The sequence below is a fragment of the Cibotium barometz genome, chromosome 28, assembly GCF_041138505.1.
Source record: "Cibotium barometz isolate CiBa-2024 chromosome 28, ASM4113850v1, whole genome shotgun sequence".
Lineage (NCBI taxonomy): Eukaryota > Viridiplantae > Streptophyta > Polypodiopsida > Cyatheales > Cibotiaceae > Cibotium > Cibotium barometz.
In genome coordinates, this window is record NC_141073.1 from 22,640,640 (window position 1) to 22,784,818 (window position 144,179).

Consider the following 144,179-nt stretch of genomic DNA (forward strand, 5'->3'; position numbering starts at 1 on the left):
GCAGGCCTTCTACACAAGTGCAAGTAGAGGACGAGGTAGAGGTCGTGGATATGGCCAAAGTGGTGGCCGAATAGGTAATCAAAATTATGGTCAGCAGAGCAGTAACAGTCCGAGGATTCACAACAACAACACATAGGCGGAAGAGGCCAATTTAGAGGCAGGGGGAGTCAAAGAGGTCAAGGTAATTGGCAAAGGCAGCATAATGATACATGAGGGTGTTTTTACTGTGGTAAGCCTAGACATGTGCAAGCAGATTGCTATAAGAAGCAGAGTGACATGCGCAATGGAAAAGTGCAGCAAAACAACTATGCATCCTCTAGCAGAAATAATGAAGATAATGAGAGGTTGTTTGTTATGCAACATGTAGTTAATACTATGTCTGGAAATGATGTAGCAGCATGTAAGGATGATGTATGATATGTTGATTCACATGCTTCAAACCACATGACAAGTCATGGTGAGTGGTTCAAGGAAATAAAGAGTCTTGAAAGACTAGGTTTTGTTGAAACACGGGATGACATTGCTTATCCGATTGCCCATGTTGGGGATGTGCCATTGTCCATGCAGGATGGTAAGGTGAAGTACCTTGTAGATGTACTTCATGTGCCAGGTCAAAAACCCTATGCAAAGGTTGACTTATGATGGTTATGTGGCACATCACTATGCTTATATGGCAAAAGTTGTGCAGGTTCTAGAACCCACATGTTTTGATGAGGCTATTAGAAATATGTGTTGGGAGAAAGCTATGAATGAGGAGATGGATGCATTGTATGGAAATGAGACTTGGGATTTGGTGCCATTGCTTGAAGGCAATAAATCTATTGGCTATAAGTGGGTGTATAAGGTGAAACGTAACAGTGATGGTAGGATAAGCAGGTACAAGGCTCGATTGGTAGCCAAAGGACATGCACAAACACATGGGATTGATTATGAGGAGACGTTTGCCCCAGTTACAAAGATGGCAACTGTGAGAGTTGTAATTGCGATGGCTGCAACTAAAGGCCAGTTTTTACATCAGATGGATGTAAAAAATGAGTTCTTGCATGGTGACTTGTATGAAGAGGTGTCTATGGATCAGCCACCAAGTTTTGAGGATACAGGTCACCGAGAGTATGTATGTAAGCTTCATAAGGCTTTGTATGGGCTGAAGCAAGCTCCACGAGCATGGCATGACAAGAGTGCTGAGTATCTTGTCACTATTGGTTTTCATCTGGCAGATGTAGATCACTCTTTGTGTGTGCGTAAGAGTGATAAGGGTATTGTCATCACACCATATATGTAGATGATCTTATTGTTGGGGGTGACAACCTGGATAAGATTGAGCATGTGAAAAGTCTTCTCAAAAGGAAGTTTGAGATGAAGGATTTGGGAGATCTGCACTACTTTTTGGGAATTGAGGTCATTCGCACACGTGAGGGTATTTGGCTATCAGAGAGACAATATGTATTAGACATGTTGTCCAAGTATGGGATGACTAATTGTAAGCCAATCTCGGTCCCATTAGATCAAAATGGCAAGCTTAGTGTGGATGCAGGTTATGTGTTGGAGGATCCCACTATGTACACAGGAAGATTTTGGGGAGTTTGATCTATGTCACGATCACCAGGCTAGATTTGAGTTATACTATTAGCTTAGAGAGCCAATTTATGCAGGTTTCATGTAAACCAAATCTTGTCAGTGTGCGATGCACGCTTTGGTATTTGAGGGCCACTGTTGACTATGCATTGTTTTATGTAGTAGGTGTACCATTGGAGCTATATGGGTATACAGATGCAGATTGGACAGGTAGCATCTCAGACACAAGATCTACCAGTGGGTTTATGTTTTCATTAGGGAGTGGTGCTGTGACATGGAGTAGCAAGAAGCAGCCCATAGTTGTCTTGTTGAGTACAGAGGCAGAGTACAGAGGAGCTACAGTGGCAGCATGTGAGGTAGCTTGGTTACACAAGCTACTTGTTTGCTGATTTGGGGTTGCATGTGGAGAGAAAGATTGTCATATATTGTGACAATCTTAACAATATATAGTTGGCTAGGAACCCAGTTTTTTATGCGTAGATGAAACACATTGAGGTACATTACCACTTCATAAGGGAGAGAGTCTTGGCAGGTGACATCGACTTGGCCTATGTTAGACATCTTCACAAAGGCCTTGGGAGCTGAGAAGCTCCGCAGATTTTGAGATATGCTTGGAGTTCATGAGCTAGAGTTAAGCTTGAGGGGGAGTGTTGAGATGTCAAGCTCAACATGAGCTGACACTCATGAGGCACCTCGATAATCGTTTGACATTTACATCACTGGCAGGTTTGGTAGGTGGCACCGACATATCTTCGCGCCAGAGATTCTACAGCTAGACTACACCAACTAGTCCACATCTACCCACTCCTCTTAGCATGTTCACATTATGGACCGCTTGTATATACTCTATTAAGTGTGTTAGTCACTTTATCTTCTTTGTAGACCTCTTTTGTTGTGTGAAGAAGAAGAAGAAGGGTTTTTTAGCCTCTCACCTTGTGTATTCTCTTCTAGGGTTTGTGTGAGTATGTGTGTGCTTGCAAGAGCTCAAGCTCTCTTCCCCCTTACATCTTTTCAATAATTAATCTAAGACGGTTTCAATTTTCTACTCTCGAAGGCAATGGGATGATTGTCTTGCATAAGTACAACACCAATTCCATATCCACTAGCATCAGTGAGACTGCTACAAAGAATGGTCTAAGAAAATCAGGTAGTGTCAATACAGGTGCATGTGTAAGTACATACTTAAGAGTATTAAAAGATTTCTCGTGCATGTTAGTCCAATGAAAAACTTTGGCCTTTTTCAAGAGTTCAGTCAAGTAATGGGCTTTGCAAGCAAAGTTTTTCAAAAATCTCCTATAATATGAACACAACCCAAGAAAAGATCTTAACTCATGAACATCCTTTGGTCTTGGCCAAGTTCTAATGGTCTCTATCTTCTTAGGGTCAACACGAATTCCATCAGTAGTAGACACGATGTGCCCAAGATATTCAATCTCTCCTTGGAAGAAATCACTCTTGTTTGGATTGGCATAAAGTTGATTCTCCTTCAAAAGGTTGAACACTTTCTCTAAATGAGGTTCATGCTCGTCTTCATTTTTGCTAAAGACTAAAATATCATCAAAGAAGACAACCACAAAATTCTAATGCTTTAAGAATATACGGTTCATCATACAACTAAATGTAGCCAGAGCATTAGTAAGTCCAAATGGCATTACTAAAAACTCATAATAATGACCCGTTTGCGTGCGAAAGCCAATCTTGTATATATCCTCTTCAGCCATTCTAACTTGATGATAAGCTGATTTAGGGTCAATCTTGGAAAATACCGTAGCTCCTTTCAACTCGTCTAAGAGATCATCCACACGGGGTATAGGATACCTATTCTTGTTGACAGTATTCTTATTTAAAGCTTGGTAGTCTATACACATGCGAAATGTTCCATTCTTCTTTTTGAAAAGGAGAACGGGTGCTTAGTATGGTGAACTACTAGGCTTGATAAGTTTTCTATCAAGGAAGTTCTCTATTTGATTCTAGATCGCTTTTTGCTCTAAAATATTTACCCTGTAAGGAGTTCTACAAGGTGGGATGCTACCAAGAATAATGTCTATCCTATTGTCTTCTGGTCTCTCGAATTAGGTAAACCTGGTGGTAGCTTATTCATCATGAAACAATTTAAAAATTGTGAAATGAATTATTCCTATGATGAGTCCTTAGGAGTTGGTTTAGAAGCAGTAAGCTCGTTAACCAAGACTAAATATGTCTTCTCCTTTTTCCTCATGGCTCGCTTAGCCTGGGTGTGGCTAAGGAGTGCACATCCACTAGATTTTCTTAATCCTTTAAGACAGACACATGGTCTCACCATTAAAAGTAAATGATAAATCATGAGAGTTGTAATCAATGCATGGTTTGTGCTCATGTCTCCATGGCATACCAAGGATAACATCATATGAATGCAAAGGTGCAACAAGAAATGTGCGGGGTTGCTCGTAATAAGGTGCAGCAATAATACATCTTTCACTTTGTGAGTGCAATGGTATTTAGTTCCTTGAAATGCAATTTTTATCTTGTACTTATTAGAAGGAACAACATCTAATTTAAGATCACGCACAAGATTTTTGGAAATAAAATCATGTGTACTACCATCATCATGCAATATGTTTACTTCCTTACCCTTAATTGTACCTTTCATTTTAAGAAGCATATGAAGAGAGACTTTCTTTTTAATGGGTTTAGGCATACCTTGATCATCATATTCCTCTTCTTGTTCATAATTACCCTCTTGGTCGAGCGAAAAGTCGTCGTTGTCCTCATCGTCTTCACCATCAATCATGCTGAATTGAGCAGTGGGTTGCTTCTTTTTCTCCAAGAAGTTGATTGCAATGTGTCCTTATTGTCCACAATTGTAGCATCTCATGATTTTAGATACGAAAACTTGCATTGGCTTCACATATGCACTCTTCTTGTTGTTGTTATTGTTGGCACCTTGTTTGTCATTGTTAGAAGCCATGCTTCTATTCGCATTGGTATTCTTGTCAAACTTATGATAAGGAATAAAATTTTTAAATTTGTTAGAATGAGACTCATGTAGTGGTTTGTTCTCCTTTGGGGCTCCATTCTTTTGCTCACAATTGTGGGCTAAAGAGATAACTGTGGATAAAGAGAGTGGTTGAAACATGTTGATCTCTGCCCTAAGTGTAGGCTTCAATCCGGCAATGAATTTTTACCTTTGGTCCTTCGATCGCACTCTCTCAATGGCTTGAAGTTGGATAAGTGTTTGCCAAAATTTATCCACATACATCTGGACAGTTTCTTTATTAAGTTGGCGTAGCATATCCCATTGTTGACGTGCCCTGGCTTTGTATTGAGATGGAATAAATTTTTTTTAATGAGCTTTTGAAATTCCTTCCAAGTCCTTGGTCTATCCCGTCCTTGCTTAATGGCGTTCCACCAAAGAGATGCACTTTCAACCAAATGGTTGGTAGCACATTTAACTTTGTCCTCCTCAAAAAATTCTTTCCTAGAAAAATAGTCGTTCTTACCATCAAAATTTTGAAAAGTGAATGCTTTTCGACTAATCTTCTTGCCTTTTTATTATTCTTGCTCTCGAAAAGTCTCTTGGATGGTACAACGAATGACCAGTGAGGCTTAGCACTTCGTTCATGTTTCTTACTGTTGACTATTTGCTCCAATTCCATTATTTTAGCTCTTTCTTGGTTGAGTTGACCTTGAATAAATTGAAGTTGCTCCATGATTGTTGGGGGTCATGGATTTGCCATGGCATATGAATAATAAGAAGAAGAATAAAATGCACAAATTGATAATATTTACAATAAGCAAATGGAAAATAATTACAAAAAGTAATACTTATTGCCTTGTTTAAAATTTGAAGTAAGTCCGAAACTTTGTGGAATTCGACATAGTCCGAAACTTTGCGCAATTCGACATAGAGATGAATCTGTCACAAATGGTAGCCAATCCGTCAAGTAATACCAAAGCTAGGACCACACCATGGTAAAGTATGAACTTTGAATCTTTGTGTGGAAGCTTTGAATTTTCTAAGAAAAATGTGGGGAAAGACCACAAGTCAAGCGACGTTCGATTCGGAGGCAATTTGACCACTTTTTGTTGGTAAGTTACGAGCTTGGGGAAGTCATTTTTTGACCAAATTTGAAAATCCCACAATTTCGAGATGCTGTAATTTTCTGAGTGAAATGTCTAAAAAAACTTAGAATATTTTTAGCTTAAAGCCGGCCCAAATTTGGATGAATTTTGGCTGATTTTTTAGGTTTTTTAACTTAGAAAGGCTCCACACATGAGCCACATATTAGCTTTTACGCTTTTTGTGCATGGAAAGAAATAGGATTTTTGTAAGCCATAGATCTTGCAGGTTCACCTCCATTCTTGCAAATTCAAAATCTCCGATCCTTGACAAGGAGAGATTTAACAAACTCGTATGCTTAAAATCCATTAGCTCAAGAGTCTCCACAAATTAAAAACAAAAGCATAGCATAAACAAATAATTAACAAGCATGGAAAATAACCCCATCAGCAAGAGTATTGGGATCTCTCGTGGCATGAGAAGAGGCTCTCGTACTTCTCACCCAAATTTTTTGATTGTTTATGGTACCCCTTTACAAAATTAGCTCCCTTACAAAAATAGCTCAAGGCTTGCAAAATAGAGAGCTTGCACGACATGTGCACAAAAATAGCAAAAGGGGTAATAATAATGTTTGAGCCTATATCAAAAAGGTAAGCATACCAAAATGATATGTACAAGGATATTGGCAAAGCCAATAAGTACTAGAATATGAATGTGCTAAATGGGTGTCATGCGCTCTCGGAGATCCCATTGCGGTGGTCCAACACATGTCTTGCTCAAACTTATGTCCGTCGCTCAAATATGGCCTGTCCATAAAATAAATGTCAACGCACATAGCTGATTAATAAATTAATCTTGACCATTTAAATTGAGCACACATAGCTGACTAAACACATTAGTCCTTAAAGATATCAAGCATAACCCAAACAGAAAATGTACCCCTGATAAGTATACATCACACATATGGAATTAAATAATGCTGTCACCCCCACATTCTAATGCGTGAGTAATGATTGCACAAGCATCCCCATTTGATCATAGAGGAAATAAGCACACAGCATGGAACACATCCTAACAATTGTAGTCTGCTATTTCACAAAGATTTGCCAATTCACGAATGAGAAGAGTCAGTTGTTTGATAGAAAAGCAAGTGTAATGGTTGGAGTAGTGATTTAGCCTGTTGAATCATATTCTCATGCACTTGAGGTATGGAAAACTCATTTGAGACAACCTTGCGCTTGATGACAGTGCATCAAATCACCCACATTCTTCCTACCAAAGAAGTGTTGGTTCAGGCCATTTGGAAAGCACTTAATTGAGTGCTGGAGCTTGGAGAAAGGGAAGTGGACATTGACATGAAACTGGCTGAAGCTGAGCGCCAATTGCGACTATTGGGCTTAAAAAGGCAAGAGGCTGATACACAAAGAACGATGGCGGAACAAAGAGAAATTTATAATTTGAATTTGTTTCGACCACGTGGCAAGGAACTAGAAACATCTAGAAATGCCATTGATAACATGTGGATGGAAATGACAAAAGGAGGAATACCAACCTTAGAACCCATAAATGAGGAACCCAAGGCTGAGAAAGTCCTTCAAAACACAAGAAGAAGTGGACAATCTACGTAGGGCATCTGCAAGAGGAGAGGATCCGCTCTACATGAGAGAGAATATACATGAAATGATCAATGATTCCACATTCTTGGAGAGCATCGAAATTCTAATTCAACAAAGGCGAGCTAAGGGCGCTTATGATGAGCCAAGTGATGATGACGATGTGCTGCTCGGACCTAGGCAAAGAACCAAATTGAATAGAAGAACCTATGCAAGAAGAGGATGAGGTCTAGGTAGGGGGTAGCTCCTCGAAGGCCAATTGTGGATCCCAACGGAGATCAAAATGCGGTCACAAGGGCGGATCTGTTGAATATGGCTGCAGAAATGGACAGAGGCATGGTTAGGGAAATATGCATTGCCCTTGAATCCAAACCATCTCAAATGAGGCCACACATCATTTCGAAGCTTGTGCAAAACTACTCAAGAGATGGGGACCCGATCCAGCACATAGAGATTTTTGAGTCAACCTGTGAAACATGTGGGCCAGTAAGCGATGTAACCATGATACATGCTTTTTCTCTTACCCTAGAAGGGAAGGCTCACCAATGATACGGAACCTTAAAGCATGAGGATAAAGTCAATTCCACTCGACTTAAGAATGTGTTTATACCAGTCTTTGCTTGAAGTGGTGATAGATGGAGTCCTGTGGCATAGCTCCACAACATCAAGCAAAAAGAGAATGAGTCCATGCGGGATCATGTTTCTCGGCTCAAGCACCTGAACTCAAGATGCAAATTGAGGGGAAAGGTTAACGGATGAGATCAATATTGCCCCTGCTCTGGAGAGGAGTTCGAGATCATAAGATGCATGATTATCTGGTGTTAGCCCAACCAACTGCTCTAGATACATGCTATAAGTTGGCGATTAAATATGAGGATAACATGCTTGAGTTGCTACAACTGGAAGATGACAAGGTAGCTTCAGTGTAGCAGCATCACGTCTCTAGTCATCAGGATGTAGGAGCCAAGAACAAGCAAGTTGGCAACATGACAGTTGAGGAACTGAGTACTGCCATTTTGGAAAAGTTGAAAGTCAGGAATGGGAGAGAAGCATCAGGAAATGCCCATCTCTATCCCTGGAGAGAGAACTGATTTGGTGCTCAATCTGTAGACAAAATCATACGAGCATTGAATGCCCTCACCTAAGGCCAAGGCAGTTACTTTATTGTGCTTACTGTCAGAGACTAGGGAACCATGACACTACCATGTGCAGATATCCAAGGATCCAACCTTTAGAACAATTGCTGTGGCAACCCAGAGTGCCTCTAGCCTTACTAGCACCATCGATGCAAATGAATGTGGCTACAAGGCAGTCGAATATGCCCTACTTACCAAGAGGAATGTTCAAAATGTAGGACATGTCGCCATTACCGCCGCCTGTTCTACCACCACAACCACCACAGGCCAAGATGATCAACCACGTGTTGATTGAGGAACCCTTGGAAGAGGAAGAAGTCATGTGCGAAGTAGAAGTTAATAACAACTACTATGAGGAACCAACAAAGATCACACCGGAGTATTATGTCTTACAAAATAACATGCCAATACCTGTGTTTCAAACCACAATATAGTCGAAGGGAAAAGACATAAACTTGACTTTGAGAAGGGGACCCATACATTGTTTTCATTGTAATGAACCTCATCAAGTAACGGAGTGTCCTCTAACCAAACTCAACCGATAGCAGCGCAGACTAACGCCATGCCAACACTTCCATGTGTTAAGTGTGGTGTTGATGATCTGATCAAGGACTACCCATATCACACCAATGGCTCTACTTCTACTTCTAACTGTCACCATCAAGACTATAAGTGTGCAGCCTAGAAATATCACGCCATTGAATGTCCTCACACGTGCACAAGCAAAACAGATGGATAAAGGGAAGAACTTGGGAGGTATTACAATCTCTAAAACTGGGAGAAGGAGAAGAGTGAAAAAGGTGGGCAAGGGTGATAACATGGTCATAATTTAGGATGGATCCAAGGAAGATACCATTCACACTAGAGTCACCCAATCAAAGGAAGGAGACGACCAAGTGCCAAAACTAGATGAGCAAGCAAAAGAGAGGCCAATGACCCCCAAGGGTGTTGGAGAATATCCAAATGCTGAAGAGGGAATAAGGAAGCTTGAGGACGCTAAGGCCCTTGTTTTGCGGAGTGTCAAAGCAACCATGAAGCCAAATTTAGGGCTAACAAGGCTAGGGATACAATGTACTCATGAAATGCGCTGTTTAAAGAAATGAAGTTGGATGTGCCTACTCCAATTTCAAAGGGGTCCGAGGAAGGAACTCATATTGACTTGATGGAAAGAATGTTTGAGGAGGCAGATCAAGAATTGTCAATCCATTCATTCCCTAGGATTGAATATGAGACAAACACTTGGAAGGAGCCCTAACTTGGTAGAGAACCTAGAGACATAGGCAGTCTCTCAGCAATACTATCTACAACTGTCAAAATGCTGCTAGGACCATTGCTATGCAACACGCCGACATTGTGGGCAGATGTCAAGGACTAGGTAGAAGGAAGATTGAACCCAATGTCTGCTATAACACAGAGGAGAGCTAGTCACCTCTAGCAAAGAAAAACCTAGTGTCTGAGAGGAAGGGGAGCACCCAGACTCATCAAAATACTTGTCAACTGATTGGGGAGGTATTCTGAGAGTGATGATAAAAATGCTACAATTCCAGTCCACCACAAACGGGTACCAAGCACTTGCTATCTTGGATGGAGGTGCGGGTGTGAGCCTTATCACCAAATGATGTTAGGAAAACTAGGGAAAACCAGAGTTCGAAAGAGCAGACCTAATAGTTAAAATGGTAGATGGAACATCCTCAAGAGACCGATGGGGCTATTGCAAAACAATAGGCTTTAGGTCTTTTTGTTCCATTACCATCATACATTTGTTGTAATGGACTTTTTGTGCTAGCTAGATTCATATGATATTATCTGGGGAAGATCCTTCATGAGGGAAGCCAAGGTGGTGCATGATTGGGTGTGTTAGACCAAGTGTATATTTGAAAGGATTCAAAAATTCTAAAAATCGATCTCCATACATGGAAGGCACACCCCATGGAATGGTAGTTGCTTGGGAATGATTCGGTCACAACTGAACGAACCACATCCTTACAAGTCTACCAACCAGTTAATGAACACTCATAGGAAGAGGAAGAGAACGAGATGTACGCATCACTTCCACCTTTGGACTTTAGTGAAAACTAGATGCATGTACTTACCACCATACATGTGTTGCCGCCCACAGAAGTATGTTGAATCAAGAATGATTCCCACAACCTCAGTGCACATGGTAGATGTGAAACCTAGAGAAGAGGAAACAGAGGATGAAGCCTCAAGCACAAAAGTGCCTGGACTACATGATCACAAAATAGCACCCAATGGCTCAGAAAGTGTGGTAGAAACAAAAGAGGTATATCGCTCAACGCAATACCATGTTTACAAAATAAACCCATTAATGCCTAGTGGCTAAGATATCTCAAGGTCACTAAGATGCACGATGAGTCTAAGAACTGGGGTGAGGAGTTGAGTAAGATAACACTGGAAGGAAAATAGGAGGAGAAAACTACAATTCAAGAGCCTTATACACCTAAACTCACTAAAGCAAGATGAAGTAAACAAAACAAGGCTCTGGGCTGAATCTGAGCAAGAGGCAAAGGAAGACAGGGGCTCAGACATAGAAGATGAGATGAGGATGATAAGCCAGACCTACTCTCAGTGCTGGACCATTTCAAAACCTACACCTTTGATGGTGGACGAAAGGTGGTCCAATTGATGAACAAAAGAGTAAAGGAAAACGGACAGTCCATGTCTTATGATGGGCCAGCAAAAGTTAACTAGGTAGACATTACAGAGCTAGGGGAGGATCCCAAATCTGTTTACATTGCTAAATGACTTAACGACGGCTGAAGAAGAAGAACTCTTTGCTCTCCTAAGAGAGTTCAAGGATTGTTTTACTTGGAAATATACGAAAATGAAGGGTGTACCACCCAAAGTGGTTCAACACACTATCCCGATCATGGAAGGATCGAGACCATCTAGGCTAAAACTGTACCAGATGAATCCTAAATATGTAGTTATAGTAAAGGAGGAAATTGATAAGCTCGTCGCTATGGATTTTGTCTATGAGATTGAGCACATATTGGCTTTCGCCAATTGTGATCATTCAAAGAAGATTGGAAAGCTAAGACTCTATGTTGATTTCAAAAAGATAAATGCGGTTACCACCACTACCATATATGGAACATGTATTAGAAAAACGGGTAGCACAGGTGAGGAAGCCTATAGCTTTTAGACAGGTCTTTAGGCTACAATCAGGTGTCCATTGCACCAAAAGACCAACACAAGACAACCTTCAACACAATGTGGGGGACCTATGCTTATAAGGGTATGCCTTTTGGCCTCACTAATGCCCCAACAACTTTCCAACGATTGATGTGCACGATCTTTAAGGATAGCAAACATGGCTTGAGGTACCTATGCTTATAAGGTTATGCCTTTTGGCCTTACTAATGCCACAACAACTTTCCAACGATTGATGTGCATGGCCTTTAAGGACTACTTGCCAAAGTGGCTTGAGGTATTCATTTACGATCTGTGTACACACTCACAATGGATTGAACACCTGGCTTGCTTAAGGAAGGTGTTTGAGAGATGCCGATTATATCGCATATCATTAAACCCTTGAAAGTGCCAATTTTGAGTTAAACACGGTATAATCTTAGGTCACATTGTGTCTAAGAATGGTATGTCACTGATGAGAGCAAAGTGAAGTTGATCTTGGAATTACCCCCACCAACAAACTACAAGGGTGTGCAACAGTTTATGGGACATGGTAGGTATTATCAATGATTCATCATATTCTATGTTGAAATTACCAGGTCATTATATAGACTACTCATTGTCTTTAAGTGGACTAAAGAATGCCAAGAAGCATATGATAAGTTGAAGAAAGCACTGGCTAGTGCACCAATTTTGTGACCACACCCAACTGGGACCTTGTATTCCATGTACACATTGATGCATCGAATTTTGTCATAGGATGCGTATTGGCATAACCTGGGGAATTCAAATTGGATTACCCAATTTGCTTTGCCAGTCGACAACTCAATGATGCAGAAATAAAATACACCACAAAACCGAGCGTGAAGGGTTGGCCATGGTTTATGCTATTAAGAAATATAGACATTACTTGGCCAACAAGTTTGTATTCTTTGTTGATCACCATGCCTTATTATATCTAGTAAAAATAAGCCATGCACCAAGCGGAGAATCACATGATGGTTGCTTTTACTCCTGGAATTCGACTTGTCACCGTGAAAAGGAACACAACATGTTTTGGCAGACATATGTTTGGAATCCCAAACGGAGAATCTACCATTGGCATTGATGACCTCCTAGATGCATGTCTGTTCAAAATTAATATGATGCCTGAGTGGAGCGAGGAAATATCAGAGTAGTTAGCTCATGGTTTTTCACAAGATTGACCCTTGAACAAAGATAAGATGTGTTGGCTTATTAAGCTAGCTATACCATATCAATAGATTGTAGGAGAACTATACAAGTTGGGCAAAGACGATATCCTCAGGAGATGTGGGCGAGAAGATGATTTTGTCACGATATTAGAAGAAGCACACTCGGGAATAGCTGGAGGAAATTTTGCTGGAGAGAAGTTACCACTCTCGCAAGGTACTCCAAGCAGGGCTATGGTGGCCTACGTTATTCTGCAACAGAAGGACATATGCGAGGAATGTCAACGATTTGCTATTTCGCAACAGAAGGACAGAATGCCACTTATCCCTGTAATTGTGAGATAGCCTTTTGAGAAATGGGGTATTGATTTTGTTGGAACCATTAGTCTAGCAGTGCATCTATCCCAAGCTCGTTATACAATTGTGGCCACGTATTATTTCACCAAGTGGGCAGAGGCGAGAGCCTCTAAAAAAGCTGATGCTCGAACTACAGCTAGGTTCTTGTATGAACAGATCATTTCTAGACTTGGCTGCCCACTAGAATTAGTCGGTGTGACGGGGGTTCACATTTCATCAATGAGGTGATTGAATATTTACTCACGGGATTCCTTGTAATCCATCGAAAATCATCACCTTATTATCCATAAGAAAATGGCCAAGCTGAGAGCACTAACAAGATTTTATGTGCTATCTTAACCAAGACCTTAGAAGCTAGTCGGCACAGATTGGGAACATAATCTCACTGCATCACTATGGGCCTATCGTACATCGTATAAGGTGGCAATGGGAGGCACCAATTTAACCAAAGATCTAGGTTCACGCGGAGGAACCCTATTTCCCCGCAGGACATCAGGAGGCAGTGTCCATCATTTCACAATAAGCACAACCATGGTTGTCTTCATGGGGTTGGCAGCTTGGTACTACAACTTCTGCGTATTTTATCATAGCAGTCTCTCATAGCATAAAAGAAACACGCAACACAATCTCTAGAAAAAATAAGTTTTCATAGGTTCTCTATTAATATGGAGTTATGAAAGAAGTTAGATCATACTAGGTGTTCCTATGTAAGGGCTAACCAGATGTTGAAGCATCCTTTGGTGTGATTGTAGTCAGGTCTCTTGACATCAAATCAAATCCACTTACAAATCAAGAAGAAAAATGTGTAATATAAAGTGTCCAAGTCATCATGTATGTAGGTGTCAATGTTGACCCCTACACCATAAGAGAAAAATCTAGGGAAGTGGGCATTCCCATGCTTAAGTTTGTCCAGCTTAGAGAGTTGCAAGGACCAATCAATACTAACGTGACAAATCTAGGGAGGTGGACATACAATTTCTCCAAGATATATATTGACTTGACAAAGAAGGCAATTTATTTAAAAAAATACTGTAGTAGATAACTATATTTTGAAAATTCTAGAGATTGGTAAACCGTTTGTAGTCACATGCACTACAAGTAACCAAATAGGTTGTGTTCTTTCTTGAGATGGGAGAGTATTGGCTTATGAGTCTTGAAAATTTAGGGGTCATGAAAAAAAGTACCCTACACGATCTCAAACTTGGAGTCGTGGTCCATGCACTTAAACATTGAAGCTCTTCACAATAATACATAGAGGAAATGGGTGGGAACTCTTATGTGAGTATGATTTTGATATCAAATACCTCATTCTTAGTTCTCACTCTCAAATGTATCTGGAAACAGAGGGACATCCTCTTAGATTACTCTACTACTCCAAAGATAACCCTGAACACTCTGGCACACTTGAGGATCCTAAATCCAAGAGGATTAGCCTACATGTCTTCAAAAGGTCTTCATGAAATTTTCCAAAGACTTTCAAAGGCCTTCAAGATTCTTCATCATGAGCATATGTAGCCCCCAGCTCCACAGACTAGCTCTTTAATCATGTGTACAGCCTACAAAGAACTCCAATGGTTTCCAAAAGAGCTGTCTAAAATGATAAAATAGGCAACTTTATGGCTTCATGGGTAGCTTCAAGACTAATACAAGGGCTATATGGAGTTGAGAGCATTTGGTACGGGCAAGTAAAATAGCAACAAAGTCATATAATAGTAGTAGCAAGGGCCTAAATTAGATGGAGGTACAAGAGGACAAGTTGTATAATATTTGCAGGGCTATATTATGTACAAGACGACAAGCCATACGAGAACTTGCCCACCATCTTTGAAGAAACTCACTTGTTTTAATTGACATGGCTTGTTTTAATTGACATGGCATGAGACTGTGCTACATTAACGATGGTTTGTACATATTGTATTACTGGTTTATGTGTTTGTGCATATTTCATGGTTGACATTTGTGAGATAGGTGATGAGCAATCTAATGGCGCCGCCGATTGAGGTGATACATTGATAATGGTTTGTACTACAAAGTGCATGAATACCCGCTACGGTGTCATACTATAGAATGTTATTTTGGTTGGCCGTGTGCAATATTTTTGGATTTGATATTATTCCACCCATTTTGTTTTGTTGGGATGCTAATTAATAAGCTTAATGCTGCATGGGCATATAGTTATTTATGTGAACAAGAAAAACTATTATTGGTTCCTTGGGCTAATTTTTGGAATAAGATTTGAAATACCCACCTGTGAAGAGGGAGGCTCTCACATTGGGAGATAGATCACACTCAATGCTCTTTGTCTTGTTCTATGTTCATGCTCTATCTTAGTTTGTTTAATTTTCTTACGTCAATTCAAGATATGGTTATAGACATATATATGGTTGATTAATATCTCCTTATCGATAATCCTTTCAAAACCCAATGGACAATATGAAGACATTGCCATGGATGTGTCAATCTATCAGGTGTACGAGCTAGTCCATAGTTGAGCTTTCCCACATTTTATGGTGTAAGCAATGAGTACATTGATGTGTAAAGCCTTAAGATGGTTTCGCAAGGGAAATCTCACAAACATAGACAATCTTGAGATCCATGGATGTTGAAGATACCTGTAAAGATTTTTTAGTTATCGATGTTTGTGTGCATCCTTGTCCCTAGAAACATTCACTATCATTGAAAACAAGGCAGTGTCCACTAAAAAACAAGTTCATGCATGCAAGTTATGTCAAAGCAAACATGCTTAATGCAAATGAAAATGCGATGTTGACTTGATAATTTTCCATCATTCGAGCTTGTACCATATTAAGTTGACCACGTGTGCACTCTGACGTAGATAATGAATAGATCTCCACAGGTATCTCTAGCATCCATGGATCTCAAGATTATGTCATAGTCTATGCCAAATGATAGCCGTTCCAAAGATGCCAAACACGCATTGGGATCCACATTTATGATAAAGCATGTACATCACTAAAAATGACACTTAGCATATACTTTAATGAAAGTCTTAATGGGGCATTTTGAGTTACTAAAGTTCCAATGAAAGCCACCATACTTAAATAACTCACTAAAAAATGAAAACCAGCAAAAGCACTTCTATTTGTAGAAGGCCCAACAACCAATTTCCTAGTGCCTCCTTCATGGATGACTAGCCTTACCCAATGTTAACACCACCATTGCATGTTCCTATACAAGTGTGCAATCTATCCCATGCACATGGACAACTAACTTCTAGTGGTTCCTTACAATCAAAGACTACAACACCTTGGGAGACAATAAAGTGTATATGAAGATTATGACAAGAAACCTGGTCTTGTACTTGAGGTGTTTTCGTATGACCAAGTCATACAACTTTTGTGATTTCAATACTAGGGCAAACACGCCTAGCATGGGTAACAAGACTCGCGAGGAAGAGGTAACCATACGATTTGTGGACACGACATATAAAAAGGGGATTGCAAAAATAATACAATAAGCATAACCCTACTACTCTACACACAAAACACAAAATGCTTGAATAATTACAGCTTGGAAAGATGGAAATATATTTATTATCACCATGTCAAGATGCATATGTATACAAGGTGTAAGCAATAGAAGGCTTTAAACCCAAAAATAGCCAATCTCTATGCTTTTTCTAGGACGCTACTTGAACCTAAGCTAGAACCTTAGGCATATGCTATAATTTTCACAATAATGATACTTGCGTAATTGGACTATGGTTTTAACCATACAACATAAATCTTTAATCCAACAATCCCCCTCGCATTTTACAATAGCATTGTGATGGAATTCACAAGATTACATGGAAAGTGCTTTCACATATGAGAACACCACGCTTCATCCCCAAGGGAAGACAACGAGAATAGGAACACCCTACTCTACCCAAGCCGATACATTGATTCTTACAAGCATGCTATAACTTCATGGCAAAACAAGATGAGATGAGAGAGGTAATGTCCATCAATCTTCACATGTTGATGACCAACAAACAGATGAATCCCCATATCAGTTTGAACTTTGAACACACCTTGCATGGCCATGTAAATTCCCTGTATATGAATGACTGCTTTTGCTGCGTATGATAGCCAAGGCTGCATGTGAACACTCTCTAACCAACAAATCTTCAAGAGGCTGTCTCTACATGTGAACCAGTACTTACAGAGGACTCTCTCAAGAGGGTTGAAGAAAAACCAAAACCCTTCTATGGCGATGGCACATCCTTTTGGAATAATAACAATAATAAACTCTGAAAAAGACTTCACAGTCAAAAGTCATGAGAGTGTAGGATGCCATCAGGCACTTACCCAAGTGGCTCAACTTACCACTTACCACGGCCCACCCTAACCAAGAGGGGTTGTGTGTGTGAGCGGTGTAGCTTCTAGCTCAACTATATCCCCTCGTAAGGAGGGAAAAGGGGAAAAACAGAGAGTGTAGGATGCTCACTAAGCTGTTTGCATTGATTCTAACCATTGTTTTGATGGATGCAAAGACCACGCTCTGATACCAACATAGTAATAAGCTAACCCTACTTGCCTACACACCAAAAGCTTGTGAACACATACAAGGTGCAAGCCATAAGAGACTTTTTCTAGCACACCACATGTTCCCAAGCTAGAACCTTTAGCTATATGCTATAAATTTTACAATAATGATGATAAATGCATGAGATAGGAGACCATGGTTTTAACCCAATTTATATGTGGTGATAGTTTTTTCTGCATATGTCGTATGCCTTGCAGTGTATGGGATGGCTCCTATAGGATGTATATGAAGATTGACAATGATATGCAAATGATCGACTTACAGAAGCATGACATACTCAAATGTATTGGATGTTTCATGAATACTCTAACCTGCTCTTTAAAACAATGAGATGCATTGCACTCTCGTTGCAAGAAATCTAAAAATAGGGCAACCCCAAAGGAGTGTCCTAATAAACACTTGAATATCAAGCATCCTCTTTCTCAAAGACTCACCAATGTATGTCATAAAGGAAGCCACAATAAACAAATGGAAAAAAAAAACCATGGACCAGCATTACCGTGAAATAACACAATTGGCATATCTAAAGTAATCTCAGAAAGGGGGGGGGGAGAGAGAGAGATGCCCACATCCAGTTTTGCATTCAAGGGAGACTACATGCAACCCATGCCCACATCCTTTTGGTAAGGACATTGCCAGACAACAAACAAAAGAAAGAGTGACATTTTTTGCAGAGAGCACTTGCAGCTCTTCCACTCCATCCTTAAAGAGTACCCAATGAAAAAGCAATCATAAAAGCAGCTCAAGCATGGGCAATCCTGCACCTTCTTGAAGCCATCTCAAGCAATTGGCATTCAAGTTTATAGAGGGTGCAAATGAATAGGGAGAAGTCACTAGAGTAAAATCATTTTTTCTTTTTCTTTGGTCGAGAACGCTTGCGGCGAGGCTTCTGCTGGGCATCAGAATTACAGCTACCAACAGTTGAAGTTGTTGCCTTCGTAATGTCCCCACTAGTATTTGAGGATGGATTTCCTGTTATGCCCTGGTCTGTACTGTGACTTGATGAAGGGCCTGATATTGCCATTTTTGAGCTGTTACTAGAGGAAAGATGGCTCCTAGATTCAAAACCCCCACTATTGCTGGGAGGGGGCATCAAAACTCTTGCTGAGCTTTGCCTCTGTAGCTGAGAACAAACCCAAATGTCAGAAAATATATATCAAACAAGCTTTTCAGTCAAAAAATCTTGCACCAAACCCATAAACCCCCATCACTCACACCAAACAAAAAAAGAAACTGCCAATGAGGTGATAGTTCAAGTGTTGAAGGCGTTTGCCTAGGACCAAGAGGTCTTGGGTTCAAAACCCCCTTGGTGCATCCTTGGCGGCATCGCCCACGGGCGGTGAAAAATCGGTAACTACCGGCCAGTCGGAAAAAAAGAAAAAAGGAAAAAAGAAACAATTTTCAAACTGTACTTTCTCTATTTTTTTCCCTCTCCTGGCACTAGTTGGGCTCTAAATAGATGAGATATCTGACTTCAATAACGGACTGGATGGTACAGGCTCTCCACTGGAATCTGGAACACATATTGGTCCCTATCTTACTATATGCATATGATATAGTGCTCCTTTCGGATTGAGGTGAGGGGCTGCAGAGACATCTTCATACATTGCAGGTGTTTTGTGACCAGCGGTTTCAATGCATCACACCCAGTGGTATACAAACATCATGCAGGGGATTCTGTGGATACAGTAAGTTGTAACATCTTATGTCTACCTGGGAGTTACCTTCCCTGGCCCGATTTTTACCATGCACCTGACGGCCCAGGCCAGGTTGATCAGGGGGTATGCAGCCCTGGCCCTCCTCGAGAGACCATGCTTTCAGATACACTTCTAGAAACAATACTAAGAAGGGGCTATTTGACATCTTGGTTACTCCAGCGGTGATGTACAGGGACTCATTTTGAGGGCCAGATCTTGGGACAGAACAGGAGGAGGATCGAGAGAATTCTATGATTTGGGCAAAGCATCCGCGTAAGCCCCCATCATTCCAGCAGAGTTTGGAGCAACAGTGTTGGTAGTAGTGGGTGCACTTTTCCAGACGGCAAAATGTATATGCTACATCTACACCCTCAACTGATATAGACTCCCTGAGGATTGCACTAGTTTATCAGGATCATTTTTTGCGGGTTATAGATGATGGCTTTGTCTAGAGGTCTGGATATTTGCACAAACACCACATGCAAACTGTGATCAAGCAGATTCCTCTCACCTCACTGCCTTGGAGTGGAGACAAGGAGGGCAGAGGGCATTGCTGAATTCAGTGAACAAGCTTCAAAGTGTGCCTTAATGACAAAGAGGTATGTGAATTTTGCATTGATAAAAAATATGTTGAAAAAAATCGAATCAACATCTTAAGTAGAAGCATGTCAAAGTAATTAATGGACATGAAGTACTACATGAAGAATATAAATCCATCTTGAAGAATGATTGATACATGGAAGCTTGTCCCATTACCAAAAGGAAAGGAAACAATTGGAACCACATGGGTTTACAAGCTTAATACAAATCGGATGGTAGCATTAACAAACACAAGGCAAGGTTAGTAGCAAAAGAATATATTCAAAAAGAAGGCATTGATTATGAAGAAACTTTTCCTCCCATTGTTAAAATAAGCACAATTCAAACCGTTCTTGCAATTGTAATTGCGATGTTGTTCAAATGGATGTAAAAAGTGCATTTCTTTATGGCTTTCTTGAAGAAGAAGTTTACATTCAACAACCAATGGGTTATGTGATAAAAGGAAAACAATATCTTATGTGTAAATTAATAAAAGCTTTGTATAGTTTGAAGCAAGCTACTCCCAGAGCTTGGTACTCAAGAATTAATGCATCTCTCCTCAAAGATGAATTCAATAGAAGTGTGATCCAAATCTTTTAAATCTTGCACAAAAGATGGTCACATTGTGTTTCTTCTTGTGTATGTGGATCATCTTATTATCATTGGTAGCTACAATATTCTCATTGACAAAGTAAAGCAAAGTCTTTCAAAGGAGTTTGATATAAAAGACTTTGTACTTCATTATTGTCTTGAAATTGAAGTTTGGAGACAAGATTCAAGCATGTTTTTTACTCTATCAAAGTACATTAAGGAGTTGTTGGAAAGATTCAACATGGAGGACTGTAAACTAGTTTCTACTCCAAATCAAAAGCATTCAGCTTTTACACAAAAATCAAGTATTAACATTACTCTTTTCAGACTACTTGGTGGAAGTCTAATATGTGTTACTCGTCTTGACATAGCTTATGTTGTGAATACCATAAGTCAACATATGCTGATCCGAAAGAGTAACATTGGAGAGCAGTAAAGCGTGTACTAGGAAACTTTTACTTGTGATTTGATACTTTCAGGATACTGTGATGCAGATTAGACAAGTAATATTGATGGTCGAAAGTCAATAGCTGCATATGTATTTTCTCTTCTATTTCGTGGAAAAGAAAAAACCTAGTTGTGGCTATATCTTCTATGGAAGCAGAGTATAATTAAGCCAAGAATGAAGTGAACGAATGTGTTTGGATGAGGAGATTACTTGGAGAGATCATGAAGAATCAAAAAGACCTTGACTCTGATATTTTGTGACAGCCAAAGTTGTATTCAACTTGGAAAGAACCCAGCTTTTCATGTGAGGACAAAGCATATTGAAGTTCATTATCATTTTGTACATGAAAAGGTTCAAACAAAAGAAGCGGAACTTGTCTACTTTTCTACAGAAGAACAAGTTGCAGCAAAGCCACTTGAAAAACTCAAGTTTGAGTATTTGAGAGAGATGATGGATATGAAGGAAAATAAGTTTATCATTAAGGGGGGATATTTGAAGGATAATGTTCACCTATTCAGCACCTAGGAGACAACAAACTCATTTGTGGTGATTAGAATAATGGATGGAGGATATGAATAGTTATGGTTAGTGCAAAGATCAAGACCTTTGATGATTCTTTTTTAAGGCTATTTAGCAAAGTCCAAGTCATTGATTTTAGTACATTGTACACACACACAATCATTCTACTTGATGCTTCTCAATTGTGATCTATGCTTGTTATGATGATGCATATTAGGTGAATCCCATTCCTTCATATTGCATGCACATACGTTTTCCCAAAAAGAAAACCGTTTTTCATTTCAACAAATGCGTTTTTTTTGTTACCATGCCCAAAACTTGCACTTGGTGTGACTTGTCCACATGCGACCCAAGGGCAGTGAGCATGCGTGACACCTTCACATTTTAGAGTAAAACAAGAACGAATAAAACAAGACTTCACCTACAAATTAGATGCAAGACTTCCTAGTATACCTTTCATATGCGCCCATTGGAGACATTTTCATACTACCTGCTAGACCACCTACTTGAGTAAGGATAGACTGATGATGCAGTTCAGATCATAGTCACCAAACCTAAGCCCAAAACCAGGTGTCTACCTCCCAGCAAGAAGAGACAAGCAGCCATGATCAATAGTCCACATGCACCATAGCATGTCCTTGATTTGAATGAGCTTATCACTCAAACAGTAGGTAGATTCATGACATGAGGACATATAGCAAATTTATTAGATCCCCCTTTACTCATGCACTTACTCTAGGTCTCTAGTAGCACAATGTCTATCTACAACTATGTTTTTCCCTATCCTTAACACACTCAATGCATGTATTGTTGGACAACATTTTTGCATAGGGCCTCGTAGTCTTTTGTTAGATGTTAATAACATTTTTCTTTTTTTCTTCTTCCCCACACTTCCACCCCTCACCCTCCCCCCCTCCCCTTTTTTTAAAAGAAAACACACACACACACACACACACACACACACAAAAAAAAACACCCCCACCTACACATTCTCATTACCCACCATTGGGCTCTTATCACAGTATCAGTACATGGGCCACACTAGCCCATTATTCATAATGGGAACCCCATTTCCACATGCGATTAGCATGTTCACACTTTTCCAAGTGCCATGCTCATTATTAAAGACAAAGGATCTCACACTGCCTTCATGAGAGAATGAGACCACCATGGATATTTTTGCTCTTCCACTCCTTGAGGACTCTCCTGGAACCATCAAATCCCAGACTAGTTGCGCACTACACATACTTTTATGAAACTTATTTAACCGAGTATTTACTTAGGATCCATAAACCCTTTACTACAAGTTTAAGGCAATTAATACAAGCCATACTCCCGCCATACTTGTCTGATCTGAATGTATGAAATATCTACGTTGAGTATTAATAAAACCCATTATACACTCCTTGATAAGAGTAGGGATGCTACTCTCGCGCACCAATTATTAGCAATAAGGATCATTACATGTCCTTAAATTTGCACGCACACATGTAATAAAGTGCCCTCAAGGCCTAGTTTATTCCATCAGGAAAGGTGTGCAAGGACATCCAACTCAACGTTAGGTTGTTCAACCAGACCTCCCCACTTTCAACTAGACATCCTCTGCAGGATTCTACACCATTTACTACAAGTTTAAGCTGATTGATACAAACCATACTCCCGTGAGCTGATAGAACAACCTGACCTCCCCACTTTCAACTAGACATCATCTGACCTCCCGTGAGCTGATAGAACAAACCATACTCCCGTGAGCTGATAGAACAACCTGACCTCCCCACTTTCAACTAGACATCATCTGCAGGATTCTACACCATTTACTACAAGTTTAAGGTGATTGATACAAACCATACTCCCGTGAGCTGATACAATGCATGAAATGTCCGTGTTGAGAGTTAATAAAACCCATTACGTACTCCATAATGAAAATGGGTATGCTACTCTCACAAACAATTACTAGCAATAAGGACCATCACATGTCCTTGACTTCACACACACACATGGTACGGCCATGGCCTTGACAGCCACCAGGCAGTACATTGCTTAGTGTAAATTTTGGCACCAAAAATAACCTAGCTTATCTCTTCCAGCACTTAATAATTTTAATAAAAGCACCCTAAAGGCATGGTTTATGCCATCAGGAAGCCTCCTGCAGTGCAAGGACATCCAACTTGACGTTAGGTTGTTCAACCACCTCCCCAATTTCTAGACATCCTCTGCAGGACACTACACCCTTTACTACAATTTTAAGGTGACTAATACAAGCTATGCTCGTGTGAGCAAATACAATATATGAAACATCTATGTTGAGAATTAATAAAGGCCATTACATGCTCCATAATGGGAATGGGTATGCTACTTTTGTACAACAAATAAATCCATTTATATAGACTTGCGTCAACAGGGATAACAACCCGGTTGCTCTTAAAATGCCAGCAAACCCAACAGTTTATCTTGGTTTATCCTTCGATTTCTGTTGGATGGATGCACAAGAGGTGCTACCCTTGAGTGATGATCTGCCTACTTATGCAATACTTGTACCGTATGAGTTCTTTGTATTTGAGTTATCGTCTCATGTAATGAGATCAACATCGTGATGGATATTGTGTCTACACTCTCAAATATCAATCGTTAATGTTATTATAACGAATAGCTTTATCTTGAATTTACAGACACACACACACACGTGCGCACGCGCACGCGCGCACACAAACTTATACAAACATTTGGAAGCCATCACCTGAATTTCCTCATCGGCATCAACTTGTGCAGAAGCCTTGCCTAAATTTGACAACCTTTGATTTCGTGGCTGCTCTCTATCACGAGGGGCATCTTTTGGACTAGATGCTTCTTTTGAGGTATCATCCCTATCATCTCCTGGCCTAGAAGAAGAAACAGTCTCACTGATTAAAAAGCTCAAAGTACTGGCTTTCTTCTCAAGCTTGGTTTATCATATAGAAACAGACTGGATTCACACAAGAAAAAAAAGTGTACCTAGGGCTTTTGTCAGTCCACTCATCATCTGCATCAGCATCATCACTAGAACTCCCAGCCAAGAAAAACTCATCTTCACTCATGTCTAGAGCTCCATCATCCTCACTTCCTGTTTCTGAAATCACATACAAGGTTGAAGGAGCAAAGGTACACCACAGTGGCATGGGTCACCCCTTCTTCTGCTATATATAACATTCAGCTATTTGTAACAAAATTCAAGACAAAATAAGTCAATAAGTCATTACCCTCAAGCTCCACCCCTGAGGCTGCAGCAGCAGCAAGATTGGCTTTGATTTGCCCCCTCAATTTGTTCCTTTGAGCAATCACAATCTCATCATCCTCAGTCGTGAACAAAGAAACATACTTCTCTGTTTTTGGGAAAAACTGCAAGATAATTCACATGTAAATGAGTCATATACAAGATCTTACTGAATGGCTGCAAAGCTTCTCCTCACACCCTTTCAAAATCGCATGAAGACAAGAAGAGCAGAAATAGTGTCCCAGAATGATACTTAAGCATGGCCCTTCATACTTACCCGCACATACTCAAGGTCTTCTTTAAGCTGCCCAAGTTTTTGAGCCATGTCTGCAGCCTGCCTTACCGTGTCTTCATTTGGATTATCAGCCATAGCTCTCTGTAATCTCTCAAGTCTTCTGATAGCCCGCTCGATCTTCCTTCTCTCTGGAGCAAATAGTTTTGAATAAAACATTTTTAAGCAAATTAAATGGTAAATTGAAGAGAAAACACAAGACAAATCCACAAGCAAAGTGGAGGGCAAAAGTAAGACAGATCCACAAGATTTGATTGAGAAATAATTGAACTAATGTCAACATTCTAAAGTGTCACTCACCAAAGAACTTTACTTTGCGGTATCGAAGTGCCAATTTTCGTTCAAGTTCAGCTTGTGCATGAAACTCAGCTTGTTTCTTTAGATCCTCTAATCTCTTTTGTTGGGCATCCTTCACCTCCAGAGGAAGAGCCTTAAAAAGCAAAGAAGTATGAAGTGGTCTATCCTTAGAAACCTTACTTAATCATATATAACCGAGCTTGTACCAAAAGCCTGACCTAATATAGCACAGATAGTACACTAGATTCTTGTTTAGAGTAGATAAGAATCAAGTCCTTTCTTGACCCATACAGCAAGGTAATCGATCAGCGTTAGTTGTATATTTCTGCTAGATAACACAAGCTACCTATCTTGTACAGTAAGTCAACCTTATGTTTTATCATTTTTTTGCATTAGATATTGCTCGTACAAGTCTAATTAGTTGGAATAATACAAAAGCAGTGTAATTACTTGTCACAAGCCAACATTCTTTTGCATGGTAAATTTGTGTTAGCATTGGCAGAACGGAAGATTTACGCCAAGACATATCTTTGTACTTCAGGTTAAATGTGGATAAATTTTAAATGCCTAGAGAGTCGACATTGCTTAAGAATTTCTCATATAAAAAGTCTGAGGGATCCGGGGACGCTTGGAAAGCCCAAAGATGTGATTGCAACCATGAATCTAACCTTAATTTATTATTATTATGCTTCTATAACCTTTCTTTGTAGTATACTTAGGTTTAGAGCATGAAAAGGAAAAGCACCAGAAGAAAAGCATGGGAAAAGCAATTACCACTCTATATATATTAAAATTGACCCCCCTTCTCCAAGATATTTTCAATGCATGCACTCCAAGGCTGTACAAAAGAGCTGCCCACTGCTCCAGATCATCAAGTTGCGTTACACGGAGTATGGGTACATTGTGGTGGTGCCAGAGTCCACCCTGCCAGGTTTCATTTGCTACCAACGAAGAGTTGTATTGTGGTTCCCATACATCCCCCCCTCCCCCCCCGGCGGCACCCCCAGCGCCTCGTCTTGCACACCTTTGTGCTGCCCTTGCCTCTAACAACTTGCCTCTTCGTCAACATCACCTTCGCCCTCGCTACCCTCCACCCTCACCTCGTTTACACTTCGCCCTCGTTGCGCTCCGCATGGCCCTCCACCCCACTTCGTTGTATCCTTTGTTATGGGACGCGCACGGTGGTGGCCCGATTGCAAGGTGATCTTGTGATCTGAAAGCCTCATGCTAAAGGCCTACCCAACCACCCACCCTTCACCCATCAGGCAGGGAGTTCATCCCTCTCTATCTTTCTGTAACATGTGGAAGAACTATGCAAAAAAGCAAAGATGAACAAAGAGAAGAGAGAGAGAGATGTTGTTGTAACAGTGTTTTCTGTATATATATGTATCAAGTTGTGCATAGATCCTAGCCAATCATGGCTTCATAAAGGTAACATATATGCCTCTGACATGTCCCATAAAGCGTGGGATCAGATGATTGATGACTTAAGTGACCCTTGCTATTTATAGGCTCATGAAACTGCCCCTACACCTACCAGACTGCTGTTGGCTAGGTCCTTGGACAGCAAAACACCGAAAACCCCATAAAATAGCTCGTCAATGCCTAAAAAGGCTCCTAATCCTAGCTAAAATAGAGGGTTAAGTATGTCCACATGTGCATGTGACATCCCCTCCTGGTACCCTCCTAGTAAACTTGATGACGGGAATCCAATTGATCTTGGATGACTGACGTCATCCCTTTACTGCATGTGGACTCCATTCTTGGCATCATGCTTCCAAAACTTTAGGCACCCTTGACCACTTGGATCTTGTCTTGAAAACCTTCTACTGCAACCTTGGATTGCTCCAATCTCTAATGCCCTATTCTGCGTTGAGAAATGTGCACCTAGGACTGCCCTACCTCTTCTTCCGACTGTCCTCCTACTACTGTCTACACCAACCAAGACCGCATTAAAGGGGATAGTCTTCTCTCCCTTAGATCCTAATTTGAATCTTCTTGTCCTTCTTCTTGGACAAACAATCTTCGGACAGATGTGTTAGCACATTCGTCCCCAGTTTCTACCCATTTCTAGTGTCCTTTTGGTCCCTTTTGCATGGCCCTTGATTGTAGGCTAGCCACCCCTATTTTACATATTTTTCTGGGATTTTCCCAGCCTCTACGGTTTTTTCCCAGTCAGCCAGCTACTACTGATGTCCAGTCGGCCAACATATGTAGCTCCAGTCGGCTAGCTCTCCTCACCTATAAATAGGTGGGCTGGCCTCTCACTTTTTCATCTTGTCTTGTACTGTAGTATGCAGAAGCTTCGGAGAAGGATCGGTACTTCAAAACTCAGAAATCAGCACTCTTTTCGCGACGGAAATTAACGCACAAACTGAAAGGAGATGTGCAGAAAAATAGAGAGAGAAGGGGGAGATGGAGAGGACACAGTATTGGGTCCCAATTCCCTCTGTAGGGCCCCCACCACGGATGGTGTATTTGCTTTATTAGAATGATGTAAATATGAAAAAACAAATACAGAAAACTTGACCTTTTCTTGGCTGGAAAATCCTGCCCTTGACCTGAATCCTTCACCCCTTTGCGTTAGCAAGCCCTTGGCTGTCTTGGCCCCTTGGTTTGCTTGAGCACTTGGTGAAAAATGAGATGAAAGATGGGATTATGGCCTCCACTATTTATACTCCTTCTCACGAGCAGTCGGCCAGCTGAAAAACAGGCAATGTTCCACGACTGGTGAAAATTCAGCAATAAATGCTGAATTAAATCCCAAAAAATACTGCCTTTTTTTCCTAATAGGCTGAAAGTGATGCGCCTTCTTCTGATTGACTGGACACAACTTTTGTCCACAATCCCAAGGTTGGGCAGCCTGTATGGGCTGCCCCATACATGCCCTACAGCCATATAAAGGCTGTAATCTCCTGGAGATTGCCTTATCTGTGCCCTAGGGCTGTCCTATAGCGCCTCCATGGCTGGTGGGTTCAGCCTGGGCCTTCCTGGCCCTCATGGGGGTGGTTCTACACCATTCCCATGCCCACACTCAGATCCGGGGTAGCCCTATGGGCTGGCCCCTTGTCCTAAACATAATCTACTCAGTGATCTGGCATCCGGTACCATACCAGATACACAGAACCACTGACATCATTCTAGAGGGAGACTCACAGCGCGGACTGGCACTGTTTCATGTGCAGGACAGTGCACACCTGACCTTGGACTCATGTGCACACCTGACCTCGGACGACTGAGATGGATCCGTGGCTGACTCGTCCCGGACTAGGCTCACATGGGACCAGTTCACCATCCCAGATCCTGCACCTTCTGTGCAGAAATGTCTACGTGGCATCCAAGTGCGGGATGCACGTGACATCCCCTTCTGCTTAACTTGACGGAAGCTGCATAGCCTCCAAATAATCCGTCAATAATGCCGGATAGTCTTCGAAAAATTCTTTGTCGAGCCATACCGCTTCATGAGTTCCTCGGTCCAGAAACTTCGTGAGGAACTGTCGTAGTCTTCGGCCTGAGCCATGCTTGAAACGGTGCAGAAGGATCTGTTCTGGAACCATTACTTCTGCTTCATCTCAACAATGTCTGGTTCCGCTTCGTCTTTGAGCTCTGAAGGGGGTGGACCTGCATATGGCTTAAGCCAACTGACATGAAATACATCGTGCATAGTCCAACTCCGAGGTAGCTTTAACTGCATAGACACCCATTAATCTTTTTCCGGATGGGAAATGGTCCGAAGCTCCTGAAAGACAACTTTGGGCATCGCTTGCCCACCTGCTTCAATCTTTGCTTCATCATCCGAAGATACACCCAATCTCCTTCCGAAAACTTCATATCCCTTCGGTCTTTATTGGCCTGTCGAGTGTAGGCCTCTTGCGCTTTAGCCAATCTGTCTTTCATTGACTCTAGGATCTCCTGGTAAGACTCTGTCACTCTGTTCGCCTCCAGTGCTGAAGACGAAGTCCTGGTTAACAACGACTGGAAGGGTCTTCCAAACGCTGCCTCATATGGAGTCCTGCCAATAGCTGAAGAAAAAGAGTCATTCAAAACAACTTGAACTAAAGGTAAAAACGATTCCCACTTACCTTGCTGATCGTGGACATAACACTTCAGCACATCAAAGGCCAACTGGTTGTATATCTCTGTGTGGTCATCTGTCTGTGGGTGGAATGCACTGGACAAATTCAACTTAGTACCAAAATTATCAAACAATGCCTTCCAAAAATGACTGGTAAACTTGGCATCTCGGTCTGACATACGGTTCTAGGAATCCCGCCAATCGGGTACCAATGCCGAATGAATAGCTGGGCAACATCCTCGGCGGTCACATTGGCCTTGCAAGGAATAAGCATAACAAATTTGCTGAACCTATCAACAATAGTTAAACACTGCGCATTACGCTTACTCGGACTGGGAGGCAGATTTGTGACAAAGTCCATCGAAATGTCTTGGAAAGGACCCTCAGGAATTGGCAAAGGCTGTAACAACCCTATCTTCTTTCCACGAGGAGCTTTCACCTTTTAACAAATGTCACAGCGTTGTACATATGTAAACACATCACGCTGTTAGGTATTTTTTTGGTAATATTTTCTTGGCATGTGTACACACTCATGCATGGCATTTACAAATAAAGGGTGTCCATCTCCAAGGGCTAAAGGGAGTATAAGGCCACATGTGAACAGATCTAACAAAAATATGCAATGTGTACAGTTATTTGTTGGTTTACCTTGATAAATGGGAAATGAAAGGGGTGTGAGATGAGAATCAGTTTCACAAGGTAGGTTTTAGCACTATCATATGTGGACAAGTTTGTTGACAAATAATGTGAGCATGCAGAGCACTATTTTTTTAAAGCTGGACAGGGACCCGTTAGAGGAGGTCAGCTACAGTACCGGTCCTTGGCATTTCATGGGAAACAAAGGTATTTGTGGTCCACAAGATGTTATTAAAATGGTGCAAAGTCTTCCTTGAATGCAAGAGTCACCATGGGATTTAATACAAGGCTTGCTAAAAATAGAAGGTGGCCTTGGATTGCTTCAAAAGATTCTTCAACTAGCCTCAATTGTCAAAGAAGCGCCGAGTGGAGGTGGGGGTGAGCTCTCTGGCAACCTGACATGCCTTGGAGTATTATGAATAGTATAATGTTTTCTTTTTTTTTGGGTTGAATGGGCAGCGCAGCCCATGTGTATAAGAGTGTGTGGGAGAGTTCGTGTTCTGATGCTCTCAGAGAGCCTGCGCAGCCATGAGAAGAAACGTAGCCTTGTGTAGGAAGGCGCAGTCTTCTAGCACTCTCAGACAGCCCACGGCGCCCAGTTTGGGTGTGAGGAAGTGTTCGTTTATTTGTGGGGAGAAGCTCTCAAGAAGAAGCGCAGACATGCATATAAGAGAGGCTGCGCAGTACTCTGTATGTTTGTGTGTAGGAGGGGAGGAGAAGCTGCAACACAACCAGTATGAATGAGGAGAAGGTGCCACGCATAAAGAATGCGGCTCTCTGTCATGATGACAGCCCATGCATGTAAGTGACGGCTGGCCAGTTTTTTTTGTTCTCTTTTTTGTGAAATAACTCATATATATATGAGAATCACCAATCTGTGGCTTTGGAAAACCCATGTATATGATAACCAGCTCTCTGATTGTGTGGAAAGCTCATGTGTATGAGAAAGACAGCCCTCTGGTTTGCTTGAGAGAATATGTATGTATGGTGGTACGCTTCTTCAACAGACAGAGTGAAGACCATAAAGTGATTGTGTCTCTTAGTCACACACTGCTTGCCAGGTTGGGAGAATTGAAGTTCCTTACTGATGTTGTCTTTTCTTGAGAAATTGAAGTTTTGCAGAAAGCTCATACTTGATGGAATGTAACCTTGTTTATGTCAAGTGGTTCCCGCACCATTTCTCTGTGGTGATCATTTTGCTTATGGCTGTGAGCCTATTTCATAATAAGGGTGCACCCCTATATGCATATGAATCAATTGAGTAAAGGGTGGTAGATGTTGATGTGCCCATCTCCCCTTGCATGTCTTGATCAAATGTATGTAGGCTTCCCCCAGTTGCTTGGAAAATTGAATGAGGGTAGAGACAGTTTCATGCTTGAGATGTTAAATGTTGTGTCAGCTCACTGAGTAGTTGACTGGTGCCCCTTTTTCTTGATGTTGGTGTGTGATCCGAACTGTGGAAAGGCATTGCTATAGAGGTGTTCCGTGTCTCTCCGCCTCCCTTCACAGTTTTTGGTGCCCCCACTGAGGAGCATTCCAAGAACCTTCAGTTTACAAGACTGAAAACATGTGCATGTGATTAATCTCAGTGAATGATTGCTGTGCCAGGACAGTTGTGTGACAGATGCCTTCTAAATTTGTGCTATATTAGCTTGATTTGACAGCCAACTGAAGTATGGTTTACAGGCTAAAATTCTTGGGATTGGTGCCGTTTCACAGTTGATGTGTTGCCTAAAAATTCTGGTAGAATTGGGAAATTAGCCAGTCGTGCCTCTTGGGAGTTGGATGGCCACTCTCAATGGATAATCACAATGGACCTCAATTTACTCCTTTCCATTTTACCCAAAGAATTCAGATAAATGTTCATGTGGACAGAAAAATTTTCTTTCAACAGCGTATGGCATATATGTTTGGGCCAGAAAGACTGAGGGAAATATTGGAGTCTCCTTTGCCTGTGGTAATTCGGATGATTAACTATGCAAATTCGTTTGATGTACATGTGTTCATCCTCTTCTAAACCTGAGGTGTTTTTAAGTTTTTTCTGAGAATTGAGTTAGTAGAGGGTTTTGTTTCTGTGTCAAAAGGGTTTTTTATTATAGATTGGGTAGCAATGGCTTTCCCTTATCCAGAGTTTCATGGAAAAAGTGATGAGAATGTGGAAGAGTTCTTAGAAAACATGGAAGTTGCGTGTATAAGCAACCATATCCAGATACCCGCTCAAATGTTACGCCTTTTGCAAATCTGTTTGAAGGGTGATGCACGGAGCTGGTGTAAGGGTTATGAGGAGGAGTTGCAGAGGGCTGATCCACCTATGCCATTGACATGGGATAATGCCCGACAGGCCTTAACAGCACAGTTTGTGAAGGTGAAAGATCCAGACAAAGTTTGGCATGAAATACAGGAATTGAGACAAAGAGAAGCGGAGCCCATTGATGATTACATCAAGAAGTTTTCCATATTATGGGAGAGCTTGTGTCAAGCCTTGCAGCCACAAGTGCCCCCACCAGATATGATGAAGAAGGACCGGTTCTTGGTTGGCCTCAAGGAAAACCTGCGTTGGAGGGTAGAACTGAAGAAGCCAAGAACATACGAGGATGCATTGGAGGTGGCAAGGAACAAAGAGTGGAAGTTGAATAGATTAACTCAATTGGGAGTGAGCTCACTACCTATGGTGTCAGAGATGAAGCAAATGGATTCCATGCAAAGTCGGGTTCCAGAGGAGGTTCATCCGGCAGATGCGGTTTCAGTAGCTACTCAAGTTGTGCCAGCAATGGTCACTACTGCAGCACAAGATGATGAACTGAGGCAGGACTTGAGGCAAGTGGTTGATTTGATGAAGAATCTCAGCCTAAATATGTTAAATAATGTGGGAAATAATCGAGGTCGTGTGAGACTTGCAAATCAGCCAGGAGGTGAAGGACAACCAAAGAATGGTTTTGGTGGACAGAACAACGGCAGGGGTTGGAGGCAGTTGCCCACATGCTATAACTGTGGAGAGCTTGGCCACATCAGCCCACAATGTGATAAACCACCAAGAATGGGTGGAGATATGTATCCATTGCCTGCACAGTTGCCGAACCGGTCAAATGATTATGGCATTGAGATTAAGGGTGAGGCAGGACCTAGTGGACTGACCAAGGAGGACAAGGGAAAGACAAAAGTGTTAAGTGTGGTCACCTTGGAGAAGGCAGCAATGTTGGAAGATACATTAGTAATGCCTATTGGGAAGAGAACCACAGAGGATAAAGAAGGAAGAAATGAAGCAGGTCCCAGTAGGAAGAAAGGGAAGAGTCATGAGGGTGAAGATGTGAAAGCTAAAAGGAAAAGGAGAGCTCGCCGAAAATTTCACGTCTCAGATTTTCCACTAGGGGAAGGGCAGGATAGCTACGACTTGAAACAGGACCTGAGCAGTAGGAAGGCAGACGTGACCTTTGGACAACTAGTGGAAATGATACCGAAGCTGAGGCGCCAATGGAAGAAACTAGTCAGCCCGTTGGGGAAGGAACCCAACAGAGGGTCAGTGAGAGTGTTGGCCATTGATGAGTCTTCAGACATTTGTCCCATAGTGGATGTTTGGCACAAGAGGAAGAATCTTGGGCAGGGATACGTGGATGGTGGTGCACAAATTGTGTAATCACTCAAACATGTGTAGAAAAGATGGGCCTGACAGTAGAAGGAGTTTCAGGATTCCGCATACGACTGGCAAACCATCAAAAGATCAAGTGTCTAGGGGTAGTGAAGAGCTTGGAAATCGAAGCTTATGCAGTCAAAACGGTAGTAGATTTCCATGTAATGCCAGCAGGATTAGGGACTTATCCTATCATCCTTGGAAGACCATGGCTACGCGCAGTGCGGGCCGTTCAAGATTGGAGACACGGTACAATCAGCTTATATGGGGAGACAGGGGGCAAAAGATTATTTGACATGAGTAGCAGGAAGCCACTAGATGAAGATTATGAAGAAGGGGAGAATTCAAGTGGTGAAGAGTCTTCCACTGTGTCAGATGGGGACAGTGGCACCACCACTAGTAGTGAGGGAGAGGTAAATGTGGCATTTCTGATGGTGGACAGGGTCTTTGAACAGACCAGCATAGTCGCATCCATGAAGGGGATTGAAGATGAGTCTAAGGGCCCATATGAGGTGATTGAAGAGCTAATGCAACCCCAGGTGAAGCCGCACGAGAAACACGAATTGATGGCCAGGATGATTAGCACAGATCTCTCAGTCGTGGAGAAGGAGAAGTATTTAAAGATGTTGTCAACATATCCAGATTTATTCATCACATCTTATGAAGAAGTTCGGGGCTTCAAAGGGGAAGATTTGCACATAGAGCTAAAGGAAGGAGCCAAGCCAGTACGTCAAAGATTAAGGAGAATGGGTCCAGAACAGATGAAGGCTTTGCGAGAAGAGGTGGACAAACTACTAAAGGCTGGTTTTATATGCCCTGTGGAGACAACAGAGTGGGTGAGCCCAGTCGTGGTCACTCCAAAAAAAGACGGAAAATGGAGGGTTTGTGTGGATTTCAAACCTTTGAATGCAGCCACAAAGAAGGATCCATACCCCCTACCTTTCATTGATCAAATCCTGGATTCAGTGGCGGGTCATGAAAGATACAGTGTGTGTGATGGGTTTTCAGGCTATTTCCAGTTGAAGATTGCTCCAGAGGATCAGAAGAAAACTACTTTCATTACGCCATGGGGCTGCTTTTGCTATACAGTACTACCATTTGGGCTAACAAATGGTCCAGCTCACTATCAAAAGAGAGCAAATTGGGCGCTTCTGCCATTCATTGGAAAATGTGTACAGGATTTCATTGATGATTTTTGTGTCTATAGCACACGAATGGATCACTGTGAAAAGCTGGAAATGGTGCTGGAACGATATAATGATTGTGGTGGCCAACTCAATCCCAAGAAGTGTTTCTTTGCAAAACCAAGGGTAAAATTGTTGGGTCATATGGTGTCAGAAAATGGCATTGAGGCTGATCCAGACAAGGTCAAGGCAATCATGCTTCTTCCTTCCCCAGAGTCTACAAAACAGTTGGCAACATTCATTCAGAAGGTAAAGTACATGGCAAGATTCATTTCATTGTCCTCACAGCTTTTATATCCATTACAACAGGTGGCAAAGCACGATCCTTTGCAATGGAATGACAAGTGTGAAGAGGAGTTTCGGAGAGTCAAAGAAGTCTTAGGGGAGATGACAGCGGTGCAGGCTCCAAATTGGGAACAGGTTTTTTATGTGAATCCTTCAGTAGGAGAGGATGCTATTGGTGCTATGTTGCTGCAAAAAGGGAAGGGGAGCCAATATATGCACCCCGTCTATTGTGCTAGTAGGGTAAAGTCAGTAGCAGAGAGGGGACTGTCAGAAATAGAGTTGGTAATGGTAAGTGTGGTGTTTGCTTGCCGACGGTTTCGCCAATATCTTTTGACAAAGCCATTTGTATTCCTAACTAGCTACACATTCTTGCCTCAGCTCATCAATGGTGTAAACATGTCTAAGGCAGTGAAAAAGTGGGTGATTGAATTACAGGAGTTCGAGTTCTCTTTCTTGGTGGAAGAAAGCAACAGAGCTACTTTGGCAGACTTGTTAACTTATAAGGAAAACCCTCTGCTTGTCAAAGAGGAAAGTGTTAGAAAGATAGAAAATGTGGCAGAAGTAAGCAATGCTCATGTTTTGTTCTTTGATGGTTCATACAGGAAGAGCCATGATGCAGCTTCTGGTGGTATAGCTCTTTATGACCAGCAAGGTAAGCTATACCACCAGAAGCTGCATCATGGCTCTTCCTGTATGAACCATCAAAGAACAAAACATGAGCATTGCTTACTTCTGCCACATTTTCTATCTTTCTAACACTTTCCTCTTTGACAAGCAGAGGGTTTTCCTTATAAGTTAACAAGTCTGCCAAAGTAGCTCTGTTGCTTTCTTCCACCAAGAAAGAGAACTCGAACTCCTGTAATTCAATCACCCACTTTTTCACTGCCTTAGACATGTTTACACCATTGATGAGCTGAGGCAAGAATGTGTAGCTAGTTAGGAATACAAATGGCTTTGTCAAAAGATATTGGCGAAACCGTCGGCAAGCAAACACCACACTTACCATTACCAACTCTATTTCTGACAGTCCCCTCTCTGCTACTGACTTTACCCTACTAGCACAATAGACGGGGTGCATATATTGGCTCCCCTTCCCTTTTTGCAGCAACATAGCACCAATAGCATCCTCTCCTACTGAAGGATTCACATAAAAAACCTGTTCCCAATTTGGAGCCTGCACCGCTGTCATCTCCCCTAAGACTTCTTTGACTCTCCGAAACTCCTCTTCACACTTGTCATTCCATTGCAAAGGATCGTGCTTTGCCACCTGTTGTAATGGATATAAAAGCTGTGAGGACAATGAAATGAATCTTGCCATGTACTTTACCTTCTGAATGAATGTTGCCAACTGTTTTGTAGACTCTGGGGAAGGAAGAAGCATGATTGCCTTGACCTTGTCTGGATCAGCCTCAATGCCATTTTCTGACACCATATGACCCAACAATTTTACCCTTGGTTTTGCAAAGAAACACTTCTTGGGATTGAGTTGGCCACCACAATCATTATATCGTTCCAGCACCATTTCCAGCTTTTCACAGTGATCCATTCGTGTGCTATAGACACAAAAATCATCAATGAAATCCTGTACACATTTTCCAATGAATGGCAGAAGCGCCCAATTTGCTCTCTTTTGATAGTGAGCTGGACCATTTGTTAGCCCAAATGGTAGTACTGTATAGCAAAAGCAGCCCCATGGCGTAATGAAAGTAGTTTTCTTCTGATCCTCTGGAGCAATCTTCAACTGGAAATAGCCTGAAAACCCATCACACACACTGTATCTTTCATGACCCGCCACTGAATCCAGGATTTGATCAATGAAAGGTAGGGGGTATGGATCCTTCTTTGTGGCTGCATTCAAAGGTTTGAAATCCACACAAACCCTCCATTTTCCGTCTTTTTTTGGAGTGACCACGACTGGGCTCACCCACTCTGTTGTCTCCACAGGGCATATAAAACCAGCCTTTAGTAGTTTGTCCACCTCTTCTCGCAAAGCCTTCATCTGTTCTGGACCCATTCTCCTTAATCTTTGACGTACTGGCTTGGCTCCTTCCTTTAGCTCTATGTGCAAATCTTCCCCTTTGAAGCCCCGAACTTCTTCATAAGATGTGATGAATAAATCTGGATATGTTGACAACATCTTTAAATACTTCTCCTTCTCCACGACTGAGAGATCTGTGCTAATCATCCTGGCCATCAATTCGTGTTTCTCGTGCGGCTTCACCTGGGGTTGCATTAGCTCTTCAATCACCTCATATGGGCCCTTAGACTCATCTTCAATCCCCTTCATGGATGCGACTATGCTGGTCTGTTCAAAGACCCTGTCCACCATCAGAAATGCCACATTTACCTCTCCCTCACTACTAGTGGTGGTGCCACTGTCCCCATCTGACACAGTGGAAGACTCTTCACCACTTGAATTCTCCCCTTCTTCATAATCTTCATCTAGTGGCTTCCTGCTACTCATGTCAAATAATCTTTTGCCCCCTGTCTCCCCATATAAGCTGATTGTACCGTGTCTCCAATCTTGAACGGCCCGCACTGCGCGTAGCCATGGTCTTCCAAGGATGATAGAATAAGCCCCTAATCCTGCTGGCATTACATGGAAATCTACTACCGTTTTGACTGCATAAGCTTCGATTTCCAAGCTCTTCACTACCCCTATACACTTGATCTTTTGATGGTTTGCCAGTCGTATGCGGAATCCTGAAACTCCTTCTACTGTCAGGCCCATCTTTTCTACACATGTTTGAGTGATTACACAAATTTGTGCACCACCATCCACGTATCCCTGCCCAAGATTCTTCCTCTTGTGCCAAACATCCACTATGGGACAAATGTCTGAAGACTCATCAATGGCCAACACTCTCACTGACCCTCTGTTGGGTTCCTTTCCCAACGGGCTGACTAGTTTCTTCCATTGGCGCCTCAGCTTCGGTATCATTTCCACTAGTTGTCCAAAGGTCACGTCTGCCTTCCTACTGCTCAGGTCCTGTTTCAAGTCGTAGCTATCCTGCCCTTCCCCTAGTGGAAAATCTGAGACGTGAAATTTTCGGCGAGCTCTCCTTTTCCTTTTAGCTTTCACATCTTCACCCTCATGACTCTTCCCTTTCTTCCTACTGGGACCTGCTTCATTTCTTCCTTCTTTATCCTCTGTGGTTCTCTTCCCAATAGGCATTACTAATGTATCTTCCAACATTGCTGCCTTCTCCAAGGTGACCACACTTAACACTTTTGTCTTTCCCTTGTCCTCCTTGGTTAGTCCACTAGGTCCTGCCTCACCCTTAATCTCAATGCCATAATCATTTGACCGGTTCGGCAACTGTGCAGGCAATGGATACATATCTCCACCCATTCTTGGTGGTTTATCACATTGTGGGCTGATGTGGCCAAGCTCTCCACAGTTATAGCATGTGGGCAACTGCCTCCAACCCCTGCCGTTGTTCTGTCCACCAAAACCATTCTTTGGTTGTCCTTCACCTCCTGGCTGATTTGCAAGTCTCACACGACCTCGATTATTTCCCACATTATTTAACATATTTAGGCTGAGATTCTTCATCAAATCAACCACTTGCCTCAAGTCCTGCCTCAGTTCATCATCTTGTGCTGCAGTAGTGACCATTGCTGGCACAACTTGAGTAGCTACTGAAACCGCATCTGCCGGATGAACCTCCTCTGGAACCCGACTTTGCATGGAATCCATTTGCTTCATCTCTGACACCATAGGTAGTGAGCTCACTCCCAATTGAGTTAATCTATTCAACTTCCACTCTTTGTTCCTTGCCACCTCCAATGCATCCTCGTATGTTCTTGGCTTCTTCAGTTCTACCCTCCAACGCAGGTTTTCCTTGAGGCCAACCAAGAACCGGTCCTTCTTCATCATATCTGGTGGGGGCACTTGTGGCTGCAAGGCTTGACACAAGCTCTCCCATAATATGGAAAACTTCTTGATGTAATCATCAATGGGCTCCGCTTCTCTTTGTCTCAATTCCTGTATTTCATGCCAAACTTTGTCTGGATCTTTCACCTTCACAAACTGTGCTGTTAAGGCCTGTCGGGCATTATCCCATGTCAATGGCATAGGTGGATCAGCCCTCTGCAACTCCTCCTCATAACCCTTACACCAGCTCCGTGCATCACCCTTCAAACAGATTTGCAAAAGGCGTAACATTTGAGCGGGTATCTGGATATGGTTGCTTATACACGCAACTTCCATGTTTTCTAAGAACTCTTCCACATTCTCATCACTTTTTCCATGAAACTCTGGATAAGGGAAAGCCATTGCTACCCAATCTATAATAAAAAACCCTTTTGACACAGAAACAAAACCCTCTACTAACTCAATTCTCAGAAAAAACTTCAAAACACCTCAGGTTTAGAAGAGGATGAACACATGTACATCAAACGAATTTGCATAGTTAATCATCCGAATTACCACAGGCAAAGGAGACTCCAATATTTCCCTCAGTCTTTCTGGCCCAAACATATATGCCATACGCTGTTGAAAGAAAATTTTTCTGTCCACATGAACATTTATCTGAATTCTTTGGGTAAAATGGAAAGGAGTAAATTGAGGTCCATTGTGATTATCCATTGAGAGTGGCCATCCAACTCCCAAGAGGCACGACTGGCTAATTTCCCAATTCTACCAGAATTTTTAGGCAACACATCAACTGTGAAACGGCACCAATTCCAAGAATTTCAGCCTGTAAACCATACTTCAGTTGGCTGTCAAATCAAGCTAATATAGCACAAATTTAGAAGGCATCTGTCACACAACTGTCCTGGCACAGCAATCATTCACTGAGATTAATCACATGCACATGTTTTCAGTCTTGTAAACTGAAGGTTCTTGGAATGCTCCTCAGTGGGGGCACCAAAAACTGTGAAGGGAGGCGGAGAGACACGGAACACCTCTATAGCAATGCCTTTCCACAGTTCGGATCACACACCAACATCAAGAAAAAGGGGCACCAGTCAACTACTCAGTGAGCTGACACAACATTTAACATCTCAAGCATGAAACTGTCTCTACCCTCATTCAATTTTCCAAGCAACTGGGGGAAGCCTACATACATTTGATCAAGACATGCAAGGGGAGATGGGCACATCAACATCTGCCACCCTTTACTCAATTGATTCATATGCATATAGGGGTGCACCCTTATTATGAAATAGGCTCACAGCCATAAGCAAAATGATCACCACAGAGAAATGGTGAGGGAACCACTTGACATAAACAAGGTTACATTCCATCAAGTATGAGCTTTCTGCAAAACTTCAATTTCTCAAGAAAAGACAACATCAGTAAGGAACTTCAATTCTCCCAACCTGGCAAGCAGTGTGTGACTAAGAGACACAATCACTTTATGGTCTTCACTCTGTCTGTTGAAGAAGCGTACCACCATACATACATATTCTCTCAAGCAAACCAGAGGGCTGTCTTTCTCATACACATGAGCTTTCCACACAATCAGAGAGCTGGTTATCATATACATGGGTTTTCCAAAGCCACAGATTGGTGATTCTCATATATATATGAGTTATTTCACAAAAAAGAGAACAAAAAAAACTGGCCAGCCGTCACTTACATGCATGGGCTGTCATCATGACAGAGAGCCGCATTCTTTATGCGTGGCACCTTCTCCTCATTCATACTGGTTGTGTTGCAGCTTCTCCTCCCCTCCTACACACAAACATAGAGAGTACTGCGCAGCCTCTCTTATATGCATGTCTGCGCTTCTTCTTGAGAGCTTCTCCCCACAAATAAACGAACACTTCCTCACACCCAAACTGGGCGCCGTGGGCTGTCTGAGAGTGCTAGAAGACTGCGCCTTCCTACACAAGGCTACGTTTCTTCTCATGGCTGCGCAGGCTCTCTGAGAGCATCAGAACACGAACTCTCCCACACACTCTTATACACATGGGCTACGCTGCCCATTCAACCCAAAAAAAAAAGAAAACATTATACTATTCATAATACTCCAAGGCATGTCAGGTTGCCAGAGAGCTCACCCCCACCTCCACTCGGCGCTTCTTTGACAATTGAGGCTAGTTGAAGAATCTTTTGAAGCAATCCAAGGCCACCTTCTATTTTTAGCAAGCCTTGTATTAAATCCCATGGTGACTCTTGCATTCAAGGAAGACTTTGCACCATTTTAATAACATCTTGTGGACCACAAATACCTTTGTTTCCCATGAAATGCCAAGGACCGGTACTGTAGCTGACCTCCTCTAACGGGTCCCTGTCCAGCTTTAAAAAAATAGTGCTCTGCATGCTCACATTCAACAAACTTGTCCACATATGATAGTGCTAAAACCTACCTTGTGAAACTGATTCTCATCTCACACCCCTTTCATTTCCCATTTATCAAGGTAAACCAACAAATAACTGTACACATTGCATATTTTTGTTAGATCCGTTCACATGTGGCCTTATACCCCCTTTAGCCCTTGGAGATGGACACCCTTTATTTGTAAATGCCATGCATGAGTGTGTACACATGCCAAGAAAATATTACCAAAAAAATACCTAACAACGCCTCATCTTTGGCCAATAGTATTGCCGTTCTAATTTCTCCAGAGTCGAATTCATGCCCCTATGACCACCTGTAATGGCGTCATGGGCATCATGGAGAAGAGCTGCCTAGAATGATTTCATGACACATAGTCGGCCTTTGTAAAAAAGCCAACCATCGCGTATCAGAAAATGGCATGGCCTTGTGGCATCCAATGCCTGTTCCCACTGAGTACCGAATTCCTCGGAATCCGCGTACGTGTGCTTCATGTCTTCTAGTCCTGTACCAACAAGGTCAAGTCTAGTGGTCTGAATCGTAGATACTTGTCCCTTCCTGCTTAAAGCATCGGCCCCACTGGATTGGCCTTTCCTAGAAGGTACTCAATCATACCACCGAACTGCTGGAATATCCGACTCCAGCGGTGTTGTCGATCACTCCACTGTGCGCTTGGCATCGTCTGAATCCAGCGCAATGCCTGATGGTCAGTGCGAACCTCGAAGTCACGGTCATACAGGAAATGTTTCCAATGTTTCAAGGCCTGTATAACTGCTAGGAGTTCACGATCATAGACTGAGTAGTTCTTTTCGGCGGGTAGTAACTTACGAGACATGTAAGCTACTGGATGACCATTCTGTTGCAATACACCTCCAATTATGATGTTACTCGCATCGGTGATCACTTGAAATGGTTCGTCCCACGAGGCAAGGGCTAAACAAGGTGCTTCTGACAAAGCCACCTTGAGGTTCTGGAATGCCTCCAACACTCATGGAGTCATTCGAATCTTTTGCCTTCTTGTTTTCACTCCCTTTAGCAGATCAGTGAGATCTGCCGAGAGATCAGAAAACTTGTCACAATGTGGGTGGAATATGCCTGGCATATACCCACAAATGATCTAATGTCATAAGCTGTCTGTGGTATTTCCCAGTTAACAATCTCGGCCACCTTAGCCGGATCAAGTCGAATGCCTTCAGCACTAATTATATATCCCAAGTAATGTACCTAGAACAGATAAAATTATGACTTCTTTTCATTGACATAGAGCTCGTTGCGTTCCAGCAACTTAAGGACTTTCTCCACATCAATGTCATGCTGCTCAACTGTAGCTGAAAATATGAGTATGTCGTCCAGAAATATGAACACACACTCTCCAATCAACTCCCGGAAAATACGCATCATCATGCGGTTAAATGTAGCTGGGGCGTTCGTCAAACCAAATGGCATGACCACAAATTCAAAGTGGGCCCGTTCTGTACGGAAGGCTGTCTTGGGGATGTCCCCCTCTACAATCCGTACCTGGTGGTACCCACTCTTTAAATCCAGTTTGGAGAACACCTTTGCTCCATTCAGCCTCTCGAGAATATAGTCAATTTGAGGCATCGGGAATCTGCTCTTGATAGTCAGCTTGTTGAGTGCACGATAATCGACACACAACAGAGAAGACCCATCTTTCTTCTTGACAAACAAGATCGGTGCTGCAAATGGCGACACGCTGGGGCGGATGAAGCCAGCTTGCAACAATTCTTGGAGTTGGCGGTCCAACTCTAATTCCATTGCCTTAGAAAGGCGATACGAAAACTTGCTCGGGGGTTCCGAGCCTAGGAGGAGGTCAATCCTGTGATCCTCCGGTCTGGACGGGGGGAGCTGGGGAGGGAGATTGTCCCAAAGAAAAATCTTCTGGAACTTTTCATGGAGAACCGAGTACTTCTCGGAAGCACTGGCCACCGTTTGGGCTGTCTGGATGTAAATCATCGCACACCGTGCACCTTTCCTGACTGCTCGCTTAGCCTGCAAGTGACTTATGAGCGGAAAGTTTGGAATACCTGGCTCACACTTAATGGTCACTGGGGTGTTTGACACATTCCGATCGATCTAGAACGTGTGCTTGTCCCACTTGACATCAGGAAGAAACTTGTGAAACCACTGGATACCCAAAATTATGTCTGCTCCTACAAGAGGGGCAACCATAAAGTGACGCACAAACTCTATGCCCTGAATCACTAACTCAGCACCTAGAGCTTCATACTTGACGCTCGTTGTCATACCTATGCTAAAACCCTCAACTTGTTTGTCCACCGGAGTCAGGTCAAAACGGGCACGCCTAGTGGCCTGTTCCGTGACCACATCCTCCGTGCTGCCGCTGTCAAACAAGACAACGACTCTCTGGCCACCTATGTAGCCAAAGGACTTGAGCAATTCGTTGCACTCATACTCCTGGTCATGGGCGCCCTTCTGCTTATCTTCGAGCTCCCGGCTAATAATTGCTCCAACTGAAGCACCGGGGGTTGAAGAACTAGGGGTAGCCGTTGGGGTCTGTGTGGGAGCTGTGCTCACCACGAAAGCTGTGGAGGCGGCGGTGGCCTTTGGAGGCTTCTTCGGACAATCTCGAGAAGTATGTCCTTTTGTGTGACAAAAGAAACATCTACCCTCCTTCTTGTACTGAGAAAGCTCCTCAGCACTCAACTTGCCACCTGTCTTGCCTGCCTCCGCTTTCTAGTCTGGAGTAAGCTTAGACGCATTGTTTGAGTTCTTGGAGCCAGAGGCTCTCGGGCTCTGTCCTAGGGAAGACCCCGTCTGGTTCTGGCTTTTGCTCCCCGAGGTGTTAGCCCTGGGAGAAGCCGGCTCGGAAGTCTTGGGCTTGCCACCATTGTGTTTCATTTCTGCACTCTGCGCAAGCGAGAGTGCGTCCTCAAAGGTGACTGGCCTAAACATACGCACCTCCCATTGGATTTGCGTGTCCAGGCCATACAAAAACTGCCCTTTCTTGTCCGTATCAGATAAGCCTAATTGCAGACACAAGGTCGAAATTTTATTGGCAAACTGAAGGACTGGTTGCGCGTTCTGATGCGCTCCCCTGAACTCGTCTTCGAGTCGCTCAAGGTAGTGGGTCGATAGAAACCGCTGCTTAAGGTCGCGGACGAACTCGTCCCACACATAAGCTGCCATACCTGCTCTGGTGTGGGCATGAGTCCACTGAGTCCACCAAGGAATGGCCTCACCTTCCAAGTACCAACTAGCTAAGATCACTTTGTCAGTATCTGTTTTCCTAACTGCGGCAAAGTAAGCTTCAAATTGATGTAACCATGAATAAAGAGTTGTGGGATCGAGTTTACCATTATACTTACTGAAATTCATTTTCTCGGGAAAATGATTCGAGGGCGCCGCCGGTGTCAATCTGGCGTCCAAAGCTTTGAGGTAATGCTCGTGTTCCACGCGTCGCATGGCGTCGTCTTCTCGTTGTCGAATCTCCAATGCACGCATCTGCAACTCAAGCAAGGAGCTTGGCTGCGGCTGTGACCCCGCGAGAGGGTCCCTGTGACGAGGATCTGGTATCTGGGATACGGAAGGAGAGGGAGGAGGAGATGGAAAACGCGACGCTGGAGAGCGAGAACGCTCCTCCAGAGCCAAGATCCGCGCCTTCTGCTCATCCAACTTGGCAGTCTGGTCTACGATTGCTCGCATCATTTGCTGGAACATGTCTGTGACACTCAAGCCGGGTGCCCTAGTTGGGCTGCCTGGTGCACTCTAGTCCCATGGTTCTGGTTCTCTTTCGTCGCCAAAGCTTCGCCATAGCGGGAAAATGCAATTCCTTTCCGGAACGCAATCTGACCATCCACTATCTGTGTGGGAGACTTCCGGAGGCTTCCGGAGGCTAAAAACCAACCGTCCTTCAAGGGACAGGAGTCACTCCGAAAGGGGTAGTCCACCGGCATCTAAAAACCAACCACACGGGCGAGAAAATTTTCTGGTTTTCTTTGCTGAATCTTTGTACTTGAAGTAGGCTTTGATACCACTGTAGTATGCGGAAGCTTCGGAGAATGATCGGTACTTCAAAACTCAGAAATCAGCACTCTTTTCGCAATGGAAATTAACGCACAAACTGAAAGGAGATGTGCAGAAAAATAGAGAGAGAAGGGGGAGATGGAGAGGACACAGTATTGAGTCCCAATTACCCTTTGTAGGGCCCCCACCACGGATGGTGTATTTGCTTTATTAGAATGATGTAAATATGAAAAAACAAATACAGAAAACTTGACCTTTTCTTGGCTGGAAAATCTTGCCCTTGACCTGAATCCTTCACCCCTTTGCGTTAGCAAGCCCTTGGCTGTCTTGGCCCCTTGGTTTGCTTGAGCACTTGGTGAAAAATGAGATGAAAGATGGGATTATGGCCTCCACTATTTATACTCCTTCTCACGAGCAGTTGGCCAGCTGAAAAACAGGCAATGTCCCACGACTGGTGAAAATTCAGCAATAAATGCTCAATTAAATCCCAAAAAATACTACCTTTTTTTCCTAACAGGCTGAAAGTGATGCGCCTGCTTCTGATTGACTGGACACAACTTTTGTCCACAATCCCAGGGTTGGGCAGCCTGTATGGGCTGCCCCATACATGCCCTACAGCCATATAAAGGCTGTAATCTCCTGGAGATTGCCTTATTTGTGCCCTAGGGCTGTCCTACAGCCCCTCCATGGCTGGTGGGTTCAGCCTGGGCCTTCCTGGCCCTCATGGGGGTGGTTCTACACCATTCCCATGCCCACACTCAGATCCGGGGTAGCCCTATGGGCTGGCCCCTTGTCCTAAACATAATCTACTCAGTGATCTGGCATCCGGTACCATACCAGATACACAGGACCACTGACATCATTCTAGAGGGAGACTCACAACGCGGACTGGCACTGTTTCATGTGCAGGACAGTGCACACCTGACCTTGGACTCATGTGCAGGACAATGCACACCTGACCTCGGACGACTGAGATGGATCCGTGGCTAACTCGTCCTGGACTGGGCTCACATGGGACCAGTTCACCATCCCAGGTCCTGCAGCTTCTGTACAGAAATGTCTACGTGGCATCCAAGTGCGGGATGCACGTGACATGTACATCTTTTGCTCCCTCACTTATGAGACTACTTGTGTCTCTTGCTTGGGACTGTTTTGCTTCAGTATATTCAGCATAGTTGCTCCATCTCTCTCTCTCTCTCTCTCTCTCTCTCTCTCTCTCTCTCTCTCTCTCTCTTGCACTCTCTATTCAGCACACTCTAGTGCCCTTTTGCTTCCGCTCTGTGCACTCTTTCATGGTATCATCGCTCCCGGTTCAGTGATCCCATCTGCTGCCCCAGATTTAGCGCTATTTACAGCCCCTTAACCTCTGCGTTTTTCTCAGATTTGCAGCTTTCTACTTGCTGCGTTTTCTGGACAGCTTCTGCTGGTTGTTCTCCTTCAGTTTGGCTTCATCGCTTGCAGCCAGAAGGTAACTTTTTCATCAGCGTTTCACTTCTACTTGGAATTTGGATCTAGGTGGCCTGTTTTTTCAGGACAGCAGCCCCTCTTTGGCTGCGTTTTCCTCTCCGGTGGACATTCCCTTGTGCAGAGGGGGATTGTGGTGGTTCGGGCTTTGGTGGCACCCTTGGTACCTGTTGGTGGACACTACTTCTGAGATTGTGCATTTTTTTTCTTGAGAGCCCAAGCTACAGTTCTAATTGATGCCTTTCCCTCTTGCACGCTCTTACAGCATATTCCCAGGCCCTATGTGGCTGCCTTTCCTCTCTATATCAAATCTGCATTTTTTGCTTCCCTCTTCTGGTGGCCTCAAGGTTGGAGGTACAATCGACAGAAGCTTCTGCGTTTTTTGCTACAGGAGGATTTTTGGGTGTTATCCAGCCTCTTAGGGCTGCGTTTTGGTGGGAGGAAGGGACCTACATCAGCGTTTTCTGATTTGGACAGTTTTTTTTAATCTTATGAGGTTTGGTCCTATTGGTTGGATCAATGATGACAGCTTCAGATTTGGCTCCCGTACCACTTTCTTGTTATTTCCTTGATGAGGCAAACAAGTTGCATGGTGGTAACTTTCAGTCATGGAAGTTGCAGGTTACTTCTATTCTCATGGAGTATGGTTTGATGGAGTTTCTCTCGTACAAGAATCGGTGCTTGCCGGACCTTGCCTTTGTGGAGGATGTGTGTCGGTGGAGGAAGACTGATGGACAGATCTATGGCTTTCTCCTCCTGAATTGTCACAATTCGGTTCTTCGACACTTCATCTACGCTCCTGATGATGCTTCTACTTTCTCTGTGTGGCAGTTGCTTTGTGACCTGTATGGTGATGCCAGTGATCGACAGATGGTTTCTACTTCTGGGTGCTATGCAGCCAGTGATCTTGTGGATACTTCTTTTGGAGATGTTCCTGCAGCGAAGGATAGTGGACTAGTTTTGCTCGCTGCATCTGAGAAGTTTGTTTCTCCTGTTGCCTTGCCTTAAGTTTTTGTGCATACTTCTCCTTGCCAGTATGATATATTTTGTAATGTTTCTGAGGAAGATAGTGGGCTATCTTTGCTCACAACTTCTGAGGGGGATTTGTCTCCTATTGCTTCGCCTCCGACTCTTTCTTCGACAACCAGTGACCAAGATGTGTTGCTGGTCCCTTTGCCTTCTATGGAGGAGCCTGCTTCTACGCTGTGTGATGCTATTGAGGAGGCTACTGCTACTTCAGTTACCACTATTGTGAATGTTCATATTTCCCTTACTCTGTGTGAGGATTATGGATTGTGGTCAGGTGTGTCCGTGACCATGCCTGAGACACAGTGGTACTTACAGGGATTAAAGGATTGGGATTTGGATTTGGTTGGGCCTGTGGAGTCCCGACATCGGTTTTCAAAGGGGGCAGTTGAGTTCTTACATCTAGCGATGCCGACCTTCGAGGAGGATGCTATTGTACAGCATTTGGCTACTCTTGGTATAGAGTTGGAGCAGATGGGCTCTTTCTTTTGAGGGTATTATCTTCTTTGAGCTACAGGTTTCTAGGGTTTTTTGTGGCACTGTGTTTACATTTGGGTTTGGCACCGATATTTGGAGCACCACGACGCAGCCTACATGGTTGTTTTCTTCTAGAGGAGCAGTGTACCTGGCAGCTTGCTCTGTTGCTTTTGTAGCTGAGTTCTTGTGGAGATTGCTTGTGGAGCTTTCCTGGTACCTGTTGTTGCTACATTCTTTTGTCTTTGACAGACGATGACTTCTTGGACTTCTCGGAGTTTGTTCAGCATCTAGTGCTGAGAGGGGGTGTCAGCACATTCATCCCCAGTTTCTGCCCATTTATTGTCCTTTTGGTCCCTTTTGCATGGCCCTTGATTGTGGGCTGGCCACCCCTATTTTACATATTTTTCTGGGATTTTTCCCAACCTCTATGGTTTTTTCCCAGTCGGCCAGCATATGTAGCTCTAGTCGGCCAGCTCTCCCCACCTATAAATAGGTGGACTGGCCTCTCACTTTTTCATCTTGTCTTGTACATCTTTGCTCCCTCGCTTATGAGACTACTTGTGTCTCTTGCTTGGGACTGTTTTGCTTCACTATATTCAGCATAGTTGCTCCATATCTCTCTCTCTCTTGCACTCTCTATTCAGCACACACTAGTGCCTTTTTGCTTCTACTCTCTACACTCTTTCAAGATGGCCTCTTTTTCCACAAGTAAAGCAACGACTCTGACCTTTCTTCTGAACTGAGGAAAGTGCCTGGTCAGAACTATTGACTGACACCTTCAACTTGCCCTGTGAGATGAGAACAGACAACTCCTCCAAAAGTAGGGAGCTAAGATCATCAAAATCCAACTGAGTGGATGTGACCTGGCACCGCAAAGATCGAGAAATCACATGATAGTCCGGAGGAAGCTTGGTGAGGATAAGAGCGGCCAACTGAGAAGAGGACCAAGCAGCACCCATAGCCAGTAACTAGAAAAGACTGCATTGAACTGCCTTCAAGAAATAACAAGCCGTAGACCTGCCCCTGCAAGGTAACTTCCCTCATCAATGAATCTCGAGCAAAGAGATCCTCCAATTTTGACCATACCTGATGAGCACTGGTGAGAGTTTGCATTGCCGGTGAGACCTCCTCGGTGACGGTCCGCACAAGCACAGAATGTGCTTTCGACTCCCGATTCTCCCAGTCTTGTAATTCCACAGAAAATTCATCCTCCTGATCTTGAGTCCACCGCCTAGAGTTTTGAGGAAGCTTGGGCTTCCTTTCAGTGCCCTAAACAATGTCCCGCAAATCCTTGTGGATTAACCAGATCTGCATTTGAAGCTTTCAATGAGCAAGGTTGGATCCTTTCAACTTGTCATCCTTGTTCGTACAGGGGGGAGCCATATCCACAGCAACAAAGAACAAATCTCAGCTCTCAAACACTTCTCTCAAGTGCTTTCCAACGAGGCGAGGCACTAGGAACAATCAACCCCCTCTCAAACATGGGAGAGAAAGAGGCTGGACAGCAGCAAAACAGTCCAAGATCCACTAGGAACCTCCTACCGGAAGGGCAAGGACTCGTGGAGGAAGAAGACACTGTTGGGTCACTTATCTAGCAACACCAAATGCAAAGAACTCACCAAAAAACAGATGCCGGTGCAGAAAACACAGCCACAACTCCACCTTTTGCCTCTGTAGAAGAAAACACAGCCAAGTAAACTGGCCGGCTTGCCTCTGTAGGAGAAAACGCGGCCACCAAAACTGGCCAGCAGCAAACAGCAAGCTGGCTGGACCTAAAAACCCAGTACAGTTGGGAAACGCAGCCACTTGTTGTCACGGATCTGCAGCCAGGAGAGATATGGAGAAAAAATGCACAGCAAAGGAGGGAAAGGTGGGCAGATTTGCAGAGTTTGGAGCAGCCTGGACCTAAGCGTATGATACCATGAAGGAGAGAGCACAGGCGGAAGCATAAACAATAAACATATGAGAGAGTGCAAAGGAGACTGAGAGAGTTGGACAAGATCACCACAGCAACAAAGCTTTACAATGGCAATGGCCAGCAAACTGAGTGTTGAACAATGTGCAAGGGAAGTGGATGAATGAGTGAATAATGGGAAACTCCTTATATAGTGCAATAGGGACCTGGCGGACTACTTCTAGGGCTGGCCGACTGGCCCTAGACAAATAAATAGGAGTAAAATACCAAATAAATGGCAAAGCCCCAAAACATAGAGATGCACAAATTCTAACAAATGGGTGCAGGCACTTGAAGCCACTGGGCCGTGTCAATTCACAATGCACGATGGCTGACCCTTGTATAAGGATCGACTGTGCATTGAAAAGTCTAGGGCTACCCTTCTTCATGACATGCATGATGTTGTCTCTAGTGGACATCGAGGCATGAATCGCACACTGGAGAAATTGGAGACATTTCTATTGGCCTAAGATGAGGAGGGATGTGTTTACATATGCCTCACATTGTCTGATACGTGAAAAAGTGAAGGTGTACCACATGGTAAAAAGGCAAGCCTCTTGCAACCCTTGCCTATTCCAGATGGTCCCTTTCAGCATATTTCTATGGACTTTGTTATGGGGCTCCCTCCTAGTGTAGGAAGTTGAAATACGATGTGCTTGACTATCATAGATAGGTTTAGTAAGTTCGTGATGTTGATTCCTTGCAAGGCTAATGTTACGGCCAAAGATGTAGCTCGACTTTTCATTAGACATTGGTACCCTATTTGTGGTTTGCCTAACACTATTGTTTCGAATAGAGATGCTGAATTTACATCACATTTCAGGCATGCTTTGTTCAATAACTTTGATAGTAAGCTACAGTTTTCAAGCACGTTCCACCAAATACGGACGATCACAAAGATCTATAAGTTAGTTAGACTTTCGACGTCCTTAAGTGCTACGTTAGCAACCATCAAGGTAAGTGGAAACAATACATTCCTTTAGAACAAGCCGTAAGAAAGGAAGTGCATTTTCCTGCTATGGCAAGCTTCGACGACGAGAGAGACCAAGAACCATGGGACCAGAGTGCACCAGGCAGCCCAGCTAGGGCACCAGGCTTGAGTGTCACAGACATATTCCAGCAGATGATGCGAGCAATCGCAGAACAGACAACCAAGTTGGATGAGCAGAAGGCGTAGATCTTGGCTCTGGAGGAGCGTACCCGCTCTCCAGCGTCGCGTTTTCCATCTCCTCCTCCCTCTCCTTCCGTATCCCAGATACCAGATCCTCGACTCAGGAACCCTCTCACAGGGTCACAGCCACAGCCAAGCTCTTTGCTTGAGTTGCAGATGCATGCATTGGAGATCCGACAACGAGAAGACAAAGCCATGCAACGCGTGGAACACGAGCGTTACCTCAAAGCATTGGACGCCAGATTGACACCGGCGGCGCCCTCGAATCATTTTCCCGAGAAAATGAACTTCAGTAAGTATAATGGTAAACTCAATCCCACAACTCTCTATTCATGGTTACATTAATTTGAAGCTTACTTTGCAGCAGTTAGGAAAACACATACTGACAGAGTGATCTTAGCCAGTTGGTACTTGGAAGGTGAGGCCATTCCTTGGTGGACTCAGTGGGCTCATGCTGAAAACGATCCCGTAAAGTGGGAAGACTCCATTGGACACCCACACGCGTAATAGCACACCTTAAAAACCACAATTTGAAATGGACAACTTAATACAACTTGAAATTGAAATGAAATGAAATAGAAAGATGGACACCAGCACTGGGGCCGGAACGGGCCGACCCCCCCTCAATATATGTTATATTTATTGGGAGTATTTAACAAATACAATGCTCCATGGGTTCCAAGAACCAGATGATGTCCATGTACATATGAATACAGTACCAAACAAATAGGCTCGAAGTCGACATTCGAAGTAGATGCTCGAAGCAGAACGACCACTAGCGTGGTCCAGTCTCTACGGTCCTGTGCTTTCACTGGACTCCACGGAGAGCGCCTCACTGGTGTTCCGAGACCACGCACAAACAGGCGCTCTCGTACTAACGCCTGGCTCTCCCGATCTCAGCACCTTTGGACCGAGGTTCTCCAATAGAGCTTGGACTACCCGGCACCGAACGGGTGTTACCGAGGGGAATGAATCCCTTATCAGATTTAACACAAAGTACTTTATTTAAATCTGAAAATTCACTTACTTGTGGATGGCAGAAGAAAATCCAATACCCATGTGTGCAGTTACTTGAGAGAAACACCAGTTGTAGCCACTTGAAGACGGAAGACGCCGCCTATGGAAAGGAAGTGCAACTGTGGATAGCCGCCTGCTAGAGCACAACCTGCTGGTGGTGGACAACGATCTGGATGCAAAGCACCACTTGTTGGTGATGTACACACAGTCTGCTGGTGTTGGACACACAGCCGGTTGCTTTGGTAGGCTGCGTAGAAGGAAGGAGTGCAGTCGCCTGAGGGTAGAGGGCTGCTGGCTGGAGAACAGGCGCACAGTCACCTGCTGTGGTAGTGGGCAGCCCTGCTGAATGACCAGCGCAGCCACCAGCCGTCTGAAACAGAGGCGCCTGGCTGCAGTCCGATTGGGACAGAAACGTGGTCTTCCGCCTGCAGCCTGTGAAGATGCAGCCGCCTGGGGGAGAGAGTACGTGCAGCAGTAGGAGATGGCAGCCGCCTGCAGCAAATTCAATCGCCAGCAGAGGGTGGGATGACGGCGTTGCTTGAGACTATGCACAGCAGGAGGTCGCTAGCAGATTCTTCTTTTCGAAAGTTGGTGGAAAAACGATCGCCGGGTTTTTTCTACGCTGGAGGTGAAAGCTTTTTTTTATAAAAATTAAGGTGGAGTTAACACATTGATTTGGCTGGCTCCCCACGTATGCATGTGGGCGGCCAGTTCTTTGGGGGGTGTGGGTAGGTGACCATGCACCCACCCCCACACACACACTTAAGTGGAGCTCCCCACCTTGGCCCCTAAGTGGGTGCCCAAAGGGGGTTCCCACTTAAACAAAGGGGGTTCCCACTTTTAAGTGAGTGTGAACATTTAACCTTATAAAACAAAGGGTTAGGATTAAAAGTATTAAACTAACATGTGCAATATACTTACCACCTGTTCACATGCACCAAAACTTGTCAGAAGACAGAGCAGACTTCACGACTCACTGGCAGGCATCCCCGCTCAGTAAGTGACACGTCAAGCAAGCAAACACAAAAATACAAATCATGCGAAAACAGTTTCAAACATGCAAAATATGAGTGCATGTGCAAATAGTATCATGGACATATCTCCCATTCATGGAACAAGTACAAAATATCTGTCGGCACAAAAATGGCACGACGTAAAATATAAAACCTGGTCTTCCTATGGAGTGACAGTCCCATAGGTAAGACACAGTTCCAGGCACGAGCCTCCCTATGGTGTGACAGTCCCATAGGCAAGACACGGCACGAATACTGGCTCTTCCATGGCGTGACAATCCCATGGGTCGAACACAGTCCAAGTCATACACGGATGGCACCAATCTGGCTCCCGTCCATACGACACCATCCTGCTAACACACGGGTGGCACCAGTCTGGCTCCCGTCCATGTCAGCAAAATACTGGCCTCTTCACATGAGACACCGGCCTGGCCTCAAGTGAACGAGACACAAAAACTGGAGATGGACCAAATGGTCGGCCAATTGGTGACATCCTCCTAGGCTTCTAAAGAGTTGTCCTCAACTGAAAAGCCTCAAGATATGCCTGCAACAACTGTGGGTAATCAACAAAATAATCCTCATTTACCCACTTTGCATCAATAGGCAAATAATTCTTAAACTTCACAAGGTATCTCCTGGAAAGCTTTCCTGCAGGTAGCTTTCTCTCCTTGTGGAAAACAATCTGTTCTGGGTGGAGGATCTCCTCAAGCTCTTCAATCTCCGACGGATCTTCTGTGGGCTCGTCAAGATCTGGCCCCGCATATTTCCGAAATAGACTCACATGAAAAGCATTGTGAATCTTCCAGTGACTAGGTAAAGCAAGCCTGTATGACACTTCATTGATCTTGTGAATCACCTTGAAGGGTCCATAATAGCGAGGAGAAAGCTTAGGATATGATCCTTCTCGTCCTGGCCTCTTCCGAAGCCTAGCCTTCTCAAATTTCAGCAAAACCCAATCACGTTCTTTGACTTCCATGTCCCTTCTATGCTTGTCAGCAACCATTTTAGGCTTATCCCTCCTGAGATCTTGCAATGGTTGTCCGCACCTGACCAAAGGCTACATCCAACTCAAAGGGAGCTTTTCCCGTGGAGGCATGGATCGTATTGTTGCAGGCAAACTCAACAAGTAGAAGATACTTCTCCCATGCAGTCTCTTGAGCTGCTACATAACACTTCAATAAATCCAACACGGCTGAATTTGCAGCTTCACTTTGGTCATCCGTTTGGGGATGATAAGCTGATGAAAACTCAAGTTTAGTACCCATATTATCAAATAAAGCCCTCCAAAAGAGGCTTGTAGTCCTGGGATCTCTATCCCCAACAATGGATTTAGGCATACCATGATGCTTAAAAATATTAGCAAGAAAAAGCTTTACCATATGATCAGCTTTAATGGTTTTCTTGACGGGCAAGAAATGAGCTTGCTTGCTAAACCTGTCCACAATGGTCCAAATAGCATCATTCCCATGCTGGGATCTAGGCAAGTCCATAATAAAATCCATAGTAATACTTTCCCAAGGTTGCGAGGGAATAGGCAATGGCTGAAGCAAACCTGGAGATTTTTGCCTGTCAAATTTCACCTTTTGGCAAGTAATACATGCACGTACATAAGCCTCAATGTCTTTATGCATGCTTGGCCAAAAGAAATATCATTGAATCATGCGGGTAGTGGGCATAATACCTCTATGACCAGCATAAGGTGGAGCGTGACATTCGTCCATAACCTTTGGACGCAAATCCTTCACCACACATAGGCAATTATCCTTCATAAGACAACCCTTGTTGATAACATAAGAGGCATGTGAATGACTAGCCATCAGATCAGTCCATAGATGGCAAAAATCAGCATCTAAATGATACAAATTTGTCATTGCAGATAAGTCTCCATGAGAGGCCACTGAGACTGCAGCTATATAAGGCCTCCTGGATAGTGCATCGGCCACTACATTTTTCTTTCCTGGAGTATGCACAGTCTGAAAATGAAACATGGAAAGAAAGTTTGCCATTCTCATCTGCTTCTCTGAAAGCTTCGTTTGAGATAAAAAGTATCTAAAGCTTTGATGATCTATCTTGACTACAAATTCAGCCCCAAGAAGATAATGTTTCCATATCTTTAAGGCGTGAATTACAGCCAAGAGCTCTTTCTCATAGATATCCATATGAAGCTCAGCATCATGCAAACGACGGCTCTCGTATGCAACTGCATGCCCTTCTTGATTTAGGACAGCTCCTATGCAACCACCACAAGCATCACATTCAACTACGAATGACTTGTGCAAGTCAGGAACAATCAAAACTGGACCACATATGGTAGCATGCTTGAGCTGCAAGAAAGCATCCTGTTCCTTTGAAGTCCATTTGAAAGTGATTTTCTTCTTTGTGAGATCATGTAGAGGAGTGGCAATCATGGCAAAATGCCTTATGAAACGCCTGTAATACGAACATAATCCCAGAAAACTACGTACTTGATGTACGTTTTGCAATTCGGGCCAATTCCGAATGGTCTCTATCTTTGCAGGATCCATTGTTACTCCCTCTCTGGATACAATATGACCCAGATAATGAATCTCTGAAAGGAAAAACTCACTTTTCTTGGCATTAATGAACAGTTTATGCCGTCGCAACTCTTCGAACACTGTGACCAAATGAGTTCTGTGTTCCTGCTCATTCTTGGAGAAAACCAAGATATCACCAAAGAAGACTCCTGTGAACTAACGATGGGGTCGGAATATCCTATCTATCATACAATTAAACGTAGCAGGAGCATTGGTGAGACCAAAAGGCATTACCAAAAATTCATATAATCCGAAGGCTGTCCTGAATGCAGTTTTATGGACATCTTGTGGAACCACTCTTATTTGGTGATAACCACTCTTCAAATCAAGTCGGCTGAAACAAGCTGAACCATCAAGCTTATCCAAAATATCATCAATTCGCGGAATTGGGAATCTGTTCTCGATGGTAAGCTTGTTCAAAACTCTATAGTCCACACACATACGGAATGATCCGTCCTTCTTGTGAACAAGAAGTACAGGAGAGCAGTAAGGTGAGGAACTGGGCTGAACCAAACCTTTCTCTAAAAGCTCGTTTACCTGCTTCATGATTTCTTCTTGTTGTGCAGCACTCACTTGGTATGCGGTTTTGTTGGGTGGAGAACTACCTGGCACAAGATCTATGCGGTGATCTTCGGGCCTTTGGGGAGGTAATTCTCCTGGCAATGAATCAGCAAAACAGTCGTTGAATGCATGAAGAAAATTCAGCCTATCATTAGACATAGCATCCACATTTTGATGATTTGGTACAAGGCTATCATGAACAAAAACCAAGTACGCAGAAAGACTCTTTTTCATTGCTTTATTAATTTGGATGTGTGATACAAGTGGGATGGAATCCCCTTCTTTGCCAGCATCAATAAAATGCATGCGACCTTTATGCATAAAAGAAATCATATTAGACTTGTAGTCTTTGCGGGGCTCAAGCCTATGATGCCACGGCTTGCCCAACAATACATCACATCCATTTAGTGGAGCAACTAGGAAATGTTCATTATCAAGGTAGCCCTGGATATGGATGCGCAACTTCCCTATCAATGGGGTAAACTTACCAATAAATGCAGCTTCGGCTTCAATCTGAGGTCCCATGTTCTCAACCTCAATACCCAATGCAGCTGCCATTTGCATAGAGATGAAGTTATCGGTTGCACAGTCATCAAACATGAATAGTGCGGGGTAATCCTTGATTTGTCCCCAAGCCTTGCAAACCATTCGCTCTTTTGCAGCATGACTTGTATTTCCTTGCACATCAGGAACTTTGGTTTGCGATCTGGGCATTGTCGAAACATGTGGTCTTTGCTACCACAAGAAAAGCATTTTCCATCCTTGGCATATTGCTCTCTTTGCTCCGAGGTTATGCCGAATTTGTTCTTCCTTGGGCCCTAACTTTAGATGTGTTATTTTCAGCTTTACCACCCTTGTAGGTCTCCCGGAAGTTCTTTTTAGGGGCTGTCCACCCTTTTGCAAATTTGGGACAGCCTTGTCTTTCCCCTTTGAACCTCCTTGATCCTGTTTAATCTTGAGCACCAATTGCTCCGTAGCAAGAGCAGAAGCTGTGAGCTGTTGCAAAGTATGTTTCGGGTGCAATTCAATGCCCGAACGATATGCTGGTTGCAGTCCAGAGCAAAACTTCCTTTTTCTTTCATCCTCAGTGATTTGCATAAAGGGAGTTACTTCCAGCAATACTTTCCAGAATTTGTTAACATACTGTTGCACGCTTTCATTCTCTCTTTGCTCCAGCCTGTCCCACTTTTGAGTGAGAGTTTGCTCCGCATTCGGTGGCAAAAACTGAGCATAGAATCTATCCTTAAATTCCTTCCAAGTGCAGATGGGATCCTTGGTGATCTTTTTAATGATCCACCAATGAGCAGCGGTCCCTTTCAAAAACATGCTAGCATGGCATACTTTTGACTTTTCAGTAAAGTCCTCATCGCTAAAAGCAATGTCGAACTGTGCCACAAATGCTAACACTTTAGAAGCATCATGTTCTCCATGAAAAACATCAAATTTAACAGATTTGTCACCTGCTTTGAATTCCTTGAGCTTTCTGGCATGAGACTCATGGTCTTCTCTTTTTCTTTTCTCTTTATCCAATGGGGCAGCCCTATCTGCATGGGCTCCAAGGACCGTCATAGAAGTTTCATGAGGCACGGTGGCATGTGCTCCACGAACTTGAAACTCAGATGCATGTGACTTACCTGCATAAGGCAGTGTCTCTCCATGAGACAACTCAGAAGGCAAAATTTTTCTAGAAGCAGACCTGTCACCCCTACCAAGAGATACATGTCTTGAATGCATGTGACTTTCATGCCCTCCATGAGCACTGGCATACATATATCTGTCAGGCTTTGTGCCTTGTGGAGAAGATGCATGTCGAGAGGTGACTGTCACCTCTTCCTTTTGCATAAAAGATTTCAGCCTTTGAGATGCGGGATCTCCATGCTTCAAACGAGGTGGATTTCTGAATTTCAGCTCTCCGTCGTCCACCTCTTTGATATCACCTTTGCGGAGGAGATAGGCAAGTGCCAACTCCCTTGGCTTTTGCCCACTTCCCGTGCCATAGACTCAAAAGTTACATCTACCATTGCATCAGCCTTCCTAGCTTCAATGGCACTATGCACATGGGGATCTTCATGCAGAAATTTTAACTCTTGCTCATGTGCCTGCAAAAGTTTTCTCATATGTTCCATTTCAGCCCTCATTGCATCAGGCTCTTGTTCAAGCATGACTGTCTTTCCTGGAGACAGTTGACCCTTTGATTCACTATCATTAACCCTTTCAAGGGGCTTGTGCCTTCCTCGCAGAGCATCAGAGCCATGAGAGGCACTAGATGGACCTCTCGAATTAGATACTTCCAAAGGGTTGCCTTGGCTGTCCATTGTGTTTAAGTGTGCTAAAAGCGGGGTGTCCAGTACACAGGTTCGTTTCCCCACTGGGAAGATGGAAACAACCGTGCTCTGATACCAATGAAACCGATCCCGTCAAGTGGGAAGACTCCGTTGGACACCCACACGCGTAATAGCACAACTTTAAAACCACAATTTGAAATGGACAACTTAATACAACTTAAAATTGAAATGAAATGAAATGGAAAGATAGACACCAGCACTGGGGCCGGAACAGGCCGACCCCCCCTCAATATATGTTATATTTATTGGGAGTATTTAACAAATACAATGCTCCATGGGTTCCAAGAACCAGATGATGTCCATGTACATATGAATACAGTACCAAACAAATAGGCTCGAAGTCGACATTCGAAGTAGATGCTCGAAGCAAAACGACCACTAGCGTGGTCCAGTCTCTACGGTCCTGTGCTTTCACTGGACTCCGCGGAGAGCGCCTCGCTGGTGTTCCGAGACCACGCACAAACAGGCGCTCTCGTACTAACACCTGGCTCTCCCGATCTCAGCACCTTTGGACCGAGGTTCTCCAATAGAGCTTGAACTACCCGGCACCGAACGGGTGTTACCGAGGGGAATGAATCCCTTATCAAATTTAACACAAAGTACTTTATTTAAATCTGAAAATTCACTACTTGTGGATGGCAAAAGGAAATCCAATACCCATGTGTGCAGTTACTTGAGAGAAACACCAGTTGTAGCCACTTGAAGATGGAACCCTCTATTTGGGAACAAGAGCAGCGGGTGTGGCGCTGCCATCTACTGACCACTCACATGCTTCAAGACGTGGTCTTCCGCCTGCAACCTGTGAAGATGCAGCCGCCTGGGAGAGAGAGTACGTGCAGCAGTAAAGTAGGAGATGGCAGCCGCCTGCAGCAAATTCAGTCGCCAGCAGAGGGTGGGATGACGGCGTTGCTTGAGACTATGCACAGGAGGAGGTCGCCGGCAGATTCTTCTTTTCGAAAGTTGGTGGAAAAACGATCCCGGGTTTTTTTCTACGATGGAGGTGAAAGCTTTTTTTTATAAAAATTAAGGTGGAGTTAACACATTGATTTGGCTGGCTCCCCACGTATGCATGTGGGCGGCTAGTTCTTTGGGGGGTGTGGGTAGGTGACCATGCACCCACCCCACACACACACTTAAGTGGGGCTCCCCACCTTGGCCCCTAAGTGGGTGCCCAAAGGGGGTGCCCACTTTTAAGTGAGTGTGAACATTTAACCTTATAAAACAAAGGGTTAGGATTAAAAGTATTAAACTAACATGTGCAATATACTTACCACCTGTTCACATGCACCAAAACTTATCAGAGACAGAGCAGACTTCACGACTCACTGGCAGGCGTCCCCGCTCAGTAAGTGACACGTCAAGCAGGCAAACACAAAAATACAAATCATGCGAAAACAGTTTCAAACATGCAAAATATGAGTGCATGTGCAAATAGTATCATGGACATATCTCCCGTTCATGGAACAAGTACAAAATATCTGTCGGCACAAAAATGGCACGACGTAAAATATAAAACCTGGTCTTCCTATGGAGTGACAGTCCCATAGGTAAGACACAGTTCCAGGCACGAGCCTCCCTATGGTGTGACAGTCCCATAGGCAAGACACGGCACGAATACTGGCTCTTCCATGGCGTGACAATCCCATGGGTCGAACACAGTCTAGGTCATACACGGGTGGCACCAGTCTGGCTCCCGTCCATACGACACCATCCTGCTAACACCCGGGTGGCACCAGTCTGGCTCCCGTCCATGTCAGCAAAATACTGGCCTCTTCACATGAGACACCGGCCTGGCCTCAAGTGAACGAGACACAAAAATTGGAGATGGACCAAATGGTCGGCCAATTGGTGACACATGCCCACACCAGAGCAGGTATGGCAGCTTATGTGTGGGACGAGTTTGTCCGCGACCTTAAGCAGCGGTTTCTACCGCCCCACTACCTTGAGCAACTCGAAGACGAGTTCAGGGGAGCGTGTCAGAACACGCAACCAGTCCTTCAGTTTGCCAATAGAATTTCGACTTTATTGTATGGCCTCGACACGCAAATCCAATGGGAGGTGCGTATGTTTAGGCCAGCCACCTTTGAAGACGCACTCTTGCTTGCGCAGAGTGCAGAAATGAAACATAATGGTGGCAAGTCCAAGACTTCCCAGTCGGCTTCTCCCAGGGCTAATGCCTTGGGGGGCAAAAGCCAGAACCAGACGGGGTCTTCCCCAGGACAGAGCCCGGGAGCCTCTGGCTCCAAGAACTCGAACAATGCGTCTAAGCTTACTCCAGACCAGAAAGCGGAGGCAGGCAAGACAAGTGGCAAGTTAAGTGCTGAGGAACTTTCTCAGTACAAGAAGGAGGGTAGATGTTTCTTTTGTCATACAAAAGGACATACTTCTCGGGATTGTCCTAAGAAGCCTCCAAAGCCTGCCACTGCCGCCTCCACAGCTTCTGTGGTGAGCTCAGCTCCCACACAGACCCCAGCGGCTACCCCTAGTTCTTCAAACCCCGATGCTTCAGTTGGAGCAATTATTAGCCGGGAGCTCAAAGATAAGCAGAAGTGCGCCCATGACCAAAAGTATGAGCGCAACGAATTGCTCAAGTCCTTTGGCTACATAGGTGGCCAGAGAGTCGTTGTCTTGTTTGACAGCGGCAGCACGGCGGATGAGGTCACGGAACAGGCCGCTAGACGTGCCCGTTTTGAGCTGACTTCGGTGGACAAACAGGTTGAGGGTTTTAGCACAGGCATGACAACGAGCGTCAAGTATGAAGCTCTAGGTGCTAAGTTAGTGATTCAGGGCATAGAGTTTGTGCGCGACTTTATGGTTGCCCCTCTTGTAGGAGCAGGCATAATTTTGGGTATTCAGTGGTTTCACAAGTTTCTCCCTGATGTCAAGTGGGACAAGCACACGTTCCAGATCAATCGGAATGTATCAAACGCCCCGGTGACCATTAAGTGTGAGCCAAGAATTCCGACTTTTCGCTCATAAGCCACTTGCAAGCTAAGCGAGCAATCAACAAAGGCGCACATTGTGATGATTTACATCCAGACAGCCGAGACGGTGGCCAGTGCTTCCGAGAAGTACTCGATTCTCCATGAAAAGTTCCAGAAGATTTTTCTTGGGGACAGCCTCCCTCCCCAGCTCCCCCCGTCCAGACCGGAGGACCACAGGATTGACCTCCTCCCAGGCTCGGAACCCCCGAGCAAGTTTCTGTATCGCCTTTCCAAGGCAATGGAATCGGAGTTGGACCGCCAACTCCAAGAATTGTTGCAAGCTGGCTTCATCCGCCCCAGCGTGTCGCCATTTGCAGCACCGATCTTGTTTGTCAAGAAGAAAGATGGGTCTTCCCATTTGTGTGTCAATTATCGTGCACTCAACAAGCTGACTATCAAGAGCAGATTCCCGATGCCTAGAATTGACTATATCCTCGAGAGGCTGAATGGAGCAAAGGTGTTCTCAAAACTGGATTTAAAGAGTGGGTACCACCAGGTACGGATTGTGGAGGGGGACATCCCCAAGACAGCGAACGAGCCCACTATGAATTTGTGGTCATGCCATTTGGCTTGACGAACGTCCCAGCTACATTTAACCGCATGATGATGCGTGTTTTTCGAGATTTGATTGGAAAGTGTGTGTTCATATTTTTGGACGACATTTTTAGCTACGGTTGAGCAGCGTGACATTGATGTGGAGAAAGTCCTTAAGTTGCTGGAAAGCAATGAGCTCTACGTCAATGAAAAGAAGTCCGAATTTTATCTGTTCCAGGTGCATTACTTGGGTTATATAATTAGTGCTGAAGGCATTCGACTTGATCCGGCTAAAGTAGCCGAGATTGTCAACTGGGAAGTACCTCAGACAGCCTACGACATCAGATCATTTGTGGGTATATGCCAGGCATATTCCACCCACATTGACAAGTTTTCTGACCTCTTGGCAGATCTCACCGATTTGCTAAAGGGAGTGAAAACAAGAAGGCAAAAGATTCGAATGACTCCACGAGCGTTGGAGGCATTCCAGAACCTCAAGGTAGCTTTATCAGAAGCGCCTTGTTTAGCACTTGCCTCGTGGGACGAACCATTTCAGGTGATCACCGATGCGAGTAACATCGCAATTGGAGGTGTATTGCAACAGAATGGTCATCCAGTAGCTTACACGTCTCATAAGTTACTGCCCGCCGAGAAGAACTACTCAGTCTATGATCGTGAACTCCTAGCAGTTATACAGGCCTTGAAACATTGGAAACATTTTCTGTATGGCCGTGACTTCAAGGTTCGCACTGACCATCAGGCATTACGCTGGATTCAGACGATGTGTGCACCGTGGAGTGATCGATGTTGGGGTAAAGGCATAATGCCCACCCTTATAGTGTGTACAAGCCCATAAGTTATAGTACATAGTACACTTAGTACTTTTAATGTACTAAGTGCACTATGTGTACTAGTGCAATATACATGTGTGATAGGGGAGTCACACACTCATGCTTTTCATGAGTTGACTTATCCCCACAACTCTCTCTCTCTCTCTCTCCCTTGCTTCTCTGTGTATGTCTCCCATGAATGAACTCTAAACCCTAATTCAGGTTTCTCCCCATCAACTGGTATCAGAGCTAGAGGGAGGTTTGCCTGGTTCATTCGGAGCCTGTAGGTGTTGAGAAGAGCACCTTCCACATTGGGAAACACACGGTAAAAGAAGGTAAAAGAAGGCGAGTGCAGGGCAGCCAGCGCACCAACATGAGCGTGGAAGAGCCTTGACCTCCTTGCGCAGCAGCTTAGCCCCCAAGCTATCGTCTACAGCAGAAAGCAGCATAATGAGCGATGGCGTAAAGATACGCAAGCGAAGCTGTCAGGCGAGTGTGGTAACAAAGCGTGTAGCGCTGGCCCTTCCTTCAGCGTGAGAAGCGAGCGCTAGGCAAAGCAAGTCCATCGGAGCGAAGTAGTGTCGACTGAAAGCGTGTAGCGCTGGCGTGAGACGGCTACTACGCAGCTAAGCGATTCAGCTGGCGAATACGTCAACAACTCGCAACTAGCGTTACTTGTACCTGTGCGAGCACGGGGAAGAGAGGTGCTTCCGCCTTGTCAACACCCAACGCGTGATCGTGAAGAAGCGGAGGCACTGATGTCCAGACTCCAGACTCGAGAGACAACTATGACATGGGGAGCTCAAAGCTTGCGCGAGGCTTGATTCCTGCAACTGCAGCGTCTCTCACACTGTTCATAGCGCTGCTACTCGGTGAAGAGGCCAGAAGCGAAGCTGGTATCTCTTGAAGCCCTTTAGCAGAGGTGAAACACAAGTCGTCCTCCCTACCTGCACAGCTGCAGGATCATCAGCATCTGCATCAATACAGCACCAGCATATTCATCACGCCCCCCCCTCTCCTGCAACAGAAATCAACCTGCAAATCAGAAAAAAATCAAAAATTTCAGAGGTATTTGCCTCTAATTTTTTGCGAATTTCTTATCAATTTAATCAATTGAGCAGGTACAGGTGCCCAATTGCTCAATTTTTGAGCAAAATTGGCAAAATTGGCAAAATTGGGTGACATTGGTCACAATCAGGATAAATTTGCAGGAAATTGGTCAAATCAGGATCAATTTGCAGGAAATTGGATGTCGAAATTTGGGGCTTTTGATGTAATTGTGCAATTAAGCACTCATACATGCTGTATGATGTGAGAAATCGCACATTTGGGCAAAATTGCAGCAAATTGCAGTGCAAATCAAGGGGCTTTTGTGCCGATTTGGTTGATTTGCATGCAGGCAATCGCATTTGATGCTGTGGTTAATGTGCTGATGCCTTACAAGCACTCAATGTGCCTGTAAATCAAGGGGCTTTCATGTATTTGATGTATATGTGGCCAGGGGGAAGCATCGTGAACACTCTGGATGCCTTCATGTGCGCCAATGTACCATGCATGATCAGAAATTGATCTCAAATCAAGGGGCTTTTCAAGTTTGTATGCTTGTTGAGCTTGGCAAAGCAGCAGGCGAGACTTTTATGCCTTGAATCCTCAAAAATCAGCTTGCAGTCAAGGGGCTTTTGCCCAATTTCTGTTCGGGACTGTTTTATGCAGTGTACAGGACTGTAAAAGTCTGATTTTCACTCATTTGGACAGCCAGGAGAGCATTTATTGCTATTGTACCTGCTGGTACAGATTTGGCACAGCTTTGTGCATGTTTTGGCATGGCTGTACACTATTTTGAGTGATCAAAAGGTTCAAATTCAGCTGCTGAAATTGCCGATACAGGTTTGGTACATCATTTGTAAGCACTTAGTACTGCTGTACAGTACTTTGGAAGGGCAAAAGAGCACATTTAAGGTGCTGTCCAAAATCTGCAGCAACCAGATTTTGGTGTTTTCATCACATAAAGTGGGAGAAAAGTTGCATTCTTGCTTCCGCAGTGGGAGATAAAACTTGGGAGAAAAACTGTGAGCACTTTGTGTGCTTTTGGTGCAGTGTTTGCACATCTTGGGTGCAGTGTTTGCACATTTGCAGGGAGTCAGGCATTACAGGTTGCATTTTGCTATGGCAACCACAGGTGAGAGCTCTTCATTGCTTCACATCAAGAAGCTTGAAGGCTCGCATAATTATGATATTTGGCAAACCCAGTGCTACAATGTGTTGCTCCAGAAAAAGCAGCACAAGCCTATCAAAGAAAGGGGTGTGATGCCCGCTTCTCTTACAGCTGAAGAGTGGGAAGATATGGATGAGCTGGCAAGATCTACTATCATGTTGTCTGTGTCAGACTCATTACTTTTCAGCATTCGTGAAGAGAAGACAGCTTGGGGAATGTGGCAGAGATTGCAGGACTTGTATGCCCAACAAAGTGCCTCAAGCAAAGTGTATTGGTTGAAGAAACTCATAGGTCTTCAGATGAAGGAAGGGGCTTCTATGACAGCCCATCTCAATGAGTTTAATGGTATTGTCAGCCAGGTCATCAATCAAAAGTTGGCGATGGACGATGAGTTCAAAGCCACTTTTTTGTTATGCACTTTGCCAGAGAGTTGGGACACATTCAGGACAGCCACTAGCAATTCGAATGCTATGCTGTCATATGCAGATGTTGAGGGTGCTCTTCTTCAAGAAGAGATGAACAGGAAAAACAACTCTGTTGGCAAGTCTAATGCAATGAATGCACGTGGGAGATCCCAGCAAAGGGGGAAAAGCCAAGAAAGGGGAAGGAGCAAGTTTCGCTCCAAAAAGGATTTGGAATGCCATTATTGTGGCAAAAAGGGACACATTAAAAAGCAATGCTACAAATGGAAAAATGATCAAAAAGAAAAGGGAAAAGGCAAAGACAAAGAGAAAGACAAAGCCAAAGATGTAAAGCCAAAGGGCAAAAGTGGAGTCAAGATTGAAGAAATCAATGTGTCACATGCAGGTGGCAGTGAGGATGAGGTCCTATTTACTTCTTCACTTGATGCCCATTCACTTCTTACAGGTGGTCATGGTATGCACTCATGGATCATTGATTCAGGTGCCTCCTTTCATGTCACAGGTTGCAGAGACTTGTTTGTCAGGTACACTGCTGGCAATGAAGGAGTTGTTTATTTGGGTGATAACCATGCATGCAAGATACTTGGCAGAGGTGATGTGAGGCTTGTATTTTCAGATGGCTCACAGCTTATGCTCCATGATGTCAGGCATGTGCCTGAGATCAAGAAGAATCTGCTTTCTACTGGACAGCTTGATGATGCTGATTATGTTACCACATTTGGTAGTGGAAAGTGGAAGATTAGTAAGGGCTCACTGGTTGTTGCCAGAGGCTCTAAGGTGGACACTCTTTACTTCATGCATGCAGGTGTTTGTCACCATGCTAATGTAAATGCAACCGAGCTGCCGGAAATCTCTATGTGGCATAGCCGGTTGGGACACATGAGTGTCAAAGGAATGGAGCAATTGTCTCGTTTGGGTTACTTGCCTTCTCTAAAGTTTTCAAGTTTTCAGTTTTGTGAGCATTGTATATATGGTAGGCAACTACAGTGCCCCCACAAGAAAGCTCTTGGACAGAAAGATGCTCAGTTAGAGCTTGTGCATACAGATGTATGTGAGATGCCTCAGCTTTCTTTGGGAGGGGCAAAATACTTTGTGTCTTTTATAGATGATGCCACACGCAAGGTGTGGGTTTATCCTCTTCGTTTGAAGAGTGATACATTCTCAGTGTTTCAGAAGTTTGTTGCTCATGTTGAGAATCAAACTGGCAAAACACTGAAGGCTTTGCGTTCCGACAATGGTGGAGAGTATATGTCCAAACAGTTTCAGGACTTTTGTGATGCTAAAGGCATCAAGAGGGAGCTCTCTACTCCTTATGATCCTCCACAAAACGGGACAGCAGAGAGGATGAACAGGACCATTCAGGAGAAGGTCCGTTCTATGTTGTCACATGCTGCATTACCTCATGGTTTTTGGGCTGAAGCTGTTATGACAGCCGTTCACCTTATAAACAGGTCACCTAACATGAGGCTTGGTGGGAAAGTGCCAGAAGAAGTATGGACAGGGAAGCCTCCGTCATACAAGCACTTGAGAGTGTTTGGTTGCGTTGCGTACGTGCACATACGCAGGGAAATGCGCACCAAACTTGATCCTAAGTCTCATAAATGCATATTCCTAGGATATGGTGACAGAGGTGAAATGGGGTATAGACTTTGGGATCCCATGAATAGAAAGATCATACGCAGCAATGATGTCATTTTTGATGAAACATGCATGTATAAGGAGCCTGCAAGGCAACATGAGCCTGGCAGAGTCATCTTTGATGATGATGGACATCATGGACAACAACAAAGGGCTGTAAATCAGCCATTACAACAGGAAAACCAGCCCTTAAATGGTGCTGAAAATGGTCCAAATGGACAGCCAGAGATGGCAGAAGATATCCCTATGGATATACCACAGTTGGAGGAGATACCGGGCATGATATTTCAGCCTTATGGCATGGAACAGGAGCCACCAATGGGTGATATGCAGGCTGGACAGCAACCTGCAAATGATGGTCATTGGGTACGGAGGTCCACTAGACCCTCCAGAGTCCCTGACAGGTTTGTTCCAGGGGTTGACTATTTGATGCTTACTGACTGTGGGGAGCCCTCATGTTATAAAGAGGCTTTACAGAGGGCAGACAAAGCTCTATGGGAGCGTGCCATGAAGTCAGAGATGGATTCTCTGCATAAAAATGAAACATGGAAGTTGGTGCCTTTGCCTGCAGGCAAGAAGGTTTTGCCATGCAAGTGGGTATACAGGCTCAAAGTTGCATCAGATGCTAAGCCAAGATACAAAGCCAGGTTAGTGGCTAAGGGCTTCAAACAGGAATATGGTGTGGACTTTGATGAGATCTTCTCTCCAGTGGTCAAAATGACCACACTTAGAGCTGTGTTGGCTTTGGTTGCGCATGATGATCTGGACTTGATTCAGATGGATGTGAAGACTGCTTTTCTTCACGGTGATCTCCATGAGGAGATATATATGCAGCAGCCAGAGGGTTATGCAATAAGTGGGAAGGAAAAGCTTGTATGCAAGCTGAAAAAGAGTCTTTATGGGCTCAAACAGGCACCAAGGGAATGGTATCATAAATTTGATACATTCATGAAATCTCAGAAATTCAGGAGAAGTGACATAGATCACTGCTTGTACACCAAGAAAGCTTTGGATGGCAATCTATTGATTCTCATTTTGTATGTTGATGATATGTTGATTGCCGGGAAATCTCGTAAAGAGATGGATGCTTTGAAGCAGAGGCTGCATCAAACCTTTGATATGAAGGATTTGGGTGATGCTAATCACATCTTGGGTATGCGGATACTTCGGGACAGAAATCAGCATGTGTTGTATTTGTCTCAGAAGGAATACATTGGCAAAGTCTTGCAGAGGTTCAATATGGACGGGGGGAAGAAAGCTAGTACTCCTTTGCCTCCATATGTGAAACTCAGTGCTATGGACAGCCCACAGTCAGATAGAGACAGGGCTGATATGGCCAAGATTCCGTATGCTTCAGCTTGTGGCAGTCTCATGTATGCCATGGTTGCTACTAGGCCGGACATTGCATTTGCAGTGGGAGTGGTTTCTAGATACATGGCCAACCCTGGCAAGAAGCATTGGGAAGCAGTGAAAGGTGTCATGAGATACCTGAAGGGCACACAGGATTTGTGCATTTGCTTTGGCAAACAGGATGCATTAGTGCATGGTTACACGGATTCGGATTATGCCGGTCATCCAGATAACCGGAAGTCTACTACCGGTTATGTATTTACATTCACAGGAGGTGCTGTGTCATGGATATCCAGGATGCAGAAGTGCACTGCCTTATCTACTACAGAGGCCGAGTATATTGCAGCCACAGAGGCTTGCAAGGAGGCATTATGGCTATCTCGGTTAGTGGTTGATTTGGGCTATACAGGGGATATTCCATTGTTGCATTGTGATAGTCAGAGTGCCATCCAGTTGGCAAAGAACCCTGTCTTTCATGCAAAGACGAAGCATGTGGATGTGAAGTATCACTTCATCAGAGAGGTGATAGAGAACAAGCAAATTCAACTTGTTAAAATTCATACGGATGACAACCCGGCTGATCTGTTGACGAAGAGTTTGCCTCCGGAGCGGTTTGCTCATTGCAGACACTTGATGGGCATTGGATGAGGCCATTTTCAGCCTTGATATGGTCTTGTATATTATCATGTACATGCTGATTTTTTCTTTTCCTTTACTTAAGGGCACTTTGCCTTTAAGTGGGAGGTTGTTGGGGTAAAGGCATAATGCCCACCCTTATAGTGTGTACAAGCCCATAAGTTATAGTACATAGTACACTTAGTACTTTTAATGTACTAAGTGCACTATGTGTACTAGTGCAATATACATGTGTGATAGGGGAGTCACACACTCATGCTTTTTCATGAGTTGACTTATCCCCACAACTCTCTCTCTCTCTCTCTCCCTTGCTTCTCTGTGTATGTCTCCCACATAACTCTTAAACCCTAATTCAGGTTTTCTCCCCATCAATCGACAACACCGCTGGAGTCAGATATTCCAGCAGTTCGGTGGTATGATTGAGTACCTTCCAGAAAAGGCCAATCCAGTGGCCGACGCTTTGAGCAGGAAGGGACAAGTGTCCACGATTCATACCACTAGACTTGACCTTGTTGGTACAGGACTAGAGGACATAAAGCACACGTACGCGGATTCCGATGAATTCGGTACTCAGTGGGAACAGGCATTGGATGCCATAGGACCATGCCATTTTCTGATACGCAATGGATGGCTTTTCTACAAAGGCCGACTATGTGTCATGAAGTCGTTTAGGGCAGCTCTTCTCCATGATGCCCACGACGCCATTACAGGTGGTCATAGGGACATGAATTCGACTCTGGAGAAATTAGAACGGCAATACTATTGGCCAAGGATGAGGCGTGATGTGTTTACATATGTACAACGCCATGACATTTGTCAAAAGGTGAAAGCTCCTCGTGGAAAGAAGATAGGGTTGTTATAGCCCTTGCCAATTCCTGAGGGTCCTTTCCAAGACATTTCGATGAACTTTGTCACAAATTTGCCTCCCAGTCCGAGTAAGCGTAATACGCAGTGCTTAGCTATTGTTGATAGGTTTAGCAAATTTGTTATGCTTATTCCTTGCAAGGCCAATGTGACCACCGAGGATGTTGCCCAGTTATTCATTCGGCATTGGTACCCGATTGGCGGGATTCCTAGAACCATAGTGTCAGACTGAGATGCCAAGTTTACCGGTCATTTTTGGAGGGCATTGTTTGATAATTTTGGTACTAAGTTGAATTTTTCCAGTGCATTTCACCCACAGACAAACGGCCAGACACAGATATACAACCAGTTGGCCTTTGATGTGCTGAAGTGTTATGTCCACGATCAGCAAGGTAAGTGGGAATCGTATTTGCCTTTAGTTCAAGCTATTTTGAATGATTTTTTTTCTTCAGCTATTGGTAGGACTCCATATGAGGCAGCGTTTGGAAGACCTTTCCAGTCGTCGATGACCAGGACTTCGTCTTCAGTACCGGAGGCCACGAACAGAGTGATGGAGTCTTACCAGGAGATTTTAGAGTCAGTAAAAAACAGATTGGCTAAAGCGCAAGAGGCCTACACTCGACAGGCCAATAAAGACCGAAGGGATATGAAGTTTTCGGAAGGGGATTGGGTTTATCTTCGGATTATGAAGCAAAGATTGAAACAGGTGGACAAGCGATGCCCAAAGTTGTCTTTCAGGAGCTTCAGACCTTTTCCCATCAGGAAAAAGATTAATTAGGTGTCTATGCAGTTAAAGCTACCTCCGAGTTGGACTATGCACGATGTATTTCATGTCAGTTGGTTAAAGCCATATGCAGGTCCAACCCCTTCAGAGGTCAAAGACGAAACGGAACCAGACATTGTTGATGAAGCAGAAGTTATGGTTCCAGAACAGATCCTTCTGCACCATTTCAAGCATGGCTCAGGCCGAAGACTACGACAGTTCCTCACGAAGTTTCAGGACCGAGGAACCCATGAAGCGGTATGGCTCGACAAAGAGTTTTTCGAAGACTATCCGGCGTTATTGACGGATTATTTGGAGGCTATGCAGCTTCCGTCAAGTTAAGCAGAAGGGGATGTCACGTGCATCCCGCACTTGGATGCCACGTAGACATTTATGTACAGAAGGTGCAGGACCTAGGATGGTGAACTGGTCCCATGTGAGCCCAGTCCGGGACGAGTCAGCCAGGGATCCATCTCAGTTGTCCGAGGTCAGGTGTGCATTGTCTTGCACATGAGTCCAAGGTCAGGTGTGCACTGTCCTGCACATGAAACAGTGCGAGTCCGCGCTGTGAGTCTCCCTCTAGAATGATGTCAGTGATTCTGTGTATCTGGTATGGTACCGGATGCCAGATCACTGAGTAGTTAGTGTTTAGAACAAGGGGCCAGTCCATAGGGCTACCCCAGATCTTAGTGTGGGCATGGGAATGGTGTGGAACCACCCCATGAGGGTCAGGAAGGCCTAGGCTGAACCCACCAGCGATGAAGCGGCTGTAGGACAGCCCTAGGGCAAGAATAAGGCAAATTCCAGGAGTTTACAGCCTTTACATGGCTGTAGGGCAAGCATGGGGCAGCCCATACAGGCTGCCCAGCCCTTGGGATGTGTGCAAAGGCCTTGCCTAGCCATTGGAATTCAAGCGCATCACCTTCTCAGCCTGTAGGGAAAAACGCAGCATTTTTTGGGATTTAATTCAGCATTTATTGCTGGATTTTCACAAGTCGTGGGACTTTTAGGCTGGCCGCCTGGATGTATACTGGCCGACTGCTCATATTGAGTAGTATAAATAGCCTAGCCCATGTTCCCATTCATTTATCTCATTCTCCACCAAGAGCTCAAGCATAAGAGGCTAGACAAAGCCAAGAGGGTGCTAAGCAAAGAGGTGAAGGATTCAGGTCAAGGGTAGGGTATTCCCAACCAAGAAAAGGTCCAAGATTGCTGTATTTTCTTTCAGATTTCTGATCATTCTAATAAAGCAAATACACCATCCGTGGTGGGGGCCCTGCAAAGGGTAATTGGGACCCAATACTGTGTCCTCTCCATCTCTCCCTCTCTCTCTCTATTTTCTGCACATCTCCTTTCAGTTTGTGCGTTAATTTCCGTCGCGAAAAGAGTGTTGAATTCTGAGTATTGAAGTTACCGATTCTTCTCCGAAGCTTCCGCATATTACAGTGTTTCGTCTTCGATATCTTCTCAATCTTCTCGTGGCTTCTTTCGGAGACCTTCTCGGTATTCATATGTACCATATCTTCGCGAGCTATGTGCCTTTTATGAGGAGGTTGTTCCTTTAGACTCTTTGGAGGATTTTTTGCAACATGCTGGACCTGGTCCACCCATCTGGCACTGAAGAGGAGGCGTTGGAAATATTTCATCCCCAGATGGACTTTCCCATGCACATTCACGCTGGTATCTAGCTCCATATGAAGCCTTGCATATGCATCTAGGCACTACATATTTTTTGCCTATTATTAGGCATTATTTCAGATCTTTTATGCATTGTCGGCCAGTCCTTTGATTTGCTACTAGCCGACCAACTCCTCTCCCCATAGTCACCAGAAACGAGAAATGGGAACGGAAACGTTCGAAGAATGGAAACGGGAAAATGAGTTTTTAGGGGTGGAAACGCATCTATCTTTTCAGCTTCTGCATGCAGTGATAGGCAGCATCTACAGGACCTCCCTCATGCTACTCCACGTGATGTACTACCTTTTCTGGTGATATTCAACAGTGATCTTCTTTTCTCCTTTATGCTTGCTGTCTATACACAGTGTTGTACAGTTCTTGCAGCATTTCTTTGTGGGTATCACAGCATAGTACACATTCTTTCAATTTCTTCATAGTACCCATTCTTTCAATTTCTTCTTTCTAATCTCATTAATTAGATTTTGTATGAAAGAGACTTTGCAATGCTTCACATGGGGGTTCAAGGTATTGGTGCATTTTGATCAATGTAATACAAAGGATTTCTCACATTACCACAAGGAGCTTAGTTGCTAAGCACACACTAGGCTACCTAACCAATACATTCTGTAGTAGATTGTTTAGAAAAAGTCTTCTCTTGTATCCAAAGGCATTGATCTCTTATTTTGTAAGATGTTTATACTTAAGAAATTTCTCTAAATGACAAAATGTGGGCTCAAAAGTCTTAGGGCTTTCATGAATGGAAATATTAATTCCCAAAGGTCATAACTAAGCTGGCATTTAATGATAAATTCATTCGTTGGCCTGTCTTGGAAAGGTAGACATAGCAATAGTTATAAATTGAACAATTTGGGCATAACTAGGCTGTTGTCGAAATTGAAAGTAGAAAAATAAATTCCAGAAATTTGTAAACTTTTCTTTTCACATTCAGATTTTCTGGAGAAACAAAATTAATCCTTCTTCTTTGGTGGTTCCCCTTTCACCATTTTTTTCACCCATCCTGTGTACTTCTGCACGTCCCCTTCCCCTCCAACAAGTCAGGCTTTTTGCAGACTTTTTAAAAGTTATTGTTTTATGAGAGAGTACCCTCCCCCTCCAACAAGTCAGGCTTTTTGCAAACTTCTTAAAAAGTTATTATTTTATGAGAGTACAAAGAGACCTTAAGGACACTCTTACCTAAAGTTTATGTAAGGCTGGGTACACAAGCTTCCTGTGGAAGCTTGTGACGTGGCCTAGGAGTTGGTTCAGGCATGAGAATGAAAAAAAAGCTGACAACCCCAACTTCAATAAATCATTACTAACACAGGGTAGTTTGTTGGACTCTACAGCCAATGGCAGGGGTTTGAATCCAGCAGACACATTCTTTGGGCTGGCTTCTAATGCCAGAAGCACAAAAAAAACTTCTGCTTTGGGGGGCCTGCTGCCAATCATTGTTCGCCATCTGAACTACCGTGCTGAACCGGGCCTAAGTGAGACATGGGCTGGTTCCTACTGGTCGATGCTGAGGGAATCAAGGGACACAGACCAGGCGTTGAACTTGTCTTAGCTAAAGTTTTACATATGGAGGGTGGACTCTGTTGGTCTGGGACACCAGTGACCAGAGCGTGGGTGACGGGCATAGACCAGTGTTGGTCTAGCCCTCGGGCTCCTCCGTGGAGATTCGACTGGGGCAGCAGCATGCAGAGTCTACTGGAATTGATGTGTATTAAGCAAAGCCGGCTGAGAGGTGGTTGTACGGCACTCAGGTAAAGTCAGTAATCCCGATTAATTAGTAATCCTAATCGCTTGTGTGAGACACTTTACGCAGTTCTGATGTTGTTTGCATATCTTTAAGGCATGAATTAGAGCCAAGGACTTGTACAACAAGCTGAAAGAGCACCTTTCTGAGCAATCTCTCTACAGAGCGGATCTGGTTCTTGATGGAGACGATCTTGGCCTTCTTGTCGCTGTCCTTGTGGTGGCGGACGCCCAGCCCTCTGCTAGGGCCCGCTCCTCTTCCTCCTCCTCCTCCTCCTCCTACAGAGAGTGGGGACCTCCCAGCTACCTTGCGCTTCCCATAGCCACCATGCGCCATAGCCACACCAACGCGAGGACAATTCACTTCTCTCCTCCCTGTTCTTGTACCACGTGTCACCTTTCTAGAGGGCCCAAGAGTGTGAGGGCATGTTACAACTTTGGTTGACAATTAAGAAAAAACCGACTGAGATTTGAAGTAGCCCTTATGATTTTTCATATATTTTAGTTGTAAAATCGGCATATAGTAAAGTTTTCGGAAAAAGTTGTCCTTGTTTTGATTGATTGAAAAAAATGTTTTTTTCATATATTTTAGTTGAAAAACCGACATATAGTAAAGTTTTCGGAAAAAGTTGTCCTTGTTGTGATTGATTGAAAAATATGTTTTTTTCGAGCAGTGTAACCAATTAGGGCCTAAGACATGTCTATAAGAATGTCTAAACCTCAGGTGGCACATGGAGCAAATGTGTTTCTCTCCACTTCATATCCACATCCATGAAAAAGCCACCACTCCCACTTCAACCAATAGGATATTTTCTATACACAATGGCAAGAGTTTAAATCTTGGCTATAACAAGTTTTGGCCTTCAGCCTTATGTGAGTTTTTTTGCTTCCACTTGAGGGGGTTTGTTACAATTGTGGCAATGCATCAGTGAATCATGATATGTCATGTGCTACCACGATAAAGGAGACCTACACCATTTTAAGTGTTTGCCCTCGCACAATGACAACAATACAAAATATTTACATTTTAAAGCTATGAAAGGTCCTTGGTAGGAAGACATGATGCATACATACATGCTTTTTATTGTCCTTGTTCGTGGATGTGTCTGAAGTCCTCCTTCGGATGTCCACATATATCTTACCCGCCCATATAGTGGCTAATGTGTAACCGACCTTAATTTTTACATATCTCCTCACCCATCACTTTTTTTAGGGGACATAAAATATAATGATGTAGGTGGTAGAAGTCAAAGTAATATTACATGTCCATCTTGCTACCTTGCCATCACCCACTTGCATGTATTGGACCTTCAAACCCTTAAATGTCAAACCCATATGGGGCTTCAAGACATTTTAGTTGTTCTTTGACACCAGGCAAATTCTACAAATAAATTTGCAAAAATTAACATGATACTAAGATGTCCCAATTAAGGCCATCTTCTAATAATAATTAACGGAAGCGTGTTTCTTTACCTTTTCTAATGAAAATTTTATTATTATTTACATGTCTATCATACACAAGTTCATAATTATAGTAAGTTTTTCAAAATATATTTTGCACTTTAGTCTTCAAGGTTTTGTTTGGTTATGTGCATTACTAGTGCCACCTGTATATAAGTACCTCTCCCATGCACTCTTCTTTTTCATTGTTGAATGGATTTTTGTATATGCTTCTAAACATAACTCTCTCTTTTCTTTACTATAAACATCTCTCTTTAGTAAGATAGAAGGCTCTATGCTTCTTAACCTCACTATGGAACAAAATGGAGGAAACATACCTATGAAGACTTGACATTCGACAAAATATCCCTATTTGAAGTCTTCTTCCCTTAATCAAATGGAATCTTCTTTGCATGATGATCAATTCCTTGTGATTTTTTGGTAACAAAATCTAGAAACATGGTTGAAAAGCACATATGACAATCTCACATCTACCATTTAAGTCATCACATTGTGTGCGAATAAATATCAAAGAAAGTAGTGTGAGTTGGTGAAATGTCAAGAAAAGCAGGTTGTTAATGGAGAGTCTTGTCAAAACAAAAGAAAAATTTCAAGGAAAGTAGACTTAGTAGGCGAGGAACTAGTAGAGTTGATGAAATTTTCCAAAGCCCTTAAATTGCTTTCTCTCAAAAAATCCCCCAAAGCCTATCACTTCCCAAAACATCTTAGAACTTCTAGGCACTACCTAAGCACACGTAACACCAACTAATACATAGAGAGAGAGAGAGAGAGAGAGAGAGAGAGAGAGATTAACGTCGGTAGAATGCAACACGAGGGCATATACGACGTTAAACATGAGAGAGAATCCTTAATACTACTAACATGAGAGAGAATCCTTAATACTACTAACATGAGAGAGAATCCTTAATCCTTAAATTGTAGCTCTAACACGACCATGTATGATGATAACTGGTATGTCTTGACTGGACAAGTACATATACACCAACAACAATACCATGGCCTGGCGAGGGCTTGGATTAAGAGTAAGTAATGTACAACTAGGCCGATTATTTTTACAAGCAACTCAAGGTTTTGTAGGAAAAATCATCAAACCATGGAGCTTATAACTTTAAGGCTTCACCACCCACAAATGCTTTAGAAGACCTCCTTACTATCTTCCCCCCCTTCCCCTGCCCCCGAGAAATAGACCCTTTTATTAGTTACTGAGAAAAACAACCATAATGACTAGGCAAAAACTCAGCTCCATAAAGGGGAACGAGAATCAAGAAACTGTAAAGGGGGAGGATGCTCTTCTCCTCCAGTTGGCCACTCTGGGGGAAGAAAGCTATCTCATACAAAAGCGGGGGAGACAACCACACAGTTGGTCACCACCACTGCAATGAGAAAGGGACCATGACTTAAATCCTCAAGAAGGCCTCGTGGCACTTTTGCATAAGGTCAAAGCCACCCTGAAGCTTCCCCTACTATCCATGGAGGGTATGAATGATATCAAGCCTGATGCTCTGTTTGCTGGGGTGAGGGTGCCCTCGATGTCCTTGTTGCAAATGTGTCATGTAATACTATTGTAATTCTCCGAGAGTCCAATCGTCGATAGGTGGAGCTAGAACTGACACTACACAGAAATACAACAATGAGATACTTGCAATGCAAGTCCCCCACCCTCCTCCTCATATGCCATGGTGGCCTAAGCCTCAGTGTCCCAAGCAAATGTTACCCAAGTAACTATGTACGAGGGAGCCTAGTCCATGGTGAAATTGCAGAGAATCCGTAGTTGCCAAACTTGCTCCTGCTGAGCTGACATTAATACCAACGTGTGCAACCTTCACAATCTCACTATAAAACAAAATGATCATAAGATATAAATGTATACATTTGAACTTGAAAACATAATATGATCCATGCAAGATACGTGACAAAAATATATGTGTGAATATACATACTTTGGCAAGATGTGGCCTGATGGTTATGCATTTAAAATATTTGCATGGCAATTAACTATGAATACAATCTCCATAACGGAATAAAAAACAATATTTGTACTTGTGTTAATGTAAATGGGCAAAGGAATTATTGTATCCACATATACTTGTCGTTGTATGATGTGAAAATAGCATGTTTGTGATGTGAATGAAATTAATGATTGTAATGCCCACAACATATATGAATGATATCCACATATACTTGTCATCATATGATGTGAAAATAGCACGTTTGTGATGTGAATGAAAGCCGTGATTGCAATGCCCACAACATATATGAATGATATCCATGATTGTAATGCCCACGACATACATGAATGAGATCCATGATTGTAATGCCCAAAGCATACATAAATGAGAGCATGTCATAACACATGTAAATTCGCTAACCAATCATACATAGCATGGAATTATAAAAAGATATAAGGATGTAGGGGAGCATACAGATTTTCATAAAACCACCCAAACACTGCTAATATGTAGAAAACTTAACACAATCGAAAGACTAAATATGGCTATTGGGCCATGTAAAACAAGTACGCACAAAAAAACAATGGATATGGAGGATGAAGAAACACGATATCAGATTAAAGCCACAAAGAATACCTATTCAGTGGGGGTGTTAGTCATTGTAGTGTCAGTGGCCATGTTGGCCATTGCAAAGTACTTTAAAGGAAAATGATTTGACATGTTAAGGAGTGGTTGAAGTAGCCGTAAAAGTTTGAGGTGATCTAGCTATGCAAAAAACTTTAGAATTTTGAAGAGAAAAACCTAAAGCCACATTGCATAAATCTATAACCTCAAGCAACAGAGGGGAAGGAGACATGGGTCATGACTAAGGGGGGGCACACTTGCTACTTATAGATGGTTGTCAAGTCGAGGCAAGAGCTCTGCGCTACCTTCTCATGAAGGGCAAGAGTCATCTCTAACTGGTTCTTCTTTGTGTATATCAGACAGTGTTCAACATCTCCAGGGTCATCTCCTTAGTATGCTCCTCCTCAAAATCAAAGCACAAAATGTAAATAGTAAAAGAAATATCATGTTTGATTAGATCGAGATAGACTCTTCATAGGAGGTAGGGGTGGAGGTTAGAGAAAGATGTGGGGAGACATGCACTAGCTCTCTCTTGACCACCTTCTTATGACTATCTCCACTCTTCATAGAGAAGAGGAAGTCCAAAGGTATCCAACAAGAGGCAGAGTTAGGGATGGATTCTCGTGCAAAACATAACGTACACTATGTGCTGGTGCTCTGCATCTCTAGGGCCATCCTCAGTAGGCCCTCCTCAAAATCAGAGCACAATTTGTAAATATTAAAAGTAACATCCTATTTGATTAGATCGAGGTACTCTTCATATAGGTGGGGGTGGAGGTTGGGTGAAGATGTGGGGTGGCATGCACTAGCACTCTCTTGACCACCTTCTTATTATGACTATCTCCACTCCTCATAGAGACAAGGAAGTCCAAAGGTGTCCAACGAGAGGTAGAGGCAAGGATGGATTCTCATACAAAACATACCATACACTATGTGATGGTGCTCTAAAGCAGTAAACAAGCTCTCTAGATTAATGTTGTTACAAAACCTTGGGTAGATACAGTCCCCAAGGTGAGCATATTCAGTGCTAGAGATCCACTTATCGGGGAAAAAGCATCATGAGCAACCATCAAGAGGGACTACTAGGAAAGCTAACGAGAGTAGGCAAGAAGATGGTAGAGAGTAAGAGAATACAATATAAGAATGAGCCCTAGTTCTTGATATTTATAAGAATGGTAGAGAGTAAGAGAATATAATATAAGAATGATCCCTAGCTCTTGATATTTATAAGAATGGTAGAGAGTAAAAGAATACAATATAGGAATGAGCCCTAGTTCTTGGGATTTATACTTATACTAAACTTATCTTTATACTTACAGTTGAAATTATCTTTAGTTGATATTTATACTTACACTAAACTTATCTTTATACCTATAGTTAAACTTATCTTCACACTTATATTTTATTTATATATATACTTATAGTTTTCTTTACATTTATATTTATATTTAAAAACATATTTATACTTATACTAATAATTCTTCATACTAATGCTTATATTTATAGTTACAAATTTCTTATATTTAGACACAACACAATTAATTTCTCATTAGTAAAAAATAACCATATGCTCATTATAAAGATTCCACAATCTTAAAAATATGGGGAGAGATGCACTATTGTGCACAAAGCATGGAGTTTTCACATCTACTCCTAACCTTTCTATTATCTAACTTGAAATAGAAATTTATAGGTGGATCTCTAATACATCATTGGAATATCCTACCTAATAAATACAAGATGCCAATATCCCTCCACACTAATTGTAATTATATCATGGCCTCCCCCAACTGACCTTAACATCCACCATTGCACAATGGCTGGGACCTCAAGTGTCTTGATCTAAGCTCAACCAATCACCTATGACAAGCCTCGATCTTCTGTACTTGAATCACATGCAAATGTTTGTGGAGAAACAAAGTACCTACCATAAAAACAAATTAAGCTAGTACAATTTCTTACAAAATATGAATAAATTTACATTTAGGATAAGTTATCACCTGAAAGTAACATCAAATTTGGTCACTTGACATTCAAATATATCCTTATGATTGGTTCTCTTTGTATCCCATTTGCCCATCACGTGGACCAACCAATCCTTACTTCGGGCCTTGTATGCAAATGTGATTTCCATTTTCTGCAAACCTTCACAAGTGCGAGTATACAAAACATCGAAATGGAATAAACCAATTCAAATGAACATCTTTCGAGCCAATAGTTGGTTTCATAGAAGCTTGCATGTCATTTGCAAGCTTCACTCTACAAGATTCTATTAGGTCCATGCTAGGTGTAAAGAAAATAAGGGCAGGAGTGGTATGGATTCTAACAAGCCATATATATTATTATGAGATGTCATAGCATACACAGAATTATAAAAGAAGATCCCTTGGGCTACCAAAGTTGGTATTCTTATTCTAAAATAGCAACACTCAGTTTCAAAATGATTAAACATTTTTTTTCCACTAAGGCACACCACTAGTTTACCATTCTCAATTCTTGATGTATCGATACAAAGCTAGGAAAAACATATCATGATAAAGATATCAGAAATGGAACAAAAATTCAAAGAAGACATATGATATAATTATACTATAGAAATGTATCGATACAAAGCTAGGAACACATGGATATTTTTGTGCATATACACATGTTGAATAAGTGCCTATGTTCCTCTAGTATGCCATCTAAAATTCATTATCCTTCCCTTCCAATGATTTCTCCAATCTTCTCTATCCTTATTCTTGAAATTGCATGATCTTGATTGGATACATTGGCACCACTTATACTTATTATAAAGATCTTCAACCCACTTATACTTAGTATAAAGATCTTCAACCCATCTCCCTTCATAATCTATCCTATCCATGGACTATATATTACCCTTTGTCCAGTGATGGGTTTGGAGCGAGCTTTTTAGAGCGAGCTTGGAGTGAGCTTTTTTTGACATCCACTCTCTCTCTATTACCCTTGTCCTTTCTCTCTTCTCCCCTCATCCTCCCTCCTCCCAACCCAACCTAGCCCTATTAACCCATTTTATAATTGCCACCAATTTTATGCCAAATCTACATCAAATTTCAAGCATAGACACACCAAACTCATGTACAAACAAGCTATGAAGTAATGGTGTCTGATTTTCAAACTTGGACGGTGCCCATAAAGGTACGATGGATAATTAATGGTGTTTCCCACTCCAAGAGCATGTGGTAGGTAAGCTAGGATGTTCTCCTAGTGTTAAATGTACAAGTAGTAGGCCAAATAGAAGCTTTGGGTGCCTGCCCGGCTCGCAGCTTAAGTGTGTGTGAACACTTATAGCCATGTATATAAGGTAGTTTCTCTCAGAATGTAAGTACACTCTCCCATTGTAAAATTGAGCTTTCCCTCTTGCCAATCCTCTCTTTAATCTTCTCTCTAATGCATGCTAATGAGTGTTTTTGTCAGCGATTTGAGGTGAGAGGAGGGAGTAGTGCCTTTAGTGTAACATAACGGTGTGACAATGCTCACGAGAGAAGGCAAATAGTAATCTACCCATGGCAATGATGGGCTTGGAGATCTCAAGGGTTATGAGCTCATCCATTGGAAAGATCCCCATCATGACATGTTGAGGTGAGTGGATCCCTTGAAGCTATCGCTTAGCCTTCATATTTTTGGTGCTGCTGTGCCTGAGGAGCAATTCCTTGGCTTTATCATTTGTTTTTCTCTAATCTATGGTTTACCCATTACTCACACTCTTGAATAGTAGAGTGCCACAAAAGAGAGTGGGATTTGATGGAGATTTGTGTGAAAATGGTGTGGTTTTTTTCTCTCTCTTTTTGCTCTCTTTTATGTGTGTTATAACATAGAGCCTAGATGCACATTTTTTTGCATGTTAACTAGGTTTTTTGTTGTAGTTGATTACATTAGCATGTTAGCATTCATAATAGGTAGCTTAATAAATAAGAAAATGCATTAAAAAAACAAAACAAAACTCTTGATTTTTGCTAATTTTCACTAATACATTATTTTTTAATTAGTGAAGTCAAGAGACAAAAACTTTAAAAAATTAGACTTTAGAGGGTAGATTGGGCTCCATTGAACACATAGTCACGATCTTCATGCTTAGGAGACAAATATTGGACAATTTGGTAAAGAAAAAACATCTAAAAACTTTTTAAATTTTCTACAAAATCACATTTTTGGTTAAAACGTGCCAAATCCCACGTGTAATCTTCCCGAGATTCTCATTGCATGATTTCCACATTTACGAGGCCAAAAATAATTAACCTTATGCTGTCGCAACGTGATTTTGCATTTACAAAAAAAATCAACGTGATTCTATAATCACAACATATGGACAAAGGGGTGATGTGATTCTACAATCACGAAAAAAAATCACAGTGTACAATCAGAATCACGGTGTACGAGCAAACCTGTAGAATCATAGCCATGAAAACTCAAACCTAGAAAATCACAATACAAGAACAAAGGTCAAAAGAAGGTAGGTGGAGCCTAAAATTATAAACGGGAGTGGGGAGAAGCTTTTGAGACGCTAGGAGCTTGCACTTTGGCCCAAGAATCCCAACCTATCTAAAAGTTTCCAAAGGCCTTGATTTGCACCCAGACGTCCAATTTTTATCATCTACTAGGGGTCCAAACTGACTGCCTCAACGAGTGCTACACTTCTAAATTACTTGCACCAAAAATTAAAAATCTTATTATTATGTTCTCTATGAAATATTAATGCAAGTTTAAGTTTGAACTCTCTCACCTTGAGGTGTCTCAAAGTCATACTTGACTTTCAGACTAAGGGGTTCCATATGCTAGAAACCTAAGAGAAAAGGGAGCTCTTCAGCCAAGAGGTTTACAAGAATAAGATCAAAGAGGAAAGAATGGCTAGTCTAGGAGGTTAAAGTTTCCCCCTACACATGCAAATGTCTGATTTAGACCTTGAAGCCATCCTTAGGTAGCCATTGAGACTTATGCCACATATCGAGGCCTCATACTCCTTAGGGACTTCATACCCACATTGAACCAATGCTGTACACACGAGTGCTCCGCTAGGTTTCACCAGACCTGCAGTAACTCTCCTTAGGGACTTCATACCCACATTGAACCAATGCTGTACACACGAGTGCTCCGCTAGGTTTCACCAGACCTGCAGTAACTCTAATTTTGCCAATCTCAAGTCCCTTGCATAACACTAATTTTAACCCAATCACTTCTCCTTTATCCATTAGTGAACAAACTCTTTCCATGCTGAGAGCTCTAGGAAGGGGGGTGGCACAAGGGTTATCACATACATTAAACCTTTCTAAGACACCTAGATATAGTTCAGTGGAAATTTCCAAGCTTATGGACAAGTTTGGTGGGAGTGGAGATCCTTTTCAATATCTCCAAGTTTATGGATAAGTTTGATGGGACCGATCCTTTTCAATATCTCCAAATGTTTGACACAATTTGTGAAGCTTTTGGAAATCTTGATTGTCCCACTAACATGTAAGTCCTAAATTTGTGCTTAGAAGGCAAAGTAAGACAGTGGTATCAAACTCTAAGGCCAGAGATAAAGGTCAATTTTAGAACCCTAAAAGAGGCCTTTGTTCATAGGTTCTTAAGACAAGGCCACTGGTGGTGTGTATCACATGAATTTACTTAATTGATGAGTGAAAAATTGATGAAACCATATGAAATTTTATTGTCCAGATAAAAACTCTGGATACACAGTGTGAACCATAGGAAAAACTAAATGATGCTCAATTGAAAAGATGCTTTATGATGGAAGTAAAGAAAAATATCTTGCATAATTTGATCCTTGTGTCAAATTATGAGACCTTTGATGAATGTTGCAAAGAGGCTATTCGGTTGGATGATGACTTGGAGAAAGGGGGGAGAAAGGGAATCTCTCATCCAAATAAGGGGTGTTAATGGTTTTAATTCGGAGTTCACCACTCAACAACTTTATGTTGCCCTGATGGAAAACTTGAAGAAAGAAATCCACGATGAAAAATAAGCTAAATATCAACAAAATATGAAACCTCTTCTACCTAGGGGCATAAAGCTAATGCTTTTATATTGAAATCATTGAAAACAAGGCCATGAAACCACACTTTATCCTAAAGTTTGTGCAACTGAACCAAATGAATCATAAACACAAGTTGTACACCAACCTTGGTGGAACGATGCCTCACATTCAACTTAACAAAATACAACACAAATGATTCAACTCAAGATATGAAATCCTCAAACATTACAAATATGAGACAATGACAATAAGAAGAAAATAAAGTAACCTCAAAAATGGCATTCAAAGTAATTACAAGAAAATGCTAGTAAAGGAAGTGTGGATTCCAAAGGTTACATTGCAAGCCCAAGGCTACCATGAGGGTACAACTCAAGTTTGGATCCCGAAAAGGCAAACCATGTCCCCAAAGAAGAAGAGGTCTAGACTCAGAAAAGAAGCTTGCTCTAAAAACGGAGAGGCCAGCATCCAAAACACCATGCTTGAAATCAAAGAATTCATCAAATTTCCTTCAGGCTCAAGGATATTATGATGGTAATAACATCATATGGGTACCTAAAGCTATGAGACATAATCAATCTTTATTATCAAATTTAGCTGCCCAATGTGTGTAAAAGACTTCTATGGTTTTGAGACTATAGCAACCACAAACCCACCCTGTGGAGGACTCCACTTGCCTACACCATGAGGAATTGTCTATCAGTACAGCCAATGAAGGGTGTAATTGGAGATGGCTCCATGGATCATCTTCATGAACCCATTCTTTGAAAGGGTAGAGTTGAGGCTACGAAAGCTCAGTGGTGGGCAAACCCAAGAACCTGCTCTCCTAAAAATGGAGATAGACACAAGAACCCATTGCTCACATAAAAGTAAAACAAATGCCAGGAAGCCACAAGAACCACTACTGCAAAGGTAGAATGCCACAAGAACCTCCCATAAAAACAATCTAGTGAATCATCAACAAAAGGAGTGCAAAGGTCAAAGAATCATCAATAGCCAAATGGATGCTGCCAAGAACAAAGATCAGCATAAAGGGTCAAATTGGACTCATGGGTCTCCAACTCCTTGCAATCAAATACTTCAAGGATCAGATAGAATAAAACAGATAGTGAAAGTCTTCACCACTATGATTCTCCAAAAATCACAACTGTGATTCTAAAAATCATGTCAACCAAAACTCATTGTACCAAGTGGTGATTACTAATGTGTCCACCCTAGAATGGACAAAGAAGCTGTATAAGATCTATTCTGCAAAGGTTTGTTCACCGTGATTATCTCAAGAATCATGCCCATGATTCCACAATCATGCTTGCCAAAGAAGGGAAAAAAGCCAAGGAATGGTATGAACAATGATCCATAATCATGAAGGAGAAAGCCTAAATCTCTACATCGACAATCCCATAAGGTTTGGTCATCGCCCATGATTTTGCAATCACACCAATCACGATTGTGATCCCCAATCACGCCTCAAGAAAGTCATCAAAATTGATAATTTGCTATCATAAAGATGCTACCCATGTTATGTACATCATCAGAATGAAGAAAATCATAAAGCTAAGATGTCGTGCTTTTCAAATCACACTTATGCGACCTTGTAACACGGTCATGATTTCCCGAATCACGTAAACCAAAAGTGCTTCAAATATCAAATGCAGGTCATATATTCCTCATGAAAGACTACTACATCAACTACAAGCCCAAATATTAAGGCCATGATTCTACAAGCCTATCGCTTCAAAGTGATTTACGTGCCTCAGGTTGGGTACGAGATACCTTAGAATGACCCCTACAAAAAAGCAACACATCAAGTGTTTCAAAGGTTTTGCATCACCACATCATCTGAAATCATGCTGTGTGCCACATCATTAAAAATCATACTAGCATCATCATGATTGGCTAATCATGCTACAAAATCATGGTTGCCAAGTTGTGCCTAAATGCATTTAGCTCGCTACTTGGGGTGTGTGGAAGGGCATATTTTTTTTCAAAAAGTTTGTACTTTTTTAAAGAATAATTAAAAATTTTACTCATTTGTAAAAAAGCAAAAATTTTCCTCCTCCACCTCTCAAATGGCAAAAAATATTTTTAAAATTTATCTTTTTAATTTTTAAAATATATTTTTAATTTTTTTAAATTAGTTTTTTAAACACAAATATTCTCTCCCCCACCCCCCAAGTGGCAAGCTCACCACTTTTGGGCACGAGGGGGAATTCCCCCTTCCCTACCCCTAAGTGGTGAGCTCACCATTTTTCTTCCCCCCCTCCCCCATCCCCCAAGCTCGCCACTTGAGGGTGAGGGAGGGGATCTCTCTCTCTCTCTCTCTCTCTCTCTCTCTCTCTCTCTCTCTCTCTCTCTCTCTCTCCCACCCAGTTATTTTAAAAATTTAAAAGAACAATTAGATCTTTTTTCCCTCCCCCACCCCCCAAGTGGCAAGCTCACCGATTGGGGGGGATAAGATGAAATAAAATTCCCCACCCCCCAATAGGCAGGGTTGCCACTTAGGAGGTGGGGGATGGAAACAACAAAAAAAAAATCGAGGGGGGGGATTTGTTTTTATTTTTGTTTTTTCTTCCCACCCCCAAGTGGGGAGCCTCACCACTTTTTTTGTGTGGGAGGGGGAGAAATTTTTTTTGTCGCCCCCTCCAAAGTGGCGAGCTCGCCACTTGGGGGTGGGGGAGGAAAATTCTCTCTCTCTCTCTCTCTCTCTCTCTCTCTCTCTCTCTCTCTCTCTGCCTCTCTCTCTCTTTGTCTATCTCTCATTCTCGCTTGGATCTCTCTCTCTCTCTCTCTCTCTCTCTCTCTCTCTCTCATTTTTTTAATTTGTACTATACTCTTCTCATGTTCAATGCTTAATATCACATTGTAGAACATGCAATCAACACTAAATGTTGGCCTCTCTTATTCTCTCTCTCAATGGTTAACTAATCTCTTCTTTGGGATGGAAAAAATCTAAGGAGAGTTTTGTGTTTGCAATGGTAATGAATAAGAGGGAGATATAGAGAGAGGGGAGAGAGAGAGAGGAGGGAGGAGAAGGGAGAGAGAGAGAGAGAGAGAGAGAGAGAGAGAGAGAGAAGAAGAAGAAGAAGAAGAAGAAGAAGAAGAAGAAGAAGAAGAAGAAGAAGAAGAAGATGATGAGGAGGATAGAAGCACTCCAAGGAGAGTTTGATGTTTGCATAGAAAATCAGTGAGAGAGAGAGAGAGAGAGAGAGAGAGAGAGAGAGAGAGAGAGAGAGAGAGAGAGAGAGAGAGAGGAGGAGGAGGAGAGACAAAGAGGGAGGGAGAGGGAGGGAGAAGGAGGGGGAAAAGAAGAGTAGAAATAGAGAGAGAGAGAGAGAGAGAGAGCAAAGGAGGGGGGAGAGAAGAGGAAGAGGAAAGAGAGAGAGATTGGGAGAGAAAGAGGGAGGAAGAGGAGAGAGAGAAAGAGAGAGAGGAATAGAGAGGGAGAACGAGGGGGAGAAGAAAAGTAGAAATATATATATATATATATATAAAGGAAGAGAGAGAGAGAGAGAGAGAGAGAGAGAGAGAGAGAGAGAGAGAGAGAGAGAGAGAGAGAGAGAGAGAGAGAGAGGGCTGGGCAAGATGGGCTAAGCCAGGCCAGGCTAGGAGGAGGGGAGGAGGAAAGAAGAGTGAGAAGAAGTGTGGAGATATGGGTATAGAGAGAGAGTGGTTGTCAAGAAAAGCTCGCTCCAAACTCACACTCTTAACCATCTACAAGCACAAAACACAAAGCAAAGATCAATCTCTATATAGCAAACTAGCATATGATTAAACAAATAATGACAATATTAAACCAAAATAATAATCCTACAAACCCTACAACCATATAATACTATAATTTAGATTTAAAATAACTTGTAAAGTTAAGCATATATAAGCAGTAAAATTCTAACATAATAACAAAATAATAATCCTAACTATACGAACCCTACAACAATATAATACTACAATTTAGATTTAATAACTTGTAACTAAGCATCTATAAGTAGTAAAATTATAACATAATAACAAAATAAAAACTTTTATTACTCTTACCAATTCTAAAATAATGAAATAATTCAATTGAACACATCCTACAACACAATCAACAATAATGTATTAGAACCCAAGATAATAACAAAAGCATCTACAAACAGTAAAATTTCACCATAACAACAAAATGAAAAATTTTATTACTTGTTACCAACTCTAAACTAATAATTCAACACAACGTACAACATAATCAACAACAATGGATTAGAAAACAACATAACAACAAAAGCATCTAAAATAGTAAAATTTCAACATAACAATAAAAATAAAAAATTTATGACCTATTACCAACCCTAAACTAATGAAATGCTTTGATTTAACACAACCTACAACATAATCAAATCCTAATGTCTATCAACTAACTAGTTAATTGAAGTTTATTTTTCACTCATTTAACGGGTCCCTATTTAACAACAATGCATTAGAACCCACAATATGCAACTTAAAAATATAGAAGGGAATTAAGAACCAGGCATTTGTAAGCATTAAAACTCATGAATACCATGATAAATCAGCAAGATCGCATTAGGGTTTTATCGAAATGAGATGAAAATCTATAAGAAGATCAAGATAGTAGCTAGAGAAAGCTATCACGTTTTCCCTTATAAAGCCTAACAAAAAGAGTAGCTACATGGACAAAAAATGTAATGCAAAAATGGTCATAAAAACTAGCAGTTTTGTCCAAATAGAATGAAACTTTATCACTAGATAGCTATGGTAGAGATGAAGCTTTATCACTAGATAGCTATGGTAGAGATGAAGCTACCTATAAATTTTGGTGGAGAAAGAAGCAAAGAAGCACGAGATATGGAAAATTTGAATTCTACCAGGAGAAAGGGGGAGAAATGGAAAAGGGGGGGAAGTGAAAAGTTGAGCATTAAAAAATGGATATGAAATGAAATATGTATTTTAAACTTTTATGTGACTTTTTGTGAGGACCACAAGGTACATCTAACACCTCTCTATTTTTTTAAATTGTGGGGCTCCAATATTATATTCGATTTACTTGATCTTGAGAGATTGGGGTCAAATCTACCAAAAAGATCTAGGTTACATGGATTTTAAATCCTAGCACTCTCATTGGCAAGCCCATCGTTTTTTTAGTAATTAGGTAGAGGGGCCTTTTCTTGAGTCTAAATTTTTTCTGATAGAAAATTACTACCTAAAAATAATAGTTTATAAAGGAAGACATCGAATGTGTGTGTGTGTGTGTGTGTGTGTGTGTGTGTGTGTGTGTATAAATGTATAAAGGAAGACATCGAATGTGTGTGTGTGTGTGTGTGTGTATAAATGTATAAACATGCTTACATACATGTGCATTAATGTGTGTGTGAGCATTGATCAGCAAAATGGCAGTGTACCTAAGTGTTGATGCATTCCGTTCGTATTTAGATTATAGAATATTGATGTTGCACATTATAATTGTATCCTCCGAATCTATGAAAGATTTGGGGTGGCTTTAAAGTGTTAGAATCTATGAAAGGAGTAGTATAGTAGTGGTAGTTTTTTGTGAGACGAAGAGGCTAAATAGGGATATGAGTCACTAATTATGATCACTTCAGGAGTAGTTGTAGTAGCAGTAGTCTTTTGTAAGATGAAGAGGCTATAAAGAGGGATAGGAGTTGCTAATTATCATCTGTTATGGAGGTCGAGATGATCTGGTGGTGTACGTATTATCAAAAATTGAGTCGTGTCAAACTTTTCCATCAACACTAGAATCTCTCCAATGCAAAAGCGAAAAGGTTGTACGTAGGTGTGCTTAAAAAAAGGATTTTAGAGAGTCCTAAAGGGTGACACACTTCAAAGACTTTAAGGGCCTAAAGTGGGTGTAAGGATGTGAATGCGTTGGTGTCCTCTTGTGTAGCTTTTGTGAAGGGGCACCGCCCAATGTACAACTTTCCAACGAAGGGTGAGGTGAAGGGTTTTGGAGGCATATAAATGGAGGCATGGGTGGAGGGGAGAGAGAGAGAGAGGGAGAGAGAGAGAGAGAGAGTGTGTGTGTGTGTGTGTAGTAGCTATGGACACAGAGAACCTCCAGCTCCTAGCTTTGACCGTTTTTGGGATCTGTGGTTTCTTCGTTTTTGTTATGCTCTTGGCTTTCATGGAGCTCGATCAGCTTCTCGCGAAGACGAGTGAAGACACAGCAGAGCCAGCAGCAGCAGCAGCAGCACCACCACCCACATCATGCACTGCCTCTTTCATTACCCCATTGAGGAAGGTCCCCCTTCACCTTCTCCAGGACGCCACGGCCAACTTCAGCAGGTCGAACTTGCTGCATGCAGGCGGCTCTGCAGAAACCTTCGTGGGCTGGCGGCTCCACGGCTATGGGGACGCCGTGGCGGTGAAGAGATTCGAACCCTCGATGGCTTCAGCCTACACGACGGAGCTGCACGTGCATGCCCATGCCATGCAGCTCGTGCAATCATCCCATGGCCGCCATCCCCCATGCATCATCGTCCCCCTCCTCGCCTACTGCGTCGAGGGCCGCGAGAGACTCCTAGTTTACCAGCATGCGCATTACCGAGATCTCTCAACTTCCCTCGCCTTATCACGCTTCCATTGGAATTGGAATCATAATCACAATCATAATATCACTACATGTTTGCCATCCATGCCCTGGTTCGCACGCTTGAAAATTGCCACTCAAGTAGCTCACTCCCTTGCCTTCTTTCACCATTCTTGTCACCCACCCATCGCACATAGGTATGGTACCCCCACTCCTTTACAATCCCTTGATATATGTACAACAATTTTCAATCTTTTTTCATATTGCTTTATTTGCAAAGATCAAACTTTAATTTGTACTTTGGATTGCTTTCAATCTTCTTTCATATTGCTTTATTTGCAAAGATCAAACTTTAATTTGTACTTTGGATTGTAGAGACTTGAAGGCTAGCGGTATCCTCCTCACACACGACTTTGATGTGTGGCTCGGCAGCTTGAGCGAGGCTCGCACTTTGGAGGAAGGTGAACTGCCTCTCTATGACATCTATTGCTTTGGCAAGATCCTACTACACCTCATCTCAGGCTTAAACATAATGGAGCACATCAAGGATTCATCGGCGCACCATCCATGGATGCTAACAATTCTCTCACTCATTAACCGCCAAATGAAGCTCGATTCATTCCTCAAATTAGTAGACCCTTCCATGGTCCTAGACGATGAGGACCTCGCTAGAGAAGTCCTTGGAGTAGCAATCTTAGCCAAGGCATGCTTAGACTCAAGAACCTCAGAAAACCTTTCCATGCTCACAATTCTACATTTTTTACAAAATCCATTAGACCTTTGGAAAGAACCTTTTGAAGACCACCCCCTCATTTTCTTGCTTTAACATAATGCACTAAATTTATGACTTTCGATTCTTGTCTCTTGTTAAAGAAAATGCAAGCTTATTTTTTAAAATCTTTGCGTTCTTGTTGTTTCATTTGATTGATTGTACGACTTCTAAGATGAAGATCTCAACAATCTACATAATACAACAACACTAGGATTTTCAAAGTTCCTAATATGTAGATGTGTTTTCTTTATGTCTTTGCATGCTACCATCAAATTTGCTTTGTTGGTCTTGCATCGACCTAGTGTTATCCCTCATTTTGAGGGTAAAAGACCTTTTGGTCAACTTCAGTATCACTTGGTTGTCTATGAATGCTGAATTTTATTAAAGTTTTTGAATATTTTTTCTATTTACATTTCAATATCTTATTACAATCTAAAACATGTGGCTTAGGGCCTTCTCTTGATTTGCTAAAGGTATTATCTCTTCCTTTATATCTAACCTTTTTTCCCCTTCTCTACCATGACTCTTTTGGTTTAAAAATGGTGACCATATGCAATTTTAATTGGCAATTATAATAGCATGTCAGCTTGTTATAATTGTAGGAAATTGTGTTTCTACAAAAAAATCATGTGAAAATCTATTTGTAGAATTACTTACACTCTTATCAAACAATAAGTGTAATCAAATAAGTGTTTCGATTAATCAAGTAAGAAATAAACAAAAGTAGAACCAAAAGAAAGGCATATGGAAGAAACTTAAACTTAACTTTTAAAAATCAATACCAACAAAAAGTGGTGAAGAGAGAGTTTAGCCAAGTGTTTTTACTTAAAATCAAGGACATTTATGGAAGAGTGCTTAAAAATGATTATAAAGGATGTGATGGTTCATAATTTTGTATAAATATTTTTCATAAATTTTTGTTTTAGAAAGTGTGTAGAATGTTTTGTTAGGACATCTAACAAGTTTTGACAAAATTTTGTGTTGTAGGAAAATTTTGGTTTTCGTCATTTTCAGGTAGTTGCCATTTTTGTGGGTGAGTTTTGATTAGGTTAGAGGTGGAATTAGGAGAAGTTTTGTATGAGAGAGTTTTTACATTTTGTACATAGAACAACTTTGCTCAAGTGAAATCTTTGTGATTCACATTATTTCACATCCGTTTGGTGACTCCAAAGTGGTCTTTGAGTGGTTTTGTTCTAAAAATGTGCCTAGATTTTCATGTCAACATTGTAGGTCCTAAATGGAGGTCAATAATAAAGATTTAGCCTCGGACAAAGAGATACAAAGTCGAAGAGGAGGATGGGATGTTCGAGATGAGCTATTGAACATCCTCATAGGATCACCGAGGCACGAATGGTGCACCATGGAAAAGGGTTGTTTTCCTAGTGTTTTAAAAAAACGTAATCTCATGGGAATGATGACCGCGTATGAAGAAAGCTTCCTGAACATGTGAAGAAGAGCAATACATAGAGAATCGAAGAAGAGATTGAGAGTGCGAGTCGAGTGCTTGTGTGCAAGTGTGAGTGTGAGTGAGATTTTCATAAGAGTGTGAGTGAGATAGCTCGGGGGTGGTCGGGTGGTTCGAGCTCTTTCCTCCAAGAGTGCATCATATCAAATTGTTGTAAGATTTCTTGATTATATACAGAATTGTTCTCCTTCCGCCTTAAAAATTTGTGCAAAATTCTATTTTCTTGAATTGTATTGTGATTATTGAGCCGAAGCCTCACAAAGGAAGAGTACATCAAAAAATGATTATAAAGGAAGAGTGCATCAAAAAAATGATTGTAAAGAAAGAGTGCATCAAAAAATGATTAATTGAATTCAATTAGTGTCCAAGAAAAGGATTCATAGTTTTGTTCTTAAATGATACTAAATGAATAAGGAAGAGTGTATAAAAGAATGATTAATTGAATTCAATAGGTGTCCAAGAAAAGGATTGATAGTTTGGTTCTAAAATAACACTAATGAATATTTAGGTGCTTTTGAACAAGATTTAAGGTGAAAGTACTCATCATCAACTATTTTCTTTAGTAAAGAGTACATTACATATGATGCTTTTGAAGAGTACTTATGAATATTTTGGTGCTTTTGAAGAAGATTTAAGGTGAAACTACTCATCATCAAGTATTTTCTTTAGTAAAGAGTATAGTAAATATGGTGTTGCCATGTTTGAGTTTCCCAAATGCTTACACATCCAAAAAACATCCAAGCATCTAAGTAGTGATGAATTTTGGATTTACATTAAAATTTACCTTTATTGTTTTCATAATTCTTTAAGGAAACGTACACAATGCATATTCAGCTACAAAATAAAGCTCTCCAAAATCCTCATATAGTGAAATATGAAAGCTTACAAAAATGTAGTCACATATATACAATTACCTTCTAGCTTCTAGGTACATTTATTGACTATTCATAGTGAGCAAAAACTCTACATATCCACTACAAAAAACATAACAAACACACGATTGTTCTTAAATCTATCATGTGTAGAACCTAGTACATTGCTCAGGGAGCTTGATAGAGCTTGTGCTTTGTTAAAGCAACTTGATGAAGAAACATTTTTGTCTCCACATCAAGCCCTAGATGCCAAAGGGATATGAAGTAAAGGTCGTTTCATGGCATTATCTATCATTGTAGCCCAACCTACACACAAAGTCATCACATGTGCATGATGGAAACACCAACAAGGTCATCTTATGATTCACCCTTTTTTTATGAGATCCTTTGGTGGAAACTAAAACTCCACATGCTCTAATTATGACAACCATATATTCACATTCATCCCTGCTTTCACACTTTAATGGTTATAGAAGAATTATCATGGAGTACATGTCCTTTCCACGTAAATTATTTTGTAATATTGGTTATAACTTTGATATTTCAAAAATTGTAACTAAAAGATTCCCGGTTTTATTGTGAGAAGTAGCCAACGATACAAACATTTTCAAACACTCTCTCTATATTGAATCCACCTTCCACACACCTTAAAGCTTTCCAATACACACACCTTTACCAATATAATATACACTCAATCTCTATAACATGTTTTATCAAAACGTTTCCAATAAAATTTTCTCTATATCAAAGACCACAAAACCTTACAAATTTAGATCAAGTTCAAGGATTATTTTCCTTTTATAATAGTCAACAAGGATATGATTTGCTTTGTGAGTGTATGAAACTAGAGTCTCCTTCTCAACAATCATCCTATCTCATTAAAAGAACTATTTTTTTTCTTCCAAAATCCAAGTAAGATTTTGATCTTAGTGTATGGTTGTGTGAGAGAGGCGTCTATGTGTATTAGTGATTAGTGCACATATGTGTGTTGGTGCATTCATGTGAACATTTATAAATGTGCTTTGGATGAAGCACAGCTATAAAAGTCAATTTAGTAAGATAAATTCAAAAATTATATAAGGGATCCATTGTTGGTGCATTCATGTGAACATTTAAGAGTGATGGTGGAGTTGCATGCATAACCTTCAATAGTCTCGTACTCCAACACCAGTAAAGACTAAAATTGGACCCTACTGCCTCAGTGGCTCATGAACATTGCTTAAAGGCTAAAAGCATGACTCAGAGGTTCATAAAGGATGGCTCAATGGAAGGACTTAGAGGTCAAGTCCTACCTAGGGGGGGACAAAGACAGCCTACATCGGCATACCAAGACACCCCCCTAACGTAGGGGCAAGACACCAAGATATATGTGTGATCTCCTATGATATCCAACATGATAGACTATGGTTCAAAAGGTCAAATGGAGCCCAAAGGTTGAGGAATATGTGGTATGGTCAGACCATGTGGAGGCCAAAAGTAGGTGCCTAGAAGAAGTGGGAATAGAAGCCAAGTGCGTTCTCACTTCAAGGTAGATAGTGCTCAAATCTACAAAAGATTAGGAAAGGCTTAACCAAGGTTATGGGCCATGATTATGGTTAATGGAGATGTACTCAATATCAAACATACGAGCTTTTGAGTTATGCTTCACCTTTATCATTAGCATTGTCATTAGTATTAATCTTTTTCTTGCTTTCTAGCTTGCCAAGATGATGAGTTTAATGCATTTTTACACACCCTAATCACTTTTAGATGCAAATCTCAAGTTGGTATTAGAGCCACCCATCATCCATTGAGTAGCTATGCACCATAGGATAGGTTAGGTTAGGAAAATGATTAATTTTCTTAGTTAGTTTTCAAGGAATATTCCTCCTCTTTTGCCAAGCTCCAAATCATCAAGAATCAAGCATTTTTTTGGTTCATTCTCATTAAATAAGCATAACATAGAGCTGGTACATCACCTTAAGGAGCTACAACTCATCAAATAAGGGCCTTATTGGACAATAGTTGTCCACTTTTGATCAAGCTTCAAATGGCGGTTGCCCCTCTCCCATGTGGAGGTGCCAAGGGGCTATTGAGAAAATTTAGAATCACTTGTCCTCGCGTTTGGCCAAAAACCTCTACATTATTAGTAGGAAAGACTACGGAGAATTCTCACTGGTTTTTTGGAACATTGTTCTTTGAATGCCCCGCTAGCCCTCAGATTTGAAGCCTTGAGAATTCTTCTTGAGGCATTTTGCCCGTCACATAAAAGCTTCGCGAAAGGGGATGAAAAATTTTACCCTGAAAAATAAAAATTCTTCAGTTTGAAAAGGCCCTTCCTAGATAAGCTTTTAAAGGCAAACAAATGTGGTGAACATTCTACTTTTCAAATGAAATGAAATAAAAATGGGGTCAAATGAAATGAAGTAAAAATGGGGTCAAGCTGCCCCATTTTTATTTCACTTCTTTGAAAAGTAGAATGTATTATTTTTTCTTTTTTTTCTGGGAAAGTAGCTCAATGTTAGTACTTATTACTATTTTCTTAAAGATTTCAAATCCCATGGATGGTTGATTGAAGGGAAAGTAAGTTGCCAGAAGTCTCGAGGTATCAGATGGGGTAACTTGAACTTTGAAGTCTGTAGCTTGACCCCATCTGATACCTCGAGACTTCTGGCAACTTACTTTCCCTTCAATCAACCATCCATGGGATTGACATAAACTACCCCACCTTCTCATACCTAGAGACTTCAAAGTTCAAGTTACCCCATCTAATACCTCGAGACTTCTGGCAACTTACTTTCCCTTCAATCAACCATCCATGGGATTTGAAATCTTTAAGAAAATAGTAATAAGTACTAACATTGAGCTACTTTCCCAGAAAAAAAGAAAAAAAAATATCTAGCCTTGCTATGAGCGAGCCACGTGTCAACAGAGCAGGTAGTAAAGAGAGTATATATATCCCTCTGGGTCATCCTTATCTAAAATCCGAAAAAATAAAATAAAAAAATGGTCGGCCCAGAAAATGGCCGGGCCCACAAAATCCCTCACCTGCGGCAGCGAAGACAGCCACGTGGCAAAGCCCGCGTTCGAAATGATGACGTGGCGTAAGCCCAGCCGCACATTCCATGGTGGGCAGCCGAGCGCGGTTTTGGACGCCGTCCAAAGCCACTTTGGGGAGTGGTTTTGCAAACCAAGCTGTTTTCCACTGCTCCAAAACAGCGGTTTTCGTGCAAGTTGGACAAAAAATTAGGGTTTTTTAATTGTATAAGGAAGCCATTTCCAGGCCATTTGGGACCTTTCAGCTCTGCAATTCGTGATCGCCCAAGTCTCCAAACGCCCTATTTTTACAAAACCTCGCAGCAAAAACCCCTTCCTTTTGTAGCTTTAGGGTCTTAATCTTGCTTAACTTAGCACTGATGCATTCCAATTCGCTCAAAATTGCACATAATCACAATAGTAGCGTCCTCGCCAAGCCAATCTGCTTCAAGACCCAGAATTTTAAGTCGAATTTGCCCAAGATCAAGATTTTCGTCCTCGGTCAAGATTTTCGTGGCTTGATCTTTCCCGCCCTGCAGGATTTTCAAATATTGGGCATATTTTCACAGACAGCTTGTGGCCCTCACCTGTTGCCCTGTACTACAAGCTCAACATATGAACAAAGTGTGGTAAGGAGATCTTCAGCTTCTGGGATGCACTTGATTTGAAGATTTAAGATACCCTATTGATTCTAAAGATTCTTGTTAACATCAGTTTGACGGTAGATGCTATCTGTAAGCAATTTAACCATCTCTAGTTGAGCAAGAGTTTAGGTGAGATGTTAAGGAAGAAGAAAGTGGGTTGATTCCAACACTGGTGGGCTCTCACAACCTGAGGGTGTGGTCCAATGAAACCGATATGTGATGTTTGTGAAGCCGCTCCTGCTCGAGTTTTCTGCGCTGCAGATGAGGCTGCTCTCTGCCCCAAATGTGATGAGAAGGTACGAAAATAAATTACTTTCACTGTCTTTTCTATTTTGCTCAAAATTGCCTTTTTTTAAAAATGTGTGTGTGTGTGTGTGTGTGTGTTTTTAAATACTCCATTTTTTTTTCCCATATACACATGGCACTTACCTCCTTCACATCCACAGCGGTGTTACACATGTGGCATTGGCCTTAGATGCATTGTAGTTACCAGTGAATTCCATGTACCTCGAGTTTAGCTAACATTTTCTAATAGTGTTAGAAGGTTAAGCTAATTGAGGGGTATTATGTTGCTGTCTTGGGTCAAAAGATTGGATTGGATTGGATTCCAACATCATACCTCCATCATACACAAAGACCATGACCTGCAAAAGCAATCCAAGAGGTCGTGGATATGCTAGAGGCAAGGGCAAGTGCAATCCTCATAAAAGTGTTCAAAGCTATAGGCATGCTAAGAAAAGGTTGCAAGAGCCTCCTCACATGTGCATGGTCCTGATTGCAAATAGAATTTAGAAACATGTATTTTTGGTAACATTTCATTCAATGTGAAGGTTCATGGTTGCAACAAATTGGCAAGTAGGCACATACGGCTGACACTTGCCGAGGCAAGTGTGATCCGCCGGTGTGACATATGTGAGAACGCCCCCGGTAATGACACCATTTTGTCATATAATTTTGGGAATAGTAAAAATTGACCTTCCATTGGGATGCTTGAGCTATTTGATGTTTTTTTTAGCAAACTACTTTATGGAAATTCTGAGATGATCACTTATGGATTTTCATTGTTGCAATTTCCGGGCAGCTTTTTTCTTCTGTGGCATTGATGGGACATCACTTTGCTTACAATGTGACATGGATGTCCATGTTGGTGGTAAAAGAACCCATGAAAGGTACCTTTTAATGGGACAGAGAGTTGAGGTATTCTCTCATCTATGCTAGTTTTCGTAGTTTTTCCATGGATGAAAATGTTCTTTGCCATTCATATACATTCATTTTACAAACTTTCTGCTTTCAGCTTCCTATAACTCAAATGGAAGGGGGGCTCGGAAAGAAGCCCATGATAGAACTGAAAATAACAGAAGGGGATGACCCCCTCATCCAGATGCAGACAAAACATGAGAACCCAAATCACAACCGCCCGCAGGAAAGGATTGAAAATAGCAGTACCTCTGCCATTGCCATTGCAATTGGCAATACTGCTTCTCAAATGATTGATCTTAATTTCAGGCCCCATCATGAAACTTCCAGTGCAAGTCAAGTAATATGATATCTTCTCTTGCTCGCTACCAGTTTACATGCTTTCTCAATCAAAGTTGTACATACATAGATGACATATATTTACACACCCCCACATACATGCATATACACATACACATGCATGTACATATACGAGCATAATCACTTAATATGGGTTGCAACCCTATTTCAGAAAGAATTGCAGTTGTTAGTATGAGTTTTGCTGTGTTTTTTCCAACAAAGTTTTGCATGCATTTGTGATTTTTTCAGAGAGTGAGGGACATAGAGCTGGCTAACAGTGAAGTTGAGGGCCTTCCCGCAGTTGTACCTGATCTTTCAATCGGAAAAGAAGCAGCTGATAGCTAGTCAAGAGTGTTACGGTGAATTCTCTATTATGCCCATTCTGGGGCTTATTAGGAAGTACCAACACTCAAAATAACAAATCCCTTACACTGTCCAAGTAGTGTTAGGTTGACACCAATGATTCTATCATGGAACCGTTGAACTCATCTTGTATTTATATAAATATGCATTCTGCTTCCAAAGGATACATATTGACATGGACAGGTGGTGCAGTGGCTCCTCAAAAGCTTTCTCAAATATTTGCAGTCAAGGATCTTGAGATGGTGGTGGAAATGCTTGTTAGGTATCCATGTGCACATCTAGATCCATTTCAGGTGGCTATGCTTATTAGGTAGCCATGTGTGCTTAGGCTGCATTGGTTGAACTTTTGCTCTATATCTTCTGTTTTTCAGGATAGTATATTTTCTCTTCTGTTTTTCAGGATAGTATATTTTCTCTTTCAGATGGTGGAGATGCGATATTAAAAGGAAGGATGAAAGCTAAGCATGATTTTGATAAATGACTTCTTAAAACCCTCTTAAAAGCCCTTGCCAAAGGTTTAGCAGCACAGAAATCATTAATGAGGTTTTATGAATTTGTGCATTCAAGGGAGTGGGATTCTCAAGATTGTGCATACAAAGTGTATTGGAAAGAGGGTGGGTGCTAACTTAAAAGTTTTATCTTTTATTTGTGTGGATGTAATTGTATGATCTTGTAATGAGGGGTAAATATCATTGAGAGTTCTCATTAACCAGGATTTGATCATTTTATAACTAATAAATCAATGCAAACATCCAAAAGTGTCGATGCAATGGTGGGTGAAAGTGGGTGAAAGTGGATCCCATCTTTCAGTGTCACAATAATATGTAGTGAGATAACTATCAAAGGCATCAATCATCCACGCTTAGATGCATTGTTTAAGAAGTCTAAACTCCAGACTTTTCTCTAGAGGTGAGTTATTTTTTTGAGTTTGAGGTGTCAATGTTACAAAAGAACATATGTTTGATGATAGGCTTGAGAACTTGCAGGGGGAGGGGAGGGGGAATTATATTAACGTTTATGGAGGGCCAAAATGGATGACATATGAGATAAAATACACAAAATAGGAAGAGTATGAAGGTAAAGCCAAATAAATATTTGGTCCAACAAAAGGACTTCTTCAAAAGTCCTACTAAATGGGCTAATAAAGCCAAAGATGCAAGGTATCAAATACATTCATCTCAACTCAAAGACCTTGTAACTCAAATCCCTTGTGTGTGTGTGTGTGTGGGAGGGGGGGAAGAGAGAGACTTGGAAGGCTAACACTCACTAGCTTTGTAAAACTTTTTGTAGAAAGCAAAGTGGGAGATACTAAAACACTAAGTGTTCAACGCAAGGGATTGTTCTCCATGAGGTAGTGCTATGTAAGCATACATACACAGAGAAAGAGCTTTGGAAAGTACAGATACCAACCACCACCTTGCAAACTTTACATAAATCATCTAGATTCACATTTTCAATGAACTCTCAAATGGGAACTTGACCATGTGTACAAATGTGAAATGAACTAAATCTTAGATAACTTATACTATTATACTATGCCAGTGTGCCAAGGTTCTAACCCAAGTCTTGTACTTCATTTGCTCAAGAATCTTCTCTAGTTCTTATTCAACAAAGCTCTTGTAAAGAAATCCAACAACCAACCAAGTTATCACCTCATCAAGATACTATTTCAATCATTTAGCATGAAACACTAGGGGGACATAATAGTATTGTGGAAATTCTAGCTTATATGCCATATCTCTTGTTTTAATGTCACCCTAGCAAGGCCCACAATATCTTGGCAACAACTTTTCACATTTTTAGCTATTTTGGAGGAATGAGTAGAAAGACTTTCTCCTTGTCTTTGAAAAAATAATTAGTCCTTTTGGTATTCACAAATTTGATGGCTTAGTTTATTGCTTTCGGGATATAATCGTGAGCAAATGTCATTCCCATCCAATTTATTGCTTTATATCATGAGCAAAGGGCATTCCCATTCAATTATTGCTAGTTGAAGGTCTTAACATATGTTGCAAGACCTAACTAAATAGTATGAGCACTGCCTTAAGGATGATCTCCACTACTCATATGTTAAAGTACCATTCAATTTATTGCTAGTTGAAGGTCTTAACATATGTTGTAAGTCCTAACTCACTCAAAAGTATGACCATTGCCTTGAGGATGATCTCCACTACTACTCACATGCTAAGTACCCAGTTTAATGAAAAGAAAATGCCAAAAACTAATTAATCTACCTATGTTCAAAACTTGGGGCTGGGATTGCACCTATCCCTAGAGCTTTGGGCCAAGTAAATCAAGCAAGTCTCAAAACGATACAACGAATTCTAGCCAAGCCATGCAATCTAAACTCGGGGTTGGGATTGCACCCACCCTAGATCTTTGGGCCAAATAAATCAAGTAGGTCTCAATTCGATACAATGGATTTTAGCCAAGCCATCCAATCTTAACACATTTGCAATAAATATGTACCACTTACAATGCTTCTGCTTTTTTGTTGTAATAAAGTGTGCCATTTGTCAAAGTGCTTTGCATCATCCAGAAAGCACTTCAAATGCTTTGAAAGTGACTTACAACACATAAAAAGCATTTTCAGGTGCTTTGTATCACCCATAAAGCTATTTTAAGTACTTTTTATAACCCAAAAAGAAATTTAAAGTGCTTTTCAGGGTTCTTTGTAACTCCCTAAACCATATTTTAGTTTTTTTTCAAGTGCTCTATAGCACTTGGTGGCACTATTAGGAAAAAACTTATGTGGAAAAGTTTTTTACTTACCTCTAGTGATTCAAGATTGTCTTTCTTGGATCCAAGGTTGTTAGGGTCAACCATGCAAAAGCTGAGGCCCCTTTCATAGATCTAATTTGTCCTTCTTTCATATATTTCATATTGACCTCAATCGTGTTTGGTTCTGGGGGGGCTGCCTGTAGTTCAACAAGGTCTTTCTTCAATTTCTCTAGCTCAGCAAGAAACATTGTAGTAGTCTTTGAAGCTCCTTCTAGTCGCAGAGCAACGCATCTCTCTTGCATTCATACTCGGCCTTCGTTGTCCCAGATGCTTCTTCCTTGAGAGCTAGCCTGCTCTTTGCTTTTGCAAGCATGGCCTTTGCTAGGCCCAAACGCTTACCAAAAAACCTCTTTGAATCATGGTCTGCCATCTGAAATGCCACCTAACATGACACCTGAAATCTCTTCCTTTGCCAGCTGAGTGAGCAGCCAATGGCCCATTAGCTTTCCTCCAGTTATCCAACTTCCTGTCAAGGCTACTAGACTAGCCCTGCATTGTCTTCAAGACACTCTCACCAAAGATGGCCCATGCAATTTTGTGGCCTTTGGGATCATCTTTGCTTACCTAGCACTTTTCGTACGTAAACCCCTTGTAAATTTGGCTATTAATTCATTGTTTGGGGGCGTTCCTTGGTACACTTTGTGGTAAAGCAGTCGATACTCATCCACAAAATGTGGATGAAGCATGTTGAGAAAGATTTTACTACCTTTCCTATGGCTAGCATTGAACACACTCAACCATTCACTCTCAGAAATGTCATCATTATTCAGCGTTGATATTCAAAATTTGAGGGCCGCTTACCACCCCCTGTAAAAACATAATAGCAAATGAACATTCAGGATAGGGCTGATTATAAGCATTTAGTACAATGATGTAAGAACCATATGTAATGACTAGACTGACACATGTAAACCTGGGGAGCAAGGATTCCCCCCTATTGTTACAACATCTTACCTTTCAAAGAAGCTGTAGAAGCTGACGTTCCTTTATCCATAAGCTCACCAAAGTTTTGGTCTACAAACTTTCTTTGCACACAATTCCTTTCAAAGAAGCTACAGAAGCTGACGTTCCTTTATCCATAAGTTCACGAGAGTTTTGGTCAGCAAACTTTCTTTGTGTACTCTTCCTTTGTTGCGGTGTCTTCATCCTGCACCATGAAGGAGTAAAACAAAATGCATAAGTTCTATCAAGCCCATTTAGTGTGACATGCCAACAACTCCTAATTCCCAAGCTCTAGTTGATTCTTTCTTCTTTAGCGCGCTGGTACCTCAAAATCACATTCTAGGAACAAGAGCAACCATTGCCAACTAGCCCATGCCACTGGGTTTTGTTGAGCAAATACCTCCAAGCCTTGTTATATGTAATCACAATGAAATGGTACCCAAGTCACTACTCACATAACATTTGTAGAGCTCAGAGAGAGAGAGAGAGAGAGAGAGAGAGAGAGAGAGAGAGAGAGATGGATGTACATGTATGGCAATTTTGGAGGTACATAAAGATTGAATTTTGATATCCAAGAGGAGTGCTTATTGGATGAGGACATGGCACCAATGTGGCAAAAATTACAGCAATGGTCCCATGATGATTTGCTATTTTTTGAGCTTCGTAATGGACTCATTTACTACAAAGGCAAAGTCTTCCTTGTGCCTACATCAAGTTACTTCTTATCAATGTCCATGGTTAAATGACATCAAAAGTAAGTATCCAATTATGGTTTGGTTTAAAAATTTGCATTAACGTTATGGTTTCTTATGCTTTAAACTTTATGGTTGTAAAAACATACGTAATACCCATATAGGATATTATTTGTATATAAGACCAAGGTATCATCATAGGCTATCTATAAAGGACTTAATGAACATTAGGTCTAGTCTATTAAACAAGTTCTAATTCATCAAGATCATTAGGTTTTAAACTAGATGCTCAAAAACTCTTGCAAAACTAGATTCTAGGTTATGAAAGTTTACAATATCAAATATGAAAGTTTACAATATCAAATATGAAAGGTTTTGTTTCATACTATAAGAAAAAACCTTATAGTTTACAATAGCATATTATCATATTCTTCAAAGCAAGAGTTTCAATGTTAAAGGGAAAAGAAGATTTTCATGTTAATTAACAAGATTATTATCTTTAAGACTAGATGCTCAGATACTTAAAAGCTTGACTAGACTTTAATTCAAATTTAACAATTGGGGTTTAGTATAACCAATTATTTCAGTAAGTCAAATTAGCCTAGAAGATAAACATTTAATAATGGAATTTTAATTGTAATATATATTTGTTGTACTTTCTATGTACTTAGATCAAGGACTTTTTATCAACAAGCTTATCAAATTTGGAACCAAATACTTAAAATTTACAAAACTCTTGCAAACAAAAATATAAGACTATGTTTTACAATATCTAATACCATTTATTTAAAAATAAAAAAAACTCAAAATTTAGGGTAAATAGTAGTTAAAGTATCATCAAGTCAAAATACCATAATTTTTTTATGTGATTGTTATGCTTAATAGAAACATTTTAATGCCCGATTCCGATCATTAAGATGCATCATTACTCTATTTCAAATTAGTTAGTAATATTTATCTTAGCAAAAAATAGTGAATTTTCTAGTTTTGAGTTTTCATGTCACATCTGAAAGTTTATGCATGGAAATAATTGAAAAGAACCAAATAAGATCCTCAATGTAGAAAAATCTTGGTCTAATGAATTTTGTAAAAAAAATTCCAAGCTTACAATGATGTATATTTTTGAAATGCCTAAAACACACTAATCATCAAGACAAGAAAGGCCATGCATAGGCCTAAACTCAAATTTTTTAATCAAAATTTTAATTTAATTGCATCCATAAGTTTATCAGATACCCTGATTAGGGTAAGTGCATACCATCAAATACCCTAATTTTGACTCAATTTGAAATGATATTTTTAAATAGTCTCTCACACACAAAGACCACAAGAGAGAGAGAGAGAGAGAGAGAGAGAGAGAGAGAGAGAGAGAGAGAGAGAGAGAGAGAGAGAGAGAGAGAGAGAGGTTTCTTAAATGCTCGTTGTTGATACATAGGAAAAGTTTAGGAGGGTTTTCAATATAAAGGGTAGTATTGATTAGGATGGCATGACAAGGGGTAGGTTCACCTTTACTCTTAGCAAGAAGGAAGAGATCCAACGTAGCATCAATGTTAGTTATGGTACTCACATGTTTGCTATACTCTTCATTGTTTATACTACAGATCCTCCTCGATGGGAAGGACAAGCCACTGGAGCTCTTAGAGTCTACATGTGCTTTTAGGTATGAGATTTTACATTCTACACAAGCTCTGTTTGTATTATTATGAAAAGTTTATTCTCAGGAAGAGAAAGTATCTTAATTTACTAACAATGTTGTTAGGATTACATGGTCCAGACATTTGGTTAGGCAGCTTTCGCATCCTTCGAATCTATAATTTGAGCTTAGAGACCATTGTAGACTAGCTTCAATATCCAAGGGTTCGTTCATTCCACGAATGAACCTGGCCACCCCATCAACTGTTCTTCATCCAGTGATGGCGAGTATTTGAAGAGGAGAGCGAATGCCGGTGGTATTCCTCCATGGTTCGACTTCCCTGGGTTAGCTCCAGGAATTCATTCATCTGAGTTTCCAAGAAGCCGGGAGGACAGAATCTCTTCCTTAGGGAAGCTTTGAAATCATTCCATGTTTGGGTGTCCTGATCCAAACGGTTTGTCTCACAGTGGTTTCTCTATGCTACTCTGTCTGTTTCTACGATCTTCAGCTTGGCAAGAGCCACCTTACTCTTTTCGTTGTACCCTGTGACATCGAAGTACTCCTCCATAGCTTCGATCCACTTCTCTATTGTTTCTCCCAAGTGCTCCCCTCCACCTTTGAAAGGTCCAGGCTGAGATCTATGAAGAGCTTTGCAAACATCTGGGTCGAGCTCTTCCTCATCGAGTTGGGGATTAACATTCCTACCACGACGACCTCGATCCATGATCCTATTAATATGAAAATTCTTGTTAAGTTCTTTTTTTTCAACTTAACCAAGATACTCTGGTGAAAAGACCACTTTATAATTTGAATCCAACTTTAGATCTAACTGATTCTGGGGTTCCTTTTAACGTTTGGTCAATCCTCACAAAAATCCTGGGATAAAGATCCTTCTACAAGAAGAACATACAAAACCCATTATCAGAAAATAGTTCATTCATATCCTTAACACAATAATGGTTCGTCAAACCTGTAATTCCATCTGAACATTTCCCACGGAAATTTCAGTTATAAAGGTTCTTAATTTATCATTCCTCAATTGGGTCCACTGGGTAAAAGGTCAATTGCAAACAATCTATCAGCACGATCCACTAATATCATAGTGATCTACTGAAAGTCTTAATCGTCTTCTAGGTTACTAACATCATCACTGGGATTCTCTCCATTCATACTCATCATGACTTTATTCAACTTATCTACTTTCAACCAGAATTCAGAAATCATCATCTTTCAATCAGAATCCAAATCAATTCATGAATTCTCAACCAGAATTCTAAAATCATATCAACCAGCATCCAAAATCATAATCTAGGATAGCATTTTTGATTATAACTTCAAGGTCTTAGATTCACTCGTATATATTGTTAGTAAAGAGCTGCAGTTATACCCACGGTATAGACGGGTAATCATGGACCTTGGAGCTATAAGGTAAATACCATCATGTCTAGGCCTTAAGCAGTCAGGGATTCCACACAATTGCGGTACTTCCATCTAAAAACCCAATCCCCAATTTATGAATCCCCATTCTGAATATCAATTCGTATGAATTTCAACACACAATTACAATCTTTTATTGTTGGTAACTCATAGAATTTTGACATTTCTTGCTTCTTGGTTTATCAACTTTAGCCAATTCGCTCTGATACCAACTGAAAGATCCCTGCCTCCTCAGCGCATCAAATTTTGGGGTGCTAGTAGCGGAAGTAGCAACTTGTTGCACAGGGCAGAGCTTCCCACTCGGGGCCTTGGCCACAAATGTCCGGACAAGAGAATGATCCCTCGGTTCTTCCAAAACCGAACCCAAAAAAACTTCCCTTGCCTAGAAGGCATAGGCGATTCCTCCAAGAAAATTTATTCTAATGTAGTCAAGAGCCTTAATTACCCTTTTGCATTCTCACCGAACCTGCGGGTCACATGGCCGGATCAAGGGAGGAGCTTGCACTTGGATCATAGAGACCAACGCTTTTTTCCCCGTCAGGAGGCACAACCGTTGATTCTTTTCCATAGAACAAGGATTATCCATGATTTACTTCAACTATTGTAACTTGAAAATAGAATTGAATTTTACTATAGGAATCCATCAGTCCAGCCTAACCCCGTCCAATCCCATGGGTTAGCCAACCGCCCAACCATTGTATTGATAGGATCCATTATAAAAATTTGGTTATGTTTTGTCTCGGGTACCAGGGAAAAGAGTTCCCAGGCCCCCTAGCCGGCACTCAAGTAAATTACAAAATAGACACACCACTTACGCGCCCAATATGAAATTGCCTTTTTCACAGATTCAACTGTCTTTAAAACAGAGTTGGAAATGAAACCACAGTGTTTCCCATCAGGATCCTCAGTATTTCATTTCCCAGTCCAATTTCCAATCATTTCTTCCTTGGCGTACCTATGGCATCATTGGCAACTAAAACGCTCACCACCTGCTCACATAGGGGCCTTTTCAATAGTCCCTAGCCCACAGTACCTAGGAATATAATCACATAAAATCTATATGGACTCTTCGTTGAAGATCAGCTAGATCAAACAAAAAGATCCATGTAAAAGAGCCATGAAATCCTCCGTTGAAGACTAGCAAGGCCAATCAACCAGATCCATGCTCATGTTTAGAAAACAACTCCAACTCATTTTCTTCCTTGACGCACGCGTGGGTATCCTCGGTGACCCAGAGAGCCCGAGCACTGTATGGTCAGCACCCTCTAGGCTCCTTCGCAAGTCACCTAACGCTTCACTCATATAGGCCGTTTCCTTGGTCCCTCATCCACCGTACTACCGGAAGCTCACCATTTTAATTGGCTGGTCATCAAGACCTCGTCGACAACCTTGCCACGTAAGACGTCCTTCATTGATTCTCCGTCAGCTATTGCAACCTTTTCACTTAGGTCCTCACATGACCTTATTTGACAAGATAGTCAAAATGCTTCCCCATCATTCTTGACATAAAACAATATTTAAAAATAGATTTCATATACAAATACAGTTTCCAACAAACTCCCATTATTCCACGTCAATTCTGATTATTCCACATTCTTCTACAACATTAATTCACATCGCATCATTCCACATCCATTCATATCCATACACATCGTCCTACATCCATTCACATCATTCCATATCCAGTCATATCCATTCACATCATTCCATATCCAATCATATCCATTCACATCGTCCTACATCCATTCACATCATTCCACATCCATTCACATCATATCACATCCATTTACATCCATTCACATCATATCACATCCATTCATATCCATACACATAGTCCTACATCCATTCACATCATTCCATATCCAATCATATCCATTCACATCGTCCATCCATTCACATCGTCCTACATCCATTCACATCATATCGCATCCATTCACATCATATCGCATCCATTCACATCATATCACATCCATTTACATCCATTCACATCATATCACATCCATTCACATCATATCGCATCCATTCGCATCCATTCATATCATATCACATCCATTCACATCCATTCATTCAGGTTGAAAGTACAGTTACTTTACTTTCGATACTGACAGAACTTTTCTAAGTCTCCACCAATTACTTGGCTTAGTTAAAGGCAACTTTTTCTCGATTCCATTAAATCTAAATTCTCGTTCACTTTTTAGATCCTTGATTCTCTCAAGGATTCCAAATTCCTTTTCCAGAGAATCTAGGGATAGGTTAGTCATAAGTATTCACGTTTATCCAACTAAGCGTGTTTCTGGTCATTTTTCTACTGGGAAATCCTTTTCCCGTTTAGAATGTACTCCAAGATTCTGTTTTTCAAGAATCTAGACGTATAGTTCAAAATTCCAAAAGTTAAATGTGTTCAAAATTCCTTTTTTTGATTAAGAATTATCCATGTTTTCTCGATGTATTCATATGAATATTCTCACATTCTTTCTCAAATTTCTCAAGATAAAATATGCTCAATATTCTTCTTTTTGAATAAAAGGTTCATGGGATTTACAACATCAATTATACCCATATTTCCTCTTTCAGTATAAACACTAATCCATTTATCTAAATGAATCATTTCCACAATTCTCATAAATTGAATGATTCTAGAAAATTTGTGCATAACCTTCTTTATTTTTCTGACAATTGAATAATGCTCAAAACTTCACTTTTAGCATAAAATTTATTATGCATAAATTCATTCTCTAATGATATAAAATTTTCCATAGCTTCCCCATATTTTCTAAGAAATGATAATACTCAAAATTTCACTTTTAAATAAATAAAAATACCCATATTTTGAAATATGCCAAAATTTCCTCTTTTAATATTCAAAATGTTGCAGCCCCAACCAAGTTGGCATGATCCTTGTTTGTTGCTTAGAAAGCTTCTTGAAACAACGATCCTCGGTGTGACCAAGCTTCCCACAGTGGTTGCACTTGAGAGGTTTGAATTTACCTTTACCTTTAGAGAACAGGGCATTGGTGTCAAGAGTATCTGTATACCTCCATTCAATGATCAAGAAGCATGGCAACCATATCACAATAGGACATGTCTCGTGAGTCAGGAGGGGGATGTGGGAGCCTTTCTATTAGCTTTTGATGGGTCTCTTTATCAGGCTTGGCCTAGTTCCAAGATGTTGGTGTATTCCCTAGACCTATGAGCGGGTCATGTAGCCATGCTATGATATGAGCCTTTGAGTTACATGGGATGCACGGATTAGCAGTCCATCATTTGTCATGCTCTGTTCTTGGTTCCATTCCAGTAGTCCCTCACCTTTCCTTCATGGGGGGGTGTTAGAACATGAAGTCAAGTTGAGCTAGTTCGTCACATTGGGATTTATCCCATAAGCATAGTGGTACTATTATGTGTGTGTGTGTGCTCTATAAGAGAGCTGTACTTGTCCTTGTCATATAATGGAGTCTACATCAAGCTTTCATATCATGTGAGTACTTTGGTTATCATTGTTTTTTGCACTTGTCTTCATTTCAGTCTTTCCATTCCTTGCCATGTTAGGAATCTGCCACCAAAAATAGCACTCCAGGGAAATGTTGAGGATGGGAAGCTCTCAATTGTGGAGTCATAAGCAAGCTTATAATGCTGTTGAAAAGTAGGCAAAACTCACTGTCATTTGTCATCAGCATGATGTGAAGTGTCATGCTTATGAGAAGGAGAAGGGACTTTTTTTTAAATTGTTACACATCCTTTATAATATCTGTAGGTTCTTTAAGCCATGTGTTAAATACTTGAGCTGGTATTTCAGTAAAATCCAAAACCATCACTGCTCTTTTCTTTGTTTTTCTTCGAGTTCTTGTCTTTTTTTTGTTGTAGTGATCCTTCAGACTTCAGAACAATGGCAAGTTTTTTAGTCTTAAATGCTCTAAGGGATAGATTTAGCCATCATGAATAAAAGCTGGATGTGTGACAATGAGTTTTCTTTGTTGCATTTACAGATCTGGCAACCTCAGCTTCTCTGGCAGGTTTCAAGCCTTGCACAATGCTTTGCTGCACCTCTTCATCCATGGCGATATTGAGGTCTGGAGGTAACTGATCTACTAACATGCCAAAAATTATGATTCTAAACCAGGCTTGAAATTATCAAGCACTTTGCTGGGTTTTTTTACAGAGCTGTTAAATAGGGGATTGTATGAAGAAGCATAGAAATAAACTTGAATCTGAAATTCAGGGCATAGGTCATCCATAATCATGTCATTACGTGGTGGGATGCAGTCATTGCTATCATTCCTGCATGTGAGTACCTTGTAAGTTGCGAGCACAGTTTTCTTTTTTGGAGTGCTTATCAAAATCTGTGCACTGCATGGTTAATTATACACACTGCTTACCCAACCACAGCTTCAGTTGCAAGCATTCTTCTTGAATAGTGATCTTTTCTTGTTCGACTAGGCAAATAGATAGTGCATTTCAGAAATCCATTTAAAGCCATCCCTGTATTATTACACTTATGTAATAATATAGGGAAGGCTTTAAATACCTTGGACTTATGTACTAAGTTTCTTTTGTTTTCTGGAGCTGCTGTCCCTGGAATAAAAAAGAATTCTTCATCCTATAAAATTTTTGCTACATGGGGCTAGGTTATGCATAATGGTGTGAATTACTTATTGTAAAATGGATTGAGTGCAGTAATATTCTGAATTATCTTTAAGGTTGTGTGATGATAGCAGGATGCACTTCTTATCATTTGGAAGGCATTGTGTCTACCCTCAGTGCCTATCTTTTTGATTTTCTTTCAGTATGGGGCACAATCAGGTATAGGCTGTAGAGGACAATGCTGTTCTGCTCTTCTGTGAAACCTTGGCACACCTGTTTAACTCTACATTACAAGTTAGCTTCATGCACATGGTTATAGTTGCAAAAGGACAGCGTACTTTTAGGGTTTTCAAAGGCGAACAATATTTATGGGCTGACTACCATGAGTATATAACATGCACGTTCCTAAAAGGTGAATTTGGACATGTTTTTGGATTCATCTAGGGATATAATTCAACCTATTAGCGGACGTGCAAATTTCACATTGTGAAGTTTTCATCCAAGTTGCGGCTAGTTGATATTGTGCTAATTCTATCTTTCAGCGGTGCATTTGCCCTATCAACTACTTATTTCCTGTACTATTCTTTCTATTTGCTACTTCCCTTAGTGCTAGGCTTCATTATGGCTGAGTTTGCCACCCTGCATCTCCGGAGGTTTGACAGAAACTCAGTACGAAGGGCTTTGTGTGAATATATGCTCTTATGTGTGTGTGTGGAGTGTGTGTGAGAGCATATCTTGATATAGAGTTCTACACCCACTATTGGGCACTGATGACGTTAGTGGGGATGTTGTAGTATCTAGTCCATACTATGCATAATGGAGTTGATAGTTATATAGTCTTGTGGGTTGACTACAATGAGTATATAATATTAAGATATAGGCCTTGGAGCCTTAGTGAACAAGGGTGTAGAAGGTGTGTGGGTGTGAATGGTCCTAAGGGAGCCACCTAACCCTAGGCCACTAGCAAGTCTATTTAAAGGCACATGCCAAAGGCATTTGTATGAAGCATGAAGCTTAGTTATATTAAGCAAGATATTTTCTTCTATTTTGTGAGTCTCTCTCCTCCACATAATGATCTAGCATGAGTCTCTCCTCCACATAATGATCTAGCATGAGCACCACGAAATTCTAACATGGTATCTAGAGCTTTGGTTGATTAGGCCTTTTTGTAGTGTAGAATAGGTCAAATTTATCACTTTTTCATATGTGGAGCTGAACCTCCTGCCAGTGGAGGAGCTCTAGCAGCTCGTGGAGGCAAAATCTTGGGGAGCTCTCAACTAAGAAAGTGAAGAGGACATCCGGGCAAACATTTTCGTACAGCTCATCAGCCGAATTGCCCTCTCACCATCGCGGCATTGCCGCCTATGCAGGCCAGTGCAGTTCTTGGCTGCTGTCGATGTCATACATGAATTCGACGTCTGCAGGTTGCGTGGGCTTAGGGATTTTGAAGCCCATAGCCTCAGGAGTCTACAGCTTCATTTTTAGCCCCAATGGCTGCTCCATGCGTGCGCTACAGTCAAAAGACCAGGCTGCTCTTTTGGTAGCCATTGAAGCTCACCATTAAAGCTTCAAAATCTAAGGTTTTCTTTCACTAATCTCCTCTTATTAGCTTCAAATCTCTTAAGTGCTTCTTGAAAGTATTTTTCTCTAGATTCTCTGATGTTGTGGGCATACACCATGAGGTATTCATGAGCATCATTCTCATCAAGCTTCATCAATAACTTCAAGTGCACAAAGCTTCTCAAAGTGTGCTTATATAAGCACTAATAGTGTTACTTAACACTAATAGTGGTCATAACCATTAAAGGAGGAGGTATTTAACACTAAGGAGGCTCTTTTTCATCAATATTGGAGGCCGGTCACACACCATAAGTGCCACATTATAAATCTTCATTGTCAACCCGCTTCTATGCTTACCTTGGCAAGCTTCCAAGGAGAAATGGTGCAACCATAAACCATTGTCTTCATCCCATAAGCCAAAAAGGTTGAAGTTTTTTGGTTTTTCATCATTAAACTCAGTTCCTTGAGTGGTTTAAAGTTGGGCACATGTACACTAAGTGCTCATCTTTAATGGTTTTCTGTATCACCCTTGAGGCTCTTGTTTGTAAGAGGCATAGGCATATCATAAGCCATATGCTCTCATTTCCCAAGCCCAAGGCATGTTATTCTGCTGCATATTCAAAATTTTCATCTTCTAAGATGAGTTTTAAGGTTGAGCATAGCATCACTAAGTGCTCTACCTTGTTGTTTGTCATGTTTTTAAGCATCTCTTGGCATTGTCTTTGTAAGAGGCATAGGCAACATTATGAGCCATGCCCTCACCTTCTTGAGCTAAGAATGATGTACCTTATTGGTTTGAGCATTTACCTCAACCACTTACTCACTTTCATTAAGCTTGTACCTTCAAACCCTAATGGGTATCATGTAACCAACATGCACAAAAGCTTTTGTTGTAATCAAGGAGTAGACACTGCCCTTGACCAATCTATAAGGCAAGTGGTAAGACCCTCCCTTTCCCTTTCCCATATAAATCTACCTCATAACCATTACTCTAAAGAAGGCCCTCATTGCCCATGGAGGAGGTATAATATGCAGAAAAGCATCAAGCATGTTGAAGGAACATCTATGTGCAAACCACTTAAGCAAGGGTGGCAGCCTTGTTTTGATCATTGTGTGAGAATGGTCAAAATGGAAAGCATGTGGAAGCAATGGCATCCAAAGCATGTCAACTACAAGAGGTCAAGCAAGCACAAAGAGTGGGGTGCACCATCATTAAGGTGTACATCTTCATCGACATCAAATAAAGACTTCGATGGCATCATTGTATTAGCCTCTAAGGCTCTAAAAACATAGTTGTGAGTCCTGGATAACCACACCACCATGAACATTCTTGTAAGCCTAATGTTATAAAGGTAAATTTTTTTTCCGTATGTCCAATACCACCCATTCCAAGCACATTTTTTCATGGTGGCTGGTATTGAGGGGGGTATTAAGATATAGGCCTTGGAGCCTTAGTGAACAAGGGTGTAGAAGGTGTGTGGGTGTGAATGGTCCTAAGGGAGCCACCTAACACTAGGCCACTAGCAAGTCTATTTAAAGGCACATGCCAAAGGCATTTGTATGAAGCATGAAGCTTAGTTGCATTTTGAGCAACTTAATAAGCAAGATATTTTCTTGTATTTTGTGAGTCTCTCTCCTCCACATAATGATCTAGCATGAGCACCACGAACATGCACGTTCCTAAAAGGTGAATTTGGACATGTTTCTAGATTCATCTAGGTATATAATTCAGCCGTATTAGTGGGGATGTCATAGTATCTAGTCTGTACTATGCATAATGGATTTGATAGTTATATAGTCTTGTGGGTTTACTACCATGAGTATATAACATGCACGTTCCTAAAAGGTGAATTTGGACATGTTCTTGGATTCATCTAGGTATATAATTCAGCCCTATTAGCGGACATGCAGATTTCACATTGTGAAGTTTTTGTCCAAGTTGCGGTGGCCAGTTGATATTGTGCTAATTCTTTCTATCTTTAGCGGTGCATTTGCCCTATCAACTACTTAGCGGTGCATTTGCCCAGTTGATATTGTGCTAATTCTTTCTATCTTTAGCGGTGCATTTGCTGTACTAATTCTTTCTATTTGCTACTTCCCTTAGTGCTAGGCTTCATTATGACTGAGTCTGCCCTCTGCATCTCTGGAGGCTTGACATAAATTTAGTACAAAGGGCTTTGTGTGAATATATGCTCTTATGTGTGTGTGGAGTGTGTGTGAGAGCATATCTTGATACAGAGTTCTACACGCACTATTGGGCACTAATGACGTTAGTGGGGATGTCGTAGTATCTAGTCCATACTGACCATACGGTGCTCGGGCTCTGGGTCATCGATGATACCCACACGTACATTGTGGAAGATATTGGAACAAGGAGTAAGAGTTGTTTTCTGAATTCGGGCATGGATCTGGTTGATTGATCTTGATGGTCCTCAATGGATGAGTCCATGGCTCTTTTACATGGATCCATTGGTTGATCTTGTTGATCTTCAACGGAGATTCCATTTTGATATGTGAATCTATTGCTAGTTACTATGAGCTAGGAGCTATAAAAAAGGCCCCTGAGTGGACAGGTGGTGAGCGTTCTGGTTGCCAATGATGCCATAGATACACTGATAAAGGAATGATTGGATATAAGGATTCAACCGGAGATTTTGAGGATTATGATCAGTTACACAATGGTTTCATTAAATGATTGTTTTTAATAAAGATAGCTAATTCTGTGAAAAAGGCAATTTCATATTGGGTGTATAAGTGGTGTGACTAGTTTTGAGTTTGCATGGATATCTGGCTAGGGGGCCTGGGAACTCTTTTCCCTGGTACCCGGGACAAAACCTAACCAAATTCTTAATTGGATCCCATCACTCCAGTGGTTGGGTGGTTGGCTAACCCACAGGACTAGATGGGGTTAGGCTGGACCGATGGATCCCTAATTTGAGACTCAATTCTGTTATGGTATGATAGATGAAGTAAATGCCGGACAAAATTTGTTCTATGGAAAAGAATCAACGGCGGTTGTGCCTCTCAATGAGGAAAAAAGCATTGGTCTCTATGATCCAAGTGCAATCTTTTCCCTGATTTGACTATAGTTATATAGTCTTGTGGGTTGACTACTATGAGTATATAACATGCACATTCCTAAAAGGTGAATTTGGACATGTTCCTGGATTCATCTAGGTATATAATATTTAAGGGCTGAGTGAGGAGAATGGTGTATCTACGATGTATTTCTCTGTAGTGCTATTGGTTAAGTAGATTCCAAATCAAGGCATGAAATTTGCCTTAAGGTTTTGGTTGAAATACCAAATCATGGCTTGTGTGAGCATGATCCTGTGTTTACAGAGGTCTGGCGCGCTGTACGCGTATGCACTTTGTCACAGCCTCGCCCACCTTCCTCGCCGGCACGTAATGCTAGTCCGGAGAGACTGGCCGTAGGTGCGGCGGGTAGCGAAGCGAGAGTTAGTACGGAGAGGCTTGCCGAGTCTTTGGGATATAGTTTTGATAGTCCAAGTGCGGGTCATCCTGGGATTCAGAAGACCTATGCACTAGTAAAAAAGACAGTTTTATTGGACTAGTTTGTTTAAGAACGTCCAAACTTATGTGCTGAAATGCAGTAAGTGCCAGGTCAATAAACATGAACGTCTTAAGGTTGGAGAACTACTCCATCCGCTGGAGATTCCTTAAGGGAAATGGGAAAGCATTTCCATGGATTTCATTACCGGTTTACCCAAGACGAGTCGAGGGAATGACTCGGATATAGCTTTTTAGTTGAGCCTTTTTTGTGCTTGGCAATTCCTCGTGCATAATGATTTAACAGGCACAAGATTTGTGTTCTTGTACTTGTACCTATGACTCTTGTAAATGGTTATATGGGTTCCATTCCCAGTGCACATGTATTCTGTCTACATCATAGTCACAAAAACCCATTTTACCCTCCTAAAACTTGCAAAACGTTTCAAAAACACGAAAAGAAATTTGTTTCGCCCAAATTTTTTAAGGTCATTTTTTTCCAAGCTTCAGCATTTGTAATGTGATTTTTTTCTGTGTAGAAAGTAGTTTCAATTGTTTCAACTTCAAAATTCAAGCTTCTTTCCATTGATTCAGATGTTGAACCACTGACTCAAATAGCAATTTCAATATTGCCTACAATACCAACTACAATACTGTTGCACAGTGTAACCAGTACGGTAATGCAATAGTGCAAATGGTAGTAAGCATTTTAAATGCGACTATGAGTGACTATTTAACTCGACGCCTTTGCCCTGAGCTCTACAACCTTGTGCATCATACCATATGATTCATACATGCTCTCTCGCACTCACACACACACACACACACACACAATTTTTTTTTTGGGTGAAAACCATTGTTTCATTTAAAGTGTAATGTACATTCATAGCTGCCCCATCTAGGGACAACTACTACAGAGAAAAACTAGAAATAGTGAGAAAACACTTCTAGTTGAAAACACTTCTAGGAAGGTCTCCAAGATAATGTGCATCTTGGAGGGACATCATCAAAGAGAAGTGGAAAAAGGAGAAGAGATCTATCTAAGTCTGCCCAAACAACATAGTCTTGTGGGCATGGTATAATGTCCACAAAGCCCAATAATGGCACCATGAAAAAAAGAGATCATAATCAAGTGTAGGGGCAATCTGCCCAAAGAGCCAAAAATGTATGCCAAAGGATTAAATACTAGGAAATCGGGCATGCAACCGAGCTGTTAGGCGGGCCAGAAAATCATAAGCAGTAGGGCGCCCATAGTAGATGCAGGACTGTCTCTCTTGGATGCAAGTAGGTAGGGCAAGTTGATACAATGTGTCTGATAGCCAGAAGGAGACCAACTGGAAGGACTCCAAGACTAGACATTGCCAGAGAAAGACTCATTTCTTGAGAGGAAGCTTAAATTTCCAAATTCGCTAAAGACAAGTTTTCCACCAAGATAGTGACTTATCCAAATGTCAAAAGTGATTACCATGCTCCTGAATCAATGGTTGTGGAAGAAGAAGACGGCAAACTTTTTTGGCTGACAAGTCCGCAAAGGAAAAAGAGGAATAACCTGGGAGCCCTCGATCACAAATGTCCAATCAAGCTGCAGAAAAGGTTCATACAAGCAAGGTACTGGTTGTTGGAAAGGTTGTAGTAGATCAACAATAGCATGCCATACAGGCCGGTGATGCATCCCCATATGAAATCGTGTTCTCACTTGTGGAAAAGAAAGGGTATAGCCACTATCATCCACAACATCAGCTACCAAACGAATGCCCATCCGATGTAGAAAATAAGCCTTACGAGGCTGAGTATGGGCCAAAGGAGAGGCAAACACTTGACTCCAATGGATCCTTTGGTGACGAAGTGAGTTGCCTGGATTCGGTGGTCGTCTTGACCAAGATAAGTATGGCAAAACTTGTTGCCAATCCAAAAGCAGACGGGTGGAAAATGGACAACCTAGAGTAATGCCATGAAAACTCCCAAATATGACATCCAAAATATCGGGTATCCAGCGGGCAAAAGCATTCGTTCTAAGAGAAGCAACCAAGTGAGAAAGCATAATAGCCCAAGGCTGACATTGCTCTAAGAAAGTTGGTAAAAGCATAGCCTTGTGAGCAAGTAGATGAACACGAATGTTAAGGATGCCCAAACCACCATGCATCTTTGGTGCACAAACATAATTACATTTGAGAAGACGAAAGAAGACCAAGAGATCAATGGCAAATGAAATTGCACATAGGCCATAATGATGGACTGCACAATCCACAAGCGAACATGAAGTGGCCATGTGGAAAGCTTCCAATAGTCTAGCTTATGGAAAAGTTTGTGCAGTACCCATTGCCTTTCTTGTGCCAATGAAATATTCTAACCAATGGGGTACCCTAAATGCCGCACGATATGATCAGGAGGGATCAATTATTTGGGCCGCCACAACAAATGATGCCAATCCCACTCATTCAAAGACACGAGTTTTGATTTGGCAAAATTAACTTTCAACCCTCCACCAAACCATACAAATAAAGGGCTTGCATAATGTTTCAAAGATTTGAATGAGAGTTACGCAAGAAGAAAAAAGAGTCATCAGCATAAGCTTGGCTAATGAAAGTCTGCCTCTCGAGAATATCAATGCCATTTAAATGTTGCTCGGGAATATCATGCCATTCAAACGTTGTGCTTAGAAACCAAAACATCCATGTATAACAACAGAGGATGAGTTGCAATGGTATATAGCAAAGCATTGAGAGGAAATCCTTGCCGAACCGAGTGACCCAATGTCCATGAGAAGAGGATAGAGCATCTGCTAAAAGGCAATGGGCAGAACCATCTGCTACTAAAAGGCAATGGGCAAAACCATCTGCATAGAGCCAATGCACCACATTTTGCATTTTAGAACCAAATCCCAACTTGGCCATAAGTGTTGCAATGAAATCCCAATGAAATCCCTACGAACAGTATCAAAAGCTTTCTCAATGTCCACTTGCATGATTAGAACATTCTGGCCAATGTATTTGGCATACTCTATGCCAATATAAGCATTAGCAATATTATCAAGAATCAGCCTACGTGTGGCACAACACCATACTGAGTTGGGTGCAATCTCGCAAATAGAAAATGTGAGCCGTAGAACTAGCATCTTAGAAACCAGCTTATAAACCACTGGCATGAGAGTAATAGGATGCTAGTCTGACAAACGTTCACAGATGTAAGATTCCTCCCTCTAGCTTTTGAGGTGTAAAGGTGTACGAACCTCCCCTTCTGTTCTTGAAATTATTCCCCTCTCTGAAATAGAAGAAAGATCTTGTTTTACCCTATTTTGGCCTAGAGAGAGAAAAATGTCTAGAGAGAGATAATCCAAAATTAAGGTATCTTTGGATATAAAAATCCTCCTAGTGTCTAAAATGGATTCCCCTAAAATAGAAGTTCAAAATGAACTTTCCAAGGTGCATTAGGAATTAATTGAAAATGTGTATAAGGGACCTTAGCCTAAGGATCTACATTTTCATAAATTTTTGCATTATGGATTAATCCAAGTGTTGGGATGAGATAAATCCAAAAGAATAAAAGAAAATACCCAAAAATGAATAAATGCTCACATAAGATGAAGAGTTGAGTGAGTACAAGGTTTATTAGTTAAAAATTATAAGATATTACTAAAAAAATGAGATATTTTAGAATAATGATGCATTTTTGACAACTTGGTAAAAGGAGAGGGAGACTCTTGAGGTAGGCGGCTTTTCACATGTGTGGAAGGTTTTTTAATTCAAATAAATTATGATATTTTTATCTCTCTTCTCTCCTAGATCAAACCAAATAAAAAGGGAGCCAAATTGGTTCAAATCTTGTCCAAATTAAGTCAAACTGAACCTGAAAAATTTGGTTAGTGGCCTCCCTCACCTATAAATAGACCCTCAATCATTTGTAAAAAAATATTAGAGCTATACTATGCTAGTATTATATTAAAATAATCATATTTTCTATTATCCCTTAAATTTTTCTCTCTCTTGGGAGCTTGAAGCTCTCTCTCTCTACAACAACTCTTGGAGTTTCTCTTCTCCTCTTGGTAGACCAATTAATTGGTCGGGGGCTTTATTGCTAATAGAGAATCAAGCCAAACTTGGAGGTAAAATCAATTTTTATGGTTTTTTCCAATTTATCTCAATGACTTTCTTCTTCTCAACCCCTCTCAAGCTTGAGAAGCTTTCTAAATAATTGTTTTAATTCAAATCAAGCTTTTCCTTAAAGTCTTAATGCTTAATTAAGAAAAAGTTAATCTTTATACTTATTATAATGCTTTCTTTAAGTAAATCTCTCTCTCTAAAAGAATAGCCATCTTTATGGCTAAATCCCTTGAAAAAGGATGCTTCTCAATGATAGTCTCTTAATTCAAAGCTAAACTCTAGGCTCAATAAGCTAGAGATTAAGAAAATGGTATTTTTATGATTTTGTGTTAACAAAATAATGGTTATTTCTTTTAGATTATTTATAAGTAGTTAAAAACTACTTTGATTGATTCTAAATGAGAAATAGATTATCCTATTAATTTGGAAAAAGAGAAATAATGAAATTAGCTTAATCTAGTATGATAATCATAATTAAGTTTATGATTATGGTTAAAATTATGATTTAAATTCATAATTTGATTTTAAGCATAAATAAGAAACTACTATCATATTTTCATTACAAGCTTTTACTCTTTTAAGAAAAATTGAGAATTATCAATAATAGCAGAGCGAAGCTATGATAAAATTTTTAAAAAATTATACATATCTTATTTTTATGCATAATGCTAAAATGCTAAAAGAGGACTTCCTACCATACTCTAGGATTGGACATCCTATGCAAAAAGAATGATTTTCATTATATTCATGAGAAATATTTTTTTTATAATTATGTATAATATAGATCGCAGCTTGGACCTTTCAAGGGTGAAGGGGAAAACTTGGGTGAGGCTGTGGAAAAGTGGACCGAAGCAATGGAAGAGTACTTCGATGTCACCGGGTACAATGAGAAGAGAAAATTGACTCTTGCAAGGATGAAGATAGTAGAAACAGCCAGAGTGGCACAGAGAAACCACTGCAAGACAAACTGTCTGGATTGGAATACCCAGACATGGAATGATCTCAAAATTTACCTAAGGACGAGGTTCTGTCCTCCTGGCTTTTTGGAAATAAAGATGAATGAATTCTTAGAGTTAACCCAAGGGAACAACACTATTGAATTATATCACCAAGTGTTTGCTCTCCTCCTCAAATACTCGCCACCGCTGGTGGATGAAGAACAACTGATGGCTAGGTTCATTCGGGGACTGAACGAACCTTTGAATATCTTGGTGAAGAATGCCAAGACAGGTTCCATGGCTGAAGCAGTGCAGATGGCGAAGGATTTCACCAAGGCCTTTTGATGTCAAAGTCCCGTGCCGAAGCTAGCACCATCACCTTTCAAAAGGTTTTTAATTCGAGAAGGTGATTCCAACCTTCCACCGCCTAAAAGATATCAGGGTCAAGTCCAGGATATGGGAAGTTCCAGACTGGAAGAAATGTCCTTTTCCCGAAACTCAATTCCCTAGAAGAATTTAACTTCAAAAGTTCCACCCTTGAACAAAGGAATGAAATGCTATAACTGTCAAGGATTTATCACAGTATGGATTGCCCAACTCCTTTTGGATCAAGGTTTTCAGGGCAGGGAAATCAGGGATCAAGATTCTAGACTCTAGCTCCTTCCTTCCAGAGGTTTCTTTCCGCCAAAATCAAGGAAATCCCAAAGGTAGATCCTTTAACCAACCTGCAGTCTCAATCCAAAGTAATGCAAGACCTCCGCCTCAGAATAGGGGAAGTTAAAGAGAGATGTTCCCAAATCGGCCGTCCACTTCCAAGGCAGTAACACTGGAAGTGATTGAAGAAGAAGAAGAAGATAAAAGAGATCATACTCCACCTGCAAGATGAGGACATCTCGCGTTTTTTAAGTGGGGTAGGATGTAAGATTCCTCCCCAGCCCCTCAAGATGTCCAGTTTCTTCCCCTATAATCAATCCCCTTTTTAGAATAATAAAAGATCTTGTTTCTACCTGTTTTGGCCTAGAGAGAGAAATATTCTAGAGAGAGATAACTCAGTTTTTAGATATCTTTGGATGGAAAAATATCCTTTCTTATTAAAATAGATTTTTCCAAAATAGAAGTTTAAAAAGATTTCCTAAGGTGCATTAGAAATAAATTATAATATGCTCAAAAGACCTTAGCCTAAGGGTCCAAATTTTTTTAAAATTTTTGATTAAGGTTTTGAGGGACCAATAAGATTAATCCAAATTTAGGGAGGAGATAAATTGAAGAAATAAAGAAAACCCCCCCAAAAATGAGTAAATACTCACACATAAGATGAAGAGTGGACTAAGGACCAAAGGAAACATAAAAAAATGAATTTTTGATACCTCAAAATGGGGATTCTCCCTCATGAAGGAAGCACCTTTTTTCTCATCACTGCTTTCTATTTTAAATCAATAAAATGACATATTTCATCTCTCCTCTCTCCTATTTCAAGTCTAGTTCCAAAAAGTAAGCTAAACTGATCCAAAAATGGTCAAAAATTGACCAAACTGATCTCGAAAATTCTAGAATCAGTTTGCTTGGTTTGATGCTCACTTTTTCCTATAAATAGAAGCCTCCCCCTTGTAAAAGGTTAATAGTGTTTATGCACTGTTACTCTACTCCTTTCCAGAGCAAAATACATTGAATTCACTTGATAATTCAATTGTTTTTGACTAAATCCTCTCCAAAAGAATTGGTGGCCACTCTTGATCCAAACAAGAGTAGAACCCTCAATTCCTCAAGCCAAAAGAAAGCTCACAAAACTCCATGTAAGCTAAAAATTCTACTTTTCAATTTTTAATCTATGGTTTTCTGAATTCTTTGCTTTTTTTTAGTTGATTAAAGTGAATCTTGATGTTATGCCTTGATGAAAAGGCCACCCCCTTCTCTTCCTTAAGAATTTAGCCTTTCTTTATCCTAAAATGAGTAACAAATAAATTGATTTAAGCTTTTCTTATTGTTTACTCTTTAGAAAGTAAAAATTGAGTAGATTAGAGTACTTTACTTCAAATTGGGATTAATTTTAAATTGATATTAGAATGTAAAAATTGAGAAATGGTAAGCCATACAAAGGAGGTTATGGTAAAATTTTCTTAAATTTTGTGGAAAATAAAGTTTATCTTTATGTTATTTTAAAAGATTAATTCCCACCATTTGTGCATTCTAAAAGAAATATTTTTATTCATTCCATGTACATATTCATCTATGAATATGCATGGATATCATTGATATTAATTATTGTAATTAATTTCTATGCATAAAAAGATGCATATTAATTTTTTTATTATAAAAGTGTTATTTTCATTGAATTCAAATTCTATGCATAGAAAGATGCATATTGGAAATTTTATTTTTATTATAAAAGTGTTATTTTCATTGAATTTAATTTCTATGCATAGAAAGATGCATAATGGAAATTTTTATTATAAAAGTGTTATTTTCATTGAATTTAAATTTATGCATAAAAAGATGCATAAAGGATTTATTTTTCTTTCAAAAGTGTTATTCTCATTAAAATTAATTTTATGCATAAAAGATGCATAAAGGATTTATTTTTCTTTCAAAAGTATTATTCTCATTAAAATTGATTTTTTTGCATAGAAAGATGCATAAAGGATTTATTTTTCTTTCAAAAGTGTTATTTTCATTAAAATTGATTTTATGCATAGAAAGATGCATAAAGGATTTATTTTTCTTTTAAAAGTGTTATTTTCATTAAAATTGAATTTATGCATAGAAAGATGCATGAAGAATTTATTTTTATTTCAAAAGTGTTATTTTCATTAAAATTGATTTTATGCCTAGAAAGATGCATAAAGGATTTAATTTTATTTCAAAAGTGTTATTTTTCTTAAAACTGAATTTATGCATAAATAGATCCATAAAAGGATTTTTATAAAAGTGTTATTTCCACTGAAGTTGATTTTTATGCATAAATAGATGCGTAAAGAATCTTTTATAAAAAATTAGAATTCTCTTAAATTCTATGTTTAAATTCTATGAATAGATGTAACGAGATGTGATGAGAATTAGATAGATGTGAATGGATGGATGGATGTGATGTGAATAGAGGTGATGTGAATGGATGGATGGATGTGATGTGAATAGAGGTGATGAGATGTGAGGTAAATAGATGTGATGAGATGTGATGTGAATTAGATAGATGTGAATGGATGGATGGATGTGATGTGAATAGAGGTGATGAGATGTGAGGTGAATAGATGTGATGTGAATCAGATAGATCTGAATGGATGGAGAGATGTGATGTGAATAGAGGTGATGAGATATGAGGTGAATAGATGTGATGAGAATCAGATAGATGTGATGAGATGTGATGTGAATGGATGGATGGATGTGATGTGAATAGAGGTGATGAGATGTGAGGTGAGTAGATGTGATGTGAGTAGATGTGATAAGATGTGATGTGAATCAGATAGATGTGAATAAATGGATGAGATGTGATGTCATGTGAATGAGTTCATTATAGAAACTGCATTTATGACCTGTTTTTAAATGGCTGTTTTATGTCAAGAATGCTGGGAAAGCATTTTGACCGTCTTGTGAATGAGGTTGTGGAGACCTAGTCTGATAAAGTTACAACAGCTGATGGGGAGAGTCAATGGAGGACGTCTCGCATAGCAAGGTCGGCCAAGGTCTTGACAAGCCTTGGATTAAAAATGGTGAGCTTCTGGTACGGTGGATAAGGGACCAAGGAAGTGGCCTATGAGTAAAGCGCTAGGTCACCTGCTGCCTTGCGAAGGATCTTAGAGGGTGCTGACCATACGGTGCTAGGGCTCTAGGTCACCGACGATACCCACGCGTGCGTCGAGGAAGATATTGGAACAAGAAGTAAGAGTTATTTTCTGAATTCGGACATGGATCTGGTTGATTGACTTTGCTGGTCCTCAACGGATGAGTCTATGGTTCTTTTATATGGATCTCTTGGTTGATCTTGCTAATCTTCAACATAGATTCCATTTTGATATGTGAATATTGCCGAGTACTATGAGCTAGGAACCATCGAAAAAGACCCCTGAGTGGACAAGTGGTGAGCATTCTGGTTGCCAATGACGCCATAGGTACACCGATGAAGGAATGATTGGAAATTAGAATTCAACCAAAAATTTTGGAGGATTATGATCAGTGACTATGATTTTATTAAATGATTGTTTTAAAGACAACTGAATCTGTGAAAAAGGTAATTTTATATTAGGTGTGTAAGTGGTGTGACTAGTTTTAAGTTTGCATGAATATCCCGCTAGGGGACTTGGGAACTCTTTTCCCCTGGGACAAAACCTAACCAAATTCCTAATTGGATCCCATCACTACAGTGGTTGGGCGGTTGGCTAACCCATAGGACTGTCTGGATGGGGTTAGGCTGGACTGATGGATCCCTAAATTAAGACTCAATTCTGTTATGGTACGATAGATGAAGTAAATCCCGGACAAAAATTGTTCTATGGAAAAGAATCAATGGCTGTGCCTCTCAATGAGGAAAAAAGCGTTGGTCTCTATGATCCAAGTGCAATCTTTTCCTTGATCTGACTATGGAACTTACGGGTTTGGTCAGATCAGTTCAGTTAGTTAAGACTTTTGACTACGTTAGAGAAAAATTATCCTGGAGAAATCGCCCGTGCTTTTCGGGCAAGGGAAGTTTTTCCGGGTTCGGTTTTGGAAGAACCGATGGATTAGTCTCTTGTCCAGATATCCGTTGGTGGGCGAGGCTCCGAGTGAGGGACCCTGCCCCGCACAAGAAGTGCCACTTCCGCTGCTAGCGCCCCTGAATTCGTTGCACGGTTGGGACAGGGATCTTACATGAAGTTTGTATGAAGCGCTAGCTAGGGGGCTTGGGAACTCTTTTCCATGGTACCTAGAGCAAAACTTAACCAAATTTCTAAATGGATCCTATCACTACAGTGGTTGGGCGGTTGGCTAACCCATGGGATTGGATGGGGTTAGGCTGGACTGATGGATCCCTAAAATGAGACTCAATTCTGTTATGTTATGATAGATGAAGTAAATCCTGGATAGTCTTTGTTCTATGGAAAAGAATCAATGGCTGTGCCTCTTGATGAGGAAAAAAACGTTGGTCTATGATCCAAGTGCAAGTTTCTTCCTTGATATGACCATGTGACTTATGGGTTTGGTCGGATCAGTTTGGTTAGTTAAAGCTCTTGCTTATGTTAGAATAAAAATATCATGGAGGAATTGCCTATGTCTGCTGGGCGAGGGAAGTTTTTCCGAGTTTGGATTTGGAAGAACTGAGGGATTGGTCTCTTGTCCGGATATCCGTGGGTGAGGCCTTGAGTGAGAGGTTCTGCTGTGCAAGAAGTGCTACTTCCGCTGCAAGTACCCCGAAATTCGTTGCGCGGAGGGGGCAGGGATCTTTAAACAGAGCTATTTTTATAGGGATTGAGGCACCTGACCAGAAAGCCAAGAATCATTAATCATGTGGAGTAATACAGGTTTCAGGTCATCCCAGAACTCGCAGAAAACTCAAGAGTAAGACCATCTCATCTAGGGGATTTTGAGCAACCCAAACAAGCCAAAGCAGCCAATTCCTCGGTAAACGACACCTCCAACGCAAGAGCCTCATCCTTAAAAAGAATAGACTGCACACATCGTAGGAACACATCCATGGCTGCAATTTTAGCACAAGAAGAGGCAGCAAACAAATTAGCAAAGTGATGTGTCACGACATCATCAAGCGGTGACTTATTTTTAGTCCAAGTGCCATTTGTCCATTGCACCCTATTAAGTGAATGCATACGTCTTGAAGTGTGAAGGCTTTTGAAAAAACTCTTGGAGGAGCAGTCCTTGTCTTGCATAGCTTTATGTCGAGAATGAACTAATGATTTCTGAAGCTTACGTTTATCATTGTCAGCCAAGTAATAGTGTGCACATTAGAAGCTGGATAACTCCTCCTCAATAAGAGCACGTTGCTGACCAATATTAGTAAGTTGCCACACTTGAGATTTAGCATTTGCTACTTGAGTTCTCAAGTCCTCGATATACCACTTACCATAGTCTCTGATGACATCCTGCATGCCCATAGAAAAACAATCCCATGCCCAATCGGCATCCACAGAAGCATGCAAAACAAGGCGTCAATGAGTCGCTATGCCATGGACTTAAAGCATTGATGTTTGATATAGCTATTATTAACCAGCAAGAACCTTTGCAAGGTAGCAGTTCATATGTACGGGGAGACCAAAATACAACATCATAAATACTGGGAAGAAATGATTAGATAAGTGCATCGAGAAGTCTAGGCTCATGTCACAAGTGAAATCATCAAATTGCATTGCATGTAACATATACCATCTGTCCAATCCAGCCCAATAGCTAGTGAAAGCATTATGATGGAAAGTATAGCCAGAGCAACCCAGCACATAAGATGTTGCCATAAATCACATGTGTGCAAGGAGTCACTCGTACTACACCAAGCTTGGTGTTCTCTGTTATCTGTTAATTAATTGGTAAGATTAATATGGATAAACGATGTTAAACATAAGCTTAACTAATATGTGATTATAGAGAAACAATCGTCAAGAATATAATCTGCTGTATAGGCACAACACATACAGAACATGGCAAAGATTTGCACACACAGAAATCATAGACGAGATAACCTCACTGGTTTATTCATTTGCTTCTTACGATTTATAGCAGGTGTACAAGCACCGCTTGACGTTCCAATACGACTGGTTGCGAATATTCATTAATTGTCCATATACCGACGGCCGCCCAATACACTTGGCAGGCATGGTGGACTCAAGAACCCACATTACATACTCCAGAAAATTAATCTTCCTCGTCTGAGAGTAAATTCACAGATACTTGCATGGACGTCATGCAGCCGCACTACCTTGATGCTCCTCCTACTGTCTGCTGCGAGGTCTCGGCATCCAAACAAGCGGATCCTGCTGCTCCTGCCATTCCCGCAACCACTTCAGTGGGTGCGGTGTTGAGGGATCCACTCGAGCAAGTTCACTCGAATATCTGGCAACCTGGCGAATTGCACACGCTGTAAATACTTTCTGGTCATAGACTGCTTCCCACCAAGGTGGTTGCTTTGGTAAATATAGTGCCACAACTGATGTGCACACATTGCTAAACCAGAAGCACAACCTTCTTCATTCCTCCTTCAGCCTCCTTTCCTTCCTTACCCAATCTCGTCCAGACTGTAGTGCTCGCCCCACACCCCACATTCTCCATCTTGCTTACAGCCGACCGCTCTGCTGGGGTGGACTTCTCTGATTCTCCCGTAGTAGCAACACTTCTGACTGCAGGTCCTACACTCTTCATCCAGTGCAGCTGCATGCTATCTCATGAGTTCAAGTTGCGGATTGGGAGCTGGATCCTCCGCTGCCACTAAACAAACCTTCCAAAATCTGCATCTCCACTTGCTTTACCATATCAAGAACGGCTTCTACTGGCTGCTTCCCTTCGTCCAATACTTTGTCCCCAGATCGGCCTACTCTGGCATCTACCATGAAACCTGTAAAACAGGCAGTACTACCGGTGTCTCCTCTGCTGCTACTCCGGCCGACTCCGAAGCTGCTGCTTTGGTTGACCTAGCCGTTACAATTTCGGCCACCCCCCAGTTACAGTTGCGGTGGTGACTAGGGTTGCTTTGACAAGTGTAGCCATGCTTCCTTGCTAGCCACCCGCTCCCTCTTGATCATCTTCATTGTCTTCGAATCCCAACATAGGGGTTGCACCGCTAAGGTCCACATCTGAATTTGTCTTTGCCATTCCTCCCGGACCTCTTCTGTTAACACCACCACCAGTCCATCAAGTTGGTCCATATTTATTGTAACTGCCTCCGCACTTGGATTCTGGCTGAGTAATGCCGCGCAAATGCATTTTGCACCCAGTAGCCCGCGATTTCCTGAGTAATATCGGCTGCAAAATCTTCCCGTGCGATTTGGGCCATTGATCCAGACTGGCCTCAAGGCTTGTGCCCTTCTGTTCTAAATATTCCTCAGCCTCTCATTGTCTGCCCATACTTGGGCTAGCTCTCAGCCTTGAGCTCTTGAATTCTTTGGTTGGCCATCTCCGTAGGCTATTATTCTATCGCTCTAGACAGGAACTGGGCGCAAGCCCAGAAATGTTCGGCCTGAACCACAAAGTCTGGGGCTTCCCATGCCTGAAACTTTTGCCACTGACTGGGAGGCCTCCACCCCTGGCGGAATACTTGGTGCCAGCACTATTGCAGGTACTAGTACGGGGACGCACCGGCTCCCTCCATCGTTTGTAGGCAGATGACCCTTCCTTTGAGCCTTTGCGCTTCCCCAAGCCAATAAAAGATCGTATGGGGATAGGAGTCACTGAGGAAAACCTCTTCGTGTGGGTCAAAGTGACTGCTGCGTCCTCTGGCGGCTCGGTGCCTTGGTTGGGCGCAAATGGTTCCGGCATCGCTGATGTCTGCGGGGTATCCTTCAACTCTACTGGTCACACCGGCGCTCTAGCCTCCACGTGTTGCTCTGGGTTCGTCGTTGCTTCCACCACCACTTCAGGTGTTCGGTTAGCCAATCTGCTCCTTGACATGAAATGTTCTGGGTCAAAAAATAGTACCATAAGGAACTGGTCAAACTTAGAGTTATCGGTGGCGTTCCTGGCTATCTGAGCTGCCACCCTCGCTGCATCCTGCCAGATCCTGAGCTTTAGCACCTTGGCCCAATGCCACGGGCCTGAACTCTGCTGTGTCCAAATAACCCTTAGCTTTGACAAAAATGGTATACGTCTTAGCCTGCATCCAGATCGCTTCCAGAAACTAGTGATAGCCCTGGCACAGGTATTCTGATGAGCACCCCATAAGCTTATAATCAGAGCCTTGCTTAACTCCAAAAACTCTCTCCTTCCTAAGTAGGAGTATGGGAAACTGTGGTGGTCCCATCCAGAGGTAAGGACAGAGCCTGGTGCACCCTGTAAGATTCCTCCCCTGCCTCTCAAGATGTCCAACATCTTTCCCTGTAATCAATTCCCTCTTCAGAAATATAAAAGATCTTATTTCTATCTGTTTTAGCCTAGAGAGAGAAAATATTCTAGAGAGAGAGTATTCAGATTTTGAATATTTTTGGATGGAAAAATAACTCTCCTTATTAAAATAAGTTTCCCCGAAACAGAAGTTCAAAAAGATTTTCAGAAGGTGCATTAGAAACTAAGTATAGTCTGTTCAAGAGGCATTATCTTGGGGGTGAAGATTTTTTCGAAATTTTAAATTAAGGTTCCTATGGACCAATAAGATTCATCCAAATGTAGGGAGGAGATAAATGAAGAAATAAAAGAAAAATCCCCCAAAAATGAGTAAATACTCACATAAGATGAAGAGTTGACTAAGGACAAGGTTAATAGTTAAAAAGGAGAGATATTTAGAAGTAATGATGAATTTTTGACACCTCTGCATGGGGGATTTCCCCCTCATGAATGAGGCGCCTACTTCACATGTGCAATTGAGTTTTAAATCTTAAAAAATTGAGATATTTTATCTCTTCTCTCTTCTAATTCAAGTCTATTTCCAAAAAGTTAGCTCAACTGACCTAAAAATGGTCAAAAATTGATTTGGAAAATTATAGAATCAGTTTGTTTGGTTAGGAGCTCAATTTTTCCTATAAATAGAAGCCTCACCCTTTGTTGAAAAACAATAGTGTTTATGCACTGTTACTCTACTTCTCCCAAGCCAAGAACAGTGAATTTATTAATAATTCACTAGTTTTTCACATTTCCCTCTTCCAAAGATTGGTGGCCACTCTTGTTACAAACAAGAGTTGAACCCTCAAACCATCAAGCCAAAGGAAAGCTCTAAGAAATTATGTAAGTAGAGATTCTTATAATTTTCTTTATTGATTTTATGTTTTTCTAATGTTTATGATTGTTTGAAGTGATAAATGGATGCTATGCCTTGATCGAAAGGCTTTTCCCCTCTCTCTTCTTAGAATCAACCCTTCTTTATCCTAGTTAAGTGATAATTGTTGGAATTAAATTTTTTATAATGTTTTCTCTTTTATAAGTGAATTTTGATTAGTATAGATTACTTTAAATCAATTAGAGTTAATTTTTAAGACAAATTAAGTAGAAAAATTTGAAAAATGGTCAGCCATACAAAGGAGGTTATGGCAAAAATCTTTGGAAATAAGTATTATCTTTTATTATGCTAAAAGAGTATTCCCTATCATTTCTATACTCTAAAAGTGTCATTTTCATGCATAGAAGATGCATATTGTTTATTATCAATTAGAGTTAATTTTTAAGACAAAACTAAGTAGGAAAAATTGAAAAATGGTCAGCCATACAAAGGAGATTATGGCAAATTTTTTGGAAATAAGAATTATCTTTTATTATGCTAAAAGAGTAATTCCTATCAATTCTATACTCTAAAAGTGTCATTTTCATGCATAGAAGATGCATATTGATTAATATTATATTTATGCATAAAAGAATAATCTTTTTATTATGAAAGTGTTACTTTCATCAAAATAGATTTTTATGCATAAAGGAATAATTTTCTTTTATTATGAAAGTGTTACTTTCATCAAAATGGATTTTTTTAAAATTATAAAAGTGTAACTTTTACCATTATTGAATTCTATGCATAAAAGTATGCATAAAATAATATTTTTTTATTATAAAAGTGTTACGTAAAAGAATTCTATGCATAAAAGAATATTTTATGCATAAAAGTATGCATAAAACTATATTTTTTTATTATAAAAGTGTTACGTTTATCATAATTGATTTTCATGCATAAAAGATTATTATTTTTATTATAAAAGTGTTACTTTTATCATAATTGATTTTCGTGCATAAAAGTATGCATAAAAGATTATTTTTTTATTATAAAAGTGTTACTTCTATCATAATTGATTTTCATGCATAAAAGTATGCATAAAAGATTATTTTTTTAATTATAAAAGTGTTACTTTCATCATAATTGATTTTCATGCATAAAAGATTATTTTTTAAATTATAAAAGTGTTACTTTTATCATAATTGTTTTTTATGCATAAAAGTATGCATAAAAGAATATATATATATATATTAAAAGTGTGATTTTCATAAAAAATGATTTTTATGCATAAACATATGCATAAAAGATATTTTTTAATCAAAAGTGTGAATTTCATTATAAATGATTTTTATGCATAAACATATGCATAAAAGAAATTCTTTTATATTAAAAGAGTGATTTTCATATAAATGATTTATATGCATAAACATATGCATAAAAGAAACTCTTTCATGATAAAAGATCGATTTTCAACATAAATGATTTTTATGATGATAAAAGTGTGACTTTCATCAGAAATAGATTTTATGCATAAATAGATGCATATAGAATCTTTATAATAAAATAAGGGTTCTCCTTAATCCTCTGTTTAATTTCCACAAAAATTGAAAAAAAGAATAAGTAGATAATCTGTGAGAAGAAATGCTACCGTTTCATATTCACTAAGATGGTAATGAGAAAGTTCAATTAAATTATCGAAGTCGGAGATTGAGATAAATGATTATTTTATTCCTCATAAGAAATTCATGTTTAAGAAATCTGTAAGTAAATATTCGTCGAACGAAATTTAGAAAAAGAGAAATTGAAATAGTACCTTTTGAGAAAGATAGCTTAGGAGGAACCTTTCCAGACCCAAACTCTGATTCAGACTATTGACCAAGACCTAATTTCTTCGTCAATTTCAATCAATGACGATGTGCCCAGTTCAGGAAAAATGTACTCAAATCCCCCTCCGAATCTGAAACTAAGTTAAGACTTTTGATTTTGATCTGAGGATCAAGTTAACAGAATTCAAGGAATTTTGTTTGGAATTCAGACCTGGATCTAGAAGTATTTGGGATACGGATTTAAGATTATTTATGGTTTTCAAACAAAATCTAAACGGAAAACTTGCATAGAAACCTTGTTTTCTTAAAAGGATTGTCTTACGCCAAAATGCTGGAGGGAGCATTTGGCATTTATGTTTTCTAAGGGAAGTTCGGTTGCAACAGCTGGCGGGGAGTGTTCAAGGGATAGCTCACGTGGCAAAGCCTGCCCAGGTCTTAACCAGCCTCGATATGGTTAAAATGGTGTGCTTCCGGTACGATGGACGAGGGCCGACGAAGCGGTCCCTGAGTGAAGTGCCAGGATACCTAAGGAGGATCCTGGAGGGTTCTGACCAGGAGATGTATGGGCTCGCGGTGCCGAGGACATCCATGCGTATGTCGAGGAAGATATTATATGATGGACCTATGTTTATTGTAATCTATCACATTGGCTCTCGTTGTTGACTCGTTGGTCTCAACGGAGAGTCTAGAGTGATATTGTTTTGTGAGAAACAAAGACTCAATGGAAATTTTGAAGTATGACATGTGTAACCAATAAATTGTTTGTCAATGGATTGTTTTATAGATTAAAGTTTTAAAGAGGAGTGTGTGCGTATCTGTTTTATAGGAGTGTGTGCGTATCTGTTTTCTAAAGCTAAAGTTAAGAATGGCATTTCAATTATGGGTGGGTGAGTACTTGTTCGGCTCCACCGATTCCAGTGGTAGAGTGGTGGCTAACCCATGGGCCGGATAGGGTTAGGCTGGAATCAGTGGAGTTTGAATCAGTGGAGTTTTAATAATCAAACTGAAAAATCTTAGGATTACGCTAGGATTCGAGTAGCTAGTCAATTCCCTGATAAATTTCTCAAATGAGTGGATCAACGGCTGTGCCTGATCTTGATCAAGAAAAAAGCGTTGAATTTACTAAAATGATCAAATTATATCAGTGATAGTTTTCTTCTATCTGGGTTATTCAGTTGTTTGAAGGATAGCTTAGAATTGATCACGTTAGAAAAATTCGTTAAGAAAATTCAAAAAGGTGGAATCGTCCCCGCTTTTTGGGCATGGGAAATTTTCCCGGTTTCGGTTTTTGGAGTGACCACCAGCCTAGTCTCGTGCCCGGACATTCATGGGCGAGGCCCCGAGTGAGAAACCCTGCCTCGCGCATGAGGGGACTGCTTCCGCTGTCAGCTACCGGGAGTTCCGGTGCGCGGAGGGGGCAGAGGGATCTCACACACCCCTTCTTCCACATCAGCAATCGGTGCTCCCCTTTGATGTGCACTTCGTCTCGCCACAGCGAGCTCCTGTGTGAGCGAAATCGCCATAGGATGCACAGGGGGATCACTGTCCAATCCAACATGGAAAACTCCCAAAGGCACATCTATCACAGCCACGCTGCCATCTGTTCGTCCGTCGGAGCTCTCAATGGCTTCTTCGAGATGAACCGAATGGTGCCATCACCATGAGCACAGTGTACCAAGCCTTCAACTAGAAAGAGAGCGCTGTGTGCTGCAAAGCAAAGCCTGGGAAGCAAGAGGTAGAATTGCTAAAACTCGTCAAAGCAAGTGAATGGCCAAACTGCTTTTCCTGCTTGTTTTGCATGCAGTGCCACATCATAACAGCTACACCCACTTTTGCATAATAACTACTCCATCCTGGCCATAATTGGCATGTATTCAACCCAGATTGAATGCCTAATAATTGTTCTCAAACCGGGTACTCGCGATGACCTGGCACCTCAATAGCCGCCCAATTTTCCGCCACTTCTTCTTTGATGGGAAATGGGCACTGCAAATCATTTGCATGATAGGGCCACAACTGGAACCCATTAGCCATGCAGTAATAGCTGACCTTGCATATCCGTCAGCTGAAAAGCATTAGGGGAAGGTTGAGGTCTATGGGGGCCCTTTAAGCTGCCACCATGAGATTAAAGAGATAATTAGTGTGAAGGCCAATAGGAAAAATACATGTGTACAAAAATGTTGGGTTGATTAAGAACCTAAATCTTGTGGTCAAAGGTAGAATCTTACCTTTTTCAGATCTGCAACAAAGAAAATCTTCAATATCTTTTCTTTTTATATTTTTATAAAGGAAAAGTTTTAAAAAGTTACCCCCCTCACTTCCCTTTTCCCTCCAAAAGTAGGGGCGTGTTTCTCTCTCCTCCCTTTTAGACTAACCCACTTTCCCCATCTACCACTCTCTACACCCTCACTTGCAGCCCTATCTTCATCTCCCCAACTTGAGGAAAGCTCTTTGCTACCAGCTACTCAGAGAAAGCTCTGTTATCAGCCTCTCTCTCTCTCTCTAGAGGAAGCTCTGTTTTATCATACTCTCTCTCTCTCTCTCTCTCTTTGCAAGCAGGCACCTAATGCAATTTCTCATTAGCTTTCTTTTGAGGAAAGCTCTTTGCTACCAGCTACTCAGAGGAAGCTCTGTTATCAACCTGTCTCTCTCTCTAGAGGAAGCTCTGTCATCAGATTCTCTGTGTGTGTGTGTGTGTGTGTGTGTGTGTGTGTGTGTGTGTGTGCAAGCAGGCACCTAATGCAATCTCTCATTAGCTTTCTTTTGAAGCTTTAGCTTTCTTTGTGTGTGTGTGTGTGTGTGTGTGTGTGTGTGTGTGTGTGTGTGTATTGTGTGTGTGTATGGATTTGCAGCGATCTACTTTGAAGCTTTAGCTAGCGCTCTCTCTCTCTCTCTCTCTCTCTCTCTCTGAGCAGGTATTTGCTTTTTTGCCATATTCTTAACATTCACTTTCTTTTCATTTGGGCAATCTATGGCTCTTCAGTATGTACGCAGGCCATCCTCTGCTATCGAGTCCATGGCTATTTCCAAAGTACAGGATGATGAAGGTTATTGGATTCCTACTGTTTTTAAGGGGTTCATGTGGATAACAATGCTACCCAGTTTGAGGGGTGCACACAAGGTTCCCCGAAGGCATATGGCTTCCACAAGCCATCACTGGAAAGGAAGGATCTTAGAATTCAAAGTTTGCAACAAGGATGGAAAGCGGCTTGCAAAGGTGCAACATGTTTACACCTCAAGCCAAATACATCTTGAATATGAGAACTCACCACGGTTCCCAACTAACTGTAAGTTTCAGAACTTGTTTATAGTTTCTTTGCTTTAGAGAAATGCTTGTATGAAGACTATGGGAATATCAAGAACTCCAATGTATTCTATTATATGCAGATGTTTTCCCTTCAACATGTGTGGAATGGCAGCCTCTAGAATGTTTTACAGGGACCTTCGAAGCATGTCATGTTGATCTAGGTAGGCTTATGTATGCTGGGGAAACAAGTTTTGAACTTGCAAATAGAGGAGTATTTTTCTTTGTTGCAACATATGTTGTGCCACAAAGGGGAAGGTTTGGAGCACTTGAGCCAATTTCTCCTCCTGCACTAAATAGCCCGGAATGGCCCATTCCTGACCCCACCACAATGGAGATCTTTCAGCGCAGGATTTTCCATAACATTCAATCAAGCCTAAAGGCTACATATGGATCCCACAGGATAAGTGTATCTCTTTTCATGCCTTTACATGTGTTTATTGCTATTTTCAAAGTAGGCAAGTTCCATCGCACCCCAACAATGTGGATAAGCAAAGATGGGGCCTTTGAAGCTCTAGATACATTTCTAAAAGGCAATTGGACCACCAAGGTGGCAGAACATCAGGGCGATGTAATAAAGTGCTCAGCCGTAATGTCAATGGATGGTAAGATGCAGGTATCTAGATAGGCAAGCAAAATCTAACTATGGTGTACCCAATTGGAAGGTGGAAATGCTCGCATGGTGAATGGGAAGCTTTGGACTCTGATCTCTATGCTAGGGAGGAGGTAGAACTTCATATTTAAGTTCACCCAAGAGAGGAGCATACAATGGTAGTTAATGATGATTGGAATTTCGCTCAATTGAGAGATCATATTGTCATGTCCTTTAATGTAAGGAACCAATTCAAGTTTGTTGTTTCTAATCGACCTATGCATCACAGGTCAGAGAAACATACACTCTGTGTGTCATTGGAGTACCCTAGGGTCCTTAGCTTGAAAGACTATTAAGTTGCAGACTTAGGTAACATTTTGAGCGAATTTTGGCGATAGTTTGTAGTGTACTTTTGAATACAAAAATTTTGATTGCACCATAGCCCGAATGTCCTCTGTATTTCACTCCAATTTGGATTTTAATTTTGTTAATTTTAAAATTTTTAAGTATGTTTTAAAAATTTATTAAATGTTTAAATGGAATGCTTTATAAGAAAAGGTTTTGGTTTCTAAAGCTCATTTCATTCTTAAGATCTCACAATTTCTATTTCCCTTCAATATCCTGCCATGGCTTCAATCTCTAACTCGCTACGCGAAAAGCTTGAGAAAATTGGGCTCTCAGTAGGTGTAGGTCAGAACATCCCCATTTTTGAGGGGGTGATTGATATGCAGGGAACTATAGACCTTCACGCAGAGGCTTTTCAAGAGCAGGTCCAGTACATGAATGATGTAGTGGCAAAATATGTCATGCAATTGCCTGAGTCCACCACTAAATGGGTTCCAGTGGACTTAATCAGGCATCTGTACCATGGTGACAAGTCGTTCCGATTCAGGCTCAACCGATTTTTGAAAGGGCTTACATCTAGCAATTACAGGGTCGAAGATGATGACACCGTTTATGAATTATAGGTTGGTAATGTAGGCACCACCTTCCTTTCATGGGATATGACGTTAGCACTATTTCTGCAAGAAGCTAGGGATGCAGAAAAAAAGAAGGGAAAGGCAATGCGTAAAGAAGTAGCTCTTGTGAAGGAATCCAAAGGCGAGGTGGAAGAGGTTTTCTCAGATGAAGCTCAAGCATCCATGGCCTTGGTGATTCTCCAACAAGGGTCAGCTGAGGATGAAGAGCCTCATCGTGACCTCGAGGGGGATGAAATTGTGGAAGAGATCCTTGAGTTGGATGTAACCACTTTGAATCCCTGAGTTGGATGTAACCACTTTGAATCCCATTGTCATGGATAACAAGGAATTTCTTTTCCTTGATGACATTTGTAAATCCTTGGGGTTAAGGGAGGATGAGGCCCTAAGCATATTAGCAATTGGGTCTGGTTTCTGCAAAGAAGACACACCTGAGCAACAAACTGCAGGTGTACAGATAGATTTTGATGACCATGATCTTACCAAAGCGCTAGCATTCTAAGGTTATGATACAGAACGTACAATTGAGGAAACTGTTTCCAATGCTCTTGTTGCTATAGAAAATGTAGCAGCAGAGTATGAAAGTGTCCCTCAAGAAGCATTTCAACCACATAAGCGCTTGCATGTAGATACATCAGTTGAGCAGGGTGGAAGCAGTATAGACATATGCAACCCATGCACAAGCCAATGCGATGATGACATTGAGGTGGGGTTAAATCAAAGTTCTAAGAAGCCATACCTTCATATTTATAAGTGAGTTGTTACTAACACCTAAACTTTTTCTCTTGTAGAAAGCTTATATTTTTGACAAGTTTGCTGCACGTGGAGGTGGAGCTCGTGTGCAATCCGATGGACGAGACACCTCCCTGATTCATTACCTTCCTAGCCTCTCTCCATCATTTATTTGAGTAATCCATTTAGAGTACTCTGAGGAGGCACAAGCAGAGCTCATCAAGTGTAAAGCTCTAAGTGGGGTTCTCACCGAAGATGGGCTAGCAAATAATGCAAACAAATGTATACTTATTAGCAGGGAGGCAGCTATGTATACATTTGCACGCAACTATACCGGCCATGTGCTAAGCCATTGTGCTACATCAATCTCCAAAGGTGTAACCAATCCTAGTATTATAGCTAATAGCCTAGGTGAGAAAGCCACACAGAGTGACCAAGATAAAGAAGCTCTAAGAAATCTTCTTAGGAACTTGTAATTTTCTTTCCACGAATTCAATACAAAATGTATACTTTTTTATTTGTAATGTTTTTAAGAATTCTCAACCATTTCTCTTGTTTATTTGTTGTGTCAGCACTGTGCCCTATAAACTATTGGCAGCCATGTGAATGTGTAGGAAATTTCATTGATAATGATCAAATATTTGTTCAAATATTGTCACTTAACATCCACAAAATCTTTAAAAAAAATTAAAAATCAAATTTTTTACATTTTTTGATGTTTGTAGGCAGATTAAGCATCAAAAAAGTGTACACAATGCATGAATGAGTAGAAAAATGGGAAAAAAAGGCTTGTGCGCTACGGCGTGAATTTAAGCATTTCAAATCTGAAGAAAAGCTTAATTTCGCGCCGTAGCGCACATGCCTTTTTTTTAATTATTCTACTCATTCATGCATTGTGTACACTTTTTTGATGATTAATCTGCCTACAAACATCAAAAAAGAAAAAGAAAAATTTTTGATTTTTTAAAAAAATGTTGTATCTACTGCCAAACTTCACCAAGTGATTTTGAGCCCCAAATGGCTTTTTTTTGGTCCCTGAGCTTTTCTAAGGCCTTATTGAGCATTACGCCTTTTTTTGGTCCTAAAATAAATTCAGTTTAATTTTGTTTCTGCACTATGAAAGGATCCTTTATTCAATGCCAACAACAATACCACGTATAACAAGATAATAATCAAATTTCATATTTGTTTTCGCAATCACCTTATAATACAAATTTTGTTCCTGTTTGACTAAAGCAATTAATACATGATTAACAGTTTTACCCATTCAAACCACAGTACATGAAATGAAATGTCTGCTTTTATAACACAGTTGAAACAAATAAAAACGTTGGTTAATGAGTCATTTACAATATCTTATAGATTCAAAAAAAAGTATTACAATGTTGGAGATTACAAAAGGCACAAAGGCCGCATAAAAGCTTAATCCTATCCAATAAAGCCTTCCCTATGGAGTGCCTTATCCTGACATAGACGTAGTGCAAGTGCCATGTCAAAACAGGCTTTAGGGTCACCCTTTTGGCGTGAGCATGGCACAACATCGAATCTTGAAATAGAGAGACCAAAATTGTTTCTGACGCCTCTTGGAGGGCCTCGATGATAAAAAAATATCTCTAGAAATTTTAAAAAAAACTTTGACTTAAAAAAGGGGTACAATTTTTTAATATTTTAATATGGAACCCATTTTCAACCGATACGCGTAGGCGCACCGAACCACTCACGCATCCCATGCATGGCACTTGATGCTCGCCATGAAATTGCTCGTTTTGCATATTGACATTTTTTACAACCTTTCGTAGTAATGACACCTACCCTTTTGGTTTCTGTCGGCGTCGACCTCCCAAACTGCGATAAAACCAATTAAACATCTCATGCAAGGCATTGCTTTTTTCCTTACCACCTCCACCATGTCGCGTGTTCTTAAAGTATGCTGCCTTAGCTTGATAATGAGAGCGCTTCATTCCATGGGTGCTCCAAATTGCCATTGGACCATATTGGTCGAGAAAAAACTTTGCGTGGGCAAATATAATGTGCTGCAACAAAGATCATATCAGAATTTTACTATTTGGTGATTAATACCAGTAAATAGATAGAAAGGTAAATACCATATAGTGGGTGATATGTGTTTCTCCCCATGCATCAACCATTTGCTGAGTAAATGTATGTATTGCAGTATTTAAGTTTGTAATCTCCTCAGTAGCAAGTGGAGCCTTTTCTAGCAATTGAATCATTTTATCAAGTGACTCCCACACCCTTGCACTCTTGTCCATTATGCATAACCTAGCATGAAGCGTGCAAATATGAACATAGGAAAGTGGAATCTCTAATATAGGGCTCCATGAGATATCTTCTTGATCACGATTAGGCGGACAATTGGTATTACAACTCATAATGCCATTAACCCACTGCATAGGCTTCTTTGGATCTTTGTTTTGCGTTGTACTCATTGAAGGTGGTTGTACATTTTTCTTGCCCTTTGCATGAGATTTGGCTATCTTGGCAGCTGCAACCTTGCCTGAAGCTTTGCTGTGTTCAATATACTCTGATTTTGAATGGCAGCAAATACATGGAAAAAAAGTATTTGCTCCTAGCTTGCATCCTAGCATACACTTCAATGTCTTTAAATCCCTTGCCATGTGCCATTCAACTGTAAATGTTCCTGCATCTTCCACATGCAAAGTCTCTCCTTTTGATTACAATGATATGACGTTTGGGATGCCTGTTCGGGTAAGGTACCATCGCAATGTATCATTCGTCTCCTGTGGAAGCTCAAATGTTGACAGCCACCATATATTCTTTTCTGATTGCACTCCATAGTAATCTTTTCCCTGAGATTGCCTTCCCGTGTTGGAATTTGAGGCTTGTGCACTACAGTCAAGAAGATTATCATCCTGTTCCGGGTTTCCTTTGATAGCTCTGTTCATAAGTGTTAGGCTGACTCTTTCTAATTTTTGTCCTTTTACAATCTGACACTCATCAAGCTTTAACACAAACACAGCCTGACCTTGGCACTCCTCAATGCTTAGACCATAATAAGAAATCATAGCTCTTTGAAGGGTCCTTAAATCAATAAAGACATTGTTGTACTTGTTGTATTCAAATACCTTAGAAGTACATACAGAGGTAGAGCATCCTCCACATGACGATAGCCACCTAACATGTTCGCAATGTCTGAGTTTGCACTTTTTCTTGCCATGGTTACACTATATGGAGTTGGTAGCATGGGTCGTAGAAGTCCTTTAACACGATGACCTAGTGTAAACACCCTATAAATGGCTTCATATCCCTTCCTATTGACACTAGCACTATCACATGCATCCATAATCTGTATGGGGCTTACCATATTTTGCAGCTCTCCATAAATTTTGTTCGGATTTGCTTAGCTATTTTGCATGTAGGATCTTCTAGCAGCTTTGATATGTCTGATAACTTAACATGTTTCAATATGCCTGCTCTACATTCCTCAGCACCACCTTCATATCCCATCATATCCCCAGCAATATCTCTACATGGAACATAAATACAAAATAACATCAATATGTTTCACAAAACAAAATGGCCTGTAAAATAATGGCAAGAATAGAAGTTACCTTGTTGCTCATACACGTCGTTTTCTTGCTCCACTTAGGGTTGCCAAGGTTTCTAGGGACTGACGCTTTCTCTTCCGTTATCGAAAGCCTACTGGAAGCTTCTTCAAGCTTGCAAGGTGTCATTGCTTGTTTCGTGCATCTTGTTTGGCTGCATTCATCTTGTCTTGTTCAATATCAAAGGCCTGCTTAAGCAACAAGTTGTTCTTCTGGAGCTCTTGATTTTGAGTTTTCAAGTTGTTCACCACTTCTTCAAGCCTATCAATGTCCTTCTTGTGTTGCTACTGCAACTCATGCCATAAGCCTCGAAAATGCACTCTTGCATGCGATTCCTGAGCTGCAACAAAATAAAGCCTCCTACAATAGCCAAATAGACCATTAGCTCCATCACCTACATTCATAAGAAATGTAGTTATATTAACAAAATGAGGTGGAGAATTGGTGAGAGGGTCAATAGGGTATATGAATCCATTCGTCCAGAGGTCAATACATTTTTGCCCTTGTGATCGAAGAGTACCCAATGGCACATTGGTCACACCACTTGTTTTTGAGCTGCCGGATGGTAGCATACTCAGCAGCCAAATCTACATGTAACCTGAACTTTGGTGCTCTGTTAGATATATCTTCAAGTGGCATTTTCTTTAGGGTTAGGCAATGCTGAAAAGTGCTTCTTGTAGAACACAATGCGAGAGTGAGGATAGGGTATTCTGAGGGAGGAGAGTGCAATGTAGAATGTAGATGGAAGTAGGGGATATGTATGCTAAACAATGCAAGAATGGAAAGTGGTAAGCTCTGAAGCTATGGAGGTTAACAGAGGGATTTTCTGCACTTCAATGTGGGAAAGACATGAGAGAGAGAGAGAGAGAGAGAGAGAGAGAGAGAGAGAGAGAGCAGAAAATGATAAAAAGATGAGGCATGGAGGATGAGAGAGTGTGAGATATCAGCATTTGGAGGAGGTTATGGAAGCTTACTAATCAGGCACGCCCAAAGTGAGAAAGGGGAAGAGAAAGAGAGTTTCAGTGAGATGAGGGCGTCTTAGAGAGAGAATGTAGAGAAAGAAAGTGGTGGGGGTCCTAAAAGTGGAGGGAAGAGAGGAGGGAAGGCTTTTCAGCCATTTTGAATTTGGTGAAACCAAAAAGTTACCCCCAATTCAGCTCAAGCAAATATATATTTGAAAAAATAGAAATTCAAATAATGATTGCATAAAGATCCCCTTTTCAAGCCTAGTCAAAGTTTGCTTAGAGTCCTTAAGAAAAAGTACTTAAAAACATAATATGGCAACTTAAAGGGCCCCCATAGACCTC

At 41.3% G+C, this 144,179-nt stretch overlaps 3 protein-coding genes and 1 long non-coding RNA gene across 10 annotated transcripts; 3 read left to right on the forward strand and 1 right to left on the reverse strand.

Moving 5' to 3' along the window:
• Positions 1 to 18,080: 18,080 nt before the first annotated feature.
• On the reverse strand, positions 18,081 to 75,074 carry LOC147622651 (uncharacterized). Of its 2 annotated transcripts, none has more exons than XM_086822198.1 (7): positions 74,781 to 75,074; positions 25,288 to 25,417; positions 24,973 to 25,118; positions 24,682 to 24,820; positions 24,437 to 24,551; positions 24,183 to 24,324; positions 18,081 to 18,728 (listed from the first exon to the last, which is right to left on the reverse strand). In XM_086822198.1, the coding sequence occupies exons 1-7, from the start codon at positions 74,973 to 74,975 to the stop codon at positions 18,456 to 18,458; spliced, it is 1,140 nt and encodes a 379-aa protein (XP_086678324.1). In that variant the 5' UTR covers positions 74,976 to 75,074; the 3' UTR covers positions 18,081 to 18,455. The 2 variants fall into 2 exon arrangements, with proteins under 2 accessions (XP_086678324.1, XP_086678323.1); XM_086822197.1 differs by having other exon boundaries at positions 18,081 to 18,734; positions 74,781 to 75,071.
• Positions 75,075 to 90,662: 15,588 nt separating this feature from the next.
• Positions 90,663 to 92,195, forward strand: LOC147622652 (putative LRR receptor-like serine/threonine-protein kinase At2g16250). The gene is made up of 2 exons (XM_086822675.1): positions 90,663 to 91,399; positions 91,578 to 92,195. The coding sequence occupies exons 1-2, from the start codon at positions 90,714 to 90,716 to the stop codon at positions 92,026 to 92,028; spliced, it is 1,137 nt and encodes a 378-aa protein (XP_086678801.1). The 5' UTR covers positions 90,663 to 90,713; the 3' UTR covers positions 92,029 to 92,195.
• Positions 92,196 to 97,555: 5,360 nt separating this feature from the next.
• On the forward strand, positions 97,556 to 100,347 carry LOC147622653 (B-box zinc finger protein 19-like). 6 transcript variants are annotated; one of them, XR_015269470.1, is made up of 7 exons: positions 97,556 to 98,266; positions 98,801 to 98,897; positions 99,052 to 99,167; positions 99,265 to 99,507; positions 99,756 to 99,865; positions 100,053 to 100,162; positions 100,292 to 100,347. XR_015269470.1 is itself a non-coding variant. In XM_086822201.1 (6 exons), the coding sequence occupies exons 1-5, from the start codon at positions 98,174 to 98,176 to the stop codon at positions 99,849 to 99,851; spliced, it is 645 nt and encodes a 214-aa protein (XP_086678327.1). In that variant the 5' UTR covers positions 97,556 to 98,173; the 3' UTR covers positions 99,852 to 99,865; positions 100,053 to 100,256. The 6 variants fall into 6 exon arrangements, 4 of the variants coding, with proteins under 4 accessions (XP_086678327.1, XP_086678328.1, XP_086678326.1 ...); XR_015269469.1 differs by having other exon boundaries at positions 100,062 to 100,162; XM_086822201.1 differs by lacking the exon at positions 100,292 to 100,347 and having other exon boundaries at positions 100,053 to 100,256.
• Positions 99,977 to 100,347, forward strand: LOC147622654 (uncharacterized). The gene is made up of 2 exons (XR_015269471.1): positions 99,977 to 100,131; positions 100,270 to 100,347. It is a non-coding gene; the product is annotated as an uncharacterized LOC147622654 (long non-coding RNA).
• Positions 100,348 to 144,179: the final 43,832 nt, after the last annotated feature.

Excerpts from the sequence above, each read along its gene's own strand:
- LOC147622651 (XM_086822197.1), bottom strand. The coding sequence starts at position 74,975 with ATGGCGCATGGTGGCTATGGGAAGCGCAAGGTAGCTGGGAGGTCCCCA. Across the intron at positions 24,325-24,436 it reads TGGACTGACAAAAGCCCTAG|GCCAGGAGATGATAGGGATG; the intron begins GTACACTTTTTT and ends TTCTTCTTCTAG. Across the intron at positions 18,735-24,182 it reads ATGCCGATGAGGAAATTCAG|CTACAGAGGCAAAGCTCAGC; the intron begins GTGATGGCTTCC and ends GTTTGTTCTCAG.
- LOC147622652 (XM_086822675.1), top strand. The coding sequence starts at position 90,714 with ATGGACACAGAGAACCTCCAGCTCCTAGCTTTGACCGTTTTTGGGATC. Across the intron at positions 91,400-91,577 it reads CACCCACCCATCGCACATAG|AGACTTGAAGGCTAGCGGTA; the intron begins GTATGGTACCCC and ends TTTGGATTGTAG.
- LOC147622653 (XM_086822201.1), top strand. The coding sequence starts at position 98,174 with ATGAAACCGATATGTGATGTTTGTGAAGCCGCTCCTGCTCGAGTTTTC. Across the intron at positions 98,267-98,800 it reads GCCCCAAATGTGATGAGAAG|GTTCATGGTTGCAACAAATT; the intron begins GTACGAAAATAA and ends TTCAATGTGAAG. Across the intron at positions 98,898-99,051 it reads CATATGTGAGAACGCCCCCG|CTTTTTTCTTCTGTGGCATT; the intron begins GTAATGACACCA and ends ATTTCCGGGCAG.